Source organism: Panthera tigris, chromosome A2 (genome assembly GCF_018350195.1).
Source record: "Panthera tigris isolate Pti1 chromosome A2, P.tigris_Pti1_mat1.1, whole genome shotgun sequence".
Taxonomy (NCBI): Eukaryota; Metazoa; Chordata; class Mammalia; order Carnivora; family Felidae; genus Panthera; species Panthera tigris.
Window position 1 is genome coordinate 17,539,896 of NC_056661.1, and position 108,352 is coordinate 17,648,247.

The 108,352-nt window shown below is 42.5% G+C and overlaps 3 protein-coding genes, 1 long non-coding RNA gene and 1 other non-coding gene across 5 annotated transcripts; 2 read left to right on the plus strand and 3 right to left on the minus strand.

The window, feature by feature from the left end:
• Nucleotides 1-21,536: 21,536 nt before the first annotated feature.
• On the minus strand, nucleotides 21,537-29,116 carry NME6 (NME/NM23 nucleoside diphosphate kinase 6). The gene is made up of 6 exons (XM_042978839.1): nucleotides 28,851-29,116; nucleotides 25,915-26,011; nucleotides 23,746-23,853; nucleotides 23,167-23,201; nucleotides 22,582-22,742; nucleotides 21,537-22,305 (listed from the first exon to the last, which is right to left on the minus strand). Exons 2-6 carry the CDS (start codon nucleotides 26,002-26,004, stop codon nucleotides 22,118-22,120), a joined length of 582 nt encoding a protein of 193 aa, XP_042834773.1. The 5' UTR covers nucleotides 26,005-26,011; nucleotides 28,851-29,116; the 3' UTR covers nucleotides 21,537-22,117.
• Nucleotides 28,859-31,706, plus strand: LOC122236645. Its single transcript, XR_006214776.1, has 3 exons — nucleotides 28,859-28,886; nucleotides 29,215-29,256; nucleotides 31,389-31,706. It is a non-coding gene; the product is annotated as an uncharacterized LOC122236645 (long non-coding RNA).
• Nucleotides 31,707-44,023: 12,317 nt separating this feature from the next.
• LOC122236764 lies at nucleotides 44,024-44,125 on the minus strand. The gene has a single exon (XR_006215016.1). It is a non-coding gene; the product is annotated as a U6 spliceosomal RNA (small nuclear RNA).
• A 2,557-nt stretch (nucleotides 44,126-46,682) lies between these two features.
• On the minus strand, nucleotides 46,683-60,859 carry SPINK8 (serine peptidase inhibitor Kazal type 8 (putative)). Its single transcript, XM_042977066.1, is given in 5 exon segments — nucleotides 46,683-46,758; nucleotides 54,429-54,460; nucleotides 54,462-54,551; nucleotides 55,441-55,501; nucleotides 60,840-60,859. Coding segments are annotated over 5 exon segments (279 nt in total).
• Nucleotides 60,860-83,589: 22,730 nt separating this feature from the next.
• Nucleotides 83,590-105,229, plus strand: FBXW12 (F-box and WD repeat domain containing 12). The gene is made up of 10 exons (XM_042978840.1): nucleotides 83,590-83,679; nucleotides 84,307-84,344; nucleotides 84,569-84,726; nucleotides 85,528-85,646; nucleotides 92,373-92,582; nucleotides 93,388-93,546; nucleotides 94,512-94,722; nucleotides 95,705-95,883; nucleotides 95,974-96,107; nucleotides 104,980-105,229. The coding sequence occupies exons 1-10, from the start codon at nucleotides 83,590-83,592 to the stop codon at nucleotides 105,077-105,079; spliced, it is 1,398 nt and encodes a 465-aa protein (XP_042834774.1). The 3' UTR covers nucleotides 105,080-105,229.
• The last annotated feature ends 3,123 nt before the right edge of the window (nucleotides 105,230-108,352 follow it).

Sequence of the window (108,352 nt, forward strand, 5' to 3'; positions counted from 1 at the left end):
ATCTTTGCACTGAAACATTTCAGGCTTTAAACTATTTTGCTACCCTTGATTCATCCTTTCCTTTCTCTTCATATCTTTTTTCCTCTCATTGCTGAATTTTTTTAAAGCAAATTGCATATAATGTGACGTACCACTCCTAAATATATCAGTGTACCTCTAATAAATAAAGACATTTTGATTTACAAAACCACAGTATCATTATCACATGCCACAAAATTATCAGTAGCACCTTCCATATCATCTAATACCTAGCCCATGTTCAGATTTACCTGAGCATCTCGAAAAAGTCTTTTTGCAGATTTGAATCAGGATCCGGACAAAATCCACCCATTTCATTTTTTTTTTTTCCCTAATGTCTCTTAAATCTGTATCAATTCTTCCTCCCTATCCTGGTTTTTCCCCACAGGCCCTGGATCTGTATGTAATGCTCTTAATCTAGAATATAAATCTGTTTTAGATAATATCAAAAAGTAATTTTTTCATGGTTTATAAATCGAGGGAAAATACTTTCCAGATTTACCAAGAGGTGTTCACCAATATGAAAAAAATCCCATCACCAATGACAGTGCTGACTGTAGTGTTTAAGTCACCATCTATTCAGCACAACTGTGTCTATCACCAATAAAATATGCACGTGTTTATCATCATTAAGGCACATTTGTGTCTTTCGGCATTTGTACCTGTCATGTCCACAATGATCTGTCTATAGCTATAAGCATGTGATTGCTTTGTTATGTCCCCTAACGTAGTCCTGACAAGAAATTAATATTGAAATGCCTAAAGTTTTATTGTAAATTACTTTTTAAAATCCTCTTTTACATTTTGGATAGAGCATTACATTCTTTTAAAAATGTTCTTTGTATAGGTATATTTCATTAAATATAAATTTCATTTCAAGATAGTAAATGAGATGTTAGAATACATAGACTATCGAAAGGAGGCCTTGGGGGCACCTGGTTGGCTCAGTCAGTGGAGCGTGCAACTCTTGATCTCGGGGTTATGAGTTTAAGCCCCATGTTGGGTGTTAAAGAATTACTTAAAAATAAAATCTTTATGGGCACCTGCGTGTCTCAGCCAGTTGAGCATCTGTCTCTTGGTTTAGGCTCAGGTCATGATACCAGGATTATGGGATCAAGCACCGAGTGGGGCTCTGTGCTGAGCATGAAATAAAATAAAATAAAATAAAATAAAATAAAATAAAATAAAATAAAATAAAATAAAATAAAATAAAATAAAATCTTTTTTTAAAGAATTCATTTTATGGGCACCTGGATGGCTCCGTCAGTTAAGCATCTGACTCGTGATTTCGGCTCAGGTCATGACCTCATGGTTCGTGGGTTCAAGTCCCTCATCAGGAACTGTACTGACAGTAAGGAGTATGCTTGGGATTCTCTCTCTCTTTCTGTTCCCACCCCTCCCACTTGTGCTCTCTCTCCTTTCCTCAAAATAAGTAAAGAAACTTAAAATAAAAATTTTAAAGGGGAGCCTGAGTGGCTCAGTTGGTTAATGATCTCCCAGTTTGTGAGTTCATGATCTCCCTCACTCAGTTCATGATCTCCCAGTTTGTGAGTTCAAGCCCTGTGTCAGACTTTGTGCTGACAGCTCAGAGCCTGGAGCCTGCTTCTGATTCTGTGTCTCCTCTTCTCTCTCTGCCCCTCCCCTACTCACACTCTGTCTCTCTCAAAAATAAGTAAACATTAAAAAAAAAATAGATAAAAATTTTAAAGAATTCATTTTTTTTAAAGTTTATTTATTTATTTTGAGAGAGAAAGAGTGAGCAGAGCCTGTGTGGGGGAGGGGCAGAGAGAGGGAGACACAGAATCTGAAGCAGGCTCCACCCTGTCATTGCAAAGCCAGTGGGGCTCCTGAGTTCATGATCTGAGCCAAAATCAAAAGTCGGATACTTAACCAATTGAGCCACCCAGGCGCCCCCAAAATAAAATCTTTTTTTAAAAAATAGGAGACTTAGGTTTTGACAGTGTTGACAACCTCTTATCTGTCTTCTGCCTAACCTTTTAGTTCTTTCTTAATTAACTCTGCTGTTACCACTTATTCATTCAAAAATATTTATTAACTCTTAAATGTTAGGCCCAGGTCCACGTTCTTGGGAAATACCAGCAATATGTCAGGGAGAAAGGTATTCCAGACATGGGAACCAGCCAGTGCAAGGCTTTAGGAGGAGAGGTCAGTGTGGCTCCAATGGAGCGAATGAAGGGTGGAGAATAGATGGAGTCAGGCCATAGGTCACCAGGGAATGTGGAACCTGGCAGGTGCCTCTGAGGAGCTTGGCTTTTACTCTAAACATTATGTACTTCCTATTTTATGTATGTATGTATGTATGTATGTATGTATGTATGTATGTATTTATTTATTTATTTGAGAATGTAAGTGAGCAAGGGGCAGAGAGAGAGGGAGAGAGAGAAGTGGGGCTCATCTGAAGTGGAGCTCGTGGTTTTGTTTATTTATTTATCTATCTATTTATTTATTTATTTATTCCCAAAGCAAGGCTCGTGCTCACCCGATGTGGGACTTGAACTCCTGAACCATGAGATCATGACCTGAGTGGAAGTCAGATGCTTAACGACTGAGCCACCCAGGTGCCCTGGCCTTTTTATTTTTTAAAGTGAACAATCCTATTTATTAGGAATGTTGAACGAAGAAGGAAGAAAGAGAATTGGCTTTAGGCACCCCCTCCTACCCCTACTTCTATTCCTGATCTCAGGGCAGAGCTCTCTGGGCTCCAGGGAATACTACCTTTTGGATGGATGTGGGTCCTGGTAGAACTGGGTTCAGTAGCCCCTCTGGAGCAGCATGACCTAGCCACCCCTCATTTTGTCCTGAGAGAGTCAGTGCAGTGGGCTGGGTGTCTGTGAATCTCCTGCTCAGGATGTCTGCGTGGCAGCTTTGCAGCCCTAGACAGCTCCCAGATTTAGTCTACAGGCCAGATTTGGTTAGCTTTCCCCCCACAAGACTGCAGCTGTGTCAGGGGCTTAATTCTCATTGGCTTCTTTTCTCTTCTTCAAAGACCTAATCAAACCAACAAGAGTGTCATTTTTTTGCTTAGAAGATTTTCTTTTCCTTTAAGGACAGATTTAGTAGGATATAAACCTTTGTATGCTAAGTAGTCAGAGTTATCTGTGGTTTGTTTAAGAGGACATCCTGAACCCTGTTTTGTCTCTTCTTCCTCTGTGACTGTGGATAAGTTACTTAACTCCTCTAAACCTGTTTCCCTATCTATTAAATGATAATAGGATTAAATTTGATTTTCATGAAGAGCACTGTATAGTGAAATACTGGGCCTATTGCAAGTGCTATTTATTATGGTGAATAATAATGGTAATAATAACAACTCTTACAACCCAAATGTCAGGTCATGAAACAAAGAAGCTTACTGAGAAAAAAATTCTGAATTTATTTAATTGTCAGCTAAAGATGTAAACCAGTAAATGGGAATGCAAGCTGGTGCAGCCACTCTGGAAAACAGTATGGAGATTCCTCAAAAAACTAAAAATAGAACTACCCTATGACCCAGCAATTGCACTACTAGGCATTTATCCACGGGATACAGGTGTGCTGTTTCGAAGGGACACCCCCATGTTTATAGCAGCACCATCAACAATAGCCAAAGTAGGGAAAGAGCCCAAATGTCCATCAATGGATGAATGGATAAAGAAGACGTGGGGTACACACACACACACACACACACACACACACACACACACACACACAATGGAGTATTACTCGGCAATCAAAAAGAATGAAATCTTGCCATTTGCAACTATGTGGATGGAACTGGAGGGTATTATGCTAAGCGAAATTAGTCAGAGAAAGACAAATATCATATGACTTCACTAAAATCAGAAAGGACTTTAAGAGACAAAACAGATGAACATAAGGGAAAGGAAACAAAAATAATATAAAAATGGAGGGGGACAAAATAGAAGAGACTCGTAAATATGGAGAACAAACTGAGGGTTATGGGAGGGGTTGTGTGGGGGGGAATGGGCTAAATGGGTAAGGGGCAGTAAGGAATCTACTCCTAAAATCATTGTTGCACTATATGCTAACTAAATTGGATGTAAATTTTAAAAAATAAAATAAAAAAAAATCTACAGTCAGCCATTTAAAAAAAGATGTAAACCAGTAAAATAAACAAACACCTTTTACTGAATAGTTTGCAGAGAAATATCAGTGATGTTAAAGGACTGTAAAGGCAGTTTTATGGCATTTGTGCTAATAAAAGCTAAAAAGTTAGCATTCTGAATAGGATGGAATGAATCTGTGGGTCTGTACATATTTGATTAAAGCAATCCTCTTACTAATCAGGAAAGAGTCTTCAGTTAGGGTCAGTAAAGGGTCTGGTCTCCTGTGATTACCAAGAGTCCATGTTTTATCATCTTCAGCTGATCAGAAACAATTGCAATCCAGTTTTGATATTTCTTAGGTTAGTGCCGCCAAATGGTAAACATTTTGGTACGTGCTGATTTGTGGAAAACAGAGCAGAGCAGATCTTGAACTAATTGAGGGGGTGGGAGGGCAAGAGCCAACATCACTTAAGTCTGTTTTGCCTGCCTGTTTTTCTGCTGCTGAACTTCCACTTCCTGGCACAAGCTGATTCATACTAGTCCTCTAACAGATATCTGTGAATGTATGGGGAAACTCAGATGTAGTTTTCACATATGCTCTTTAACAACCGTTCCACATTGCCTTCTGCATTGGAGGACATCCAGACTGAGTGATTCCTACGTCAACTATTCTTTCTTCCCATAGGAAAAGTCACAAAGGACATTCCCATAGAGATCACAAAGATTGTTCTCTCTTGACGCTAACAAATGGTTGTAGCTATATGTGTCAGTGTAGCTGGCTATGGCCTAGAAGATAATTTTATTTTATTTTATTTTATTTTTTTTAATTTTTTTTTAACGTTTATTTATTTTTGAGACAGAGAGAGACAGAGCATGAATGGGGGAGGGGCAGAGAGAGAGGGAGACACAGAATCGGAAGCAGGCTCCAGGCTCTGAGCCATCAGCCCAGAGCCCGACGCGGGGCTCGAACTCACGGACCGTGAGATCGTGACCTGAGCTGAAGTCGGACGCTTAACCGACTGCGCCACCCAGGCGCCCCCCTAGAAGATAATTTTAGTGTATTTGCAGATACTTACAGAGCAGAAGATTCCCCTGATGTGTACTTGGAGTATTCCTTGTTGGGATAATGTGAACAATAGGTTCTGCTGTGTTTTGTTTTTGTTTTTGTTTTTGTTTTTTTGCATTCTAGTAAAAGATGTGATATGTAAAATTTGAATGTAGTGCATAATCTGAATCTAATTGTGGAAAAACATCAGGAATGCTCTTCATGTATTCTAGAACATGAGAGTGTTCTCTAAAAATAGGGGAAGGAAACTAAAGAAACATAATAACTACTTATAATACCTGATCCTAGACTGGATCCTGTACTTCAGGCAAAGTGCTATAAAGGACATTATTGGTTCAAATGACAGGATTGGAATATATATGGGAGTTAGATACAGTTATAACATAAATGTCAAATCTATTGAAGTTGATAACTATATTGCAGTTATGAAAGAATCTCCCTACTTATTTTTAAATTAAAAAAAATTTAATGTTTATTTATTTTTGAAAGAGACACAGTACAAGTGGGAGAGGGGCAGAGAGAGAGGGAGACACAGAATCTGAACCAGGCTCCAGTCTCTGAGCTGTCAGCACAGAGCCCAATGTGGGGCTCGAACCCACAAACTGTGAGATCATGACCTGAGCTGAAGGCAGATGCTTAAGTGACTGAGCCACCCAGATACCCCGAGGATATCCCTACTTTTATGAGATCCACACCAAAGTATTTAGGGGTAAAGAGCCATGATGTATGCTGTATACTCTCAAATGGTTCAGAGAAAACATATACATACATATGCATGTACACACACACACATATAACATATACATGTTAACAATAGGTAATTTGGGTAGAGGGTGCTTAGATGTTTTCTTTGTATTGTTCTTAATCTTGCAACTATTCTGTACATTTGAAATTGTATCCAAATAAAAAGTTTAAAGAAGGTGAATGGAAACGTAGGTCCTGTAAAGCACATCTCGGGGAGACAGACATGAGTCATTGTGAACAATTGACGGGCTAGATCTTAACTGTAAGACAAGGAAGAAGAACCCAGTGAACTTTTCCTGTGAATACTCTGGGAACTTCCTTTCTTCAGCAGAATCAAATCCAGAAGTCCGTCCCTGGCCCTCTTGCCCTCTGGCCTTTGGCGAGCAGCAATTTCTTAGTCAACATGAGCTGCGCAGTCGTCCTATTCCAGATTTGCACTCAGTAAATCCACTCCGACCAGGAGATTCCTGCCCAGAGTATCAGCAGCGGCAGCAACAGCATTCTGATGAAAACCACCGGGGGGCCGAAGCAGACAATCAAGCAAGGGGAGATTCTAAACCCTTGTCTGGGAGTATAACTGAGAGGGGGACTCCCCTAGTTCACCCCAGCTCCCAGACAGGCAATTGAGTGTTGGAGGTACAACTCAGGCCAGCCCCTAGGGCATGCTCTGGGAAAGCGCACAAGGTTCTTGAGAGGGTAGAAACCTGAGGATTTGGAGCAGTGGAGTTTGGAGAGCGTGGACTAGATTTCAGCCGGAAGACAAACCTACTCAGACACAAGGCAGTCACAGGGGAAACACGTGTGTGCAGGGAGTGGGCGAGGCTTCGGTGGGAAGTCACATTTCATCAGACATGAGAGGACACACACAGGGGAAAAGCCTCATGGGTGCGGGGAGTGTGGGCAAGCTTTTAGCCGCAAGTCACACCTCATCAGACACCAGAGAACACACACAAGGGAGAACGTGTGCACAGTGTGTAGGTGAGGCATTACGGAAAAATCAGACCTCATGAAGCACCAGAGGATTCACACAGGAGATAAGCCTTATGTGTGCAGGAACTGTGGCTGTGGCTTTAGGGTGAAATCATACCTCATCACCCACCGGAAGACGCGTTCTGGGGAGAAGCCTTATGTGTGTGTGTGAGCTTTTAGCCACAAGACAGTCCTCAGCACACAGCAGGGGACACACACAGGAGAGGAGCCTTACAAGTGCATGGTGTGTGGGTGAGGCTTTAGCCACAAGTCTACTCTCAGCACACATCAAAGGACACACTCAGGGGAAAGGCCTTAGGTGTGCAAGGAGCAAGGGTGTGACCTAGCAACAAGTTATCCATCAGACACACCAGAGGACACACACAGGGGAGAAGTCTTGATTGTAAGGGAATGTGGGCTAGGCGTTAGCTGGATATCACTCCTCATTACACAGCAGAGGACATGCTCAGGGAGAAATCTTATGTACAGGGAGTGAGGGTATAGTGTTAGCTGGAGGTGGCCTCTTAAGAAACACTGAGACTCAGGAGCCTGGGTGGTTTAGTGGGTTAAACACCTGGCTCTTGATTTCAGCTCAGGTCATGATCTCTCAGTTCATGAGACTGAGCCCCGCGTCAGGCTCTGTGCTGACAGTTTGCGTGCACGCTCTCTCTCTCTAAATAAATAAACTTTAAAAAAGGAATTAAAAAAAAAGAAACACTGAGAGTCAAATCTGTCCACCGTACATGAGTGGGCTTCAGGGACAGTCTTCTGACTCCTTATGCCCTCTGTGAGCGTGAAGATGGCAGAGGCCCAGCTTCTGAGAAGAGAGGTGCCGAGCTATGGTCCTCTTGGGGAAGCGGTCTTTGCACCCGATTGACGACTTCTTACTTCCTTCTGCAAGTCCATTGACTTCCATTGACTTCTGCCATGCTCTCCTGTTTTCTTTTTTCCTATGTTCCTAACCTGCTGTATCCTCTTCTACCCTCACCTTTAGGCATTGCTCAAGGTTGGGTCTCTAACCCTGCAATCTGAGGGACTCCGCAGCCATGTCTTCCTTCTATCCTCTAATCCCAAGCCCAGGTCCCTTTAACCACCCCCCAAAAGTTCTTTAGTCTCAAGACTTACACCTCATAACCATGCTGCTTTGGCCCTCTCCTGGCAGGTGTAAGATTACCAGCCATGCCCACCACCAGTCTGATAATACCAGGTTTCGAGGCTTTCAAGCACAGCCCCTCAGAAGCACCCCCATCCCCCAATCTCAGTGCCCAGCCTTTTAGCCACCCACCCACATCCGTCCTCACTATGCTGCTAAAGCCGCTCTCACCTGTCTTACATCCCCAGGGCCCAGATGGCCCAGATTCCTGATTTGTCTCACTCCCTTCTTGGCCAACATGATGGAAAGAAAAAATATTTGTTTTCTATTAAAATCCACACAGGGTGCCTGGGTGGCTCAGATGGTTAAGCATCTGACTTCAGCTTGCATCATGTTATCATGGTTTGTGAGTTAGAGCCTTGCATCAGGCTCCATGCTGTCAGAGAGGAGCCTGCTTGGGATTCTCTCTCTCTCTTTCTCTCTTTCCCTTCCCTCACACACATGCTCTCTCTCTCTCAAAATCAAATAAAAACTGTAAAAAATAATCAAATCCACACAGAGGTTGTAGAGATACTACACGGGCCTGGCTTAGTGAGACCACTGTCAGATTCGGGAATCACGGGAGAGGTGCAAAGGAGACCTCTGTCCAGGCCGGGGCAGATAGCTTCAGGAGTCTTCAGTCAGAAGTCCCTCCCTCCTTTGTCTTCCTTCGTGGAAAAGGGATTGAGATCGGGTCTAGGATGGCACAGTCTCCACAATGACAGGCTTAAGGTGTTGTGAGATCTTCAGAATAAAGGGTTGTGGGTGGAGGAAAGGATGGGAAAAGGAGGCAAACACTCCGAGGACAGTTGGGGTTCATAGAATGTCCTGCCTAGGGAGGAATGGCTGAAGTTTTGCTGTAGGGGCAAATGGCTGGTTTCTGATGGATGTTAAGAGATCCCAGACTCGGGGCGCCTGGGTGGCTCAGTAGGTTGAGCATCCGACTTCAGCTCAGGTCATGATCTCGCAGTTTGTGGGTTCAAGCCCCGCATCGGGCTCAGTGCTGACAGCTCAGAGCCTGGAGCTTGCTTCGCATTCTGTGTCTCCTTCTCTCTCTGCCCCTCCCCCACTTGTGCTCTCTCTCTCTCTGTCTCTCAAAAATAAATAAATGTATTAAAAAAATTAAAAAAAAAAAAAAAAAGAGATCTCAGACTCAAAAACTGTAGGGCCTGCTGAGTAAAACTGAGACCGGTGTTCAGTTCCTGTGTTCCTGCTGGCTTCGTCCTTCAAACATGCCCCTAAGGTTCTCTGGTTCTGCCCCTTTTGGGGAAGTTTTATTTAGCCCCACAAATGCTTCATCCCCCCCCCCTTTTTTTTTTCTTAGCTTTGTCTCTCAGTACAGACTCCTTCCTTTGTTTCCCAAATTTTCTTTTAATGTTGAAGTGCCTGCAGGCTGGGACTGTGGGGAAGAGTGTTTTTGGGGGTGTGCAGAGAGGGCACTGGAGGGGCTACTTGCTGTGTCTGCCCCTTTCCTGACTTCATGGGGATGAGGATAGAACCTTCCAAGGTCAGCTCATGTTGCTGTGACTGATTCCCTACCCTCTGCCTCCCTGGGTAATAGAGACACTCCCATTACACCATCCTACCTTTGCACAGCTTTAACATGTTAACAGATCTGCCTTTAGAGGCCATTTTCCCATGAGGCTTTGTAGGAGTGCACTCTCAACTCAACCCAGGGGTCCTGGTTTTCTTCCTTTCCTCTCCTTTCCTTTCCTTTCCTTTCCTTTCCTTTCCTTTCCTTTCCTTTCCTCTCCTTTCTTTTCCTTTCCTTTTTTAAGTTTATTTATTTTGAGAGAGAAAGACAGAGGCAGAGAGAGAGTGAGAGAGAGAATCCCAAGCAGGCTCTACACCATCAGTGCAGAGTCTGATGTGGGGCTCAAATCCATGAACCGTGAGATCATGACCTAAGCCAAAATCAAGAACCGGAAACTTGGGACGCTTGGGTGACTCAGTTGGTTAAGTGTCCAACTTCGGCTCAGGTCATGATCTTGCAGTTCATGAGTTGGAGCCCCACGTCGGGCTCTGTGCTGACAGCTCAGAGCCTGGAGTCTTCTTCAGATTCTGTCTGTCTGTCTCTCTCTCTGCCCCTCTCTACTCTTTCTCTGCCTCTCCCCTACTCTTTCTCTCTATCTAAAATAAATTTAAAAATTTTTTTAATTAAAAAAAAAAAAGGAGTCAGACGCTCAACCTACTGAGCCACCCAGGTGCCCCCAGGGGTCCTGGTTTTCTGCAGCTGCTTCCATCATCATGCCCACCTCCCCTGCCTCTGCTCCTACTTTCCACCTCGTGAGAGCGCCTTTCATACCCTGACCTCAGTGATACCTCTTTCTAGACCTTGCGGTGAGAGATGGGAATTAAAGCCCTCACATGTGGCTTCTGCTGGGCCTTAAGGTGAGCCTCTCTCCAGGGAGGAAGAGAGAAAGGTGGGATGAGACTTAGGCATTTATAAGTCTTAAGGAGATCATGGATCTTAAGGAGATCTCAGAGCCTTAGAATGCAGGTTGGTGAATCCAGGGTGCTCTTGGAGAGCTGGGATAAAGTTGGGCTCAGCTTAGGCATCCAGAGCTGCTCATAGGGGGAAGCAAGTCCCACTCTTCACCCTGACCTTGGATGATTCAAGGGCCCAGGCTCCTTAGGGCCATATGTGACCGAGAAGAATAAGCCCGAGGGAGAATTTGTAGGATAATGAATTCATGGGACAGAATTTTTTGGGTAAACGAGTGTTTGAGCTTAGAGATTCCAATTCTATGGGAGAGGATTTTGTGTGGTGGGAGGCTGATAGGTGAGAAAACGTTTGAATGTTCTAATAGCTACTGTGAAGAGGTATCTGTCTTTTGAAATGTCCACATTTTGTTGGATTTCTGTTACCACCTGTTTTAAAGCTGAATCTATACTGAAAATATTTTTTATTAATCTGGTGTGTTTTAATCATAAGTGTTTTATTTGATTTGAAATAAGATGTACCCAGTTGCAGAAATAGAAAATGAATTTACTTGATTTCAGGTTAAAACAAATACATATTGCCATCTTCTGTAAATAATCATTTTTAAGCCTTAGAAGTTATTCTCTTACAGGACATAATGGTCATATGGAGCCAGATCTGTGTCTGGGAGATAGTAACTGCACAACATGTAGCATCTATTACGATTTCTTTTCACTGTTAAACTTAGCTTTGGAAGATGAACCAGTTTTTGAAGTCCAGCTCTCATTCCAGGGCCCTTTCCTTTCTGTCCCACTGACCTTGTCCATTCTGAGTTCTCTGACAGATGTTAGGTCTTTGGAGCCGTGGTTTCTCCTGCCCCTGGGATTCTCTGTTGTTTCTGTTGAGCCAGCCAGAGATCACTTACATATGTGTGCAAGTCCCTGAACACACAGGAGCATTCTCAGTACAGGATGTACAACACCCATGTCAGTTACGCAGTCAGCAGTGGGAGCAGCAACAGTGGTGCATTGAACTGGCTCAGAAGCTCTACTCACAAGTTCACTTTAGTTCCCTTTCCCCACTACAAACCCATGCATTGTATTTGGGAACTGGCAAAGGCTCATTCTTGTGTCTGTTTGTGTGCTCTAACACTAGGGGCCCAGAGTTTGAGGGAGTGGTGGGCACAGAAACATCTTTGTGTTTCAGCAATTATTTTAAGCCTTCACACCTTGACAAAAAGGTTCTTGATGTACCCAGACTTCTACTAGCTCAGTGTCTGCAATGATTCATTCTTTCACTATTTACATGAACCCAGTAAATCTTAGACAATGAATTTGCTTAAAAACTGTTTACATTCTAAAGCCAAAAACCCATTACTGGTGAAAATGAACTGTTGTTAACCCTGATTATTTATCCAACTTTTTTAATGTTTATTTATTTTGGGGAGAGAGAGAGCACAAGCAGAGAGGGGTTGAGAGGAAGATAGAGAACCCGAAGCAGGCTCAGCACTATCAGCATAAAGCCCCACGAGGGGCTCCAACCCATGAACTGTGAGATAATGGCCTGAGCCAAAGTCGGACACTCAGCCGACTGAGCCACCCAGGCGCCCCTTACCCAACTTTTTTCTTTAAAAAAAATACTTGGACAGATATTCTGTTTTCCTTTTTTAAAGCTTTATTGAGGTATAATTGACATTCAGCCAACTGAACACTTTTAAAGTATACAATTTGGGGGACACCTGGGTGGCTCAGTCGGTTGAGCGTCCGACTGCGGCTCAGGTCATGATCTCACGGTCCGTGAGTTTGAGCCCCACGTCAGGCTCTGTGCTGACAGCTCAGAGCCTGGAGCCTGCTTCAGATTCTGTGTCCCCACCCCCTCCTCTGCCCCACCCCTGCTTGTGCTCTGTCTCTCTCTGTCCTTCAAAAATGAATAAACATAAAACAATTTTTTAAAAATAAAGTATACAATTTGATGAATTTTGAGGTATTAACTCAAAGGATACAAAAATGCTGATTCAAAGGGGCCCGTGCACCCCAACATTTATAGCACCACTATTGACAATAGCCAAATTATGGAAAGAACCCAAATGTCCATCAACTGATGAATGGGTAAAGAAGATGTAATATATATATATAATGGAATACTATGTGGTGATGAAAAAGAATGAAATCTTGCCATTTGCAACAAAGTGGATGGAACTAGAGGGTATTATGCTAAGTGAAAGAAGTCAGTTAGAGAAAGACAGATATATGATTTCACTCATATGTGGAATTTGAGAAACTCAACAGATGAACATAGGGAAGGAAAGAAAAGATAAGGTAAAAACAGAGAGGGAGGCAAACCATAAGAGACTCTTAAATACAGAGAATAAACTGAGGGTTGCTAGAGTGGAGGTGGTTGGGGGGCGAGGGTTAAATGGGTGATAGGCATTAAGGAGAGCACTTTTTGGGATGAGCACTGGGTGTCATATGTAAGAGATGAATCACTGGATTCTACTCTTGAAGCCAGGACTATACTGTATGATAATTAAATTAAAAAAAAAAGAAAAAAATGGCTTATTTTGCTCAGCATAATTATTTTGAGAATTATCCACATCATGTATCAATAGTTCATTCTCTTTTTTTAATTTTTATTTTTTACATTTATTTTTGAGAGACAGAGTGTGAGCGGGGGAGGGGCAGAGAGAGAGGGAGACATGGAATCGGAAGCAGCCTCCAGGCTCTGAGCTGCCAGCACAGAGGCCGACACGGGGCTTGAACCCACGAACCATGAGATCATGACCTGAGCTGAAGTCAGACACTTAACTGACTGAGCCACCCAGGCGCCCCTAGCTCATTCTTTTTATTGCCGAATAATATTTCATTATGTGGATAAATTACAATTTATTCATTTACCCGTTTCGATTGTTTCCAATTTTGGCTATATTGTGAACATTCATGTACCAGTCTTTGTATGGGCATATGCTTTCAGATATCTTGGGTAAAAACATTAGGAGTGGAATGACTGGGTCTTATGATGGGTGTATGTTTGACTTTCTATGAAACTACCAAATTTTTCCAAAGTGGTTGTTCCATTTTTTTATACCAGCAGAGTATGAGACTTTCAGTTCCTCCACATTCTTACCAACACTTGGAATGGATAATATTTTAAATTTTAGACATTCTAATAGATGTATAGTGCTATCTCATCATGGTCTTACTTTATATTTCACTAATGGGTAATGATGTTTAACATCTTTTCATTTTGCTCATATTCTTTATTGAATGTTTGTTTTCCTATTATTGAGTTTTGAGAAATCTTTATATATTTTTGATACAAGCCCTTTATCAGATATGTAATTTGCTCTCAAAATGAATGAAAGACCTAAAGGTAAGAGCTAAAATTATCAAACATAGGCACAAGCCTTTATGATCTTAGGTTAGGCAATGAAGTTCTAGATCACCAAAAGCACAACAAATAAGAGGAAAAAAATGACAAAATGGATTTAATAAACACTTAAAGCTATTGTGCTTCAAAAGACACCATTAAGAAAGTGAAAGTAAAAGATTACCTCTTATTATATGTATTTATTCACTTTTACCTTTGAACTATACTTGGATCTGGAGCTTTAACTTCATGTGTACATCTAAACCTGACCTTGGTCATGGACCTTAGGTCTGCACATGTATGTTGGGCATGCACCTTGGACCTGAATTTGTCCAGTTCCTTAGAAACAATCGTAAGCTAGAAATTGTAAGTGGATGTGAACCTTTTAATCAGACCTTGGAATTTGTCCTGGACTTAGACCCTGGGCCTTGGACCATATTTAGATACTGGATTCCAACCTTATAATTCAGTTCTTCACCTTTATTTTCCCAGAATCTTGGACCTGAGTTTATATCTAGACCTTGGTCACGGACCTGGACCTTAGACCTTGATTTGGAGCGTGAGTTTTATATGGTAGGGCTGTCGTAACAAAGTACCACAAACTGGGTCACTTAACCAACAGAAAGTTATGTCTCACAGTTCTGGAAGCTAGAAGTTCAAGATAAGATGTTGGCAGGGTTGATTCCTTCTGAGGGCTGGGAGGGAGAAATGCATTTCATACTTCTCTTCTGGCTTTTGGTGTTTTTCTGACAATCTTTAGCATTCTTTGGTTTGTAGACGAATTGCCCCAATATCTGTCTTCATGTTCACATGGTAGTTCCCCCTGTACGTGTGTCTGTGCCAAATTTCTTCTCTTTATAAGGACACCAGTCATACTGAATTAGGAGTCCACCTACTCCTGTATGACTTCATCTTAACTAATTACATCTGCAACAACCCTATTTCCAAATAAGGTCACATTCTGAGGTACTTGGAGTTAGGACTTCAACATATGAATTTTTGAGGGCCACAACTCAACCCATTACAGGCGTGAGGTGGTATCTTTGGGACATTGACCTGAACTCTGTATATGAACTTTGAATTTGTACTTGGAACTGGATGCGACCTGACCAGAACATTGAACCTGACCTTAGACCTAGACCTTGGCCTTTGGAAGAGTGATTGAAACTTTGATTGGGAGATCAGATCTGGATTTTGGATATGGACTTGGACCTTGGACCCAGCACTTGGATTTGGGCCTGGACCTAAATTTGACATTGAAATTAGATTTGACATTAGGCCTACTCTTTGGACTTGGCTCTGGGTTTTGGAACTGTGCCTTGGAACTTACTGGTTTATCTTCAACCTCCCCCCTTAAAATTGGACATTCACCTTGTACCTCAACTTTGGATGTGGGCCTGGACCTAACCTTGGTTGTGGACATTGGACCTACACTTTCATGTAGACATGGACCATGGGACCTGCACCTGGATCTTGGAAGTAGACTTTGGACCTTGTTCCTGAGCCTTAAATTTTGATTCCAAATCTTGATCTCTGGCCCTGACCTAGGACTTAAATCACACGTGAATCTCAACCTGGTCCTTGGCCTTGGACATTGTAATGGTCTTTGGACTTGGACCTTGAAACTAGATTCATATCTGAACTATGTATCTGAACAGTTCTGGACTTTGAATCTAACCTTAGGCATTGTATTTGCTTATAAATCTGGATTTATTATTTTTACTATTTTTTTAATGTTTATTTTTGAGAGAGAGAGAGAGAGAGAGAGAGAGAGAGAGAGAGAGAGAGAGAGAATGAGCAGTGGAGGAGCAGAGAGAGGGGGAGATACAGAATCCAAAGCAGGATCCAGGCTCCAAGCTGTCAGCACAGAGCCTGACATGGGGCTCGAACCCATGAACTTCAAAATCATGACCTGAGCTGAAGTCAGACTCAACCAACTGAGCCACCAGACACCCCTGAATCTGAACTTCTAACAGAGGGCTTGAACTTTATACCTGGACCCTGGATCTGACCCCAGCCTAGACTTCAGACCTGGATGTGGATGTGACCTTGGGCCAAGGATTTAGACCTGGATGTCCATCCTGAACTTTGACCTTCTCCTGGACATTGAGCTTGAAACTTAGACCTAGATGGGGCCTGTAACTTATACCTGACATTAGACTTGTACATTGGATCTGGATCTTAGACATGAACTTAAGATATGCATATGAACATTGGACCTGAAACTTGGACCTAGATTTTCCAAGTTTTTTGGATATAACCTTTAAAAAATCATTATTTATTTACTGAGAGAGACAGAGAGAGAGGAAGCACAAGTGGGAGAGGGGCAGAGAGGGAGTGAATCCCAAGCAGGTTCCACATTGCCAGTGCGGAGCCCAACATGGGGCTTGAACTCAAGAATTGTGAGACCATGACCTGAGCCAAAGTTGGAGGCTTAACCGACTGAGCCACCCAGGCACCCCTCTTGGATATAACCTTTAACTGGAATTTGGACCTGAACCTGGATTTTTTTATTTGGTCATTGGAGCTGGACATGAACATGAACTTTGAACCTGAACCTTAGAACTCAACCACAGACCTGGATTTGTTCAGTGTTTAGGAACTGACATTAGATCTGGACCTTGGTCAAGGATCTGACACATGCTTGGAGCTGGGACTCAGATTTCAATCTGTATCTTGGACTTAGGACCATGATCTGGATGATGTAAATGCACCTTGGACCTGGACCTTGGGCCAGAATTTGTATATGAACTTGGACTAATCTTTGGATCTAAATCTGGACCTGGTTTTGGATGTTGGACTTAGACCTAAAGCTTTGATTTTACCTAGAACATATACTGGTTGTTGTTTTTTTTTTAATTAAAAAAATGTTTGTTTAAAATTTATTTATTTTTTGAGAGAGAGAGAGAGAGAGACAGAGACAGAGACAGAGAGAATGAGCAGGGGAGGGGCAGAGAGAGAGGAAGAAAGAAAGAATTCCAGGCAGGCTCCATGGGGTTAGTGTGGCACCCAATGCAGGTCTCAATCTTACCAACTGGGAGATCATGACCTGAGCCAAAACCAAGACTTGGACACTCAACCAACTGAGCCATCCAGGTGCTCCTGGAACATATACTTTTGACACTATACTTTGTCATTAGACATGGACCAGGACTTGTTACTTGGAACTGTATCTTGGACCTCAGATCTGAAATTTAAACCTGGCAGTGACCTGTATTCCTTATACTTGACCTTATATCTGGCAATTGAATCTCTACCCAGATCTTGGACTTGGATCTCAAATCTTACATTTCCTTGGATAATGGATCTTACCTGAAATATAGAATTGTACCTACATTTGGATCTTTGACCTGGACCTGAATCTACGAACAAGATTTTGGATCTCACCAGTGAATTTTGGCAATGATCCTGGACCTCAGACTTGGATTTAGTTCTTAGACTTAGGCTTCAGTCCTGGATGTAGATCTCAAATGTGAATATCAGACCTTAAAGCTGAACCTCATTTCTGGCCCCCAATCCTATAACTTAGAATGGATTATACATGTTCTTGGAACTAGAACTTCAATCTGGATCTTGGAACTGGAACTCAACCTTGTACTAGATATTCAAACTGGACTTCAGACATGGATTTAATCTGGATTTTGGACTCACCTTAGACCTGGGAAGTGGACCTAGAATTGGACCCTGGACTTGGTCATTGAACCTCTGTACTGGACCTGACTTTGGATCCAGACTTTGTGTCTTGACCTGAACCTGGACTTTGGAAGTGGTTGAATGTACCTCAACCTTGAACAGGTGTCTTGAATCTGGACTGTAAACCTGGACCTAGATTTAACATCAAATGCTGACATTGGACCTGAGCCTCAAATATGAACATAGATATTGGACTTGGACCATGGACCTCGACTTGGATCCAGATCTAGGATATAGTGTTTGGAACTAAACACTGGCCTGCTCCTGAACCTTGTTGTAGACATTGGATATGGAATTGGCTTGTAAGTTAGTCCTGACATTAAACCTGGTCCTTGGACATGGACTTGGACTTTGATATTAGAACTGTATCTTGGACATTGAATGTTCTAAACATGGATCTGCCCTTTGGACCTGAACTTAGGATGTGGATCTGCATTTGATCTTGGATACTTATGTTAGACTTGGCCTTTGGAAATGGACATGGATCTTGGACCTGGACCTTGACCTGAATGTTGGAATAGACTTAGGGACTTTGTTCTCAAACTCTGGACCTGGGCCTTGAACCTGGAACCTCAGACTTGGGGCTGGATCTTGGACTTGGCCCTTAGATCTCAAACTGGTCTTTGGACATAGAATTGGAACCGTGGACTTGAACATCAAAACTCAATTGTGGAACTCTGTTTGTCTGTGATGTTGGACCTATCCTCAGACTTGGTCCTTGGTGATGGACCCAGGCCTTGGACCTTGTTACTTGAGCTTCAACTTCTATCCTAAGACTTTGATCTCATATCAAGACCTCAGACTTGGACATCAGACCTACATCAGGATATGACTTTAGATCTGGAATATTGATCTGAACCAGAATTCTAGACCTAGATTAGGGGACCTTGGTCTTAGACTGGAATCTTGGTTTGAAACTCAACTTGTCCTGGACACTGAACTCAGATATAGGATTGATTTGGATCTTGCAACTGTACCTTTAACTTTGACATCTAACGTTGGTCACAGAACTTGGACTTGGGGCATTTGTTTTGGTCTCTCTTGTGGGTGCTATGCCACCACCTTGGTATCTTTCCATGAGGGAGGGTAGCCTCAGACTTGGCTAGGAAGTAGAGTGCTTCCCCTGGCTGCTTATTGATAGCTGGCACTCCTAATCAATCTCCTTTGTCAGTTTGCCTGGAGTTTTCAGCTGGACTTTCTATTTAGTCTGTTTAGTCATGGGAAAGAATAGGCCAGATGGGCTGTCATCTAGTGCCGGGTTAGGGTTTGGGAAATGCCTCGTCTGGACCACCTTGTTCTGTTGTGTGGGGAGACCTAAGATGCCCTGTTGCTGTGTTGTTCCTCCAGTCCAGAAGTCTCAAACCATTTATCCTTCAGGCAACCTTCTAGAGTTCTCCTTGATTGTTTCTTGCATATTTTCAGGTTTATAGTTGTACTCAGCAGGGAGGAGCAGAGATAAATGGGTCTATACCATTTTGTCTAGACTGAAGTCACTGGTCATTGCTGTTGTAGGTTACTCTGTTGAGAGTTTTGCTATAGAGATGAGCAGAGACATGAGACAGTGGCATGAAGGAGATGTGGTGTTAAGAAAGGTTTGCTTTTAAAATAATCTAAAAACGGAGGGGATAAAACATAAGAGACTCTTAAATACAAGAGAACAAACTGAGCGTTGCTGGAGGGGTTGTGGGTGGGTGGGAGGGGCTAAATGGGCAAGGGACATTAAGGAGGACACCTGTTGGGATGAGCACTGAGTGTTATATGCAGGGGATGAATCACTGGATTCTACTCATGAAATCATTATTGCACTGTATGCCAACTGACTTGGATGTAAAGAAAAAAAAGAAACAAGAAAGGATAAAGAATTGTTTGTTTAATTTATTAATGAGAGAAACTATAGCATGTTTGTAAGATCTATTTCTTGATGGTGCAGGAAGCATAGGAAATAATTACTTGAAAAGGTAGGAGGCAATAAGATCTCCTGTACAAATTTGGGAGAGCTTTAGATAGGAGCTTAGAAGGTTTGTCCATTGCCCATCCTAACAGGAAGGAAGCAGAGTATGTGAGCACAGATGCAAGTAGGTACTCAGTGAGGTCTTGGGAGTCTGAGGAATTTCTCTCTTGACTGTTTCTGTTATCTTCCTGAAAGAGGAAGCAGGGTCAACAGCTAGACAGTGAAAAAGAAGGAAGAGGTTGTTGGAGATTTGGAGAGAGAATATATGAAAAAGTTACCTAGGAGAGTGGACTAGTGAATGGTCTAGATTTAGAAGACGTGACAGAGGGATACAGAAGACTATGATTTAAAAGTAGGATTTAGGGGTAACTGGGTGGCTCAGTCAGTTAAGTGACCAGCTCTTGATTTCAGCTCAGGTCATGATCTCATAGTTCTCAAGATTGAGACCCACGTCAGGCTCTGCACTCAGTGCAGAGCCTGTTGGGATTCTCTATCCCCCTCTCTCTCTGCCCCTCACCTGCTTGTGCTGTCTCTCTCTCTCTCTCTCTCTCTCTCTCAAAATAAGTAAATAAACATAAAAATTAAAAAAAAAATAAAAGCAGGATTTAGGGGTGCCCGGGTGGCTGTCAGTTAAGCATCCAACTCTTGGTTTCAGCTCATGATCTAGCAGTTCATGAGTTCAAGCCTCACACAGGGCTCTGCGCCGACAGAGTAGAGCCTGCTTGGGATTCTCTCTCTCTCCCTCTTTCTCTTTGCCCTACCCCCCCTTCAAAATAAATAAATAAACTTAAAAAAAAAAAAAGTAGGATTTAAAGACTTCAGAGATAGAGGAATCCTAAGTGATATCAAAAGCCAGAGTATGAATAGCCTAGTTCTATTAACAAAGCAATGACTCCTATGTCTGGCACTGTGCTGGGCAACAGTGACAAAGGCATGAAGAAACCAGTCTCTTCCGGTGGGTTAGTGTGTAAGCCACACTGGAGTGGGCTGCTGAGACAAGGGGGATGAGCCTGTTAGCATAGACAACTAATGTGGGTTCTTTGTCCAGAGAGGAAGAAACACAGGTAGCTGAAGGGGAAAGTGAGGTTAGAAAGATTTTGAAAAGTGGGAGACACTAAAACGGACTCAGTAGAGAGAGGTAAAAGTGTACTAGAGACTAGAAAACCAAAAGAGCAAGATGGGATTCAGAGCACGTGGAAGGGCTGACTTAATGGGAAGCAGGGCCCTTTCCTGTGTTGTAACAGGAAGAGAAGAGAAGATGGGAGCATATGCAGGTACATTTCTAGATTCAGATGTAAGACTCCTAGGCATGTCACTCTAAGCCCAAAGGTAGTACAACAGCATAAATGCTTTAGCCCATTATCTTCCATGTGAGGTAAGCCCCTTATTGCCACAGAGATGCTGTTGTTGCCAAGGTCACAGTGACCTCTGTGCTGTCACATTTAGAGGTATTTTAAAGGCTTCATCCTGGACTTCTCAACATTCAACATTGCTTCATTTTCCAGAAACACTCTCTTGTCTTGACTTTCCTGATGCACACATCCTTGGTTTTTTCCTTCTTTCTCTGGCTATCTCTTCATCTCCTTTGTTGGCTTGTGCAAATATCTGTTTTCACAAATCCTATATAAATTTAAGGTTCCTCACTACTCCCAGTATGGTAGATTGTCATAATAATGGCCCCTTATGATTCGTACCTCCCGGTATCAGTGCCCTCATGTGGTCTCTTCCCACATGGCCTCTGGGCTTGGCCACATGACTTGTTTTGGTCAATGGGATATTAGCAAACATGATATAGGCAGAAGCTTGCGAATGGGGGCCTGACCTCTTAGAACCCTGAAACAACCATGCTATGAAGAAGCTCAGGATAAAAGACCATATTTGACCCATCTGCCGAATGCAGCCACATGAGTGAGTTCAAGTCAGACCAGCAGAACCACTCAACCAATCCAGAGACACGTAAAAATAGACCATTATCGTGTTAAGCCAGTAAATTTTGAGATGATTTGTAATGCAGCAATAGATAACTGTCATCCTCAGCTACAACAGAGACATGGCTAACTTTACTGCTTTGTGCAAATCAGAAAAAAAGTGAATCATAAACACATGCCTCCGCTAGCAGACACATCTTTATTCAAATAAAAGGTGCTCCTTCCCGCAGGATGCAGCCCTATACCAAGCGCCCACACTCAGCGCTGGGTGCCTTTATGCACTTGACAAGCTGCACACTGTGTGTGAACCTCCTGGGGGATTTCTACACAATTCTCTCCATTTAGCGCAGACCGGAAACTTGGCTTCAGGAAAGGTTTAATTACTCCATGGAAGGAGAGAGAGAAAACACCTAGAGTAGGGTTCCTAGCCTTCAGGATTCAGTAGACTGACTTTTATTGAAGAAGGCAGGCCAAATGTTGCTTATACAGAGTCACTGCATTTTTCAGGCAAGTCGATTAAGGCAACCTCTTCTTTGAAAAAGATGACTAGTTCTCAGGAAAAAAGAGGAGCCATTATTCCTCTGAACCACCCATGAACGTTCTGGAAAAGAGGTAGATAGACAGCTAGATTCTAGAGGAGGTGGCAGTGAGGAGCTAGATCCTCAGGTAGGCGTGGTGCCCGGCAGAGTTGGCGCCACGATCCCCAGGCCTCCCCGGTCCTACGAGGTCTCCGAGAGAAGGCTGGGCAATTCCACCAGTCTTCACAGACCCACAGGCCTGCGGCAGGCTGGTCCCGGGTCTCCTGCTCCGGCCGCGCAGTGGATGCCTCCCTCTGGACTATAGCGCACAGGGCCACAGCGCAGCTGCGGCTCCTCTTCCTCATACCAGCGCTGTTCACTGAAGTCAGGGAAGAAGGCCGCGATCTCTCTACTGGCTGAAACCACAGAGTCTGTAAGAGGAGGTAAGAAAGAGAAGGGGTTCTCATAGGGAGTGCAGGAAGGAGGGAAGAGGCAGTTAGAGTCAGATTCAGAAACCTGAGCCTCTAGTCCTGCTGACCCTCGGTCCTGGGGCCACATTTGCCCAGACGGCCACACAGGGCCAGAAATGCCTGGAGGGAGGAAAGTTCATGGCGGGATACCTGGCTCTCAACTCCCTCACAGGGCCTGACCACCAGCCCTAAATCATCCTCCCTCACTGTGGCCGAGGGCAGGGGAGGCAGACTCACCAGAGCCATGGGTTGTGTTGCGGGTGTCAGTGAGGCCAAAACTTCCACGAATTGAATCTGGAGCCACGTGACGTGCTTGAAACACTCTGGTGGGTCCCATCAGTGTCCTCCAAAGCTGGATGGCATCCTTGCGGGCAAGGATGTAGGCTCGGATTGGCCCACTGTGTACAAAAGGAGCAGGTGTCAGGAATCCGGCTATGTGGTCTAGGAGGGCAAACTGTGAGCAGGGCACAAATAAAGGGACATTCCACCCTGAGAGTTACCCTGCCTTTCTAGCTCAGTACCAACACTGCTTCAAACAGGAGGTGATGGAAGGCCCCTGCTGTGTACACACAAAAGGCCACAGAGGTCAGCAGAGTTGTTAAGTAGCATTCAACAATACTCTTCTATAGCCACAGGACCAATAAGCACCATGGCAGGTGGCCACCAGGTCAGTGTTGGCTTAATCATGGCTCCAAGCCCATGTCTCTTCAGACATTTAACACCGATTACAACTTCAAAGAGCGTCACATGAAATTAACAAGTTTAGGAGCAACAGAGAGAAATCTTGGTGGATAAAGATGCCCAAACCAAAATTAGAAGTACCTGGCCATGAACTCCACCAGCCGCTGATAGAAAAAAACGACCTGCAAAGAGAGAGAATAACTTCATCCAGACACTGGTGCCCAAGAGCACTTTTTGTACTTAGGTCTCCTTACTTGGAATGATAAAAACCATTTTGGAAAAAAAGGAACAAGGAGTCTGATATACTGGGTCTGAACACAGGCTCTGCCACTTACAGCCTGTGCAGTTTCAGGTAAGTCATTAATTTCCCCAGCTCAGGTTCCTAATCCATGTGCTGGAGACCTAACAGTACCTACCTCATAGGGCTGTGGGGAAAATTCAGAGAAACCATGAGCATGAGGACAATGTCCGACAGAGTAAACATCCCCCATACCTACTGATATCATCAGGACATAAAACTAAATTTCTGGTTGGGCTACGAAGTAGAACCCTCCTAGAAAATATTTTTAAAAGATTGACAATCATGAAAAGTTTGTGTATAAAGCCAGACTTTAGAAAATGGCTATAACTTTACAGTTGGTAGGTCAGAGACAGCCTGCCATTATGTGTCCTTGCACACCTCGTGGGACAGAGAAGCCTCCCATTCAGAGGACTGCTGATCCTACCTTCGTGTTCTTGGTAAAACTTCTGGCAATCTTCTTTTCTCCACAGAAGTTCTCTCATTCGTACAATAAGGAATTTGTTGCTCAGAATCTGCTGATGAACAGCCTGGATAAACACCACGTCAAAGATAAACATCAGTCAAAGGGATGGGGTGCCTGGGTGGCTCAGTTGGTTAAATGTCTGACTTCAGCTCAGGTCATGATCTCACGGTTCGTGAGTTCAAGTCCCACATCAGATGAACTTGAGCCCCACTTCAGGTGAACTACAGCCACACTTTGAGTGAGCCCAGGCTTTCTCTCTTTCTCTCTCTGCCTTTCGTGGAATTCTCTCTGTCTCTCTGTGTCTCTCTCCCTCCCACCCTCCCTCTGTCTCTCTGCCCCCCTTTGTCTCTCTGCCCCTCACTCACTTGCACCCCTTCTTTCTCTCAAAACAAAACAAAAAAAGATACAAATAAGTCAAAAGGATGGGTCGCCTAGGTGGCTTAGTCGGGTAAGCACCTGACTTTGGCTCAGGATATGATCTCATGGATCACAGGTTCAAGCCCCACATTGGGCTGTCTGCTGTGGGCACAGAGCCGGCTTCAGATCCTCTGTTCCCTCTCTCTCTACCCCTCTCCTGTGCATGCGCATGGGCATACGTGCACTCTCTTTCTCTCTTTCAAAAATAAACATTTTTAAAAAATCAGTCAAAGCGACCATTTGAGTGAAAAGGAAATCCAGGCTGACCAAAAGAACCCATCAGAGCCCAGGACTTGATGGTCCGTCCTGTGTTGGGTCAGAAGAGAAAGAAGGTGGGGTGAGGTAAAGACCTTCAGTCACACGGCTAGAACATGAGCCTCTGGTGCCATCTCGGCCCCTCCCTTCAGCTGAAGCCCACACAACCCACCTCTCGGATCATCATACAAATCTCTTGATAGTGGTCCTGCCTTGAGTTTGTCCCACTCTCTCCAAACCATCACACGTGACAGATTAAAAACACCATAATTTATATGTCACACTCTGGTCAGAACTTTACTCATGGAGTGAGGTATAACTACTTTAGGCCAGTGCTCAAGGCTGTACTTTCCTTGCCCTCCACCTCTTCCAATTCTCTCGTCCTGTCACCCCAGCCTGCTTGTGGCCCTCGGATCCACCACCCGCGTTCCTGCCTCAGCATCTCCCTCTGTGGAACACCTGCCCTCCTGTGCACTGACCAAAGTCTACCCTTCCTTCCTGCTGGCCAGGGCCCAGCACTTGCAGGCCACCATTCCTGACTGCTCTGGTCTTTCTCCGCACCACGGTGAGCTTTCCCAGCAGTGCTGCACAGCGAGTACTTATCAAACTATCCTCAGCAGAACCCTACGATGACCCTCCCCCAGTCCCACCAAGATTCCGCACCCTACTCTACAGGGCTCTGAATACCATGCAACATGATTATGTTACATTACATGGCAAAAGGGATATTAAAGTTGCTATTAGTTGAATCAAAAAGATTATCCAGATGAGCCCAATTAATCACATGAGCTCTTTAAAAGCTGAGTTTTATATGGCCAGGCACCAATGAGGAAGTCAGGTTTAAAGCATTCGAAGCACTGAACACGCTGTTCCTGTCTTACAGATGGAGGGAGCTGTGTGATGAGGAATGTGAGTGGTCTCTAAAAACTGAGAGCAGTCTTCGCCTGAAGGCCAGCAAGGACATGGGGACCTCAGTCTTAGAACCATAGGAACCAAATGCTGCCAACAACCTGAATGACTTTGGATGTGGATTCTTCCCCAGACCCTCCAGATAAGGACCTGGCCTGCTGATACCTTGACTTTGGCCTCGTGAGACCCTGAGGAAAAACTCAGCTGAACCTCCTGCACCTCTAAATTCTAGAATTGTGAGATAATAAATGTTTTAAGCTGCTAAATTTATGGTAATTTGTTTCATAACGATAGAAAACTAATATACACACATTGTCTAGAGGTTTGGTTCTTCTCCTTATTTTATTGGATCCTTATATTTTTTATCTGCCCCAATTCTCCAGTAGATTTTTAGTCTTCTCAGGGTCAGAGTCCATGGCTCCTAGCTTTACCTCCACGGCATCTTGCACAGGACTGTGCTGTCAGTCTTCACAAGTGGCCCTGTGGCACAGGAAACAGAAGCAGTGCCCAGGACATACAGTAGAGGCTTAAGATTCCTTCTTACCTCCAGAATCAGGGGGTGAGCAACCGCATCAGGCTTGATCAGGGCCAGAGTGAGCTGGAGAGCCTGAGGGCTTCTCAAGATCGAGGTCATCTCACTCCTGCCATCAGAAAGCTGGATTAGGGACCCCTCAGTGCTGTGCTCCCCACCCTTCCTCCTCCGGAGCCATGCAGCCTTGCAAGCTAACAGCGGATCTCATTCCTGACACTCCCAAAGCATGTGGCAGTTACGTACAAAGAAGTTACCCATTCAGGAGGAATTCAAGTTTAAACTCTACCTATCTCTGCAATATTCCCTTCCCTTCCTAATTTTTCTTGGTGTTTTAGAGGATTTACAATTTACATTGCTAAACAGCCTGGCCACAAAGGTACAATAACTGTTTCCATTCATAAGGCCTTCTATCCCATAGTGCTCTCCCATCGATTCTAGAATTGGAAAATTGGATGGACAAGAACTGGGATGTTCCCAGGACATCCTCCCCAAAAAGTCTGCTGGATACCTACCATCTCTTATCTAATCTTACAGATAGGTCAGGACTTCCCCTGCCCAAATCAAATTCTTTTTTTTTTTTAATTTTTTTTAATATTTATTTATTTTTGAGACAGAGAGAGACACAGCATGAGCAGGGAAGGGGCAGAGAGAGAGGGAGACACAGAATCTGAAGAAGAGTCCAGGTTCTGAGCTGTCAGCACAGAGCCCGACGTGGGGCTCGAACTCACGAACTGTGAGATCATGACCTGAGCCGAAGTCAGACGCTTAACCAACTGAGCCACCCAGGCACCCCCCAAATCAAATTCTTTAACACACTCGGTTGTCCTCAGGGCAAGGCTTGTGAACAAGCAACTCCAAGGTCAAGAACTAGTTGTAACCATTTTGTATCTGTAGCAGCTGAAACACTGCCTGGGACAAAGGTCAGTTTTATTGACTAAATGAACCTATATAGTCTTATTCTATCCATCTTTGTATTTCTAGTGTCTAGCATGGTGTAAGAGCTCAACAAACAATTGTGGACAGGGCACCTGGGTAGCTAAGTCAGTTAAGTGTCCGACTTCGGCTCAGGTCATGATCTCGCACTTCATGAGTTCGAGTCCTACGTCGGGCTCTGTGCGGACAGCTCAGAGCCTGGAGTCGGCTTCAGATTCTGTGTCTCCCTCTTCCCCACTTATGCTCTCTCTCTCAAAAATAAGCATTAAAAATTAAAAAAAAATAATTGTGGACATGATATAAAGAATATAAAAGTATTTTATAAACCAGACTAAGAGAATTTGAGGTCTCTCTCAACTGTGAAATTCTATTCACATGTGAGAAACTGATCATCTCTTCAGGACTAAAGACTAGGTCTCAAAAGATTATCTGGTGGAGCTCCTAAATTTGCCAACAAATATGGAGAAGGCTTCCATGAACACACACAGGGACAGTCTGGACAACACCCTCATTTCCCTTAGGCTGAAAGTAGCCTGATGATCACATTAAAGGCAGTGCTTGCTTACTCAAACCACAAAACGAAGTCCAGCCTAACTAGTGCAAGATCAGCCAACCCACTCTCCCTTGCATCTCAGGTTGTGAGTAACCCAAAAACAAGCGGAATCCTCACCATATATCTAGGGAGAAACAACCTTGACACCTCACCTCCCACCCCCTCCAAATCCATGTTATCACCAAGTTCTGGCAATTTTGCCTAAGCAATAGATCTCAAATCCATACAATCCTCTTCTCAAGGGCCACCACCCAGTCCAAGACATCATCAACCCTCCCCAGACTTCTGCAACAGCCTCCTCGATGGCCTCTCAATTTCTCCTCCTGCCAGCCTCTACAATCTGTTCTCCACACAGCAGCCAGTGAACTAAAAATACAAATCTAATCATATCAGTCCCCGCCTTAAGCTTTTGCCTGAGACCTTTTCACAGTCCAAAATGTGTTTCCTCTGGTTACCTCCTATTCACCCACTAGATCTTTTCTTTTAATATTTTTTGTTTTGAGGGGGAGAGAGGGGCAGAGAGGAGAGAGAGAGAATCCCAAGCACACTCTTCATTGTCAGCGCAGAGCCCAATGCGAGCTCGATCAGATCACACCAACTCTGAGATCATGACCTGAGCCACCCTGGGCCCCTCACCCACTAGATCTTAGCTCACTTCCCCTATTACATCTTCTTGGACCTTTTCTTCAGTTATGTCTTCACCCTTTAGGCCAGCTGCATTAAAGCAGGGATCTGTTTTGCTCATGGTTTTATTCTCAGTACCTATGCAGAGTGCCTAGCACATAGCTGGCTCTCAAAAGTATTTGGTGAATTAATGAATGAATGAACCTCATCCAGCTATACCAAGGCCAAGCTGCTAGGGGCTCTCTAGGGAAGGATGTGTTTCCTCTCCTAATGCCAACTAAGCAATGACTGTCATGGCCCTCGGTTTACAACAAATGTTGACAGGTCAAGAAATGTGTTCAACTTAAAAGTCACTCCATCAGAGAATCATAAATTTGGGAGGTTGCCTAGGCATTCGCCGCCACACCGAAGGCACCCATTCCTCCGATTCCGGGAGGGCGGCGGCAAAGCCCCTCGTCCTCCTAGGCAAAGCGGAGACCTGCAGCCCTCCCCCAGCTCTGTCTCAGCTCCCCATTCTCTACCCTCACCCCGACACCCGAGGCCCAGTTCTCCAATCCCCCAGGCACTCAGCCCCATTTCTTGACACCGCCCCTCTCCTCGCTGCCCCCACCCCCCCTTCTCTAGGCCTGCAGCCGCGCGACTCCTGTCCTTTGTACCCAGGCTTAAGCCCATCCCAGACTCTGGGCTGTTCGCGCCCCAGCCCGGCTGAAGTTCAAGTCTAGATGCACCTAGTCTTCCACCGTGGCGCCCGGCCACCAGGCACCGCGACAGCTAGCCTGTGCGGCCCAAGCGGGGTCCTTCGGGCGTTCGGCCGGGCAGCCCTGCCGGGGGTCCTTACCGTGAAGCCGCGGACCGAGCCGGAAGCGGAGGCCAGGTGTGTGGATCCCGCGGGGAGACTGCGTTGTGGGAGCGGTCGGGTCGAAGGCCAGCAGCATGCAGCACGAAGGCCGGCCCTGCTGGTGGCCCTTGTCTCTCTCTCCAGCGCTTGCCCCTGCCGTACGAGAAGACAGAGCCGTCTCGGGCGGGAACTGCCTCTCGGAGCCGGCGCGGGCGCGGGCGCCCTCAAGCGGGAGGGAGGGCCAGGCCGGAGTTCGCGGGCCGCAGTGCGCGGGGAGGTGGTGGCCTGGCAGTGGGCCGTGCTTGTTAGCGGGGCCGCCGGGACGGGCCTTGCCTGACTTGTTCTGTCTTACTTTTCTGTCTAGGATGGTGCGTGGCACATGGTTGCTGCCCAGTACTTGTCTGAGGTACGTGAAGGGCGAAGAACTGGTGCTCCCGATCGCGAGGGCAGAGGCAGCCATTGAAAGTCTTGAGCGATCCGTGGACACGAGAGAGCACAGCCAGTGTGGGGGTGGTGACGGAGGATGCGTGGCTGGGTCCAGGTGTACATAGGTCATGAGAGAAGCTAGTCGTAAGGGCCTTGAACATGTCGCTAAGGAACTTGGGGTGCGGTGGGTTACCAAGGAGTCTGTTGAAGCAGTGCAGGGTCAGGAGATGAGAACTGGGTGTATTCTTGGTGAGTAGTCTCATATATGGAGAGGGGACGGTGTGGCTGGTTGAGGAAGGGTGATAACATTTTTTCTTGGAGGGAGTCACTGAATTAGAGTGAAAATAAACCATAACTGTCATCAACTTAAATATACATAGTTTTAACTGACTCTCCAGCCAAATATACAGATGTTGCACGCCTGGAATGTTGGAAGGCAGATCTTTGGTTTTGGGAGCTTGTTTCCACCAGACGTCTTTGGGAAAGTCCATTCATCACCTGTCTGGCTGGTGAAGGCACATGTCCATTTCTGCCTTTACAGGATGAGAGTAAATTTAACCATGTGCTACTGACCAGACATCAGGTTTTACTCTTATTTTCAAAGTGTACCAGGTCCCAGTTTTGTTTTCTACGTTTTTTTAAGGTTTTATTTATTTATTATTTTTTCAAAGTATGTTTTTCAGAGAGAAAGAGAGCACATGCACGCAAGCCGAGGAGGAGCAGAGAGAGAGAGAGAGGGAGAGATTGAGAATCCCAAGCAGGCTCCTTGCTGAGCAGCTCAAACTCACAGACCGTGAGATCACCACCTGAGCCAAAATCAAGAGCTGCTTAACTGACTGAGCCACCCAGGTGCCCCTAAAGGTTTTATTTTTAAGTAATCACTATAACCTAATGTGGGGCTTGAACTTATAACCCTGAATTCAAGAGTGGCATGCTCCATCGGCTAAGCCAGCCAGGTACCCCTGTTTTCTACCTTTATGTTTGTTAACATAACTTTGGACTATAGGGACTTGGCCAATTTTTAGACCGTGGCCATTAGTTCACCTTTCTGCCTTCTGTCCTACACACACCACACACATGCACAGGAGAAGGCTTTATTTAGTTCATATCTTGTAGTTGCTTTGACTATCCTCAGCAATAAGCCTACATGATGAAGGTAAGGGCAGGTGTGATTTTAGGAGGAGACCCAATAAATAACACTCTTTCTGAATTTGGGCTCAGAATCAACAGAAACGGAGTAATGGTAGGCAGGTGGAGACCAACTGCCCACTTATTTAATACTGATGGAGCTGTTGGAGAACATAACAGTGTGAGAACCAAATTCTCCTGCCTTCTAATTCTGTGCTGCCAAAGTTCAATGCCAGGTCTCTTAAAAGTTTTAGAGCAACAACAAAAAGAATCTAAATCGTTAACAGGACATACAAAATTATCACAGTATTGTGCCACATCCGCCAAATTTAAATTTAGAAAAGACCACTCTCCAGCTCATAACAGATTTTGTCACTAGAAACCTGCCAAAAGATCTTGATACTCAGTGATATGTGAAGGAAGGTGAATGGGCTGAAAAGGTCTTGATTCAGTTTCCCTGGGACTCCACTAATTGTGTACCAGTTATTCAGTCTCCAACTTCTGAGTCTAAACTCAGTTGGAAGAATCAACCATTATGAGGTTAACTATGGCCCGTGTTCATTGTATCCTGGGCACATCTACCTGTGTCTTGTCTACCTAGTGGTATTTAAGATGATGTGGCCTTCATCATCAACGTATTTAAGGTGTTGTGGCAGCCCCAACCAGGTCTTTGAGATGCCTTTCTTCTTTATCCAGCACATTCAAGTTTCTTAATACCATTTCTCCTTTGGGTTCTGTGTTGCTGGCATCCCCAGGCTGCATTGAGGGTGGGCTCTTATGACAAGCATACCCAGTCCTGCTGTGAGCAGTCCTGTGTGGCCACTGCCTTCTGCTGTGGAGTTGGTCAGGACACTTGCCTCCTGTGGATTGAGGGGCAGGAAGGTGGTCCTTTACCCCACGAGTTTCAGTTGAAAATCACTCTTGGTGGTTTCTTTCTTCCTGTTGGTTTTTTTTTTTTAACTTAAAGCTGCTGTTTTTCTAAAGTTTGCTGCCTCATGGACCCAGTGAGAATTAAGACCTCTGCTCTTCAAGATACTGTCTTCAACTTCTGGATGTGTCAGGTGGGGAGTAGCATTTCTTTCAGACGCTTCTCTTTTGGCATTTTTTTCTAGGTTCCCCTACTCCTTTCCAGAAGGCTCAGTGAATTTCTCACATTTTATTGTTGGAGAGAAAGCCAGCTCCTTGCTAGGCTACAGAGAGTGGAGAAGGAATGAGCTTGCAGGGCTGTGCCCTAGAGATTTATCTCTCAGTTGTTTCCCAAGATAGGAACTTTCTTTTTTTTTATTTTTATTTTTTTTTAATTTTTTTTTCAACGTTTTTTATTTATTTTTGGGACAGAGAGAGACAGAGCATGAACGGGGGAGGGGCAGAGAGAGAGGGAGACACACAGAATTGGAAACAGGCTCCAGGCTCCGAGCCATCAGCCCAGAGCCTGACGCGGGGCTCGAACTCACAGACCGCGAGATCGTGACCTGGCTGAAGTCGGACGCTTAACCGACTGCGCCACCCAGGCGCCCCAAGATAGGAACTTTCTTTTAAGAAAATCTCTCTTTTCTTTTGTTTTCATTCTTGTACTGCTTCTAATCTGATGTAGCAGGTTTCCAAAGTTCTGTTTCTTTCTGGACTTCCTGAGCACATGTGATTCCTTAAGACAGTGTTTCAGGCGCAGGCTTTTCTCATTTCCTTCTTAACCTTTGTGGCTACGGTAATTTCATTGAGTGTTTTTTCTGCTTCAAGTCTAGAAAGATGACATATTTTATTTCTAATAAGGGCATTTTTGTTACAAATAAAATCCACCACCTTTTTAAGATTGAAGCTGCATTGTAAGTGTCAGAACTATAAAACCATAGCCAGAATTATTGACATACAGGCCAGCAAGTGGGGAGTGACCCTTAAACCAACTAGAAAAACACCACATGAGTTGTTCTGGTTTTGTCCTTTGGCCTTGAGTCTAGCTCAGATGCAACTGGGGACAGCCTTTTCATGTTGCCTGCTGGGCTGGGACTACCAATAAAGTTTGGAGCTTACACATGTTTGTGTTCCTTAGCTAAGGAAAGCTGGCCTGTCAAACTAGCTAAAAAAACAGTAAAGGACCAAATACTTGTTTTGCCCCAATATCTAAAAGGTGTGTGTAGGGAAAGACTTCCTGTAGTCAAATCTATGCCTCAGCAGGGCCTGCTCGCTAGGGTCTTTTCTGCTGCTTAGGCTTTGCAGATGCCCCATAAGGGAAGGCAGTAGGTCTGTGCTAAGGCCAAGGTCAGTGCCCATACCTTAGCTCTTATATTCATAAACCATAGTGCTTGCACAAGGACAGTGCCTTTGCTGAACCATGTGACTGGCATTTCATTAAGGTATTCATTCATCCCTGCTTGTCTATAAAATCAGGTTTATGGGGCCCCTGGGTGGCTCAGTTGGTTAAGTGTCCCAACTCTTGATTTCGGCTCAGGTCATGATCTCATGGTTTGTGAGTTTGAGCCCTGTGTCTGGCTCTGTGCTGACAGTGTGGAGCCTGCTTGGGATTCTCTCTCTTTGCCCCTCCCCGACTTGTGCTTGCTCTCTCTCTCTCTCTCTCTCTCTCTCTCTAAATAAATAAATAAATAAATAAACAACCATGTAAAATCAGGTTTATAAAAACACTTGCCTATGAACAAAGTACCCGGCGTTCAGCATGGCCAACCTGAAAAGTGTTTGAAATGCCTCAAGTGCTAGTCCCACCAGGGCCTCAACTTGTATGTGATGTTTCGCTCCCCACATTCTTCACTGGATCTCCTTTTTCTTATGTTCTTTGCCACATCATCAGATCCTAACATTCCTTTGAATACGACATCCTCCAGCCCTGCCAAAGGGCAGAGCCTATTCCTGTAAAACTTACAACACAGAGCAGCAGAACCTGTGGGCAGGGGGTTCCCAAAAGAAGGAAAGGAAGAAGAGGCCAAGAAGATTCAGCCAGGAGAGGAGAGGTGTGGCAAGAGGCCAGGAGTGTTTAGAAGAAATCCTTCTTCATGGACTCAAGGAGTCAGTCCAAGAACTGAAAAAATAACTCTGGTTTCAACATGTGTGTTTGGGAAATGGTTAAGAGGTTGACTTAAAGAAGAGAATGCATTCATTTGGGATGTGGTGAGTTTGGAGTGATGGTAAGACATTCAAACAGAAGTAGCTTGGTGGTGGTTGGATCAAGTTCGGTGGGAGTTATCAAAGTGGTGATAGTTGGAAATCTGTCAGTGAGGAACTGATCATGGGAAAGAATGCAGAGAGAAGGTAAGGTCAAAGACCTTCCTTTGTCAAAGAATAGTATAAAAACTTTATGTATATTGGGGCACCTGGTTGACTCAGTTGGATAAGTGTCCGTCTCTGGATTTTGACTCAGGTCATGATCTCACAGTTCATGGGTTCGAGCCCCATGGGTGCGGAGCCTGCTTGGGATTCTCTCTCCCTCCCTTTCTGCCCCTCCCCTGCTCGCTTTCTGTCTCAAAATAAACTTAAGTTTTTTCAGACTTTATGTATGTATATAAAGGGGGTGACTGGCTGGCTCTGTTGGAAAGCAGGCAACTCTTTTTTTTTTTTTTTTTTTTTTTTTTTCTAACTTTTTAACATTTAATTCATTTTTGAGGGAGAGAGTGCAAGTGGAGGGAGGGGCAGAGAGAGAAGGGACACAGAATCCGAAACAGGCTCCAGGCTCCGAGCTGTCAGCACAGAGCCTGACATGGGGCTCGAACCAACAAACGGTGAGATCATGACCTGAGCCAAAGTCGGATACTTAGCCAACTGAACCACTCAGGTGCCCCAAAAGCAGGCAACTCTTGATCTCAAGGTTGTGAGTTTGAAGCACATGCTGGGTGTAGAGATTACTTAAATAAACATTAAAAAAAACCCTTGTATATGAAGGAAAACAGTGATTGATTTAATCCGGCAAAGGCAAAAACAGGATTTATGTAAGAGAAAGGGTACAGAGAGAAGAAGGAAAAACTGCAGATTGTGTCAAAATTGTGGCTTTTGTTTCCTGTGGGTAAACTGCTGACCAGCTGGCAGCCAACAAAGAAGTCAGTATTCTTCCCTGAGGCAACTGGATGGATTACAAAGTAACACAACTTCACTTGCTTACGGGTTCTCCCGAAGACCTCAGGAGTTCAGATGAGGTGTCTGTGTCAGGCTGTCTCTGCATAAATAATATCTATCAGTGTCCTTTGTAAGCAGTATCGTCTTCAGGCCAGGTCTGTGCTGTTTCCCTTGTCAGAATCTCTGAGCTTCTCCCTATTAACCAGACTCAGCTCTAATCCAAATTAGCCCTGAGAGCTTTGGTCTCCTTCCAAGGTAGCAACATAACTTGAATGTTGTTTGGGGGGCAATGGCTGTATATCAGTATTTAGACCCCTGAATATTAGGCAGCAGAGAATGCCAAAAAGCAAGAGAATCCTGGATACTGTTTAAAATATTTGGAGCCCATTTCATATCCAGTTTATTCACTGGCCTGTTTAATCAGGAGAATGAGTCCCAAGGATTAGTTTAGTCAAGTTTACAGTATTCACAAACCAAGTGGATCATAACTGAGAGAACATTTACTTTAGAGAACAAAAAATGTTGATAGAAGTTTCTGTCTAACTTTGAATCACTATCTGCTCAAAACTGCCAAAACAGGAGCGCCTGGGTGGCTCAGTTGGTTAAGCGTCCGACTTTAACTCAGGTCACGGTCTCGCGGTCCGTGAGTTCGAGCCCCGAGTCGGGCTCTGGGCTGATGGCTCGGAGCCTGGAGCCTGCTTCAGATTCTGTGTCTCCCTCTCTCTGCCCCTTCCCTGTTCATGCTCTGTCTCTCTTTGTCTCAAAAATAAATAAACGTTAAAAAAAAAAAAAACTGCCAAAACAAAAATTTTCCATTAAAAAAATACACTTAAATACCTTCACATTCACTTTTTATATGACGTGTGTATTTTTTCTTTTGCTGTAAATGTTACAAACAGAACTTTCGATCCTCTGAGATCCACTCCTGCCAGCCATCCAATTTTCCAAAAACTCAGGCATGATTCTTAGTTTTCTTTTCTTTTCTTTTCTTTTCTTTTCTTTTTTTTTTTTTTTTTGCCTCCCTTCAACAATCCATCAGCAAACCTGTCTCTTTAACCTTAAGCTGTAGGTTACACCTGATCACCTCTGGCCATCTCCTAGCCCAAGCCAGCTTCCTCTCTTCGTGTACTGTCTATCCTTTCCCTTCTGTGGCTTGTTTCTCATATAGCTGTCAGAGTGATCTTTTTATTTTTTCAAAAACACATTTTTAATCTCTATACCCTACGTGAGGCTTGAACTCACAACCCTGAGGTCAAGAGTTGCACACTCCACTGCCAGCCAATCAGGCGCCCTCAGATCTTTTTCATGCATAAAACTGGTCCCATCACTCTCCTGCCTGAAGCACTGCCATTTTTTGCTGCTCTACTAAGAACAAGAGCCAAACTCCTTGCCATGGCCCTTAAAGCACCACGTGACTTGGCCTTTGCTGACCAATATTCCTTCACAATCCACTCTCCGTTCACGCTTATCATTCCACTGCCTTGTTGCCACCTCAAGACCACCACAGGAGGTTTTCACTCTGCCTGAACACTCTTTTACCCAATATTTGCTTGGTTCACTCAGCATTGTGTCCGCAGAGAGGCCTGGCCAGATTTCACAATCTAAAGTAACACCCTCTCCCAGCATTCTCTTTCTCATAACCCTTCTCTGTTTTCCCTCAGGACTTGTACCTATCGTTGTTGCTCTAGCCCAGCCTTTCTTCTGGCTTTATTAAAGAGAGGAAAATCTGGCTAGGAGCCCTCTAATCCTTTTGTGTCCTCCCTGCATGTATAGATACTTCTATGTGAAAGTGTGTGTATGTGTGTGTGTCCAGATTGCTTTGGAGGAGGAAAGGTGATCCCCTGAGCCAAGTAAAGGGGACTCTAGAGTCCGACTTTCAGATATGAGGAAGTGTCCGCAGGAGACAGAGTTCGGCATCTCTCTCCTACTGACCCCTTGCGCCTCAGGGCCCAGTGTTGCCATGATCAAGTGGGATGCAATGGAATAGTTAGCATGAAACCTTGACATGTATCCCCTGGGGCTTAGGGCTTATGTGACCATAGAACCTAATGCCTTCCTTCTGACTGGAGAATCTGCCCACAGCAAGGAAAAACAGGAAGTGACCCTCACCCTGCTTCCCTAACCCCAACGAATCCCAACCCTAGCACCTAACCGTGATTCAAAATCCTTTATCCTGACCTATAGCCCCATCACTGACAGTGATTTGACTCTTGTAATCTAACCCTAGCTCTTCTGACCCTGACCCTGACTCATTCTCTTCTGACACTGACCTTGTAACCTTTGGTCCTTAAACTCAGGTCCTAAATGTTAGGCCTTTGCCACAGCCCTAACATCTAATCCACCCCCAGTCCCCCTCTAACCTTAACTCCTTTGACACTACTTTCCAACTATAACCCAAGCCCTAGTCCCTGAACTTCTCAGACTTTAACCTTAGACCTGGTTCTAGATCCTGAGGCCCTGACATTTGTCTTCTAACCTCCTAATCCTGCCCTAATCTCAATTTTTAATCCCTAAATCCTGACTCATAGATTCTGACCTCTAAACCCTCACCCATAAATCGCTAATCTCCAGGGTCCCCAGACTCCCAACCCTGACTCCACAAATGAAAAGCCAGTATTTCACCCTACCATGAGCCACAGACAAGGGGAATTGCAACAACTCAAACTGTGCATAGGGTAAAGCACGTAGTGAATGAGTGTCAGCAAGTTAATTGGCCAGGCACAGAATATGAAGCAATAAGACTCCTAGAAAGCCAAGGTGGGGGGGGGGGGGGGTGGGGTGGGGTGGGGGCGGTATGTGGGGAAGCCAGGAAAACTTCTCTAAATACAGGATGTGGTAGACTGCCAGCAAGTCTGAACAAAACTTCAAATCTCAGAAGATGGACAGTGAAAGCCCCAGTCATTCTGACCATACCTCCGTCCCAACACAGCAGGTCAGCTGGTCATCCTAGACCCATGATGGAAGACAACTGTCCTTAGTAAGTTGCAAAACTCTCAGACACAGATGGATGGCTCAGTAAAGCCCTTGCTCTAGGACACACAGCAAAAGAAACAGCAATATAATGACCACCATGATCCAGGAGATAAGAGCCATAGATAGCATTACCATTCCCCCAATTTCCCTGGAACAATCATCAGGACTCCAGGGAGACTCCCGGAAACCAGCTAACAACCCAGCTGGACAAAAGACAGGAACCCTATATAAACCAGCTCTTTCCCCAAATTCCAGACCCTGACATGAACTAAACTTCAAGAAACAGGCACAAATTTTCCCCGTGGGAACCCTGTGAGAAGACAAAAGAAAAAAAAAAAAAATCCATGCTCTAATAAAGATGGAATCCCAGAAGCCTCCCCTTTCTCCCATTTCCAACCCCTTCCCCACCACTAGGGTGCCCATACATAAGAGACAAAGGACAAGTAACAATAGTAATAGAAAACATTTACTAAGAACAGTACTGAGAAGGTGCTTCATCTTGCTTATGGTTATGTGAATTCTGTATGTACATTGTACTTAGGCATAATTTGCTTTAAATTGAAGGACACTGCTAAAACCTAAAATACATATATTTGAGAAGAAAGCTGAAAAATCATCAAAGCCTCCATCTCTACAAGTTATAAAAAATAAGCAAACTAAACACAAAATTTATTTAAAAGGCAGAGTTAAAAATAAGAGCAGAGATTTCTCAAAATGAAAAAAAGTATCAAAAATATGTTTATTTTAAAATTTTTAAGCAGTTATGCATACAGCAAAGTGAACAAATCTTAAGTATGCAGCTTTTAAATATATATATGTAAGGGCGCCTGGGTGGCTCAGTCGGTTGAGCGTCTGACTTCAGCTCAGGTCATGATCTCAGTTTGTGGGTTTGAGCCCCGCGTCAGGCTCTGTGCTGACTGCTTGCTCAGAGCCTGGAGCCTGATTCGGATTCTGTGTCTCTTTCTCTCTCTGCCCCTCCCCCGCTCACACTTTGTCTCACTCTGTTTCTCAAAAATAAGTAAATGTAAAGTAAAATAAATTTAAATATATATGTGTACGTGTGAGTAACCATCACCCAGATCAAGATACAGAGCATTTCAAGCACCATCCAGGCAATTATAATCAATATTCCAAATGAGATTGGGGAATATTTAAGAAAATATTCTTTTTTAAAAAATATTTTATTTATTTTGAGAGAGAGAATCCCAAGCAGGTTCTGTGCTGTCAGCACAGAGCCCAGTGGGCTCCTGACCATGATATCCTGACCTGAGCTGAAATTAAGAGTTGGACACTTAACCAACTGAGCCATCCAGGCACCCCCAAAAAATATTCTTAAAGATGACTTGACAGAAAAAAAAGGCAAGAAAATGTTAAGAAATAGTAGTAATGAGGTAACACTTAGATATTAAATATAAAGCTACAATAATTTAAATTGTGGCGTTGGAATAGGATTACATCAGTCATGGGCAAAGCTTTTAGAATGAAGGTCTTGTATGTAGAAGAATAAATATTTTAAAACCAGTAAAAAAAATATTTTTATTCTTTTACAAATGTTTATTTTTGAGAGAGAGAGGATGATCAGGGCAGGGACTGGGGGGGGGGGGGGAACAGAAGATCCAAAGCAGGCTCTGCACTGACAGCAGTGAGACCCATGCAGGGTTCAAACTCATGGATCCGTGAGATCATGACCTGAACCGAAGTTGGATGCTCAACTGACTGAGCCACGTAGGCACCCCTAAAAATTATTTTTATTTTTTTATGTTTATTTATTTTTGAGAGAGAGAGTATGAGTGAGCGGGAGAGGATCAGAGAAGGGGGGTAGGAGGGCAGAGGATCTGGGGCTCCAGCTCACGAACTGTTGAGATCATAACCTGGGCTGAAGTTGGATGCTCAACCAACTGAACCACCCAGGTGCTCCATTTTTTAAAAAAAGAATGGTTGGGTATAGACTTGTCTTACAAAAATACTTATAATTTTTTATAAATCCACTTTCATCAAATAGTGAAGTATAGGTATACATAAAAGTCAGTGGCATTCCACAGAAAAGGTTAATGTTCATAAGGTTGAGGATCCATCTGGAAGGAAACAGACTAACTCCAACCAAATACATGCTAAATTCTGCCTGGCTTTAAATGGGTAAAATGATGAACATGTTGGAACGAAATTTAGGAAAATATGTTTATATCCTTCATGGTGAGGAGACTTTCCCAAGAAGATATGGTCTAGAAGCCATAAAGGAAAGGCTATGTCACTTAAGTAAATAAATGTCATAAAAAACCAAGAATGAACTGTAGACTGTAGTCTAAACAACTACAGCTTGTTGGCAGCTACGATAAATAAATGTCTCCTACCGACTGGCTAATAAATATGACTCTACAAATTGCTAAGTAAAACAAAACATCTCCAGGCAAAAGAAGTGAGTTGTCCTCTACTGCTGTTTGGATTAGAGTTCCATTTCTCTTGAATGGAGCCTCCAGAGGAGTCATTTCTTAAGGTAGAAGTAAAGACCAATCTATTAGGTGAGGGTGGAGGGCTCTCCCTGACATTCTTTGGAGCTCCAGCCACTCCCAATTGCCTACAGCACATCTACTCTTCAAATGCAATCCTCATCTCAAATCTGTTCTGTCCCCCACGAAATCTGGCATCTTCTCCCTCACCAGTTACCAACTGGAATGCAGCATTTATGTAGAATTCTTGTTGTCTTAAGTCTTACAGTAGCCAGTCAAGATACTGATCCACAAAGTTATTTAGGTTGGTTGTCTTCTTCCCTATCCCTTCAGTGTGGGAAATATACAGAAATATTAACAAATATTTGCACAGATAGTGCAGTGGTTAGTGTTTGTATTCCATTTTGAGTTCCCCACATCCTGGTTGGTTTTAATTGTTTATTTTTGTGTATGTGAACCATAACTGTGGTTTTAAGAGAACTATACCAAAAAAGATACACTCAGAGCAGTGCTACTCCCCCCTCATTTCTACTGTCTTGTTCCCATTCCCCATTTCTTTCCGTCATTTCCCCACCTACTCCCTACAGGTAACCAACCTTTTTTTTTGTTTCTAGTTTACCCTCTCTGTATTCCCTTTGCACAAATGAGCAGATACAGATGTATTTTATTTTATCCCCTTCTTTCTTACACAAGTGTAGTGTAGTGTAGATACTCTTTGGCATTTTGCTTTCTCCACTTACAGAATGCCCTGGAAAACACTGCATATCAGCTCATAGATATCTTTCTAATTCACTTTTACAGCTGCCTTGTTGTTTATTGTGTGATGTACTATAGTGTATTTAACCACTCTCCTATACACGGACATTTAGGTTGTTTTCAGTAATTTGCAATAACAATGCTGCAGTGAATAACTACACACACACACACACACACACACACACACACATTTTTTTTAATCGTTAACATTTATTTATTTTTGAGAGACAGAGGAGTAGGAGAGGGGCAGAGAGAGAGGGAGACACAGAATCCGAAGCAGCTCCAGACTCTGATCTGTCAGCACAGAGCCCGACGTGGAGCTCAAACTCAAATCGTGAGATCATGACCTGAGCCAAAGCTGGACGCTCAACCAACTGAGCCACCCAGGCACCTCACACATATATATTTTTGTATAGAGGTGTCTCTTCAGAGTGGTAGATTCTTAGAGGAGTGAGATTACTGGCTTGGAAGGAAAATGTATACATAGGTTTGTTAGGTATTTGCCAATAATTTTGTTAGCTATTTCTTAGGTATTTCCTTCTATTGATTTCTAATTTTAGTCCATTGTGATCAGAAAACATACTTTGTATGATTTCAATCCTTTTAAATTTATTGGACATTTTTAATGGTCTGGGATATAGTCTATCCTGGAGAATATTTCATGTGCACTTGAGAAATATGTGTAATTCTGCTATTGTTGTATGAAGTGTTCTGTAGATGTCTAGTGGGGTCTGTGATGTCTGTATAGTTATAGTTATTCAAGTCTTCTACTTTACTTTTGATCTTCTGCTTAGTTGCTCTATCCAGGATTGAAAAGGGGATGTTGAAATCTCCAGCTATTATTATTATTTTTATTTTTTTAAGAGATTTTTGCAGTGTTTTACACCCTTGGAAGTATTGCTGCATTGAGCCTTCATCACAGAGCCCGACACGGGGCTTGAACTCACAAGCCGTGAGATCACGACCTGAGCCAAAGTCGGACACCTAACTGACTGAGCCACCCAGGTGCCACAAAATCTCCAGCTATTATTGTGGAATTGTCTATTTCTCTCTAATTGGCTTCATGAATTTTTGGGGCTCTATTTTTAGTTGCAAAAATTTTTATATTTATATGCCCTCTTGCTGGTTTGATTCTTTGATCATTATAAAATATCCTGGGGCGCGGGGGGCGCCTGAGTGCCTCAGTCGATTAAGCATCTGACTCTTGATTTTGGCTCAGGTCACAATCCCAGTGTTGTCGGATTGAGCCCCACGTCCGGCCCTATGCTGGGCATGGAGCCTACTTAATATTCTCTCTCTCCCTCTCCCTTTACCCATCTCCCACTTGCACGAGCGCTCTCTCTCAAATTAAAAAAGAAAAAAAAAATTTTTTTAAATCCTTTGTCTCTGGTAACAGTTTTTGTCTAAATTCTGTTTTGTTTGATAGTAGTATAGCCACTCCAGGTTTCTTTTTGTTACTGTTTGCATGGCTCATCTTTTTTCATCCTTTATTTTCAACCTATTTGTGTCTTAGAATACAAAATGTATCTCTTGGGGCCCCCCGGGTGGGTCAGTTGGTTAAGAGTCAGGTCACGATCTCACAGTTCATGAGTTCAACCCTGCATTAGGCTCTGTGCTGACTGCTGAGAGCCTGGAGCGTGCTTCGAATTCTGTGTCTCCCTTTCTCTCTGCCCCTCCCCTACTTTGTTCTGTCTGTCTGTCTGTCTGTCTGTCTCTCTCTCTCTCTCTCTCTCAAAAATAAACATTAAAAAAAAATTTAAAAATGTATCTCTTGTGGACAGCATCTAATTGGATTGTGTTTTTATTCATTCTGCCAATCTCTTTTTGATGTTAATGTTTACATAGCTGTGGATAAGGTAGGATTTTTCTGTGCCATTTTGTTATTTGTTTTCTATCTGTCTAGTCTTTTTTGTTCTTCTATTCTTCCATTATTGATTTTTCTTGTATGTTAAATATTTTTGAGTGTACTATTTTCATTCCCTTGTCATTTCTTTTACTATATTTTTTTACTTAGTTCCTTAGTGATTGCCTTAGGGATTGCAATTAACATCTTAACTTATAACAATCTAGTTCATGTTAATTCCATCTTAATTTTAATGCTTAATATTGCTTCTATATAGCTCCATCTACCTCTTCCTTTGTGGTGTTATCATCATACAAATGTCATTTTATGTATGTGTGCAGGTCATGTTGGAGCAGATTTGAACCCACCAGCATGAGTTCAGTGGAGGTTTCCACTTTGTCTCTTCTTCTCATCTCCTCTTTCCCCCTTAAACAATTTCACCCTCATATTAAATCTCTGTCCACCTCTTTTATTTCTATAGACACTTTCAGTCTCTCATATCTGAAGAAAAGACATATCCACACTGAGCAAATAGTGCCATCAGATATAAATAATTTTCTCTTTAGAATTGTAGGATCTCTGTGTTGCATGGGACCTCAAGAAGATAATTGAGTCAGATGGTTCCTAATTCTGGTTTTGCATTAGAATTTCTTAGTTTGGGAGGCTTTTTAATTTATTAATGCATGCTGCCTGGGGTTCATTTAAGAACTTCTGATAAGACTCTCACTCTATTCTTTTCATTCTTGTTATGCTGTGTCCTAAGAAGTGAGAAGAAATTGGAGCAAATGACTGTAACTTCTAGATTATGTTGAGTAAATGTCCTTAGTCCTGAGTGATATCATTGGTCTTCAGCTTATAATTTTAGGAAAGTACAAAAGCATTAAAGCATAAGAAATAAACATATATATATATATATATGTATTTTTTTTTTATTTTTTTTAACGTTTATTTATTTCTGAGACAGAGAGAGACAAAGCATGAACGGGGGAGTGTCAGAGAGAGGGAGACACAGAATCTGAAACGGGCTCCAGGCTCTGAGCTGTCAGCACAGAGCCCGATGCGGGGCTCGAACTCACGGACCATGAGATCATGACCTGAGCTGAAGTCGGCCGCTTAACCGACTGAGCCACCCAGGCGCCCCAGAAATAAACATATATTAACATAAGCATGTATTTCCTCATCCTTTCTCAGTCTTGTGTGTATGTGTGTGTGTGTGTGTGTGTGTGTGTGTGTGTGTGTGTGTGTTTCCCTAGCACCCTAACTGTATGTTTTATATAAGGATCTATACAGTTTGTTCTAGTAGAATCTTCACTGTGGAATTATGTGAAACTCTCTAAGCCTCGGTTCCTTTGTCATTAAAATGGGGGTATACTTCTTAAGTTTATCGTGAGATAGAGAAGGTAGTGCTTGTAGAGTATTTATTTAGAAACCTTACTGTGACCAGGTATTACTCCAAGTATTGTGCTCAATATGTTTTCTTTGTTTTTTTGTTTTATTTATTTATTCATTTTTTAAAATATAATTTATTGTCAAATTGGCTTCCAAAAAATATGGAAAGCTTCGTGAATTTGTGTGTCATCCTTGCACAGGGGCTAATCTCCTCTGCATCATTCCAATTTTAGTTTATGTGCTGCCGAAGTGAGCACTCAATACGTATTCTTTGAATAGTAGTCTCTCTTTTATGTTATGGTTGTTAATTTCTCAAACCAGATCCTGGTGTATTGAAAGCCACATCACTCACATGACACATTCAGCTCGGTAATGACCAGAGAGCCCTCAGGTTATAAATAGAGCTGTCCTTGAGGTATCTATCCCCTTGTTTAGATTTCTGTGGTCATTTGCTCACAATCTATATGAGAACAGAGGGACCCCGAGGCATAAGTCATGTAGTTTTGGGATGAGAACACAGAATAGTTGATATTTTTAACATATTCTTATTAACCAAGAGAAGTGTTTGCCAGGCATATTTTCTACTGAGAATCATTTATCGAAGAAGCAAAATCTCAAGGAGTTTGATCCTCTAACCATTGGTTTCCTCCAGTTCCAGCATTTTCTTCTACAGGGAGTAATACTTGAAGTGGCAGCCATTATGTTCCCGTTGATCATCTGGTGATTCAGCAAGTTCTGTAATTCTTCATGGTAAAGTTCAGGAGTTTTCCTGCAAAGGAAATACCTGCTTAGAGAAATCAAATTTGGGAAAATGAAGAGAAAAAGTACCACATTAATAACTACACCCATAGTCCTATAGGAGGAATGCTAAACAATTATTCTGTGAATGAAGGCAGACTAGAGACCTTCTAATTTCACTGGAGAACAAAAGCACAGAGTGGAAGTGGGAAGAGATGAGGAGAGCTAAGGATGCAGGTGCCTATGTGAGTCTTTGGACCCCAGGAGAGCCATGGGGCAGAAAGATGGAGGGTAGAGGAGGAGGAAGTTGGAGTGGAGCAGAGTCGAAGTCAGAGGCACATGGGGTGCCATGGGCAGCATAGAAAGCGGTGTTAAAGAACAGGGTCTGGAGACTGACTAGCCAGGTTCAGGACTCAGTCCTTCCCGTTCCTAGCTGTGTATCCTTGGGCAAGTCACATCCCTCTGTGGACCTCTCCATTTTTCATTATGAAACATAGCTAATAGCAATACCTTCCTCATGGCGGGGGTTGTAGAAACACAGGGGAGTAGATATAGGCAAAGCATGTGACACAGTGCAGGGTACATGGTTGGCAATCAATCAGTGATCATTGTTGCTCTTCCTGTCAAGAATATTGTTATTTTTTTTTTGTGATCCTGTCAAAAACAGTTTCCATTGTGCTTTGGGAAAGAGCTGTGGGGAGGGGCCACTATTCATTCATTTATTTGTTTCCTCTCTTTCTCCCCACACTGTAGCCAATGATTTTAATGAGTTCAGTGTATCTCTTTTTGTTTATGTGTTTGTATAAAATATATATTATTTGTGTTATTTTTAGTTTATGTAATGGTATGGTGTTACTTGTATTATTCCTTCTCTTGCTTTTTCTCTCAGTGCACTATTTTGAGATCTACTCATACTTCTAAATGTATATCTGATTTATTCTGAAAATTGCATGTAACTTCATGAAGTCACCTTCCACAGTGTACCAGTTGATTTCTAGACTAGTCTCACCCAGGCTGCCCCCAAACCTGCCACCATGATTTCTCTCTAGTGGAACTAGAGAACTTTCGGGTTATAGGCCTTCCCCAAGTAATATGTCTGGTGGTCTATATACATCAGTTGAGCCTTGTCAACTTGTCACTGAGATTATATTAAAAGATATTGTCATAGAGTTATTACAAAAGCATGTAATCATTTTACCTGTCTTACCTTCAACCTTCTTCATATTTTGTTCCAAGATGATTTTCTTCAGTTCTATTTCTCTCTTTTTTTTAAAGTCTCTCTTATTTATTTTGAGAGACATAGATAGCAAGCAGGGGAGGGACAGAGAGAGAGGGAGACAGAATTGCAAGTAGGCTCTAGGCCGTCAGCACAGAGCCTGATGCAGGGCTCAAACTCATGAACCATGAGATCATGACCTGAACTGAAACCAAGAGTCGGACGCTTAACTGACTGAGCCACCTGGGTGCCCCTCTCCAGTCTTATTTCTATGACTCATAATTCTACAATGATCTCTATGGCATCAGCCGAGTTCTTGCTTTGGCCTTATGACTCTAAGGTCAAAGACACAATATCTAGACCAGAGCTAAGCAAGACCTGGTCCATTCGTTGCAGAATAACTTTTAATGTTCCAATTAATGTCTTTTGTCAATATCCCAGAAATTGGGCATGACAGGGAACAGAAAGGATGGACTGGATGTTCTTTACTACTGAGTTATTAGGCTAAAATACTTTTATTTCCCCAGCAGGTATTATTTTTGAGATGGCTGGGAAAATTTGAACATGAAGTACATATTGGAAGATGATAGGGAACTAATTAGGTGTGATAACAGAATTATGGGCATGTAAGGAAATGTCCACACTTCTGAGAGTGAAATGACATGATGTCCAAGCCATGTGTTAATATACGTAAGCAAAGAAAGAAGAAATAATGAAGGAAATGTGGCAAACACTTTGTACTTGGTTAGATTGATGTAATAGGCATATGATATTTACTGTTGTATCTAGTTTATGCTTGAAAGTTTTTATAACAAAACATTTAAAACTCTCTACAACATATCAGTATATCTGATTTATTCCTAAAAGTGAAGAATAAAAGTGACTTTACTTACACAAGGTCCATCATACAGTTTAGTTATGTTTAGCCCTTCATGTCTGAAAGAATTATATTTTGAAATGATCATTTTTTACTTTATGGCACATTATACATTATGACTAAATTTTATTTGATAATCTTTAGCTAAATTTGAGAAGGAAAAACACTCTGCTTATAGTGAATTCTTATGTAACAAATATTTTATTTTATTTCTTTTTTTTTTTTAAGATTTAATTTTGGGGATCCTGGGTGTCTCGGTTGTTTAAGCGTCAACTCTTGATTTCAGTTCAGGTCATGATCTCACAGTTCGTGGGATCGAGCTCTGTGTTGGGCTCTGCACTGAGAGCACAAAAGCCTGCTTGGGATTCTCTCTCTGTCTGCCCCTCCCCCTGCTCATTCTTTTTATTTCTCTCTCTCAAAAATAAACAAACATTTTTTAAAAATTCTAAAATAAGGGGTGCCTGGGTGGCTCAGTCGGTTGGGCGGCTGACTTTGGCTCAGGTCATGATCTCACGGTCCGTGGGTTTGAGCCCCGCGTCAGGCTTTGTGCTGACAGCTCAGAGCCTGGAGCCTGTTTCAGATTCTGTGTCTCCCTCTCCTTGACCCTCCCCTGTTCATGCTCTGTCTCTGTCTCAAAAATAAATAAACGTTAAAAAAATTAAAAAATTTAAAAAAATAAAAAAATTTAAAAAAAATTCTAAAATAAGATTTTATTTTTAAGTAATATCCATACCTGACTTAGGGCTTGAATTCACAATCCCAAGATTAAGAGTCACATGCTCCACCGACTGAGCCAGCCAGGCACCCCTGTAACAAGTATTTTAGAATACCTGTTGTTATAGATGTTTGTTTGTCAAAGATACTGGATGTACAAAACATACTTAGCATTAAATCAAATATAGAAAATTCAAAATCATCTTGAATATTTAAGTAGAAATACAGGGTATCATAAAGAGAATGTACAATAAAATTAAGGTATGAATTTGATGAAAGTTAAGGCATTATTACTGACCTTACATAAATAAAAAATGATTTTTAAGGAATACTATAAACAAGTGTCAACAAATTAGATAGCCTGGATGAAATGGACAAATTCCTAGAAACACAAATTACCTACACTGACTCAAGAAAGAGAAAATCTCAAGATCTTTATCAAGTAAAGAGCTTGAATCAGCAATGAAAAAAACCTCTTAACAAAGAAAAGTTCAAGACCAAATATCTTCATTAGTGAATACTACCAAACATTTAAGAGAGAATGCCAGTTCTTTTCAAATTCTTCCAGATAATAGAAGAGGAAAAAATACTTTCTAATCATTCTATGAAGCCAGAATTACCGTGATAGCAAAGATAAAGACATCACACACACACACACACACACACACACACACACACACACACACACAAGACTATAGGGGTGCCTCGGTGGCTCAGTTGGTTAAGTGTCCAACTTCAGCTCAGGTCATGATCTCACAGTTTGGGAGTTCGAACCCCAAGTTGGGCTCTGTGCTGACAGCTCAGAGCCTGGAGCCTGCTCTGGATTCTGTGTCTCCCTCTCTCTGCCCCTTCCCCGTTCATGTTCTGTCTCTCTCTCAAAAATAAACATTCAGGGGGCGCCTGGGTGGCTCAGTTGGTTAAGCGGCCGACTTCGGCTCAGGTCATGATCTCACGGTCCGTGAGTTCGAGCCCCGCGTCGGGCTCTGTGCTGACAGCTCAGAGCCTGGAGCCTGTTTCAGATTCTGTGTCTCCCTCTCTCTGACCCTCCCCTGTTCATGCTCTATCTCTGTCTGTCTCAAAAATAAATAAACGTTAAAAAAAAAAATTTTTTTTTAAATAAATAAACATTCAAAAAAAATTAAAAAGACTATAGGCCAATATCCATTATGAATATAAATGCAAAAATTCTCAACTAAATACTAGTAAACTGAATCCAACAGCATATTACAAGAATTACACACTATGACCAAGCAAGATTTATCCCAAGAGTGCAGTGTGGTTCAACCTAAAAATATCAACCATATCTATGCAATAACATCACTTAATAGAACGAAGGAGGTAAAAAGGACCTGTTTTTCTCAATTGACATTTAACAAAACCCTCATAGTATTTGGGAAAATTCAACACTTTTTCATAATAAAAACACTCAGAAAAAGAAAGACTAGAAGGGAACTTCCTCAACATGATAAAGAACATTTATGAAAACCCCACAACAGATATCATACTCAACGGTGAAAGACTGGAAGGTCTCTTTCATTATTTTAAAAAAATTTTTTTAATGTTTATTTATTAAAAAAAATTTTAATGTTTATTTTTGAGAGGGAGAGAGACAGAGCATGAGTGGGGGAGGGACAGAGAAAGGGAGGGAGACACAGAATCCAAAGCAGGTTCCAGGCTCTGAGCTGTCAGCACAGAGCCCGAATTGGGGCTCGAGCCCACAAACTGCAAGATCATGACCTGAGATGAAGTCAGATGCTTAACCAACTGAACCACCCAGGTACCCTTGAAAGATCTCTTTTTAAGATCAGGAACAAGACAAGGATACCTACTTTTACCACTGATATTCAACATTATGCTAAAAGTTCTAGCCAGAGCTTTAGGCAAGAAAGAGAAATTAAAGGCATCCAAAATTTTATTTGTCAGTTTTACCTCAATAAAGCTGTGGTAGGTAGAGTGACCCAAATTGGAAAGAAGAAGTAAAACTATCTCTGTTTGAAGAGGACATGATTCTACATATAGAAAATCCCAAAAAATTCATATAAAAACTACTAAAGCTAATAATTAGATTGTTTCAGGGTACAGACCAACACATGAAAGTGAGTTGTGTTTCTATACAGCATCAGTGAACAATCTGAAAATAAAATTAATAAAACAATTCCATTTACAGTAGCATCCAAAAAAATAAAATACCTCTGAATAAATTTAGCCCAGTAGGTGAAAAACTTGTACACCACAAACTACAAAACATTTCTGAAAGAAAATGTCCTAATAAATGGAAGCCTCCCCCATGCTCATGGGTTGGAAGACTGAATATTGTCAAAATGTCCATATACCCAAAGCAATCTACAAAGTCTATGTACCAATGGCTTTTTTTTTCCTTTGCAAAAATGGAAATGGGATCTCAGATCTATAGTAGTATTAAAAAACAACAGCTCTGTATCATAGTGAAAACCAGCAGCCCGGCAGCACCTAGAGGGGACAAGATGGTTTGGGAACTCCTTCAGAGTACCATTACCAAAGAATTGTCATTCCTTGACCTGTCTGATGGTTCTCTAGAAGACCCACTTGGAGAGCTGTTTTTGTTTGACCTAACTCAGAGATACCCCAGTGTGAACAGCCTTTTCCCCTGGGAGCATTTGTTGAAAACAATCAGAGGCAGTGTTTCAGTATCATGGATGTCTTATGGTGGATAGCAGTTGGAGGAAAACAATAAGCCAACCAAAAGCTTAAAAGTAAAGGCGGAGGAATGAGATATCCATAGGAGGTTTTGAAAAGCACTAAGAAATTCCTGGGAATCTAGAAGACCATGAACATGTGTAGGGCTATGTGCATGATCAGGAAAGACCCCAGAAGGCCTTAAGCTCTCACCTCTGGCTAATCTTGAAGCTCTCCAAAAGCAGGAAGCGAAGGCTAAGTGTTGAAGACATTCCTCAGCACATACAATGTTTTTGTTGGCAAAAACTGGGAGATTTATTGGTTCCAACCATTTGAGGAAAATTTTGTCTAATCCCTATGAGACCACTAAGATAATTGAGTAGGACTTGTCAGTGACCACACATGACAAAGAAGGCAGACTTCACAGAATTATTCCAGAAACCATTAAACTAATAAATAGCAGCAGCAACAACAAACAGCAATAGCAACGAACCTTGGAGAATGGAGAGAATCTGATTTCCAGTGTTGCCACAACATATTATTTAAAATCACAAAAAATTGTGATGTATGCAAAGAAACAAGGAAGTATGGCCCATACACAGGATAAAAAGCAATCAATAGAAACAGTCAGGAAGCCCAGATATTAGACTTATGAGACAATGATTTTAAATTATTTTTTTTAATTTTTTTTCAACGTTTTTTATTTATTTTTGGGACAGAGAGAGACAGAGCATGAACGGGGGAGGGGCAGAGAGAGAGGGAGACACAGAATCGGAAACAGGCTCCAGGCTCCGAGCCATCAGCCCAGAGCCTGACGCGGGGCTCGAACTCACGGACCGCGAGATCGTGACCTGGCTGAAGTCGGACGCTTAACCGACTGCGCCACCCAGGCGCCCCTTAAATTATTTTTTTAATGTTTTATTTATTTTTGAGAGAGAAAGCATGAGTGGGGGATGGGCAGAGAGAAGGAGACAGAGGATCGGAAGTGGGCTCTGTGTCAACAGCAGCCAGCCCCATGCAGGGTTTGATCTGAGCCACCTAGGTGCCCTTTAAATTAGTTATTTTAAATATACTTAAAGAACTAAAGAAAACTATGTCCAAAGAACTAAAGGAAAGTATGAGAATAATGTCTCATCAAATAGAGAATATCAATAAAGCAATAGAAATATATTTCATAAACAACCCGAATAGAAATTATTGAAGTGACAAATATAATTATCTGATCGCTTCTTGGCCTTTTGGCTAAGGTCAAGTGTAAAAATGTAATTATCTGAAATGAAAAATTCACTGAAGAGGATCAACATCAGATTTGAGCAGGCAGAAGAGTAAGTGAACTTGAAGATAGGTCAATTAATATTGTCCAGTCTGAGGAAAAGAAAGAAAAAGTAATGAAAAATGAGCAGAGTGGGTCAAAGTACTTCAGATAGCAAGTAAAAGAAAAAGCCAGTTCAAATTTGGGGGGAAAAAATGAACAGAGGTACAAAGAAATGGAGGCCTCCAACAAGTGTATCAACATATTGGAGTCCCAGAAAGAGAGGAGAGGAGAGGACAGAAAACATATTTGAAGGGGCACCTGGATGGCTCAGTTAAGTGTCTGACTCTTTAAAAAAAAATTTTTTTTAATGTTTATTTTTGAGAGAGAGAGAGAGAGAGAGTGAGGAAGGGGCACAGAGAGAGGAGACACAGAATCTGAAACAGACTCCAGGCTCGAGCCCAACTGTCAGCTGTCAGCACAGAGCCCAACGCGGGGCTTGAACTCAGGAACCGTGAGATCATAACCTGATTTGAAGTCAGATGCTTAACCAACTGAGCCACTCAGGTGCCTCTTAAGTGTCTGACTCTTGATTTCAGCTCAGGTCATGATCTCATAGTCATGACATTGAGCCCTGCACCGGGCTCTGCCACTGAGAGGCTGCTTAGGATTCTCTCTCTCCCTCTCTTTCTCCCTGCCCACCCCCCTCTCTCTCAAAAGTAAATAAACTAAAAATAAATAAATTAAATTAAATTAAATTAAAAAAAACATTTGAAGAAATAAGGGCTGAAACTTTCTAACTTTGATTAAAAATTTGATTAAAAAGGCATTAATAGGGGGTGCCTGGGTGGCTCAGTCGGTTGAGCATCCGACTTCGGCTCAGGTCATGATCTCACGGTTCATGAGTTCAAGCCCCGCGTCGGGCTCTGTGCTGACAGCTCGGAGACTGGAGCCTGCTTCGGATTCTATGTCTCCCTCTCTCTCTGCTCCTCCACTGCTCATGCTCATGCTCTGTCTCTGTCTCTCTCCCTCAAAAATAAATAAAACATTAAAAATAATAAATAAATAAATAAATAAATAAATAAATAAATAGGCATTAATATACACATCCAAAAAGTTCAATAAACTCAAAATAGGATAAACTCAAAGAGATCCACATATGGACAAATCATTATCAAACTGTGGAAAGATGAGACAAAGAGGGAATCTTGAAAGAGGCAGTAGAGAAATGAATTATCACATACTCTGATCCTCTGTAGGATTAACACCTGATTTCTCATCAGAAACCATGGCCAGAAGACAGTAAGATGATATAAAGTGCTGAAAGAAAGTGACTGTCAACTGAGTCTATAACCAGCAAACAGTATTGTCTTCAGAAATAAAGGTGTGTGTCTGACTCTTGATTTTGGCTCAGGTCACGGTGCCATGTCGGACTGAGCCCCACGTCAAGCTCTGCACTGAGTGTGCAGCCTGCTTAAGATCTCTCCCTCTGCCCCTCTCCCCCGCTCACACTCTGTTTCTCTCTCTGAAAGAAAGAAGAAAGAAAGAGAGAGAGAGAAAGAAAGAAAGGAGGGAGGGAGGGAGGAAGGAAGGAAGGAAGGAAGGAAGGAAGGAAGGAAGGAAGGAAGGAAAGGAAGGAAGGAAGAAGAGATTAAAACATTGCCAGATTAACAAAAATTCGGAGAATCTGTTGCTTCAAAATACTAAAGACAGTACTTTAGACTGAAGTGAAAGGACACTAGACAGAAACTCAAATCCACATGAAGAAACAAAGAGAACCAATAAAGGTAACTACATAGGAAAATAGAAAAGATAGTATAAATGTATTTTTTCTCTGTAAACTTTTTTCTCCTGAGTTAAAAGACAACTAACTAAAGCAATAATTACAAATCTACGTTGATGGGCATACATGTATAGAAGTATAATTTGCATGATAATAATACGCAAAGAAGGGTGAATAAGCATGGGGCTATATAGGAGCAAAATTTTTAAAATACTTTCATAATTAATGTATCAATCCAAACTAGATTATAGTAAATTACTTTTAATTCCCATTTTAACTACTAAGAAAATATTTCAAAAAATATAGTCAGTGTGAATTCTCTGGAAGCCGTCTCTCCAGTATCTCTTGGTTTTAGCATCCTATGAGTCTATGATGGTCTAAGTTCCCCAGATTGTGCATTCTGATTGTCAGATGTCTATACCGGTGATTGAGGCTGATGCCAAAGTTGTTTGCCTCACCAAGTGTTTTATGGGTTCTAGTGTAAATTTTGATATTTATGCAGCAAGGCATGCAAGAAAGTCTAATCCTGCCCAGCTCAACATCTGTTATTGTGACCAAGATTATTATTTCTTCTTTTAAGAAGACAAGAGGAAACAGAAAGACATAAGTTTTTTCTACTCTCATGTCTTTGCTTTTCTCTCTCTTAAAGTATTGGACTTAATCTCTAAATTTTAGTTACCCAGGGGTGTAGCTTTTCTCCTTAAAGGAGAAAGCAGATATTGGGAAATCCTCCTCCCACCTCTGTAAGGCAGCCTCCTTGATAAAAACTTTGGTGCCTCACTATTATTCCTCTCAGACCAAAGAATTGGGCGTTTCATGTGGTTGTCTCCCAAATCTTCTAACATATGATGGGGCCAAAGACTAAACCACATAGCTAAAGCATGAAAGGTAAAAGAAAATTGGAAGCTAAAGAAAGTTATTTGAGAGAATAATATCCATTCAAAGATCAATAAGCCATCAGCTGGGAAGATTCTACACCCAGCCCACTCCTCCTCTTCTTCATCAGCATTTGTTCTTTGGCCTGAGGGGGCTTGAGGGTAACCCTCATCTGTGATCACATGATCTGAATCCTGTGGCTACTTGCTACTGAGAACTTTCCACTTGATACTTAGCCAGGCCAGACAGAACACTCTCACCTCAGTGGCTTTCTGTTTCTGCATTGTGTGAATGAGATCCCTTCTGGGAACATAGGGAAGGATGGAAGAAATGGAGGAGTCTCTGGAGGGAAGATCGAACCATTAGGAAGTGTTCTGAGGAGGTTACTCCTATCTTGTCTACCTTCAGCCTCCTGACAGACAGAAGGGAGAAGAGAAATCAAGACTTACAGAATTTTGGAGCAGAGATGGCATTCACCACTGCCACATAACCCGGTCACTGCCACATATGGGTTCACTTGGCTTGATGTAAGAGATAAACCAGCACTTATTTATATTCTCCATGCACTCAACCTAAAGATGAGACACAGATTGCTGCTTCAGATGCTTTACTCCAGGTCCTCTGACCATCATCACTGGTAATGGGGGGAGGGAGACTGAAAAAGGAACGCTAGACCAGGAGTTTAGAGAAGGGTCTTTAGCAACTTCAGTGTTTGGCCCCTGGCACTTAACCAATATTATAATATAATATAATATAATATAATATAATATAATATAATATAATATAATATAAATTATAACTGGCACTTAACCAATAATATAACTATAATAATATAATATAATATAACATAACATAAATTATAATATAACATATGATCTGTGAACTCCCCAGTCTGAGCTAAAAGACTCATCAGGATGAAAATCCCTGCCCTATCAACTACCAAATGTGATTGTTGGATTACAGAAAGGAAAATGTCTTTCAAGGTTAGACTTTTCTTATGAACGTTACTGAGTGACTTACATACGGTGCTTCAGACATTAGTGATGTCAAACTCGCCACAGCAGAGGTAAGATATAGAAGGAAGGGGACAGAGAGAGTACATTGTGGGGCCTTAGTGTGTGGGGTGCAGGATGTACATTTTGGCATATCTTGGCTGAAAAATTGTCCACTGCAGCATAGGACAGACCTGGATTTGAGCCGTGATTTCGTCCATTTAATGGTTCAAAATATTTGCCTTCTATCCCACAAGAGAGTATGAACTGACTGGAATAATGCATGGGAAGAGGGCTCAGGAACATATGAAATGGGCTACACATGGTTGATGACCCAGATTTTATTGTGGTATATTATTCCCATGCCAACCACCTCTGTCCCCACCTCTCAGAAGAAAAATCTGGGGCTATCAAGGAAACTGGCGTGCTGCCCATTCCTGTTCTTGGGAACCAAGGAAGTAGAGCTCACCTTCATCTCTTGTAGGCGAGCCTCTGCACCTGCAGGAAGAGCCTCTGCACCTTCCAAAATTCTGGAAGACAAAAACACATTCAGAAGAGTTGCTCTGTCTTCTGACCTTAGGGGAAAAGCTAGGATGAAGGAGACCCTGGTTGGCACACAGGAAGTATCAGATCCCTAAGAAGGGGCTGGGATTGGGGCACCCAGGTGGCTCAGTTGGTTAAGCATTTGACTCTTGATTTCGGCTCAGGTAATGATCACACAGTTCCATGAGATGAAGCCATGCATCAGGCTTTGCTCTGACAGCATGGAGTCCGCTTGGGATTCTCTCTCTCTCCACTCACCCTCAGAATAAGTAAACTTAAAAAAAAAGAAGAAGAGGCCGGGTTCTTCTGTGATGCATACCGCTCTCTAAAGAAGTGAAGAAATAGGGAACTTGTGACCCCCTCACTCATGTAAAATGGGGATCTTAATTCTGGCCCTGCCCTTTCATAGGTAAATAACAACTTTCATAATCCTTCTCAGTTGTTTTAGAAAACACTCTCTAAATTACAAATTTCCATGAAGCAGTTATATTGAGATATCTTCAAAGCTGCTGACTTTCATTAAGGCTTCCATATATTTTTTCTTTTTTTTAATTGAAGTGTAATTAACATACAATGTTATATTAATTTCAAAAGCTTACATACTCTTGGCCCAAAGTGAACTGTGTGGGTCCACTTACATGTGGATTTTTTTCAATAAGGACAATATTGAAATGTAAATGTATTTTTCCTTGTGATTTTCTTTTTTTAAATGTTTATTTATTTGAGAGAGAGAGAGACATAGCGTGAGCAGGGGAGGGGCAGAGAGAGAGGGAGACACAGAATCCAAAGCAGGCTCCAGGCTCTGAGTTGTCAGCACAGAGCCCCACGCACGGCTTGAACTCATGGACCGTGAGATTATGACCCAAGCCGAAGTCGGAGGCTTAACCAACTGAGCCACCCGGGCGCCTCCATGATTTTCTTAATAACATTTTCTTTTCTCTAACTTACTTTATTGTAAGAATACAGTACACAATACATATAACATACAAAATATATGTTAATCAAGTGTTTACGTTATTGGTAAGGCTTCCAGTCAAAAGTAGGCTTATTAGTAAAGTTTTGGGGAGCCCAAAGTTATACACAGATTTTGACTGTATGAGGGAGTAAGGGTCAGTGTCCCTTACCCTGCATTGTTCAAGGGTCCACTGTATATGTGTATATACTTTATTATATATAATTATATGTTATAATTATCTGATATAACAATCATATTTATATTATCAACTCTATTTATATATAACAGCTTTATTAAGATATGATTTACATACCACAGAATTCACCCATTTGAAATGTACAGTGGTTTTTAGTATATTCACAGAGTTGTGCAACCATTACCACAATCAGTTTGAGATCATTTTCATCACCCCAAAAAGAAACCCTGTACTCGTCAGCAGTCCCTTTTCATTCCTCCCTCCACACCCCCTCCCCTCCCCCACCCCAGACAACCAATAATCTACTTTCTGTCCTTTCTGGACACTTTATATAAATAGAATCATACATGTGTAGTCTTTGTGTCTATCTTCTTTCACTTAGCATGATATTTTAAAGGGTTATCCCTGTTATTGTATGCATCAGTACTTTATTCCTCTTTATAGCTAAATTTAATATTCCATTGGATGTAAATACTATGTTTTACTTATTCATTAATCAACCAATGGACATCTGAATTGTTTTCACTTTTAGACTATTATGAGCAAGGCTGATATGAAAATTTATACACATTTTCTGTGTGGCCATGTGTTTTTATTTCCCTCAGGTATATACCTAAGAGTGGAATCGCTGGGTCATATGGTGACCTTTTGAGAAACTACTGGACTATTTTTCAAAGAAGCCGAACCATTTTACATTTCCAGTGACAGTGTATGAGGATTCCAAGTTTTTCACATTCTTGTCGACCCTTGTTATTTTCTCCCTTTTTTATTATAGCCATCATAGTGGGTACAAAGTGGTATCTCATTGTGGTTTTGATGAATATTTCCCTACTGACCGATGATGTTGAGCATCTTTTCATGTACTTATTAGCCATTTGTTTATCATCTTTGGAGAAATGTCTATTCAGTTACTTTTCTTATTTTTTAAAAATTGGCTTATTTGTCTCTTTATTATCGAGTTGCAAGAGTTCTTTATATATTCTGGATACTAGTTTATTGGCACTTGATCAGTCTTTCCAGCCACTGGTCTGTCACACTGTTGGACCAGGGACCATTTCTGCCTTATAACCAGGATATAGCTCAGTTTCTGGAACAAGCTGAGCATATGGTGTGTAGTTATTGGATATGTATATAAGTGGCGTGTCAACTAATGTCAACAGCTGATGTCAACAGCAGGTCTTTTCCCTGACTCACCACCAACCTCAGTTTCTGAATTTGGCCAAGAAAGAATTCAGAGCCAAAATCTCAAGTAGGCAAGAGTTTAATAGCAGTTAAGGGGAAAGTACACTCTCAGAATGGGAGAGGAAGCAGGCCCAGAGGTCACAATTGCACCAGAATTAGGTTGTTTTTTTTTTTTTTCTTTTTTTGTTTGCATAGGTTATGGGTCATAGTTAGGGAGGCCTCTGACTGAGTCTGAGCTATTTCTGATCCTCTAAGGGACTCCTCCTGCCAGTCCAAAGAGGGCGTTTTTGGCCCTATGAGGTCCTTGTGGGAATTGTCATGTCAGCTATCCTCCACGAGGAGGGTCAAAACCGCAATATTAATGTATTACAACGAAGCTATAGGTTACTGTAGTGCAGTGGTTATAGGGGATAATGCATGCATATCCCCTGGGGTCTTTTTCTAGCTGTTTGTGTTCTGGGGATGATTGGTGGTTTCTTGATTTTTATCTTTGTACTGGTCAGAAAGTCCTGTTTCCTGCTTCAGTATCACTAACTGCCTACTCTATCACTAGGAAACCCATCATAGTAGTAAGGCAATTATCACAAAGACTTTTGTGTTTAGTACAGCAGAGCTATGATAAGATTTGCCCTAAAAAAGACAGCTCTTAAGAAGTAGGATGGTGGGTTAGAGGAAGTCAAGTTGGAGACAAAAGGAACAGTTAAGGAGAATATAAAAATACTTTCAGAGACAATGATGAAAACCTTCATTAAGGAAGAGTCATTTTAGGGGCACCTGGATGGCTCAGTTTAAGCATCTGACTTCGGCTCACGTCATGATCTTGTGGTTGGTGAGTTTGAGCCCTGCATTGGGCTCTGTGCTTTGGATTCTGTGTCTCCCTCGCTCTCTGCCCCTCCCCCACTCACACTCTGTCTCTGTCTCTCAAAAATAAACATTTAAAAAAAATTTTTTAAAGGAAGAGTCATTTTTGTGAGACGGGCATGGATTTATGTGATACATGAAGTGTTTCACCAACGGAACAGGGTTGATATGGGTACAAAGGAGAGAAACAGATTTGAGCGAAAATATAAGGCCACAAAACTAGAGAAGGACAGAGTGATTTTCAAGAAAGATGGATTTTCAAGAGAGATGTTCCTCACAGAGGGTTGGCATAAGACTTAGCCAGAAGGTCACACGGTCTGCTTGCAGGAGGGTCGCTGCCAGTGGGTGGTGTTCTCAGCAGCAGTGGGGATGAGGATTGAGTGAGAGATGGGAAAGTATAAAAATATATCTCAGTTTTTTTAATGCTTATTTATTTATTGAGAGAGAGAATGCCAATCAGGCTCTGTGCTGTCAGCACCCCTATATCTGGATATCTTTAGAGAGGATTACATTTAATAGGGAAGAGGAGGTGTGATATAAGAAGAGATATATGTTTGGTGTGTTCCAGTTCTTGGCACAGAGCTCCAAAAACCCTAGTAATTTCCTGAGAGATGGGGAGAGGAGTGTCTTTTGTTATTCATAATAAGCCCCTTTCCACCATACCTGAGTTTATGCTAATGAGGTGGCTCTTGGAGGAGGAGAATGGGGCTGGTTTCTAGAGGAAAAAACCACAGGATTAGAGAATTGGGACCTTCCGCCCCACCCCTCAACCTCTGGAGAGGAGAGGGGCTGGAGATTGAACTAATCACCAAAGGACAATGATTTAATCATGCCTTTGTGGAATTGTGTAATTTTTTTTAAGTTCGTTTATTTTTAAATTTTTTTTTAATATGTATTTATTTTTGAGAGAGACACACAGAGCATGAGTGGGGGCAGAGAGAGAGGGAGACAAAGAATCCGAAGTAGGCTCCAGGCTCTGAGCTGTCAGCACAGAGCCGGATGTGGGGCTCAAACTCATGGACCGCGAGATCATGACCTGAGCCGAAGTTGGATGCTCAACTGACTGAGCCACCAGGGGCCCCTAAGTTCATTTATTTTGAGAGAGAGAGAGAGAGAGAGAGACAAAGAGAGCAAGTGGGGAAGGGACAAAGAGAGAGGGAGACCAAGGATCCGGAACGGGCTCTGCGCTGACAGCAGAGAGCCCAGTGTGGGACTTGAACTCACAAACTGTGAGATCATGACCTGAGCCGAAGTTGGACACTTAACCATCTGAGACACCCAGGTGCCCCTGTACAAAATTGCTAGACATAAGAGATTCAATATTGAAGCTCTATTTTCCATTCTAAGTAATGAACTCTTGAACTGGGCCAGAAGTGCTAATTGTATTACAAACAGTTGCTCGTAAAATCCAACAGAACAACTGGTATCCAGACAGTAAAACTGTGGATATGACCTTCATCGTGATGGAAAAGTTACCTAATGCATACCAGGAGGAGTTCTGTTCGATAGTACCTATAAAATAACCAACTAGATAGTAATCAAAAGCAGCTCTACCAGTCAGCACTGAATTGAGGTTTTTTTCTTCTCTTATTTATCTAGGATCATGTAGTTACCCTCCTTTCTCATAAAAACCCCTTGTTTTCCCATGTGAGCAGCACATCGTAGCTCTGGAATCTGTTCTTGCCAAATTGCAATTCTGAGACCTCAAATAAAGGTCTTTGGTTTTGTTTTTTTTTTTCGGTTTTGCCTCTTTTTCTCAGTAGACATCTTCATAATGGAACCTCCATAAAAATCCTAAACCAAAGGGTTTGGAGAGAATCCAGGTTGAACACATTGAGGTGCCGGGAGGGTGGTGCCCCCAGAGGACATGGAAGCTCTGTGTCCCTTCCCACCTACCTTGCCCTGTGCCTCTCTTCCATTTGGCTGTTTCTGAGTTCTGCCTTTTATAATAAACCGGAAATAGTAAGTAAAGCACTTTCCTGAGTTCTGTGAGCCATTCTAGCAAATTATTGAACCTAAGAACGGAGTCAGGGGAATTTCTGTGTTATAGCTAGTTGGTTAGAAGTGCTGGAGGCCCAGTCTTGTGATTGCTGTCTGAAGTAGGGGCAGTCTTGTGGGATTGAGTCCTTACCCCATACTGTTGGGATGCATGCCCGGTAGTAGTGTCATAATTGTGTTAAACTGTAAGACACCCGATTGGTGTCCACAGAAAATGGGAGGATTGCTTGGTGTGGAAAACCCACACATTTGGTGTCAGAAGTGTTGGAGTGGAAGGAAAGAGTTTTTTCTTCAGCAGAGGAGGGAAAGGAGTTTTCCCCATAAGATATGAGAGGCATGGAGATTACTTTTCAATTTGTTACAGAGCCTCTTAAGATGTGAGGGGCTTGGGAAAAAAATGTTTTCAGTGAGAGAAAGCACCAATAGAAAGTAAAAAAATTGAAGATAAATGAAAGTTTCAAAGTCCAAATGGAAAAAGGATGTGTTGGGTGTAGAGGCTTGAGCTATGGAAACCTGAGGAAGGCAAAAGGACCCACAGCGACCACCGGAGCTGACACAGGCTCATCACGTGACCTACCTCAAAATAGCCACAGGCCCTAACTGACCAATTACCAGCAGGCGCAATTCCGAAGATTACCAAAAAATGGACATTTCCATTCGTCCCCATACTCCCTCACTCGGCCCTATTACTGTGGCCCCTCAGCACCGCCTCCTGGCAGACAGTTTCTCCCTTGCTGTCCTGCCTGCTGTTCCCTTGCAGTGTATTCAAGAAACTTCGATCTCTTTTGCTCTGCCTTGGGTGAATTCTTTCACCACCCACGTCGCCAGCCCCCACAGATTGGAACGCACCACACTGAGGCGCTCAGAGATTCCCTATCATTAAACATGAACTCTAAAACCAGCCATTGACCAGAAGAATATCTGATTCTATTTCCACAGAGCTACTCAAGTTCTTTTTGGGTTTGAGAAATGTAAATAGACCCTGAAAATGAAAGTTTCTAAGGTTTGAAGACCTGGATAGTAAGTAGGTATTTTGAAAAGTTCAGTGGTCCTGGGTTTGAAAGGTTAGAATTTGACTCCCAGCTTTGATACCAATGACACTGAGGGAAGCCTTTCTTCCTCTGAGTTTCAGTTTCTACATCTGTAACCTAAAGGAATTAGGACTAAATAGGGAGCCTGGGTGGCTCAGTCGGTTAAATGTCCAACTCTGGCTCACTATCTTGCAGTTAGTGAGTTCGAGTCCCACGTCAGGCTCTGTGCTGAAGCTCAGAGCCTGCAGCCTGCTTCGGATCTGTGTCTTCCTCTCTCTGCCCCTCCTCTGCTCATGTTTCTCTCTCTCTCTCTCTCTCTCTCTCTCTCTCTCTCTCTCTCTCAAAAACAAATAAACATTTAAAAAAAGGATTAAATAAAATTGAACAGCCCTTCCACTTTTACCTCTGATTTTCCTATGATCCTGGATTTACCCCAGAAAATTTGGGCAGAGCAAGGATATATAACTCACCAACTGCAAAGACAGCCCACACGGAGACTGCCAGAACAAGGACGGCTTTTGAGAAGTTCCTTCATAGTGGCAGAGAAGCTGTGAAAATATGCAGCCTTTGACGGGAGGGTAGAGAAAGTTCCAGGTGAAGCACAAGTTCTTAGAGCGATCCCTCATTGACCAGGAATTGAAGTCTAAATACTTCAAGTTTGCTCTTTCCTCAGGTCATTTGGAATGAATTCTGTCTGATGCAATTAAATTGCTTAATTTATTTCCCTAGAGCAATTGGACATTGGAAGAAAATGATCCCCAAAATGGAATTTTAGAAGATGCTAGAAAAAAAGCTAGTACAGACTATCTGCAAGGAGATCATTTGGTAAAGAATAAGCAACAAGAACTTTGCAATTAAATGTTTAGAAGTTGATACTTATCTCTGAGGTAAGAAAGGCAGTCACTAGGAAGTTCAGTGACACGTGTTAAATCAATAGACAATAAAAAAAATGGGAAGAGACAAAACAGAAAACTCACTCCCATTTCTTAATCTTCCATATTATTACTTTGGTGTTAATTTTAGTAATCGATCACAGTATTGCAAGCAAAACCATGGAGTATTACCAACAGCAAGCATTATTGAAAATATTATAGCATGAGGCAGTTGACGTTATTTATGTGCAGGTTTCCGTACATTTTCCTGTACATTTTCCAGGCAAATTATATACCTAGGTAATTTCTGCCCCAACACCTTCCCTGAGTGAAAACAAATATTAATAATATAACCCTTTTCCTACTCAAAAATTTGCAAATGAGTAAGTCCACTTTACCTGCTGTGACTCCTGCAGTGTCTGTGAGAAACAGGCTGGACGAGATATTTCTTATTTCCAGTTTGTTGGTAATAAAATAACAATGGGCGGGGGAAGGAGTAAATGTCTTTTCAAGGCCCATATGCCTGGCAGTAGAAGAGAGTAGAAGAGAGTAGTAGAAGAGAGCAGTAGAAGAGAAGAGAACTTTGTGGTGTTTTTTGTTTTTTTTTAAGAAAAAATTTTTTTCTTTTAGATTTATTTTTGATAGAGAGAGACAGAGCACAAGTGGGGGAGGGGCAGAGAGAGAAGGAGACACAGAATCCGAAGCAGGCTCCAGGCTCTGAGCTGTCAGCACAGAGCTCGACGCGGGGCTTGAACTCACAAACCGTGAGTCGGACACTCAACCGACTGAGCCACCCAGGCGCCCCAAGATTTTTAAATTATTTTTTAAGTAATCTCCACACCCAACATGGGGCTTGAACTTACAACCCCAAGAGCAAGAGTCACTCTACGGACAGAGCCAGCCGAATGCCCCCAAGAGTATGAACTCTGAAGTTAGGAGGTATAGTCATAACTCCCACCTATTTCTTCCAACTCCAAATTCCGTAATGCCTAAATCTTAAGAGTTTCAATTTCAGTGTTTTAAGGGTGGTTTGTATTGTACACTCCAGAATCTGGTTCTTGACAAACCTGTAGCAGGTTAGGGTGTGTCCTACCCAAATTTTGAATTCCTGCATTTTTATCTGTAGAGCAATCATTGTATTCAGGACAGCTTCAGATGTGTTCACAGTACTATAAATTGTCACATCTGCATATACAGTTACTTATTTTATCAGTAGTCAAAACTGTATATTCACTTAATCGAAACTTTTAATTTAGAATGTTTCTAATACTGACTCATAGAATCTTAACGTGGAAGCTTACTTTACATGGGATCTGCCAAGTTCAGCTTTGTTTAGGGAAGGTGAAGAATCCTGGGACAGAGTGCTCTTTCCACGAGCACTAAATAGTAACTCTTTCTACCACTTGAAAAAAAAAGTCCCTCAAAACACCAACTTTAAAGGAAAAGTTCAGAGGTTATTGGGTATCACAAATCCTGTAGGTCCCAGTTCTGGATGAATGACTTAAATGGGGACGTGTCGCATAGTTCTGGGAGGTAAAGTATACCTTCTCAGTACTGTTCTGATTGACCACAACGTCTACCGTGATAGTCTTCAAGATTTTTGCTTTCAGTCTCTCTAAATTTGGTATCCACTTATACATATTAAGTGACATGTAAAATGTTTCATCCCAAGTTTAAATGGTTACAAATTATTAAATGACTGACTTATCTAAAAAAAAAAAAAACTTTAAATGTTTATTTATTTTTGAGAGACAGAGAAACAGAGCACAAGTTGGGGAGGGGCAGAGAGAGAGGGAGACACAGAATCCGGAGCAGGCTCCAGATTCTGAGCTGTCAACACAGAGCCCAAAATGGGGCTTGAACTCACAAGCTGTGAGAGCATGACCTGAGCTGAAGTCAGACACTTAAACGACTGAGCCACCAGGCACACCATGACTGACTTATTTTAAATATTGATGTTTTAAGATAAAAATGTTGGGGGTGCCTGGCTGGCTCAGTTGGTGGAGCGTGTGACTCTTGATCTTGGGGTTGTGAGTTGGAGCTCCAAGTTGGGTGTAGAGATTACTTAAAAATAAAATAAAATCCTAATAAGTAAATAAAAATAAAAGTCATTCTTTAAGATGTATCCAGTGGAATCTACATTGTATGGTGATTTGATGTCACCACGATAATTTGAAAAACACATGCATGAGCTCACAGTTTGAAACTTTCCATACTTTTTCTCCTTGAATGAGTAAAATTTTCATTCAACCTTCCCCACAACTTTATGCACAATGTTATTTTATTTGTTTGTTTGTTTGTTTGTTTACTTATTTTGAAAGAGAGTGAGAGAGCACGTGGGAGAGTGACAGGGGGCTCAATCTCATGACCATGAGATCATGACCTGAACTAAAATCAAGTGTCGGAAACTTAACCAACTGAGCCACCCAGGTGCCCCTGCCCTGTTGTCTTACAGATCTTTTCTGGTCAGGTTTTTCTAATTTTCTTCAACAGAAATATGCAAATGAATTGATGCTTTCAATTTCCTATGACCACAGGATATAAAGTATTAATAAAATTCTCTTGGGTTATCATCACAATCGTTAGTAGTATACATTGATCAAACCAAACAGCATATATTACAAATTTTGATGGTTATTTAACCTAGAAGTAACTTTTTATTAGCTATACATCTCTGAATGTGATGCATGGTGCTGATTGTGTCCAGTTAGTGTGTGTGTGTTCCCTTGAATACCACTTGTTACTGGAATCACTCGGGATTTAGCACCCATTTTATATGTATCCTTTATTTCCACAGATACACACTGAAAAATCATGTTCACATTACGTAAGTAGATGGGAATTAAAATTTTTATTTTAACAGGGTCACTTACATCGTGGAAGTCCTTCCTAATTACATAAAAAATTACATCATGATACTAAAAACAATTTTAATGATTTGTGAGCTATAATCTATGTTCCTTAAACTTTGATGAAATAAGACAATTGGAAACCACCTGACTTCAAAGGGAACTATGATTCAGTCACAGAGCCATTTCCATGGTCCGTGTTTAATAAACGCTCTGTCCAGATCCACTAAGTAAAACTAGTGGTCTCTGTGGCTTTTTCACTGAGATGCAGCTTATTTAATCTGATATACACAGAAAGGGATGAGAGAATAAAAATGTTATTTTCTATGTACCTTTGCCAACATAATATTTTAATAATGTGTTTTACATTGCAAGATTATATGTTTTTATTAAAACCTTAAAGTTGCAGAATCAGTTTATTTGTTGACAATGAAAACCATTTATATTTTGTTTACTGTTTCCTAGGGACTATTTTAAAACTTTATGCAAACAATCTATTTTAATTATCAAAACAAACTTATGAATTAGATATAGTGTTATCCCCAGGTCACTGATCTGGAACGTGAAACACTGTCAGATTAAATAACTTGCCAATAGTCACATATCTGATGAGTAGCAGAGCTGGGATTTGAACTGGCTCTGGGGTCTTTAACTTTTACACCCCCACAGTCTCTAATATTAGTAGCCTCACTAGCTGTTTGCCTATCACAGCTTTGCAGAAAGCTTATTCTTGTTTCTTTATTCTTATGGCAGATTGAGATTCACAGGAGTGGGATGCTGCTTTAGAAAAAGGAAGGAGAGAAAGAAGGAAGACAGGGAGAAAAAGAGAAGGGAGAGGGAGGAAGAGGAAGAGGCTGAGGATAATGGTTTTCCAGGTAGGTTGAAAACAAGTCAGAATTCTACCAGCAAGGCAGGAGTGTGCTAGTCTCCTTATTCCCACCAACGTTAGTAATTTCAGCATTCCCACCTGTTTGATGAGTAGAGGTGATGTGGCATTGTTACTTTATTTTTATTTTTATTTTTAAAGTTTATTTATTTATTTTGAGAGACAGAGGGAGAGAGTGGGGAAGGGGCAGAGAGGGAGAGAGAGAATCCCAAGCAAGCTCCACACTGTCAGTGCAGAGCCCGATGTGGGGCTCAGACTCATGAACTGTGAGATCATGACCTGAGCTGAAGCCAGACACTTTACCAACTGAGCCACCCAGGCACCCCTATTTTTTTTTAAGTAGGCTTCACGCCCAGTGGAGCCCAATGGGGGACTTGAACTCACGACCCGAGATCAAGACCTGAGCTGAGGTCAAGAGTCCTACACTTAACCCTTAACCAACTGAGCCACCCAGGTGCCCCTGGCATTGTTACTTTAATATGCATTTCTTCATTCAAGTGAATTTGAATATTTTTCTATGAGGCTGTGTCTTTTGGGTTATTCTTCGTGAATTGAATATTCAAACTTTTTTCCTCAGTTTTCCCTTAGTCTTTCCTCAGAAATTCATGAGTTATTACTTCTATGTAACTAATCAAATTTTATAACCCGCAAAGTACATTTTACCAGATCAATTAGTTATGTGTTAATTGTGTGTATTAATTGTGTTTATAGAATATCACACAAATATTTTTACATGGTATTTAATCAAGTAATTCCATTATTATGTAGTTTCTGCTTTCTTGTTTGATATGCTTGTCCCTGCCCCTAAATTTTAGATATAGTCATTTGCAAAATTTTATTGCTTTATATTCTTAATTTAAATGTTTAAGCTGTCTGGATATTTTAAATTAAAATAATTAAGCTCAGTTTTAAATGTGGTGTAAAATAGGACTGTGTTTTTAAATATTTTACATATACAGGAAACTATGATGAAGCTCAAGATAGACCCCAAGACCTGAACTTTTCTGCTCACCTGCTTATACCCACCAACCTTTGTCCCACATTTTTTCTTAAACTCTTCTTTCCAGCTTATCTCTTAACTTGGGCAAGAGACCCAAGGGGCATAGCATTGGGGTGAAAACCAAAACTGTCTCTCAAGCAATTAATGACTGCCCTGGTGAGGAGCTCTGGCCTGCCCAGACCACTCAGGGCAGTTTGAGCTTAACCCCTGACTCACATCTGCACAGATGGACCATGGAGTAACCCATGGAGTGACCGACAGTCACCTTGACCTCATCATAATACTAAACTCCCTGCCCAAGGAGGAGTACAAGCCTCATTTACACTGTGTGGATGAGCATGACTCCTTAAACTCCGTGTGCTGCTTTATGGCCACCTCTACATATAATGACAGAGATCCCTGTTCTAAATAGTCATCCTAACATTAGGGGCGCCTGGGTGACTCAGTCGGTTAAGAGTCCGACTTCAGCTCAGGTCATGATCTCACGGTTCGTGGGTTCGAGCCCCACGTCAGGCTCTGTGCTGACAGCTCAGAGCCTGGATCCTGATTCAGCTTCTGTGTCTCCCTCTCTCTCTGCCCCTCCCCCACTCACACTCTGTCTCTGTCTCTCTCAACAATAAATGGAAAAAACATTTTAAAAATTGTTTTAGAAAGAAAGAAAGAAAGAAAGAAAGAAAGAAAGAAAGAAAGAAAGAAAGAAAAAGAAACCCATTCACCCTTGCTCAGGGAGTGACAGCTTTGGAGGTTTTTCCCCGTTGATGTCCTTTGCTGCAAATAAAGTTTCCTTTGTGTGACAGTTCCACCTGGTGTAGTTGCTATCTGTGGGTCACCAAGGAGCTAAGTCACATTTGTTCAGTTACACTATCTATCAAATTAAATGTCTTTTACTATAAGGTAAACACTATATTTTTATATTGTTAGTTTCTTATGAATATAGGGAGATGCTTGTTAATTCTTTATTTTTGTTAACTATGCTATTTCTTCTATTATTGTTCTGTGTTTAAATTTATCTTGTATATCCAAAACTTACAATATAAACCCATTCCACTATTAAGGAATCATGAGAGATTAAAACAGATGTTATGAAATTATATTCAGTTGAATATTAAAAATGTAATAACCCAGAACTAAACTGTGTTTATTCCTAAACCACATAGATCCTATGATCATAGAATGATAAAACAAAGAAACAATTTAACTTTTAGGCTGAAACAAATCTTAAATGACAATTACCACTGCGATTTTTAAAATTATTCTTCTGATTTAGCCATATGTGAGGAGAGAAAAAAGGGAGGAATGAACAGTGAATGGATAAAGAAGATGTGGTATACATATAAAATGGAATATTACTCAGCCATAAAAAAGAATGAAATCTTGCCATTTACAATGACGTGGATAGAGCTAAGGACTATTACGCTAAGTGAAATAAGTCAGTCAGAGAAAGACAAATCCATATGATTTCACTCATATGTGGAATTTAAGAGACAAAACAAATGCACATGGGGGAAAAAGAGAGAGAGGCAAACCATGAAACAGATTCTTAGTTATACAGAACAAACTGAGGAGGGGAGGTGGGCAGGGGGATGGGTTAAATGGGTGATGGGTACTAAGGAGGGCACTGGCTGTGATGAGCCCTGGATGTCATATGTAAGTGATGAATCACTAAATTCTACACCTGAAACTAATATTACACTGTATATTAACTAACTGGAATTTAAGTAAAAACTTGAAACAAAAAAGCAAACAAACAAAAAACAAACCAAGTAAAACATTCACAAATGAGTGATAATTGTCTTTTAAAACAAAATAAGGGGCTCCTGGGTGGCTCAGTCAGTTACGTGTGATTCCAGAGCGACAGGAAGCAGATATCCTCCGATGCAATAAATGAGTGTAGAGAATCTAATTCCACTTTCCAGAGGGAATTATGGTTCCTTTGAGGGGCCAATTTCCCTGAATGAGTAATTCCATATGCTTTTTTTTTCACAAATTTTAGATACCCAGGCATTTATGATATAAAGAGTGAAATAGAGATACCAGAAAAATAGCGTATAATGGGACTGCCAAGGAGGAAGAATAAGAACCCCCTTGTCCCCCCACTAATGTCATTTTAACAAAGAGGTAATGTTTGATTAAGTCCAAAACTGTTGAGAGGAAAATCAACGTAACTACACTGAAGCGGCTCCTGAACTAAACGTGAAGGAAGTTGCGGGGCTGAACAGCCTTCGTGGAACTGTAGTTCTGAAGGATCTAAGAATGGAGGCAAACGCTGTTGTGCAGACGGCCCTATGAAATATTCAGATATGAAAAGAAGGAGGAGGGGCGCCTGGGTGGCTCAGTCGGTTAAGCGTCCAACTTCGGCTCAGGTCATGATCTCACGGTTCGTGAGTTCGAACCCCGCATGGGACTCTCTGCTGTCAGTGCAGACCCCTCTTCAGGTCCTCTGTCTCTCTCTCTTTGCCCAGAGCCACGTGCCAGAGTTTGTGTCAATCTGTTCCTTACAGTTAACACATCTCCGTAGCTATGACCGCATGGTTAGCTTTGCAGTAGGTGACTCATCTGCCATGATCCATCTTGTTTCTGCAACAGCCATATTTTGGGCTGTGGTGGTGACTGCATTCCCTTTGTCTTTGAGGCCGCGATTCTACTGGATGCAGAACAGCTCTGCTCTACTTTTGATGAGTCAAGGCAGTTTCAGGAGCACTCACTTGGCTCTTCCTACCACAGTGAATTTTACTTTCCAGGCCATAGAGCCGGCATGTGGGCTCTGCCAGCAGCCAGGTGTAGCCAATCAGTCACAGACCAGAGAAATGACCATGAGGTAAATTCACAGAACCATCGGATCCAGTATAAGATGGACTTGAGCTGTGTATCATTTGGTTTCCATATGCCTCAGTTTGACACGAGGGCTGTGATTGATTTTTCTTTTTTTTTTTTTAAATTGAAGTGTAGTTGACATATAATATGTTAGTTTCAGGTGTGCAATGTGGTGATTCAACAATTATATACTTAGGAAATGCTCACCACAAATGTAGCTATCATCTGTCACCATGCAAAGTTAATACGATATTATTGACTGTATTCCCTACGCTGTACTTTTTATCCCCATGACTTACTCTATATCCAACAGCCCTCAGTATACCTGGGTGTCCCTCTTTCCCCATTGTAGAATTACTTGGGTCCATGGTCATAGGTCAGTCACATTGGCAAAAGGCTAGGCGAATATACATTTTTGATACTTGCAGAGGCTCTGTTGGTTCCATTCTCAAGGACACCCAGGTCCCCATTCAAGCAGTGGACTCTGTGATCTGGTTTAGATATCAAAATTGTGTACGGGCTCACAGTTTTCAGCTTAGTTGCTGACTTGAGTCTTCTGCAATCCCATTCTTTATCATTTCGTCTGTAGAAGGTAAGCAGTGCCATCAATGGCTGCCCGTCCTATCTCATACCTTTTTGTCACTGACACAAATCCTTGTGGATCGAGGCCCCCAGGTGGCAACGCCAGACTTGTTTCCTCTCACAGTGTTCACACCCATCTGGCTTCTGACAGTGAGCTGTGACCATCTGGCTCCTGTTATATGGAATCCTGTCGTCCCCACTGATGCTAGGGAGCCCACTTCTGTAGCCACTTTCCTGTCCTCACCAGGACCTTCAGAGGACAAAATCTTGCCACTGAGCTTCTCAGTGATGTTGGTGCCTATCTGACTCATGCATTCTGGTTTGCTTTTGTGAGAGACGTGACCTCTGGTCCCTCTCCAGGACGATACTCAGCTGGGTTATAGTAATCATAATCAGCTCCAGGACCATTCTAGTGAGTTCTCTGTAATCACATAATAATTCAATTCATTCTTTTAAAGTTGTATTTATTTAAGTAATCTCTACACCCAACGTGGCGCTTGAACTCACGAAGCCGACATCAAGAGTCGCGTGCTCTTCTGACTGAGCCAGCCAGGCACCCCTAATAATTCAATTCTTATACATCCCTTTGCTGAAACTCTTACCCTCACTATTTGCCAGGGCAATTCCAGCATTTCCGACTCATTTACCGTGGCATCCTCGTGTCAAATCTCCAAAGAGCTCTCCCAGTGGGGTCAAGAGCCAATGTCATATGTCTTTACACGATGTCAAATCCTGAGCTATTGCGAGTGCCCTCATATCAAGAAGTACTTCTGTGCCCAGCCTTTTCTCCAGCAGGTGAAAACCTCACAATCCACTTCTGCACCTGTTCCCCAGTGCCCGACAATACACATGAGACAATACAAATGACAACACAGCACAGAGCTCATTTGGTAAATCAGCTCTTTCCTCACCAGGGCTCTGCTGAGACCTGAACTTAGTTCCTGGCCTAGAGGCCACGAAGGGGGCATGAGTGGAACTGGAGTTGGGCAGACATCCTCTTGTGGGGCAGCCACTTCAGGAGGCCTTTGTACGGCCACAGGATAGTGGGAGCCTGCTCTCCTCTCACAAAGGTAAGGCAATTACTTCTGTAGACCCAGAGGGTTTTTAGGGGAATCTAAGGGTTCAGTGATCTCAGGAAGATCCGGTCTTACTCCATCAGCTTTAATGTCCTAATTTAGCAGAGAAGACCTGGAAGTTCTGTGCATTGACATCCTTTTAACTCCACTGCCCTTGTAATTAAATCCTGGCCTTAATCTTAGCAGTTTGCCTTCTTGCTACAAGAAATGAGCATCTGGGGGCCCTTGGGTGACTCAGTTGGTTAAGCGTCCGACTTTGGCTCAGGTCATGATCTCACAGCTTGTAAGTTTGAGCCCCATGGTGGGCTGTGTGCTGATAGCTCAGAGCCTGGAGCCTACTTCAGATTCTGTGTCTCCTTTCTCTCTGTCCCTCCCTGGCTCATGCTCTGTCTCTCTCTCTGTCTCTCAAAAATAAACATAAAGGAAGAAAGAAAGAAAGAAAGAAAGAAAGAAAGAAAGAAAGAAAGAAAGAAAGAAAGAAAGAAAAGATCTGTTCAAATGCTGTCATGGCAGGATTTTGGTTTTCACAGCATGTCCTTAGGTTATGATCAGCCAAACACCCAACTCTAGGACCTTCCAATCACTTTCCCCACATACAGTTCAAATTCTAGAGCTAATGCATAAATTAGTGTTTCACTTTCCATCTGTACCTCATCCCAATCTACCACATGTCTTTACCAGCATGGCACTTAATACTAGCAAGACAGTCCTCACTGTCATCTGACTGACACTTGAACAGTTGCTATACCAATAGTCTCAGAATTGCTTCTCCCCAAAAGATCCTGAGACTAGGAGTTAAATAGCATGCTTTATTTTGAAGATGGTACCCGGTGAGGGGCAGGGGGAGGAGGATGAGGAATCAGGGGAAAACGAGACTAGGAAGATAGAAAAGCCATCCACTGTGGCTTTCCTGAGCAGGTCTGTGCTGTCTCCCACTGAGGGAATCTCTGAGAAGCTGTGTAGAGCAAACTCAGAAGCATCCCAGGTCAGTGTGTGAGGCTGAAACATTTACCCACCAAGTCCCGTGCCCCAGTGTGTGAGGACTACCCTCAGAAGCTTTTACGCCTGTATCCCTGATAGCTGTCTGTGCAGCCATGCAAGGACCCCTCAGGTACTAGAAAGCCTCAGGCAAAGAAAAGATGCCCATACCTGGGATGTGTAAAGATGATAGCACATTGGGAAGTCCTCTTGCTTTATCTTTAGTTACAGGTGAACTTGGGTGGGCCCAGGGGGTGTAAAAGGGGCAACAGGCGTGTATGATACATAGCTCAATGCAATCTAAAATTTTTTTAAATGTTTATTTTTGAGAGAGAGACAGAGACAGAGTGCAAGTGGCGGGGGGGGCAGAGGCAGAGAGAGAGGGGGACAAAATCTGAAGCAGGCTCCAGGCTCTGAGCTGTCAGCACAACGTGGGGCTCCAGCTCGCAGACTGCGAGATCATGACCTGAGCTGACGTCAGACGCTTAACCGACTGAGCCATTCAGGTGCCCCTCGATGCAATCTAGTAAAAGAACCAGAGGTTCCATCTCCAAAAGGACCATCAGTAGAACTACTCTATTCCTCTTATTGGGGACCTAAGAAACTTGCCACGCTGCTTAGAGCAAGTTCAGAGAATCATATTTTCTCCAAACCCTTATTAATTTTAGGAAAAGATATTTTCTCATTGGAAAGTGTTTAACAGGGCACTTTAAGATTATGAGAACATATACGTTAGCCATGGGCATTTACACTTGCATGGTTTAAGAGCTGCTGATTTTCTTTCACTAGGAAGGTGAAGCTGACCAAATTGAGATAGACTGAAACATCTAATTATAGAGAGAAATTACAGGTTTTCCTAAATTACATGTCTCTTTCTGTATGAGAGAAAGTATATCAATCATAAAGTAGAATTATAATTTTTTAAAGGCTGATATTAGAAAAAAAAAGACCTTGGAAAATCATAGGTACCTCCAAAAGATGTTTTAAATACCAATTTGCTATGGATGGGCAGAATTTTCCACCAGAAAAACAGTGAAATCAAATTTCAGCAGCAGAGTAGATGCTATATGGAGGAATATGGCAAAACCATCTTCCCCTTCCATAATTTGGAGGGATCACTTCCCCTTGCTCATCTGAGGGCCCATGGGCTGTCACACCTCATCCTGAGGGTGACTGCTGGCCAAAGAAAGTCACAAAGTCCAGAGAAACTGGCCCATCTTGATGGGCAGAGCTACAAAGTCTCCCTGTAAAGGAGCCCCCCCCCCCATACAAGGAGGCATAGATAATCATACCCGTTTTTTACCAGACTAGACTTTTCTCTTTCTCTCCCCAGAAACAACTACTCATTAGCATTCAAATTTTTACCAGTCATCTATAATTAAGCACTTCCCTAATTTGCATACCTTCCCCTAGAACAGCAAAAGTCTGTTTTCTTTATAAGGCTGTTCAGTAACTGACAGTTGAGAAAGTCCCATGGAGGCCTCATCTTGAACTCCATGTGCTTATCAAATATTTTTCTGAAAAATGTCGATCTGTTCAGAAAAAGATAGGAAATAGGCTGGGATTGCGTGGCAATATGTATTTTATATTCTTGGATATTTTGTCTTATTCTTTGAGCAGAAATATCTAATTCTCCTGTATTTATTCTCATGAAAGGATGGGAAAATATGCAACATGACCAAATGTCTTCCCACGTAAATATCTGGATCTGTAATTGTTACTTCATTCTTCATTTAGGTTGGATGTGTTGATGTTTATCTTGCCCTTTGGCTTATTGCTTCAGAGACAAACAAGCGTGTTTGGAATATGTCTAAAATTCACATATCCTCACAAGAAGTAATTTCCCCCCACCTTTGTCAGCATCAGAGAAGTGTAATTAAAAACAAAATCTCCCAGGGGCAGATTTGGCTGGCTCAGTCGGTGGAGCATGCAGTCTTGCTCTTGGGGTTGTGAGTTTGATATAGAGATTACTTAAAATAAAAATCTTAAAAAAAAAAATCTCCCAACCCAGGAAGACTCTCCACAAAGGTAGAAGAAAAAGAGGGGCACCTGGGTGGCTCAGTCAGTTAACCGTCTGACTTCAGCTCAGGTCATGATCTCACAGCTTGTAAGCTCAAGCCCCGTGTTGGGCTCTGTGCTGACAGCTGGGAGACTGGAGCCCGCTTCGGATTCTGTGTCTCCCTTTCTCTCTACCCCTTGCCCACTCACACTCTGTCTGTCTCTCTCTCTCTCAAAAATAAACATTAAAAAAAAATTTAGAAGGAAAAGAGAATTTTATTGTTGAATAAGTATCAAGCCAGAAAGAATGTGGTGTGGATCACAGGCAATCCATGAAGAGATTACAAAGACAGAAAGAAGTCTCACCCTTTGATGTGGCCCAGCAGATACCCATTACATACATGTCCTCAAGATAGACAATAAATGACTAGTCATCCAGCAAGAAGACATGACAGCACCATTTATTACATGGTTCACCCTAAGTTCACCTGGTAATGGGGTAAACATCTGTGTTGGTTCATTGGTTTCATACAAAGGAAAAATAAACTCTTCATGAAAGGAGATACTTTTTCAACTGGGAGGAAGGTACCCACCGAAGTTAGGCTCCTGCCCTCCCACAGAAACTGCGAGATAGGGGTACTATCTCCCTGGATGTTTACATTTCAAAGACCTGGCTCCCAGGTCCTTGAGAAAGACCTACCTTGGTCATAAAGACCTACCTGGGTCCTAAAGCTGGAAAGAATCTTATTTGTTTGTTGTTTTCCAGTATACTTAACATGCAGTGTTGTATGAGTTTCAGGTGTACAATATAGTGATTCAACAATTCTATACATTACTCAGTGCCCGTCACGGTAAGGGTACTCTGGCAAGAGTCTCATTTAACCTCTAAAAAGATTTTATACACTTCAAAGAGACAGAGAAAGGACATACAGTTGCCAAATTTCCAAAGTTAATGCTCTGGTAAAAAGGGAAGGGAAGGAAATCTTTTCCTTCGTTTTCAACAGGGAAAATTAAGTCTCATCTCTCATTTGTGTTTGTCCTTACATCAAGCAGGAGCCCTTCCGTGTCAGCCATGGTTGTTAGTGACTGTGGCATCAGGGTACTCGCTGTTCCCATCAGCTTAAAATATATCCAGCCATTCCTTCATTCATTGGATTATAATTAAATCTCCTGTTTCCAGAAACAAGCCTGGACTTGGTTGATTCAAAAGTGAGTCAGAGACAGATTCCTTTGATCCAAGAAATTATATTCCGTTGAGGGAGAGACACAATAAACAGATAAGCAAATAAATGTACCTAATAATTTGTTTAAAAGTGAATTACAGGTGCTGTTAAAAGTATGAAGACAAAATAGCAAAAAGGGCCACACTTGGGCAACTGGGTGTCTCAGCCGGTTGAGCATCCAAATCTTGATTTCACCTCAGGTCATGATCTCACAGTTTGTGAATTCGAGTCACACGTTGGGCTCAGTGCAGAACCTCTCCCTCTCTCTGCCCCCTCCCACTCACGAACACGCCCTCTCCCTCTCCCTCTCTCTCTCTTTCAAAATAAATAAATAAACTTTAAGAAAGATTTTTTTAAATATGAAATTTATTGTCACATTGGTTTCCATACAACACCCAAAGCTCATCCCAACAGGTCCCTTCCTCAATACCCATCACACACCCACCCCTCCCTCCCACCCCCTACCAACCCTCAGTTTGTTCTCAGTTTTTAAGAGTCTCTTATGTTTTGGCTCCCTCCCTCTATAACCTTTTTTTTTCCCTTCCCCTCCCCCATGGTCTTCTGTTAAGTTTCTCAGGATCCACATAAGAGTGAAAACATGGTATCTGTCTTTCTCTGTATGACTTATTTCACTTAGCATAGCACTCTCCAGTTCCATCCATGTTGCTACAAAAGGCCATATTTCATTCTTTCTCGTTGCCATGTAGTATTCCATTGTATATATAAACCACAACTTCTAAGAAAGATTTTTTTAAAGGGGCCACACTTGATGGAAAGTGTTATTTTAGGGAAAAAAAATTTTTTTTATTTTAGGAAAAACTTTATGTGGAGGTAATATTTGAGCTGAGATATGAAGGCAGAGATGGGGTACTACAAGGGAAGATGAGGGTCACAAGCAAACAGAAGTCAAGAAAAACTTTGAGATTTTTGGCCTGAGCAAGAGAATAGAATGCAAGGGGCATTCACTATGCACGGGGACACAGGAAATGTACATCCGTGGGACCAGAAAGAATATGGTTTTAAACAGGAAGTTGGAGATGCCTTTTAAACATCAAGTACAAATGTTAAGGAGACAACAGGTTACACAGTTTTAAACTCACATTAGATGCCTGGGACAGATATATAAATAGAGGAGTCATCAGTATATAGATATCATTGAAACCAGGAACCCAGACATCCTTTTCTGGCGATGATGGAATGATTGGTCGAAAACTCATGCTCCCATGAAAACCAGATTAAAAGGGAAATAAGATTTTAAGAAATGAATTTATATGAAATCATCAGAGAGCTGCCTAGGTAACTAGGATTTGAGTGGGCAGATGTCAAAAGGAAGTGGACCAGAGTGGGAGCTAAAATTCTTTATCTAATTTTTGCCTATTGACGCTGGACTGTTGATAATAGCGTGAGGGAGCCTGAAAACCCAGGCACACAGAGATCTGGGTAGAATTGTTGCTAAGGGTCAGAGGAATAAGCAAAATGAAGTGGCAGACTGAAATTTGTGGATGGCATGGAAGCCAGGATTCAGGTGGCCAATATTCCAGGGAAAGGAGGAAGGAGGATAAGACTCCAACGTATGACTTGGTTTCTCCTTTCTCTGGAGGTGTTTGCCAAATTCTTGCACTGCACTGAGTAGGGGAATAAGAAGTTGGACAGAAAGCTTGGGGCACCTAGGTGGCTCAGTCGGTTAAGTGTCTGGTTTCGGCTTAGGTCATGATCTCACGGTTTGTGAGTTCGAGCCCACGTCGGGAGAGCCTGGAGCCTGGTTCGGATTCTGTGTCTCCCTCTTTCTCTGCCCCACCCTGGCTTGCGCTCTCTCTCTCTCTGTCTTTCAAAAATGATAAACATTAAAAAAAAAAAAAAGTTGGACAGAAAGCCTCTAAAATATCCCACAGTGTCTCAGGGCTAAAAAGGAAAACATCAAATTTCAAGACCCAACAAAGCATAGAGACCCTTATAAATGCACTACACTTTTGGCTGGAACATCTCAAGGTGCACACCAGAAATCACATCCAGGTGATCCAGAAATAGATGGAACCTTAAAATACTGCAAACCTGCCTCCTGTCCTCTCAGTCCCCTATCTGATTAGGATAATCTTCCCCCTGTCTCCATGAGGAAGGGAATAAATTTATTACTTAAATAGATCAATGGAACATAATACTGAATCCACAAATAGACCAACATATATGACGATCACCTGATTTTCGACAAAGATGTCCGTAAACTGTAACAGAGAAAGAATCACCTTTTCTACCCTTGGTGCTATGTCAGATGGAGTCCATACAGAAAAATTAATTCACAGTGAATCCCAGATTTAAATATGAAAGGCCAGAACAATAAAGATTCTAGCAAAAAGTAACTTTGTGGTAGGCAAATCTACCTGGAAAAGGAAAAATATAGTTCATTAAAGAAAAAATTGATAAATTGGACTTCATTAAGAACTTGTTTATTGGGACACCTGAGTGGCTCAGCCAGTTAGGTGTCCAACTCTTGATTTCGGCTCAGGTCATGATGTCGTGGTTCATGAGTTTGAGCCCTGCATCGGGCTCTGTGCTGATGGTGCAGAGCCTGCTTGGGATTCTCTCTCTCCCCCTCTCTCTCTCCCCCTCCCCCACTTGCACTATCTCTCAAAAAATAAACACTAAAAACTTTTTTAATTAAAAAAATTAAAGGGGCGCCTGGGTGGTTCAGTCAGTTAAGCGTCCGACTTTGGCTCAGGTCATGATCTCACAGTTTGTGAGTTCGAGCCCCGCATCGGGCTCTGTGCTCACAGCTTAGAGCCTGGAGCCTGCTTCAAATTCTGTGTCTCCCTCTCTCTCTGCTCCTCCCCTGCTCATGCTCTGTCTCTCTCTCTCTGTCTCCTTCAAATAAAAACATTTAAAAAAATTAAAAATAAAAAAAAACTTGTTTATCAAAAGTCAGCTCTGGGGGGCACCGGGGAATTTGGGACAGTAATGAAACTGTTCTGTATGTTCATTATGGTGTTAGTTATACAACTGCAGGCTTAACTAGGTTAATTCACTATTTCTTGGGCAGAGAAATGCTGGCTTGGCTAAGGGAGGAAAGAGATTCTACCCCAAAGAAGCCCCAGATCCGGGTTGCTTGTACCATCAGAATCGGGAGGCTGAATATTCAGCACACCTCGGCATTCTGAGCTTCAATGTTTCCTTCTTCGAAAAGAAATAGAATCAGATTTTGCATGTGTCCAGTGCCCTGGCTTTTGTATCTACTGCCCGGAAGACACATCTCTTGATAGTCTGGCTCTGGTGGCCAATGGGGCTTATGTTCACAGGTTCAACAGGACAGGATCAAAGAAATAAACAGTTCTCCCCTGGCTGTCACCCCAGGGCTCAACACAGAGGAAGCAGACAGAAAGGCCCATCTTCCCCTGAAAGAGGCATATTTGTACATGTTTCAAAGCTGCTGCCTGAGGGTCAGGCTTCCAATCAGCCTGAATCTAGATGCTGACTGAGATCCTCCCTTCGGGACACTGACAGGTCCTGGCACACCCTCAACTACTAGGAGCCACTAAAAATAAAACAGGCTACTTGGACAATCACCAAGGTTTGAGAGACAACCAAGAGATAGGGCAGGGTTGGCTGATAAGGTTAATCCTACACCAAGCCAAGACCGGGAGAGGTAGCTGTTTTCTCTAATGCATAAAAACCAGCACAGAGAGTCTAGGAAGAATAAAGACACAGAAGGATGTGTTCCAAACAAAAGAACAAGACCTTAATGAAACGAAGATAAGTGATTTACATGATGGGGGGCAGGGGAAGTGGAGGGACAAACGGAGAGTGCCTTGCATGCTTACAACGTCCTTTTACTGCACATTTGTTATACGGACACAGGGACCCATAGGCTGGATGCAGGTAGAATGAAGAACCCTGAAGAAATTGCAGGAATGCCTAATCAGAGAGAGAATAAGAAACACACACACACACACACACACAGAGAGAGAGAGAGAGAGAGAGAGAGAGAGAGAGAGAGAGAGAGAGATCCTGAGACAGAGTCAGTTTGAAATCACCATTCCCACCTTACAGAGGGTATGGGCAGGCAGCAACCCAAAAATCAGTTCTAACATTCAATGTCCTGGACCATTAGAACTGGAAGGAGGCTTGTCACCAAATTCCAGTCCCATGTGCTGTTTTGTTTTTTGTGTATTTTGTCCTTTTATTGATTTCACACTGAGAGGCTTTTAAAATTTTAGAGGCGGTGGGGGGCGCCTGGGTGGCTCAGTCAGTTAAGTGTCAGACTCTTGGTTTTAGCTCAGGTCATGATCTCATGGTTGGTGAGTTTAAGCCCCATATCGGCTTCATGCTGCCAGCACGGAGCCTGCTTCGGATTCTCTTTCTCTGCTCCTCCCCCACTCGTGAGTACTCTCCTTCTCTCTCAAAATAAACAATAATAAAATAATAAAATAATAAAATTTTAGAGAGGGTTAGAGAAAGGAGATATTAGAATGGAGTGCTTTTGGGCACATCTACTTGACTATAAGTATATTCAAACCATTTGTGTAGTTATGTATACTATACCCTATATTTATTTACACTATATATTTATAGTGTTTACACTGGGAAACTTAAGATTTTTCCACAAGTGTTGTAGATATTTATTTATTTTGTTTTTGTTTTGCTTTAGGAATTCTCTGAATTTGAGGCTTTAAAAAATGCCAGTATAATTAACATACAGTGTTATGTTAGTTTCAGATGTACATTAAAGGCATTCAACAATTCCATATGTTACTCAGTACTCGTAAGTACTCTTGCTCCCCTTTGCCTATTTCACCCATCCACTCCCTCCCCTCTGGTAACCACCAGTTTGTTCTCTATATTTGAGAGTCTGTTTTTTGTATCTCTCCCCCTTTTTTCATCTGTTTCTTAAAATTCCACATATGAGTGAAATCATATGGTATTTGTTTTTCTCTCTGACTTATTTCACTTAGCATTATATTCTCTAGAGCCATCCATGTTGTTGCAAATGGCAAAGTTTCATTCTTTTTTTTTTTAAGGTCGGGTAATATTCCATTGTATATACATCTTATATACCATATCTTCTTTATCCATTTGTCTATGGCTGGACACTTGGGCTGCTTCCATATCTCGGCTATTGTAAATAATGCCATAATAAACATAGGGGTGCATATATCTTTTCAGATGAGTGTTTTTGTTTTCTTTGGGTAAATACCCATTAGTGGAATTAGTAAATCATAAGGTCGTCCTATTTTTGATTTTTTGAGGAACCTCCATACTATTTTCCACAGTTTGCATTCCCACCAACAGGGCACAAGGGTTCCTTTTTCTCCACATCCTCCACAACACTTGTTTTTTTATTTCAGGCTGGCAGGTGTGCAGTCCCAGGTGTTATTTGTCCAAACATGAATATATTTGAAGACAATTTAGGATGTATATCAAGGTCTCATAAATTTGAACATACATTTTTTTGTTGGTATTAAAGGCAGTGAATAGTCAAGAGCTTGTTCATTCACTTGAATTCAGCAAACCAAAACACAGATTGTATTTTATTTATTTTTAATGTTTATTCGTTTTTGAGAGAGAAAGAGAGAGAGTCAGAGCACGAGAGGGGGAGGGGCAGAGAGAGAGGGAGACAGAGACCAAAGTAGGCTCCAGGCTCTGAGCTGTTAGCACAGAGCCTGATGTGGAGCTCGAATTCATGAACCTTGAGACCGTGACTTAGCAGACTGCTTAGCAGACTGAGCCACCCAGATACCCCCAAAGATTGTGTTTTAATTTTATAATTAGTAAAATGGCATAGTTCAGGGAAACTGACTTAGAAAGGACTTGAATGAATTATTGATATGAAAGATATTGTAAGACTCCCTTTATCTATCTTGAAACCAGGATTTTTTTTTTCTTTATAACAGTTTATTTCTCTTCAAACCACATCCTCTTCAAACCAGTTTCCTATGAACCTAATTCAACAGAACGAAAAATATGTCTCCGCATAGTTGTGAGGTTTGTACTTTATTGGCCTGTCAGTGTGAAGTTTCCCAATGCAAATTCTGAGGAAGAGGACATTTATCCCAGAAAAGCCCAGTCTGGGGGCACCTGGGTGGTTCAGTTGGTTAAGCCACAAACTTCAGCTCAGGTCATGATCTCGAGGTTCATGAGTTTGAGCCCCATGTTGGGCTCTGTGCTGACAGCTCAGAACCTGAAGCCTGATTCAGATTCTGTGTCTCCCTCTCTCTGTGCCCCTCCCCTGCTCACACTCTGTCTCTCCCTTTCACTCACTCTCTCTTTCTCAAAAATAAACATTAAAACAATTTTTTTAATTTAAAAAAAGAAAAAGGAAAGCCCAGTCTAGTTTTGGATAATAGAGTAGATATCATTGCAGGAAAAATGGTGCTTCTGAGGACCACTACTGTGGGTCAGGCGGAGGCAGCCTGACCCAGTTTACAGGGGTCATCACCATTGAGCCTCAGACAGGAACTCATAGAAAATACTGGAATCAGGGGCGCCTGGGTGGCTCAGTCGGTAAAGCATCTGACTCTTGGTTTTGGCTCAGGTCGTGATCTCACACTTCATGAGTCCAAGCCCCACGTCTGGCTCTGTGCTGACAGTGTGGAACCTGCTTAGGATTCTCTCTCTCCCCTCTCTCTGCCTCTATCCCCTTCATACTCTGTCTCTCTCTCAAAATAAATACACTTAAGGGGCACCTGGGTGGCTCAGTCGGTTGAGCATCTGACTTTGGCTCAGGTCATGATCTCACGGTTCGTGGGTTCAAGCCCCTCATTGGGCCCTGTGCTGACAGCTCAGAGCCTGCAACCTGCTTTGGATTCTGTGTCTCCCTCTCTCTCTTCCCCTCCCCCACTCACACTTGTCTCTCTCTCTCTCTCTCTCTCTCTCTGTCAAAAATAAATAAACGTTAAAATTTTTTTTAATAAATAAATAAACTTTAAAAATTTAAAAAAAAAAGAAAATAATCAGTTGTTAAGTTCTTGGAAGAAAAGTATTGGGTCACAAGAGAAAGGCACCACCTGTGAGAGCCATCTCAGATAAGCCCTGTGCCCTTAGCACAGGCCTCTGTGGCCCATGCTTTCTCCTTCCTCTGGAAAGTGAAATGCACAAAGGTAGAAACCCAGGGGCTGTGTTGGTGCTGGGAGATAGGCCGTGCTGGTCAGATTCGATGTCTCAAAATAGACATATAAACGTGCCAACCTGATTCCCTACCCCAGTGATTTGGAACTCGGAGGGTGTCAGTCAAAATTTCGTAGACAGTCTTGACAAGTTCATCAGAACCTAGAGCTGCCCCGGATCCTGCACTTTCGGTTCACAGCGCAAAAGAAAAAAGGTGTTGTCGAACACGTTGACACAATGAACACAATGAACAGGCGAGTGCAGGGAGGGATGCCCTCAGCTCATGGATCTGGTCCCGGAGGAGGCCGAAGTGGAGGGCCACCTCCCTGCGAGTGCACGCACCTGCAGGCTGTTTCCATCAGAGCCAGATGAGCTGCAGGTGGAAATCCTCCCGAGTGCTGCAGACTTGGGCCAGGCCTTTAAATTCAGAGCAACTGGAGAGGAGAAAGGAGACTGGATGTAGGCTCAGGCCGTGCAAGATGGCGCTCCAACTGCCTGATCTGCCGACGTTAAAAATCTTCTCTTTCCTGGACGCGTTCAGCTTGCTCCAGGCTTCCCAAGTGAACAGGGTAAATGTTCTCCACGATCCGCTCTCTGTCTGACCCGCCCCACCCCCACACCTCTCCACAAGTCCTTGCACAAGAACCCTTTCACCTCGGTCTCTCAGCTTTGAGATCTTGGCTACGCGAGCCTTATACCCACACAGCCTCCCTCTTTGCTTAAATTTGCCTTGTTCGGGCCCATCCGCTCAGCTCCCAGAGATCAATGTCCCTGGATTTTAGTTGCTTCTCTTGACCAGTTTGAGCCCCCATTTGCAGAATAATGGAGTGGTACCTTGTGTGTTGGGGGTTAGCATCCTTCCCCTCCGAGGGCCTCCTGTTTTGTTAAATGAAAAGGACACACTGATACCCAGGAGTTGCTGTACTGACTAAATGGTCCTTGCGGCCCCCATTTCAAGCTCCAAAAAGTCCCCATTTCTCCCTCTAAACTCTCACAGGAATCCCAAGGGCCTGTCTTAGCCTTGACAGACCTCTGCTATCACCCTGTCCCCGTCCCCCCAGACGAGGAGGGCCATGAGAGCTGGGATGCTGGCTGGTGAACCGGTGTGGGCCTTGCAACCAGAACAAATGATAGCAGAGGAGAAGCCAGCCTTTGGGGACTGACTGCCTGCTCACCCCTTCCTTTCTCCCCCTCAGGAATGGAATAGAGTTGCCGAGAACGATCACCTGTGGAGGTGAGCAAGGCAAGGGCAAGGCGGGAAGGCAGGTGTGTCTCATGGGGGAAGACGTACGATTGGATTGCGTACCCAAGGAGGCCTGCGGGTGGCCCTGTCTTGAGAGTCGTGAGTGACGCTCACAGAGAGGGAGGGGTTCGTGAGACCAGTGCTCCCGAGGAGGTGGACTGACGGGGGGACAGCCTGGGGTGGGGGTGGGGGTGGTGTTATGACTCTGTTTCCAGAAACCTGTGTCTGAAGAAATGGAGCTTCTGCAACTTCTCCAAGTGCCTGGGCTCACAGACGTGGAAACAATTCTTCCTCAAACAAACAAAGCAGGAGTATCAGATGGCCTTGGCGCAACCAGAGGACTTTATCTTCAAAGAAGCAACTGGGAACCTCGGTATGGGGGTAGGAGGAGCCTAGAGGACCGTGACAAACTTGTTTTAAGAAATGTGCCATTTTCTCCCCTCCCCCTCCCCCTTGTTTTCATTCAGTGAGGAGAAAGAAGATTAAAACTTGGTGGGACTGGGCTGCGGTGGTAGCTGTCCCTGGTCTCCCTGCTTCTTCTCTTGTCCCCAGTGGTCACAAGATCAGATCAGGCCCTGTGAGGACTCCCTTTCTCCGCAGACTTCCCATCCCTCCTAGGATAAACATTTTAAACAAAAAGGAAACTTAAATAACAGAAATTCTGTTTGCTTTATTCCTAATACCTCTTTTATTTTTATTTTTATCTTTTGAATGTTTTATTTTTGAGAGTGCGCGTGAGAGCAGGGGAGGGGCAGAGAAAGGGAGACAGAGGATCCAAAGAGGGCTCTGTGCTGACAGCAGCGAGCCCAGTGTAGGGCTTGAACTCATGAATCATGAAATCACGACCTGAGCTGAAGTTGGACACTCAACCGACTGAGCCACCCGGGTGCCCCATCCTAGTACCTCTTTTAAAACTCAGAACAGTTCTCTGATGGTGACGTTTTTATCCCCATTTTATATCTATGGAAACTGAAATGGAGAAAAACCAATTGGCCAGTGTCTCCCAAATGGCCAGTCTGCAATGGGAACCCATTTTTGGATGACTCTGAAGGCCACCCAACTTCTCTTCTCCAAACTCTCCCAAGAGGGTGCAGGAAAACTTAACAACTATCTTTCCAGAGTTCTCTTTACTTGACTGCATCATCCCTCAAGTATTGTCTGTGTTTCCTTCTAGGAATCATAGGACCTATGGCTTATCTGTCAGGAAATGGCCCCACAATGGGTGGACGGGACAAGTCCATCATTTGTACCGTGTCGTCCAAGCACATGCTTTATGCCTGGGATGTGCAGGAGGTGAGTCTGGCCGATGAGCACAGGTAATGTATGCCCGTGTCCGTCTTCCATGCAGGAAATGGGTGCTGGGGAGAAATGATACTAAGAATTGGTGCCGGGAACAGAGTTTCAGAGCGGGTCTTCTAGTTGGTAATCTGTGACCTTTTCATCTAGTCTACAGACACACAGAAAATTCATTTTTTAATGTGTGTTTCTAGATATAAATGTGCGCAAAGACTTAATTTCTGTTGGTAACGTGGAATGACTGTGAAAGAAACTTTGGGCTCTGGGCGTCTTCACTAGTTATTCTCCCCCCTTCCTGTCAACTGTTGGCACTTGTTACGTTGGATTTTTCAGAAAGTGGTCTCTAACTCCGATCACTGCCAAGGAGCACAACGGTCTTACATTTCAGGATTAGTAAAAATAGTGCAAGAATCACTGGATAGGGAATGGGAAAATCCCAACATGGGGCCCAAATTTTTATATTTTCTTGGCTTGCCCTGTTTGGACTTCTCTTTCCTCCCTGTAAAAATTATATGATGATTCTTTGAGGTATCTGGATGGCTCAGTCGTTTAAGCATCTGATTCTTGATTTGGGCTCTGATTGTGATCTCATGGTTTGTGGGTTCAAGCCCCATGTCGGGCTCTGCACTGACAGTGCAGGGCCTGCTTGGGATTCTCTGTCTCTCTGTCTCTCCCCTACCTCCTCTCCCCACTCGTGCACATACACCCTCTCTCTGTCAAAATAAACTTTAAAAACCTACATAATGCTTCTTTGTCACACAGGATCTTCTAGAGTATGACAAAATACCTCTTTATGAATACTTGAGGTGGCAGGAGAATGATGAACTAAAAGTCTAGAAAGATACTCCTAAAGTCACACAATGTTCTATGCCCATTACATCTCCGTAAAGCTGAGAAGATAAACCAGAAAAGTACACTCTTGCATAACTTGCTCTTAGGGAAACCAGTCCCACGTCCCTGAAGCCCAGTGGATGATGATCCATGTGGCAAAGAGCTCGGGCCTTCTGCCAACAGCCAACACTAGCTTGCAGTCACGTGAGTGAACCATCTTGGAAGCTGATCTTCAATCCTTCAGGTTATTGTATCCCCAGTCAACATGTTGCAACCTAGCAAGGAACCCTAAACCAGAGCCACTCAGTGAGTCGACTCCTGAATTGTTGACCAACAGAAGCTGTAGGAGATAAGTGTTTATTGCTTTGAGCTGCTAGGTCATTTGTTAGGCAGCAGCAACCGGTAACAGGATGGATTTTTTGTTTTGGGGGTTGTGTGTGTGTGTGTTTGTGTGTTTGGTTTTTGTGTTTTTGTTTTTTGTTTTGAGTGACAGCGTGTGCACATGAAAGGGCAGGGGCAGAAAGAGAGAATCTTAACTTTAAAAAAAATGTTTATTTTTGAGAGAGAAAGAGACTGAGTGTGAGTGGGGGAGGGGCAGAGAGAGAGAGGGAGACACAGAATCCACAGCAGACTCCAGGTTCTGAGCTGTTAGTGCAGAGCTTGATGCGGGGCTCGAGCCCACAAACCATGAGATCATGACCTGAGCCGAAGTCGGATGCTTAACCGACTGAGCCACCCAGGCGCTGAGAGCGAGCAAGAGAGAGAATCTTAAGCAGGCTCCACATTCAGCGTCGAGCCTGACACTGGGTTTGATCCCACAACCCTGGGATCATGACCTGAACTGAAATCAAGAGTCAGACTCTCAGACGACTGAGCTACTCAGGCATCCCCAGATAAGTTTTTACTACCTGGAAGTAGGGTGCTGCCATAACAAAAATTTAAGATGTGGAAGAAGCTTTGGAATCAGGCAGTGGGAAGAAGCTAAGAAAGCTCTGAGGAGAGTTTTGGACCTTGGAGAGACTGTTAGCAAAAACCTAACTGGCTGCCGTGAGGCTGCCAGTGAAGACACACAGGAAAATGTAAAAAGTGTTATTGGACACTAGAGGAAACAGGGTCCTTGCTACATAGCTGCAGAAGGTTGAGCAACACTGTCACCCAGGGTAACGTGGAAACTAGCAAATATATCCACTGAATTGAATGATCTTGCTCAGGAGAATTCCAGGCAGAATGCTGAAGGCTGGCTGCTGCTTGCTGCTTGGAGCAAAACACAAGAGTAAGAGGGAGAGGATAAAGTGAGGGCTGTCAAATAAAAGGGAGCCAAGGATTGCTGGTTCTCAAAATTCACAGCCTTTCAAGATGGGAAACGACGTTAAAACTTAAGTCAACTCCAAGCAAGATCAATCCATGGCAGTGTCTGTAAACCATACTATAAAGGTGAAGTCAAAGGGGTGACTGCAAAATTCTTTCTTTTTTAAGTTTATTTATTTTGAGAGCAAGAGCATGAGCGAGAGTCAGGGAGGAGCAGAGAGAATTCTAAGCAGGCTCCACGCCATCAGTGCAGAGCCTGATATGGGGCTTGATTTCAAGAACAGTGAGATCATGACCTGAGCCAAAATCAAGAGTCAGACGCTTAACCAACTGAGCCACCCAGGCGCCCATAGCCCAATTCTTTTTTTAGACCACGGAAAGATCCAAGTGGAGTGCCTCAGAGCTGTTGAGACAAGCACTGGACCTCTAAGTTTGCCCTTGGCAGCCCAGGGTATCAGAGAATTATCTCCAAGACTTGTGAATATGGCTCTTGTCTAATGATATAAACTCAGTAAGTTTCTTTGGAGACCCACAGAGTTTTTCAGAGACTCCTACTGACAGAAAGGCTGCCAGCTTGAACTTAAAGAGGTTGAGATATCGTAACAGGAGAAGAGGACTTGGAATCCTGGACTTTTACAGGGAAGAAGCTGGCTCCAAAAACCACTTCCCTGAAAAATTGGACCACTGTATATGGAAAGGGCAGGAGAACTCAGAAGACCGAGCCAAGTGTCCTGAAGAATCTCTCCCAGGCCTTGAATCCCAGTCAACGTACTACCAGCATGTTCTCTATTGGATCTCAAATTTTCTGTGTAGCAGTGATTCCCACCACCCTACCCCCATTTGCTCCCCCTTTATTTTTTTTTGGATGAGAGGGTCTATAATGTTATCCTTACCTATAATACCCTACTCTTGTATGTTGGGGCTGGAGGAGTAGAAAGATAACTTGTATATTTAGTTCAAGGTTTTCACATCAAGATGAACTGAGTCTAAAGAGCCTCTCATTAAACCATGAGATCCTAGATTTTGAGATGATGCTGTAATGGTGAACTATTTGGGGGCACTGGGGAGATGGTGAGTGTATTTTGCATGTAGGCCGGAGGTGATTATTAGGGACTGCAGGTGGACTGTGTCAGCCAGCCTCTAAGATGTCCCATGTTCCCGATTTTAGGTAGGCCACTCCCACACTGAATAGGGCTGGCCTTTGTAACCAATTGGATATTGTGGGAATGGTGTGTGACTTCTGAAGCTACGTCACAAAAGACACTTCTCTGAGTCATCGGTTCTTAGAAAACCAGCCAATAATGTTATGAGAACCCTTAAGAAGCCCTCCAGAGAGGTCTGTGTGGTGAAGTACTGAGGACTGCCAGTAGCCAGCACCGACTTGCCAGCCGTATGAGTGAACCATCTCGAGTTTCGTCCTTATGCAGCCAGCTTCAACCTCCTAAGAGACGCTGAGTCAGAACTACCTAGCCAAGCTGCACCTGAATTTCTAACAGCAACTGAGACAACAAAAACTTCTGTTTTAATCCACCCAATTTTTTTGGAGAGGGCTTATTTTTAAAAAGGCTTATTTCTTTAAATTTTTTTAATGTTTATTTTTGAGACAGAAAGAGACAGATCATGAACAGGGGAGGGGCAGAGAGAGAGGGAGACACAGAATCCGAAGCAGGCTCCAGGCTCCGAGCTGTCAGCACAGAGCCCGACACGGGGCTCAAACTCATGGACCGCGAGATCCTGACCTGAGCCCAAGTCGGAAGCTCAACTGACTGAGCCACCCAGGTGCCCCTGGAGAGGGTTTATTTTTTACTTATTTTGCTTATTTTTTTTTTTAATTTTTTTAACGTTTATTTATTTTTGAGACAGAGAGAGACAGAGCATGAACGGGGGAGGGGCAGAGAGAGGGAGACACAGAATCCGAAACAGGCTCCAGGCTCTGAGCTGTCAGCACAGAGCCCGACGCGGGGCTCGAACTCACAGACTGAGAGATCATGACCTGAGCCGAAGTCGGACGCTTAACTGACTGAGCCACCCAGGCGCCCCTTTACTTATTTTGCTTATTTAAAAAAAAAAAAAAAAACTTCCAGTATAGTTAACATGCAGCATTATATTAGTTTCGGGTATATAATACAGTGATTGAACAATTCTGTACATTACTCAGTGCTCATTGTGGCAAGTGTACTATTTTTTTTTTCAATGTTTGTTTATTTTGAGAGAGCAGGGGTGGAGGTGGGGGACAGAGAGTGAATCCCAAACAAGCTCCTCACTGTCAGCACAGAGCCCAACATGGGTCTCAAACCCACAAACCATGAGATCATGACCTGAGCCTAAACCAAGAGTCTGACGCTTAACTGAGCCACCCAGGTGCCCTTATAAGTGTACTCTTTCATCCCCATCATCTATTTCACCCATTCCCCCATCTACCTCCCTTCTGGTAACTGTTTCTTCTCTGTACTTAAGAGTCTGTTTCTTGGTTTGTCTCTTTTTTCTCTTGTGTTTCTTAAAGCAAACTGAGTAAAATCATATGGTATTTGTTTTTCTCTGAATTATTTCACTAGCACTGTACTCTCTAGATCTATCGATGGTGGTGCAAATGGCAAGGTTTCATGATTTTTTATGGCCAAGTAATATTCCATTGTCTAAATATACCACATACTCTTTATCCATTCATCTACCAATGGACACTTGAGCTGCTTCTATATCTTGGCTATTGTAAATAATGCTGCAATAAACCTAGGAGTGATACATGTTTTTGAATTAGTGTTTTTGTTTTATTTATGTAAATACCCAGTAGGAGAATTACTAGGTCATATGATAGTTCTTTTTTCAATTTTCTGAGTAGCCGCCATACTGTTTTCCACAGTGACTGCACCAGTTTGCATTCCCACCAGCAGTGCACGAGCGTTTCTTTTTCTCTGCATCCGCGCTGAAACTTGTTTCTTATATTTTTTATTTTAGCCATTCTGACAGGTATGAGGTGATATCTCATCCTAGTTTTGATTTTAAGCCACCCAATTTGGGGATGATTTACAAAGCAATAGATAACACTACACAGGAAGCCTCTTAGTGTTAAGAGTACAAATGGTGGTGACATTTGGAAAGGGTAAAGAGGTTAGTAAATATAACAAGTACAGGTAGAAATAGTTATATGGGGCGCCTGCGTGGCTTAGTCGTTTGGGAGTCTGACTTCGGCTCAGGTCATGATCCTACAGTTTGTGAGTTCAAGCCCCACGTCGGCCTCTGTGCTAGGAGCCTGGAGCCTGCTTCAGATTCTGTGTCTCCCTCTCTCTCTGCCCCTCCCCTACTCGTACTCTATCTCTTTCAAAAATAAATGTTAGGGGCGCCTGGGTGGCTCAGTCGGTTGAGCGTCCGACTTCAGCTCAGGTCGCGATCTCGCGGCCGCGAGTTCGAGCCCCGCGTCAGGCTCTGGGCTGATGGCTCAGAGCCTGGAGCCTGCTTCCGATTCTGTGTCTCCCTCTCTCTCTGCCCCTCCCCCCATTCATGCTGTGTCTCTCTCTGTCTCAAAAATAAATAAAACGTTAAAAAGATTTAAAAAAAATAAATGTTAAAAAGTAGTTATATGAACACTTTGTAACAATTTTTTTTTTAATTTTTTTTTCAACGTTTTTTATTTTTGGGACAGAGAGAGACAGAGCATGAACGGGGGAGGGGCAGAGAGAGAGGGAGACACAGAATCGGAAACAGGCTCCAGGCTCCGAGCCATCAGCCCAGAGACTGACGCGGGGCTCGAACTCACGGACCGCGAGATCGTGACCTGGCTGAAGTCGGACGCTTAACCGACTGCGCCACCCAGGCGCCCCTGTAACAATTTTTACATTCTGTATTCTTATCTCTTTGATATACTTCACGATTTTTAAACTAAAGAAAATCTAGAAAGGAAACCGTTCTTATTTGCAACATACAAGATTGATGATGGATAACAATTATGAGAGTTGATATTCTTTGGATCCTACTGTGAACTGGATATTCTTTGGATTTCTACTAAGTATGTTTCGTGTGCTATGAAATGGAAACAGCTGTGTAAGAAGCCACAATGATAAGTAACTTGCCAAATGTCACACCATTAGAAAGGCAGAACTGGGGTGCCTGGGGGGCTCAGTAGGTTAGGCACCTGACTCTTGATTTCAGCTCCGGTCATGATCTCTCGGTTTGTGAGTTCTAGCCCCGCACCGGGCTCTGTGCTGATGGTGCAGAGCCTGCTTAGAATTCTCTCCCTCTCTCTGTTCCTCCCCTGCATGCATGCACACACTCTCTCTCTCTGTGTCCCTCAAAAATAAACAAAAAAATTTTTTTGTTAATAAAAAAAAAGAGGCAGGACTGATTTGGGCCCAGAAGTCAGATCGTTCTTTATGCCTATCATGTAGTGAGCTCTTCTGTTGTTTGAATATATTGTGTTGTTCCTTTCCTGTGTTCACTACCCTCTCAAGGGGGTATTTTCTTGTTTGTTTTTCCCCAGAAGCAAGAAACAGCTCTAATTTGGAGGAGACTTCCAAATAAACGCTGGCAGAATGAAAGCACCGTGGGTGTGAGGAGTTCCTGGCACATACAGTGTTCCTTTCCCTCTAGGGCACTATGATCTGGTCAAGCCCCGTCCAGCAGTCAAGTATCACGCATCTGGCGACCCTCCCTCAGCTGCATCTCGCGTTCACTGTGGATTTGGAGGGAACCGTCAAAGTGTGGAATTGTCAGGATCAGGATGCCCTGGCCACTTTCCCCGTGTCTCAGGCCTGCTTTTCCTTGGAAGTCTGTCTCACAAAGGATGGCCCATTCCTGATGGTAAGTGAGCCCTGCATCTGGAGGGCACCCACCAAACAAAATGCCTGCTGCCTTGGCCGCTGTTGTGGCCCCGTCACTGTCACGTCACAGTCTATCTTCTTGGAGTCATCCCCACCATGTACCCTGAGGGTCAAAACACACCAGCGAATGCTGGTCACACAAACCTTGCTACTGTCTTGGCCCTTGATCTCCCACAAGTACATTTCCCTAGTCGTTCTTCCAAAAAAAGGAAAACAAAAATCCTGAATTACTTTATATCCATGTCTCTTCTTTCAAGTGTCGGTTGTACAGCACATGACCTTGGACAGGGACTATGGAGGGAGAGCTGTGGGTTTGGGGAGATATTGAAAAAAAAGAATAATGTTGATGTACCAATGAATAATTATCCTCGAGAAGAATGCTTTGGGGCTTAGAAAGTTTTATTCCTTGGGATCATTCTCACAATGTCAAGAGGTTTTAATCTCTGTTACATGATTAAAGAAACAGTAATATATATTTTTAAAATTTTTTAAAGTTTATTTCGAAAGAGACAGAGACAGTATGAATGGGAGAGGGGCAGGCAGAGAGGGAGAGAGAGAATCCCAAGCAGGCTCTGTGCTGTCAGCACAGAGTCCAATGCGGGGCTCGAGCTCATGAAACCGTAAGATCATGACTTGAGCTGAAACCAAGAGTTGGTCACTTAACCAACTGAGCCACCCTGGCACCCAAAACAGTAGAATATTTTGCAGCTGACAGTGATGCCTTCTGTGTGCTTTATAATCTCCCATCTCCTTCTGTTGATGTGGTGGTGGTGCTTTGGTTTCAGGTCGGCAATTCTGAAGGTGACATCTACACACTGACAGTGCCTGAGCTCAGGGGTGTTTCTAAAGTCCACGCATTTAAATACACTGTTGACCTTCTGCACTGCTCTCCTGACAAGAAATGGGTCTTTGCATCTGGGACACATCAGAACATCTTGCCCAGGGTGAGCGTTGCTCTGCGGGTTAACCTCGGGAGGATAGGGTCAAGCATTGGGAAGGTGGAGTTTAGGAAGTGTGGGAGAAACCTGCAGCGCTCAGCAAGGACCAGACATAGGGCTCCCCCCTCTCAAAGGCCATATCACATTTAGAATCCATTTCGATAATCAGGAGGCAGTGTTCTTGGAAGTGATGATGTCTAGGTGCAAAAACAAACGTTAATTCATGAAACTTTGCATTGAGAAGCCATGAAAATTTGCATCAAGAAGCCTGAATCGGCCAAAGAGCTAGAGGCAAGTGAGGGACAGCTCAAGAGAGGAGGATCTCTGGTAACCTTGTTCACTTTAGCTTTCCTTACTCTTATCCACCTTGGCTAGAAAGTACCAAGCAGTCCAGAAGTAAATAAAAATGGATCCACCTCTGAATGGCACTCTGAGAAAGTCTGTGGCCTTTGAGCCAAGCCATTTTTACCATGGCACAGGTGGACCGGGCACCAAAGAGCAAGGAGCTGAGAGGATGCAGCCAAAGCAAAACAGCCCTTGACCCCTTCTCCAAGGAGGGGAGATCTGTCGAGCCAGTGGCAACTTGATCCGGACTCCAGTGTGGCCAGACGATTTTGTACCTCTGTGGCATGCCTGAAGTGTGGCTGCAGGGGCTTTGCTCTCTGTGACAGGCAGGATAGGAAGACAGGTTCTTGGATGTCAAGTGACAAGCAGTGACTACTCTGTGCTTCCTAAGATTCAGATTAAAGTTTGGCCACAAAACGAGGATTTTTTTTTTTTTTAAGTAGGCTCCATGCCCAACGTGGGGCTTGCATGTATGACCCTGAGATCAAGAGTCAAATGTGCCACCGACTGAGCCAGCCAGGTGTCCCACAAAGTAAGGATTTTTAAGGAGGCTTTTCTGGAGTCCCTCCTGCACTGAGATGCTGCTATTTCCCCCTTCACCTATTTGTGCAACAATCTCTCCATAGGTCTTTTTCACAGAGTGCTTACTGAAACCATCAGAAGGCAAAAGCCCTCTGTCACTCTCTATCCCGTTTTCGTCATGCTGCAGAGCCTGCTGGGCCCCAAGGAGGACAAGCAGGATAACACTGATGTACCGAAGAGGCTCTTCCAAAAAGACGGGATTTACCACCTTTGACCTAATGACCGAGAGGACTGGGGGCAGAACAGTCATCCAAGGTAGGCGGTGCCACACCGGAAACACGGCTTCTCCTCCCCTTCACTCATGCATTCTTTTGAAGCCATAAATGTATGTAAACGGTCTGAAGCAGGCAGGGGATTTCTTCAGCTGCAGGCTAACCCTTGCAGGTTAGTGTCTCTGATGCCCACGCTCTGACCTCTACACTCCACCCTGCTCTTGGGCAGATATGATTTTATTTGTTTGTTTATTTAGAGTGTGTGCATGAGTGGAGAGATTCTTTATATTTTTTATTTGTCATTAAAAAATTTTTTTAAATATTTACCTATTTTTGAGAGAGAGACAGAACATGAGCCAGGGAGGGGCAGACACACACACACACACACACACACACACACACACACACACACACGCGTACACACACACACACACACACACACACACACACACACACACAATCTGAAACAGGCTCTAGGCTCTGAGCTATCAGCACAGAGCCCAATATGGGACTCGAACTCACAAACAGCAAGATCATGACCTGAGGTGAAGTCAGATGCTTAACCGGCTGAGCCACCCAGGGCCCTGAGAGAAAGAGGGAGGGAGGGAGGGAGAGAGAAAATCTTAAGTAGGCTCCACGTCTGGCCCTGCATGGAGCCTGACCTAGGAGTTGATCTCATAACTGTGAGATCATAACCTGAGCCAAAATCAAGAGTTGATGCTCAACCGATTGAGCTGCCCAGACACACCCTGGGCAGATGTGGTTAGATTCCCATGCTGCTTTCAGGCCTGGATTCCAACCCCCCCCTCAATGCCTGAGCTGTCACTGTCCACCACGCTCCGTTCCCATGTCCTAGCATCTGTTACCATGGTCAGTGACCTGTATCTGCCACTGGCCTGTCCTTCATTTTCCTCACCAGGCTGAGGTCCCATGAAAGTAATGAGTATGCTTTTTCATTCCGTGTAAAGATATCATTCTGACTAAATGACCCCAAGTTTGCGTGTGTTTGTTCCGCATGAAAACAGCCCATCAGGTCGCGACTTTCCTGTTGCCAGTTCATATGGAGAGTCCGATTTGGATGGGAGCCAGTGATGGAAATATGATCGTCTTTGAGAGTGGGCCATACTTGTTCCTCTTCACCATCAGTGGGCACCAGCTGCAACGATTTGAGGACCACCAGAGGACCATCGGCAATCTGTGGGCGGTCCGTATGCCCCTTCTCCCCCCCCACCCCCCACCCCGCTCACTGCTCTGCCTGTGACTCTGGGCCACTCATCCTGCGTCTCCTTTGAAGGATTCTCTGCATGTCCTCACCACATCTATGGATGACTCCCTGCATGTGTACATGTGGGAAGAGGAAGGCCGTTATCCATACCTCAAGAGCTGCTGTCACCTGGAACACATAGGGAGTGACCTGACGCCCAGCTGGTAAGCCCTGCTTTGTGACTTAAACTTCCCTTCAAGATTTTAAATTTCTACATAAAAAAATAAAGGGATAGTAGGTGAGGGTTTAGTTTTGTTTTTTAAGTTCAAGGACATATATGAATAAACTTATGTCCAAAAAGAGAATTGCTAGTTCTTGGAGTATGTTCACAGCTCTTGGAGTAGATTCCAAAAGGCTTTCCAAAATGGCTCCCATTTATTTGCGCACAGCAGGATATGGAAGATTTATATCTTCAGTGTCCTGTCTTTACTTGCAAGGTTTATACATTTTTTGAGTTCGTCAGTCATTTGGGTCACTTCCTTAGCAAGCTGATTAAAAAAAAATTTTTTTAATGTTTATTCATCTTTGGGAGAGACAGAGAGACAGAGTGTGAGTGGGGGTGGGGCAGAGAGAGGGAGACACAGAATCCCAAGCAGGCTCCAGGCTCCAAGCTGTCAGCACAGAGCCTGATGCAGGGCCCGAACCCAGGAACCGTGAAATCATGACCTGAATCAAGTCAGACGCTTAACTGACTGAGCCACCTACGTGCCCTTTAATTTTTTTTTTAATGTTTATTTATATTTGAGAGAGCGAGCAAGCAAGCAAGCATGAACTAGGGGAAGAGCAGAGAGACAGAGGGAGACACAGAATCTGAAGCAGGCTCCAGGCTCTGAGCTGTCAGCATAGAGCCCGACGTGGGGCTCAAACCCACGAACCGTGAACTCATGACCTGAGCCAAAGTCGGACACTTAACCAACTGAGCCACCCAGGTGCCCCCATTTAGTTTTCTTTTAAGTTGCTAGCCTTCATCTAAATTATTTTTTTGAGATTTTACGTGCTGTACATAAGGCTCTTGTCTTTTATAAACATTGTTGCTTGTCCTTCTAATGATTATTTTTGGCAATATCTAACAAAATATAATACATATCCTTTCAACTGCCAGGGCCACTAATAGGAATTTACTTTGACAGTACACCTCCAATGATTAAAAATACATTGGTTGGGGCATCTGAGTGGCTCAGTCACCTGAGTGTTCGACTCTTGCTTTTGGCTCAGGTCACAATCTCGGGGCTTTCTGGGTTCAAGCCCTGAGTCGGACTCTGTGCTGACAGTGCAGAGCCTGCTTGGGATTCTCTCTCACTCTCTCTCTCTCTCTCTCTCTCTGCACCTTCCCCACTCGTGCTATCTCTGTCCCTCTCAAAATAAAGTTTTATTTATTTAATAAAAATGAATGAATACATTGGTTGTTTATTACAACATGAGTTGTGATTGCCTAATGCTGGAAACCATCTCACTGCCTAAACATAAGATGTTGTTTAAATTACTATGGCATGTCCACATAATGGAGTATTGTGCAGCTGTAATTTAAATCTCTATGTTCAGATATATCCAATGTTTTTGAGGCACAAAAAAATTTAAGCATATATAATATGTAATTATGCTTAGCAGATTAAAAAAAATTTTTAACATTTATTTTTGAGAGCGAAAACAAGCTAGGGAGGGGCAGAGAGAGACAGATTCTGAAACAGGCTCTAGGCTCTGAGCCGCCAGCACAGAGCCTGATGTGGGACTCGAACCCATGAACCGTAAGATCATGACCTGAGCCGAAGTCAGATGCTTAAGCGACTGAGCCACCCAGGCGCCCCATGCTTAGCAGGTTTTATTTTTTGCTCTTTATCATATCTAATAAACCTTAGCCTACTAAGTCATAAATGCTTTTCTCCTTTCAATAATGTTTTGTGGCTTAGATTTATTTTAATCAATGATTATCTATATTTTCTATTTTTTCTCCTTTCAGTAATTTTAAATAGATCCCCTTCATATCTGATGATGTCCCATACTGTGCAGCATTATGTCTTTTATCCGTCTGATTTTTTTTAACAATACAAAGAAATAGAATCCAGTTGTCCAACACAGTTTTAGTTTTGACGATAATCTTTTAATCAGAAGCACAAACCAGAGTATGTCCATCATCCCCAAGGTTTTCCCATGCTCCATTGCAGTGTGTCCCTCCTTCCATCCCCAGCACCAGGCGGCCACTGATCTGTTTTCTGTCCCTATTAATTACTTTCAATTTTCTAAAATTTTATGTAAATGGGATTATATGGTATATATTCCTTTGTAGCTTTTTTTTTTTTTAAGTTTATTTATTTTGAGAGACAGAGCTCACATGAATGTGTGACAGAATGGGGGAGTGTCAGAGAGAGAGGAAGAGAGAGAACGCCAAGCAGCCTCCTTGCCATAAGCACAGAGCCCGATGCGGGGCTCAATCTGCCGAATCGTGAGATCATAACCTGAGCCAAAATCAAGAGTCAGACGTTTAACCAACTGAGCCACCCAGGAGCCCTGTGTCTCACTTCTTTCAGTGAGCATTGTGGTTTTGAGATTCACCCTTGCTGACTGTATCAGTAATTCACTCCCCTGTACTGCTGAGTTCCTTTTACTATTGTCCCATTGTGTAGATGGACCACAGTTTATCACCTCACTAGTTGAGGGTCACTGATGTTGTTTCTAGCTTAGATAAATATGAAAACATGTTTATCCGAAGAGTGGAAGTGTCAGGTCATATGGAATGCTTCACTTTATAAGAAATTGCAAACGCTTTCCTAGGGGCTATACATTTTTGCATTCCCACTTGGTATTGTTCCATTTTTGTTTTATTTTTTCTTACATTCTAATGGGCATGTAGTGATCTTTCATTACAGTTTTGTTGTCTATTTCCCTAATGATGATGAGCAGTTTTTCATTGGCTTATTTGCCATCCAGATAGCTTCTTTGGTGAAGCATTTGTTCAAACCTTTTGTACATTTTTTAGTTGGGTTGTTTTAGTTGGGTTGTTACTGAGTTTTGATAGTTTATATATTTGTAATGTAAGGTTTTTTTTAATGTTTATTTTCAACGTTTATTTATTTTTGAGACCCAGAGAGAGACAGAGCATGAGTGGGGGTGGGCAGAGAGAGAGGGAGACACAAAATCTGAAGCAGCCTCCAGGCTCCAAGCGGTCAGCACAGAGCCCAATGCGGGCTCAAACTCACGAATGGTGAGATCATGACCTGAGCTGAAGTCAGATGCTTAACCAACTGAGCCACCCAGGTGCCCCTGGAATGTAAGTTTTTTTTTATTTTTATTTTTTATCAGATAAGGCTTTGCAAATATCTTCTTCCACTTTGTGGTTAGTCTTTCTACTCTAACACTGTCTTTCAAAGAGCAAGTATTCTTAGTTTTGATAAAGTCCAATTTTTCTTCTAAAAAGATGAGGTTCGAGATGTTGTATCTAAGAAATCTTTGCCCGACCCAAGGTCACAAAGATTTTCCCCTATGTTTTTGTCAAAATTGTATAGTTTTAGGTTTCACGTTTAGATCTGTTACCCGTTTTGGGTTTGCTTTTTTGAGAGAGAGAGCACACAAGCTGGGGAGGGGCAGAGGGAGAGGGGAGAATCTTAAGCAGGCTCCATGCCTAGTGCAGAGCCGATGCAAGGCTTGATCTCATGACTGTGAGAGCGTGACCTGAGCCGAAATCAAGAGTCAGATGCTTAACTGACTGAGCTACCTAGGTGCCCCAGTCTGTTATCTATTTTGAATTAAATTTTATATAGGGCAAGATATAGATCAAGGTTGGTCTCTTTTCTTTCTTTCTTTCTTTCTTTCTTTCTTTCTTTCTTTCTTTCTTTCTTTTTCTTCCTTCCTTTCTTTTGCATACAGGTATTTAATTATTCAGCTCCATTTGTGGGTGAAAAAAACATTCTTCATTCCTTTACATATTTGTCAAAAATTGACTGTAAGTATATATACATACATATATATACACATATATATACATACATGTATATATACACTTATATATACACAATATATATAAACTATCTATATAACTATATATACAGATATATATATATATATATAATTATATTTATATATTATATATATAGATTTCAAGACTCTTTTGTTCCAAGGATCTTTGTGTCTATCCTTTCTCTAATAGCACACTACTTTGAAAGTGTAACTTTATAGAAATTTAAAAATCTGTTGGGAGTCCTCCAGTTTGTTCTTTTGCAAAATTTCTGTGACTATTCTGGTTCCTTTGCTTTTCACATATATTTTAGAATAAGTTTGTAAACGTTTATAAAAATTCTGCTGGGGGGGAGCACCCTGCTGGCTCAGTTGGTGGAGCATGTGACTCTCAATATTGGGGTGGTGACTTTGAGTCCCATGTGGGTCTTAGAGATTACTTAAGGAAATTAAAAAAAAAAAATTAAGGGCTCCTGGCTAGCTCAGTCAGAAGAGCATGTGACTCTTGATCTCCTGGTTGTGAGTTCAAGCCCCACAATGGGTGTAGAGATTACATACAAACATACATACATAAACTTTAAAAGAAATAGAATACACACACACAATTCTGCTGGAATTTATACTGGAATTCTATTGGATCCTATAGATAAGTTTGGGGACCTTTACAATTGAGTTTTCTAATCCATGAACCTTACGTCTCTTATTAAGTCTTCCTTATTTTATCAGTGTTTTTGTAGTTTTCAAGATACAGATTTTGCAAATATTTTGTAAGATTCTACCTATTTAGTGGTTTGGGTGCTACCATAAACAAACAGTAATGTCTTCAATTTTCTATTTTTTATTAATAGGATGTAGAAATATGATTGACTTTTTTTGATGTTTTATTTTTTGAGAGAGAGCACAAGCAGGGGGAGGGGCGGAGAGGGACAGAGGATCTGAAGTGGGCTTTGTGCTGACAGGCTGACAGCAGCGAGCCTGATGTGGGGCTTGAACTCATGAACTGCAAGATCATGGCCTGAGCCAAAGTCAGACACTCAACCAATCAAGCCACCCAGGGGCCCCATGATTGACTTTTGAAATACTAACTTGGTATCCTGCAACCTTGCTAAACTGTTATTCAAATAGCTTTTATTAATAGATTTATAGATATTTTGTGATTTTTCTATGTATACAGTCATGTCATCTGTCAACAGCTTCTTCCCCCCCCCCCCCACTTTCCATCTGTACATCTTTTATTCCTTGTTCTTGACTTTTGCATTGGATAAAACCTTCAATAACAAGGAGCACCTGACTGCCTCAGTTGTAGAGCATGCAACTCTTGATCTCAGGGTCATGAGTTCAAGCCCCACATTGGGTGTAGAGCTTAAAAACATAAAAACCTTCAGTAACAACATTGGAGTGGAGAGCAGGTATCCTTGACTTTTATAGAAAGTGTTGAGTCTTTCACCATTATGATATTCATTGTATGTTTTTGTAATTGCCTTTTATTATGTTCAGGAAGTTCCCTTCTAGTCCTGATTTGCTGAGGGTTTTTATCAATAGATGTTAAATTTTGCCAAATGCTTTTCTTGTATCAGTTACTATAAGAACATTATTTCTCCTTTTTATTTTTTATTTTTTTAAGATTTTATTTTTAAAAATTTTAATGTTTAGAGAGAGAGCGGGAGCATGAGTGGGGGAAGGGCAGAGAGAGAGGGGGACAGAGGATCCAAAGCAAGTCTGTGCTGACAGCAGAGAGCTGGGTATGGGGCTCAAACTCCTGAACCATGAGATCATGACCTGAGTGAAGTCAGATGCTTGACTGAGCCACACAGGTGCCCCAAAATTTTAAGTAATCTCCGTGCCCAACGTGAAGCTCAAACTCATGACCCCAAGATCAATAGTAGCATGCTCCACTGACTGAGCCAGCCGGGTGCCATTGATTTTTCCTTTTTAGGTTGTTAATAAGTCAAATTACATCGATTGACTCTCTGAATATTGAACCAGCCTTGCATTCTTGGAATAAACCCCACTTGGTCATATTGTATATATTTTTATATATTGCTAGATTTAATTTATTTTGTTAATGATTTTTGCTTCTGTATTCACGAGGGATATTGATTGGTAGTCTTATGTATTGTCTTTGTCTCATTTTGGCATTAAAATAGTGGTGGTTCCATAAAATTAGTGGCAAGTGTTTCCTGACCTTCTATCTTCTGGAAAAGATTTTGTAGAATTGGTGTTATTTCTTCTTTAAAAGTTTAACAGGGGACATTTGGGTGGCTCCGTCAGTTAAGCACCCAACTCTTGATCTCAGGGTTGTGAGTTCAAGCCCCGCAGTGGGCTCTGGGCATGAAGCCTATTTCAAAAAAATAAAAATAAACAACAAATAAAATTTAATGGTCTCCAGTGGAACCATCTGGGCCTGGAGATTACTTTTTTGGAAGGTTATAACTATGAATTCTTTAATGGTTATAGCACCATTCAGATTGTCTCTTTTCTGCTGCATGAGCTTTGGTAGTTTGTAGTTTTCCAGGAATTAGTCATTTCATCTAACTTGTCAAATTTATGTGCGTGGATTTGTTCCTTTCAGTCTTTTACATATCTGCAGAATCATGGTGATATCAACCCTTTTACTCCTGATATTGGGGATTTGTCTTTTTTTTTTCTTCTTAGTCTTAATAGAGGTTTATCAATTTCTATTACCTTTTCAAAGAAACAGCTTTTGTCTTTTTTTTTTTTTTTTTCCCCTGTTCTCAGTTTCATCTCTGCTTTTTTATTCCCTTCTTGCTTTGGTTTGTTCTCCAATTTTTGAGGTAGGAATTTAGATTATTGCTTTGAGACCTCTCTTTTTAAATATAAGCATTTGATGTTCTAAATTTCTCACTAAGCACTGCTTTGGCTTCAACTTACAGATTTCAATTGATTGTATTTTCATTTTCACTCAGTTCCATATACTTTTTTTTAAATACTTTTTTTTGCTTATTTTGAGAGTGGGGGGACACAGTGAGCTTGAGCTGGCAGGGGAGGGGCAGAGAGAGAGGGAAAGACAGAACCCCAAGTAGGCTCCATGCTGTCAGCACAAAGCCTGATGCAGGGCTTGATCTCCCAAACTATGGGATCATGACCTGAGATGAAGCCAAGAGTGGGACACTTAACTGAGCCATCCAGGTGCCTCTGTTCCATATACTTTTTAATTTCCCTTTTCCCCTTTGACCCATGGACTACTTATTTTCAAGTTTTATTTAAATTCCACTTATTTAACATATAGTATTAGTTTCAGGAGTAGAGACCCATGGATTATTTAAAAGTGTGTTTATTTTTCAAGTATTTTGATATTTTATTGCTATCTTTGTATTGATTTCTAGTGTGAATCAGTTATAGAGAGCACACTTTGTATATTCTCAATTCTTTTACGTCTGTTTAACTTAGACTCTACCCTGGGTCATAAAACAATCTTGAAGTTTCCGTGTGTGCTTGAAAAGAATGCATATCCTGCTCTTGTTGGGTAGAGTGTTCTATATTTGGCAACTGCAGCATTGTGGTTGATTTATCTTTTTCAGTTCCTCTGTATCCTTTCTGATTTTTGATCTTAGGGTTCTATCAGTTATGAGAGAAGACCATTGAATTTCCTGACTATAAATCTGGATTTGTCTCTTTTTCCTTTAAATTCTATCAGTTTGGGGGCGCCTGGGTGGCTCAGCCGGTTGAGTGTTCAACTTCGGCTCACGTCATGATCTCATGGTTTGTGAGTTGGAGCCCTGAGCTGTCAGCACAGAGCCTGGAGCCTGCTTCAGATTCTGTGTCTCCCTCTCTCTGCTGTCCCCTGCTCTTTCTCAAAAATAAACATTAAAAAAATTTTAATCCATCAGTTTTTACTTCATGTATTTTGCAGCTCTGTTATTTAGTACATACACATTTAGTAGTATTGGGTCTTCTTGGTTAGTTGGCCTTTTATTTTTGTGTAATGTCCCTCCTTGTTCTTGGCAGTTTTCTTTGCTCTGAGATCTACTTTACCTGTTATTCATTTAGCTAGTCCTGCTGTCTTTTGATTAATGTTTGTATGTTACATTGGAAGTAGAGGAATGGAAAACAGTCTGCTTGTATCATTATAATTGAAGTTAGTTTCTTGTGGACAGCATCTAATTGTCATGATTTTTATTCACATTGTGCCAAGATCTTTTAATCGGTATATTTACTTTTCTTATTTCAGCATTTGGAAAATGTTGTGCTATTTCCTTCTGGCTTCTATGGTATCCAATGAGAAATCCACTGTCAAAGTGGTGCTCTTCTATAGATAAAGTGTCATTTTTCTCAGGCTGATTCAAGTTATTGTCTTTAGTTTTCAGAAATTTGATATGTTTGATATAGACTTCTTTGATTTTAACCTGTTTGGGTTTGATCAGCTTTTTCAGTCTGTAGGTTTACCAAATTTGAGTTTTTTAGCTATTACTTATCTCTGCAGTGTTTGAAGGGAAGAGGAAAGAGTCCACCTCTACTCACCTTAGCACAGGGGAGGGAGGAGATGGTCAACAGTGTCCACCTCACAGTCTCCCCTCCCCAGGGGAGGAGTAAAGGTGCCACCTTTGCTTGGGTTAGTGCAACTCAGGGATGGTTAAAAGAACTCCACCCCCAGTTTCTGGACTCCTGGAGAAGAGGGGTGTAGGAGTATCACCTCCTTAATACAGGATGAGAAGAGTTGACAGGGCCATGCCCCACAATCTCCCCCATCACCCCATGGGGAGGGAGGCATGGCCTCTTTTAGATACTCGCCTGGAATAGAGCAGGTATAGTCAAAAGGAACAGAATTCTCTTTTAAAATAAAAATATTCTCTATCATTATTAAATAATATCTCTGATTTGCTAGATCTTGATAATTCTGGCAAGTGCTATCTCAGGGCAGGTTGAGATTGCTACTCCTGCAAATAGTAATCATCATAACTTTGCCAGATCTGTGCAGTCATTTGAAACCAAATATAAGAGTGACTTAGGATCAATTGATTTGGGAAAAAGGTATCTTTGTCAGGTTCAAATTTAGTATCATCAACAATAGAAATAACTACTTTCCCTTTTGTCCATTAATTACGTTGTGTTTTTTTCTGTTGGCAGCTACGTCTCCAAAGCAATATGTGATAACGTGAGCATAGTATGTGTGGTGTCAAAAAATCGTGAGTCCAGCATTCTGGTGATGTATTCTTTGCATACATAATATGGAAACTAATGGAATAATTAACCTTGCATCATCTCCCTCAATGTAGTAAAGAGAATTCTGTTTGCAAACTCAGAATGATTATTTGAGTGCTATTGGGAAAGAAGCAATGATTTAACTGTCTTTGGTAAATCAGGCACTGTAACAGAATGTAGAGCAACATATCCTTTGTCCTTGCCATCGGGGACAGTATCGAATACTAAGGTAGTAAAATGGTCACACAAATCAATTCAAGGGGAGCATATGAGAGGGGAAAGTATGACTTTGGATTGAGGCTAGCTTAAAAGTGAAGGCACAACCCTCTTGATCTCAGGGCTGTGAGTTCAAGCCCCAATGTTGGGCATGCAGCCTACTTAAAATTAAAAAAAAAAAAAAAATTAAGGGGCGCCTACCTGGCTCAGTCAGCAGAGTGTGCAACTCATTATCTTGGGGTTGTAAGTTCAAGCCCCATGTTGGATGTAGAGATTACTTTAAAAAATCTTTAAAAATAAGATAAGTAAAAAAGTGAAGGCCACCTGTATTCACTGTTCCTTGCCTATAAGCAAGCAAAAAAAATTCTGTAAGATGCAAGCAAAAAATAAATATTAGAAAAACATAGACATTAATACTTAAAGGTAGCTAGAAGAGACTCAGAATATAAATGGTAATAAAAAAAATGCTTAAAAGGACTAGGAAGTAGAAAATATAGCTAAAGCTACATCACATGAAAGTTTCAATTTCCGTATCACCACAGCCATTGTAATGAAGGCAAAAAAAAAAAAAAAAAAAAAAACTGTCCCCTAAGTTTGTATCACTGGCTCAGGATTCAGAGTTCAGGGATGAGAGTACTAAAAACTCAAACCTAAGAGCCCCAGGTCTACCGTCCTGGCTTTGAGAGGTGGAGAGGACTGGAAGAAAGATGGCCTGAGGGAGTAGATCGTACTGTAATGGGAATGTAATCTCAATGGGAGATTTCTCCAGTGAGCAGTATGGGTTTGTTAATGTGCCCACTGTCCCCTCCTGGTCAAAATAAACTTTTTTTGAATGTTTATTTTATTTTTTAGAGAGAGTGCGAGCAGGGGAGAGGCAGAGAGAGTGGGACAGAGTATGCAAAGCAGGCTCTGTGCTGACAGCAGAGAGCCGGATGTGGGGCTTGAACTCACGTTCTGTGAGGTGATGACCTGAGCCAAAGTAGGATGCTTAACTGAGCCATCCAGGCCCCCGGGTCAAAGTAAACATTAAGCTGTGACCTGGAGGAAAAAGGAAAGGAAGCCCAGTGAGGGGTCTCTGGAGACAACAAGGTTGGGTGGAGAAGTTAGCAAGGAGATACACTGTAAACAGCACCTGACAGTTCTGGGATAGTTGCATGTTTGACTTAAGTCAGAATCAAAGGAAGTCTAGGTGGCTGAAGTCAGCGAGGAACACTACTAACCGAAGGGTAGAAAGTCAAAGTGTTAAGTCACACAGACATTTGCAAGATATAATCCACATAGTTTGTTGTTTTTTTTTAACAAAAGAGAAAAAAGACCTATATTTTATAGACCTGTATTCTTTTTAATTTTATTTTCAGGGAGGGAGGGAGAGCAAGCCAGCGAGCATGGAGGAAGGGCAGAGAGAGAATCCCAAGCAGGCTCTGCCCTGTCAGTGCAGAGCCTGATGTGGAACTCAAACTCACGAACCATGAGATCATGACCTGAACCGATAATCAAGAGTCAGATGCTTCACAGGCTGAGCCACCCAGGTGGCCCTATAGATGTATATTCTTAAAAGATCCTTTTCACTGACTTTTAGGAAATCGATTTAGAAGTAGCCATAGCATACACCTGAAACTAATGTTATATACCAATTTTACCTCAACTGAAAAAACAAAAGTAGCCACAGTAAGGAAAGGCAGCGAGGTCATTTTTCTTGATTAGAATCTCTGTTACAAAGGTAAGATGTGACAGAGGAAAAGTGTGTGAAATAGGTGGACTTATATGTGCATGAGCACAAAGAATGTAACTTGTCCAAGGAAAGAGGAGCAAATAAGATCCCACGGCGTCTGTGATTTCTAAATAACCTAAGCTAAAGACACACAATTGAACTGCTTTTGGGCTTTCATTTTCCAGAAAAAAGTGGTCAAGATATGCAGAGAAAACTTTCTACACACAGAACCAAACATTGTTCAAAACTGCAAATGCAAAAAACCTTAAAATCCATGGTTAAGGTGGCTGGAATTGAAGAGAAACCTTCTAAGTTGGGGAAAGAAAAAAGGGGGGGGGGAGGAGGATAAATCCAGAAAAGCCAACAAATGCCACATGCCTTATTCATAGACTTTTTAAGGACTCCACGATGGAATACAGGATCCCTGCCAAAGTGGAGGTCAGGTCACACAGCTGCAAGGTCCGGGACCCTCGGAAAAGTAACTGTCCTTCCCTTGTAGGTAAACTGAAGGGAAGTCTACCCATTGGAGAAGGATGATGGGGATGGCTGCCTCTCTCAGCTCCTCCTTCTCCTTGGAGGTGGAGTTGACGTAAGTGAAGGTTCCAGAACTAGAGAGAGGTCATATACAGATGAAGGTTTAATAAAGGGACTACTCTAATTTGGATTTGGGGTAAAAAGAATTCAAGAAACCACAGAAATAATAAACCTTAGTGATATTTTAGCCCCTTCTTTTTGTAAACATCCCTACAAAGCTCTGGCAGTTCACTTTTGACCTGTGCTCCCTAATCCAGGCCAGGTTTTATTTGTCTCAGCCCCAGGAAGCTCTGTGGGTGGGCCCCAGCTGCTGGGGACTACCAGTAAGGCTGGACCCTGCAGAGTGAAGGCCCACTACAGCTGACTTAGTTACAGAAGGGGTACTGACTCCCCCCTCCCTTCTTTCATTTCCCTGGGACCCTCAGTGCTAAAAGCCACCATTATGAGTGTGGGCTAACTATAGACCACAGAGAATTAAACAGGGCTATTCCTTTCATCACAACTCCTCTATTAGATATCATTGCTTTAACGGATACATTCAAAAAACATGAATGAATGGTTTATTGATTTGACTAATACATTCTACTTACTAAAAACTTTACCGGAGAGAGAGGCACGTCCTCTCTAAAACCTTGTTCTTCACTCCGCTCCACTAAGCTGGGCCTGCTCCTGACCCCCAAGAGCTAGAACCGTGAATAAGAGAACCACAGGCCCCAAATGGTGTCCCATAAGTTAGGTATTATGTCTTGGTTTAGTGATTTGGGACCCTAACCTAACTGCAGTTTCAGCCCCCCAGAAATGTAACCTTTACCTGGTCAACATGGGAATATCCTGGTC

Bases quoted from the DNA above. Each gene is read 5' to 3' on its own strand.
- NME6 (XM_042978839.1), bottom strand. From the start codon at position 26,004: ATGACCTCGATCTTGAGAAGCCCTCAGGCTCTCCAGCTCACTCTGGCC. The intron at 22,743-23,166 runs GTACTTCTAATT...TTTTGTACACAG, and splicing joins CTGGTGGAGTTCATGGCCAG to TGGGCCAATCCGAGCCTACA. The intron at 22,306-22,581 runs GTGAGTCTGCCT...CTCCTCTTACAG, and splicing joins CAACACAACCCATGGCTCTG to ACTCTGTGGTTTCAGCCAGT.
- FBXW12 (XM_042978840.1), top strand. From the start codon at position 83,590: ATGGCGCTCCAACTGCCTGATCTGCCGACGTTAAAAATCTTCTCTTTC. The intron at 83,680-84,306 runs GTAAATGTTCTC...TCTCCCCCTCAG, and splicing joins AGGCTTCCCAAGTGAACAGG to GAATGGAATAGAGTTGCCGA. The intron at 85,647-92,372 runs GTGAGTCTGGCC...CTTTCCCTCTAG, and splicing joins ATGCCTGGGATGTGCAGGAG to GGCACTATGATCTGGTCAAG.